Source organism: Malus sylvestris, chromosome 7, assembly GCF_916048215.2.
Source record: "Malus sylvestris chromosome 7, drMalSylv7.2, whole genome shotgun sequence".
Taxonomy (NCBI): Eukaryota; Viridiplantae; Streptophyta; class Magnoliopsida; order Rosales; family Rosaceae; genus Malus; species Malus sylvestris.
Window position 1 is genome coordinate 21,486,012 of NC_062266.1, and position 144,179 is coordinate 21,630,190.

The following is a 144,179-nucleotide window of genomic DNA, read 5'->3' on the forward strand; positions in this document are numbered from 1 at the left end:
TTTTTTATTTTTCAACAATAAGGCAACCTCGTTTTGCATGAACAATATAAAAAAAGAAAAAAAACTATGGCCACACGATTTTTTTTGAACGGTTGATATTAATTGATCTTTGGAATCCTCAATGAGAAGATCCGGAGAGGATCTAGGTCCCTAAAATTCTACGCGGGGAAGATTATAGAGACCAATCATCTGTTTAAGAGGTGGTTTGGGAGTGAGGTGCTTAAAAAAAAAAAGCACCCATGAAAAAAAGCTGTGAGGGTTTTAGGTGTTTGGTAAACTAAAAAAAAAAAGGCTTATTTTGGAAGCTGCTGTAAAAATAAGCTGAAATCAAAGGAAAAAACTAAAGCTGCTATTTGCAGTTTTGGAAAACTGGTTTTTTTTCAAAGCACACGGAACTACAGTGCTCCTTTAATGAAAAGACCCACCATCAGACTGTTTTTTTTTTTTTTTTCAAAAACACTTTTACAAAAAAGTTTACCAAACACTCTGCTGATTTATTTCACAACCGTTTATTTTCACAGCAACTTTTTTTTCAAAGTACGGTAATACCAAACTAGTCCTAAATAGGAGAACAAGACAAAGCTATATTTTAGGCCAAACCATTAATGCCAAGTACATGGTAAAATCTCAAAGATCTTTCACTGAATCCTTCTCCAATATTGTCTTTTTATATGCAGGAGAGAGAGGGTAAGTAGTCTGAATTCAATAAATTAGCTACACAGAGACATAAAATTAGTCATTTGAAAATTGCAACCAAGTTTTTCCGAAGGCACCTGAATATCCTAGGGAAAAGCACTTTTTCGACGGCAAAACATCATCTGTCGGAAATAAGTCACTACAGTTCATATTATTTTGGATGATTTTGGATGCTGTATCTATTTATCAATGTTTTTTACTGAAATATTGTTTATTTTTCGTACTTGATTGAAGTTCCTGAAATTAATACAATAATGCATTTCTATGTAGGTTATTATAATTTTTTAACTAAAAAATTTATAGGTACTTATATTAATGAAATTTTAAATAAAAATCCATGGTTTTGGGATTGAAAATATTAAAAGATAAATGATACTCTCCAACATATTAGACATTCATATATATATATATAAACATGGGTACATTCATCAAAATTAACCAAAAGATTATTGTACCAAAACATGAGTACATTTTATATTAAAATAATAGTACATTGTACTTATAACAAATTGATATATTTCAAAATGGGTACGTTTAAGATTAAAGACTAAAATATTATATGAATGTGTACATTTAAGATTAAAAAATTGAAATTCTTTTTATAAAAAATTAATGAGTCCAAACTTATTTTTATTCTATTTTGAAAATGTTTTGAATTGAAATGAATTAGGAGTTTAATAAATGTATGAGTAATAAAACCCTAAATCAATTACTAATTTTTAGTTTAAAAAAATATGTAATTGACATGTAAATTCATTGATACATTACTATGGACTTCAATTAAAATATGAAAACAAATAAAATCTTAGTCAATGAACATTACTAATTAGGGACCGAACACTAATTATTTTTATTATTTTCGGTGCACAAAATGCCCTCAGAAAAGGGCATCATTGTCGTCGGAAATGAACATGTTTTGGCGGGAGTAGTTGGCGCCTATACTATTCATGATCAATTTTATAGACCAATTTATAGTCGTCACAAATAACGAGTGTTATTTCTAAGGATATACCCAGCCATCGAAAATGGCCTCCTACTTCCAAGAGAGCTTAGTATTTTTCGGAATGTCTAAGTATCTTCGTGGGGGAATTTTATGTAGGATATTTCAAGAGTATATATATGCGTGCGTTTTGAGTTAGAAGAAAAGAGTTGGGCTCTTTGCCCAATAATTACATTTTTTTCAAGAAAAGCCATGCAGCTTTTCATTGTGGCTAACAGACATACCCATTGACCGGGTATCTAACCGCATGCTTTATAATATATATGACCTTATGGTAATTAGTGTTTTGTATCAAATATGTCTATTGGATATACTGCTAAAATAAGTTATATCTCATGGTGAAGAGGCATACTCAAATCAAATGATATGTCTAAAAGGTGCAATTCTCTCTATATATATTGGTAACATTAGTAAAAGAAAATTTATTCAGAAATTTGTTGTATACACAATTTCCTTGCTCTCTCTTCTCTCTCCATCACATTCATACAATTTCTTTCTAGTTATTTCTAAGGGAATATAATTCGGTTATACTAATTGAATATTCCATACTTTGTTGTATCCTGGAAGTGATTTGCCAAGAACCCTTTAGCAAACTCATTTGAGTGGGGGCAAATAACACTATAAGAAAACGATTCAAGTCGTACCTCAAAGTCATCATTCAGATTATTCTCTAAATTTCTACATTTACTCAAACAATCTTAAAGTGTTATTTTCGTCATGGAGAACAAATCTGATAACATGACTTTGAAGATTATCAATCAAGATGTCTACAAGCTAGATAAATTTGATGGATCAAATTTCACCCAATGGAAGGACAATATGTGTTTCATGCTTACTGTTCTAAATGTCATATATGTGTTGGACTCGAAATTGGAGCCTATTCGTGAACCAAGTAACAAAGACTCGGACAAAATAGTTGTCGATCGAAAGAAGCATGAAGAAGATGAATTGGTATGTCGAGGACACATCTTATGCACATTATCTGATTGCTTATATGACATGTACGCACACATTCAATCTCCAAAGGAAAATTGGGAAGTACTTGAATACAAGTACACAACGGAGAAAAGAGGTTCTGATAAATTTTTAATGTTCAAATATTATGAGTTCACTATGTTTGATAACAAACCTATCCTAGATCAAGTTCATGAATTATTGGTCTTGGTCTCAAAGCTTCATGAACTTAAAACAGTTATTCCAGATCCTATGATAGTTGGGGCTATTATGACAAAATTACCCCAAACATGGAATAATTATAGAAAGAAACTTCTACACATGGTAGAAGATATTAGTTTGGAGGATTTGCAAAAGGGTATTCAAATTGAAGAACAAACTCGAAATCGTGATAAGAATTTTGCAAATCAAGATTTCTCTAAAGTTCACATTGTCGAAGGAAACAAATATAAAAGGAACTTCAAAGTCAAAATTAACAAAGGGAAGTTTAAGAAGACCAATTCCAACAACAATCATAAGAATGCAAATGGTGTCTGCTACCATTGTGGAAAGAAAGGCCATTACATTCGTGATTGTAGACACATAAAAGCAAGTGAGGAATATGTCAATAAGACCAATAGTGCAAATATGGTGGAAAACTCTGGAATTGATAACATTGTTGCAATGGTATCAATGATGCATATTGGTATGATTACCAAACTAAATATGGCAGCGGCAATAAAATCCTCTGATTGGTTGCTCGACTTAGGGGTTACTATACATATGTGCAATGACAAGGTATAATTCAATACATATGAAGCATCAACGGACAATCAAAAAGTTTTAATGGGGAATCATAATTCTGCCAAAGTTTTAGGAAAATGAACCGTTGAACTTCAATTTACTTCTGGGAAGAAATTGACGTTGCTTAATGTACTGCATGTTCCAGAAATTAGAATGAATCTTGTGTCTGCAAATTTATTATGTAAGAACGGTATAAAGATTGTTCTAGAGTCCGACATGGTAATAATGTCGAAAAATTGGATGTTTGTTGGGAAGGGGTATTCTTGTGATGGGATGTTCAAACTAAGTATTAATAATAAAGTGAATTCTTTTGCTTATATTGTTGAATCTTCCTCTTATTTATGGCATTTACGTTTAGCACATATAAATTATAGATCTTTAAAATACATGCGCACACTTGGTTTAATTGCTTGCAATGATGATTATAATGATAAATGTGAGACATGTATTCAAGCGAATATGACTAAGAAACATTTTCCAACTGTCAAAAGAAATACGACATATGTGAATTTAATGGTGTTTAACAAGAGCAAGAAAAATATATTTTATCACATTTATAGATGATTGTTCTAAATTTACTTATGTTTATTTATTGTCTAATAAAGATGAAGCTTTTGAGTGTTTTAAGTGCTATAAGACTAAAGTTGAAAACCAAAAGGGAAGGAAAATTAAATGCCTTCATAGTGTTAGAGGTGGTGAATATTTTTCACATAAATTTGATATTTTTTTGTGAAGAGCACGGTGTTGTACATCGAAGAACTGCACCCTATACACCACAACCAAATGGTTTGGTAGAAAGAAAAAATATGACATTCACTGAAATAATTAATTCTATGATGATTAATGCTAATACTACAAAATATATGGGGTGAAGCATTGTTTACTGCATGCCATATACACAAAAGAATTACATCTATGAAGACACATGTATCACCATATAAAATTTGGAAAGGAAGAAAACCAAATTTGTCATATTTGAGAGTATGAGGTTGTGTAGCTTTTTATAAGGCACTCAATCCTAAGAGATTCAAGTTGGGTCAAAGAGGAATTAGAAGCATATTTGTAGGATATGCATAAAATTCAAAGGCATATAAGTTGCTTAATTTAGACTCAAACATAATAGTTGAGTCTAGAGATGTCAAATTTCTAGAAAATAAATTCTATAATGACTACTCAGTGTCTGGAAAAGAGAATGATCAAACACTTTTCTCTAATCCGTCTACTAGTCATTCTCAAGGTGAGAAAAGAAAACAGTCTGAAACTATTAATGAACCAAGGAAAAGTCAAAGGGTAAGAAAAGAAAAGACTCTAGGCTCTGATTTTATTTCATCTCAATCTATTGTATTTTTAGTCGAAGGAAATAGAACAATGGTTCTTAAGAAAATACTCATATTGTTGAATGTTGAGGATGATCCTAAAAATCTAATCGAAGCATTGATTTCAAGAGATGCAGCATTTTGGAAAGAGGATATAGATGATGAATTTGAATCATTAATATCTAATCAAACATGGGTTTTAGTAGACTTACCCCAAGGATAAAAAACAATAGGTTGTAAGTATGAATGGGCAACGGTTATAGCGGGTGGGTAACCGTGGTTATTTATCCATAACTGTTTATTCTCATACCCGCATAACCGTTTACCCATTGGGTAATTGTCTAAACGGTTATACCCATACCCGTTTATAAACGGTTAACCTACCCATAACCGTGTACCTATTTAACCGTAACCATTTAATACCCGTTTACCCATTTATTATTTTTAAACCCGTTTATCCTTTCCTTTTTACCATTTACTCCATTTTCACCCGTCTACGTGTTTTTTTAATAACTTGAAAATTAAAAAAGAAAAATTTGTCATAATTTTATTTTTCTAACAATTAAACACCGTTATAGGTACATTCATCATACATTTCCGCATTTTAATTTTTTAAGTCCTTATATCATTCAAATAATTGAAATAATAGTTTACAGACAATATTTTTAATTGTTAGCAATGAAGGTAATATAAAATTTGCTAAGTATTCTTGGATTACAAAAATTGTTAAAAGACAATATTCTTGAGTTATTTAACTCGGAATGTAAAATATTAACATAATATATATAATGGACTATGAAATTTAAAGTGGTTAAGAAAAACTATATTATATTAGCTATATAAATCATGCACTATAGTCAATAGCATTGATCTAAGTTTTGTCCGATAAGGAACATGGTTTGTGTTAATTTTACATATATAAAATAAATGGGTAAATGGTTACTCGTTTATAACCGTCCATTTAAATTCCGTGGGTAAACGGTTATACCCATAACCGTTTATTTATCTAAACGATTACCCATAACCGTGAAACTTAAATGGACGGGTAACAGCGGTTACCCATAACCGATGGGTATTTGCCCATCCCTAGTTGTAAGTGGGTATTTAGAAGAAAATACAATACAAACGAGTCTATTCAAACATTTAAAGCCAGACTGGTTGCCAAGGGTTTTAAGCAGAAAAAAGGAATAGACTATTTCGATACATATGCACCTGTAGCTAGACTCACATCAATTAGAAGATTGTTTGCGTTGACATCTTTATATAATTTACAATTGCATCAAATGGATGTGAAAATAGCATTTTTAAATGGTAATTTGGATGAAGAAGTCTACATGGAACAACCAGAAGGGTTTATGAAAAGAAGGTTTGTAAATTAGTAAAGTCATTATATGGATTGAAGCAAGCACCAAAACAATGACATGACAAGTTTGATTTTGTCATTTTATCATATGGATTTAGACATAACAGTGCTGATAAATGCATATACTTTAAATTCACAAATGATTATGGTGTTGTTATATGTTTATATGTCGACGACTTACTAATTTTTGGTACAAACATGAAAGGTGTATCTGAAACTAAAGAGTATCTAAATTCAAAATTTAAGATGAGGACTTGAATGAAGTAGATACTATCTTGGGAATTAAAGTAAAGAAACATAGTAGGGGTTACGCTTTGTGTCAGTCACATTATATAGAAAAATTGCTTCTTAAGTTTAAGCATCTACAAATAAAAGAAGCAAATACCCCTTATGACCTTAGTGAAACTTTGCTTAATAATTCTGGTAGGTCTGTTGCATAGCTTGAGTATGCTAGTGTAATCGGAAGTTTAATGTACGTCATGCATTGTACCAAGCCAGATGTTGCATTTGTATTAAGCAAACTTTCTAGATACACTAGTTATCCAGGTACTGCTCTTTTGGAAAGAAATAAATAGAATTTTTGGTTATCTTAAAAGAACTATTAACCTAAGTTTAACCTACTATGAGTTTCCATGTACTTGAAGGATATTCATATGCAAGTTGGACAACAAGTGCTAATAATAATAAGTCTACATCAGGCTGGATTTTTATAATTGCTGGAGGAGCAATTTCTTGGGCTTCGAAGAAGAAAACATGTATAGAACATTCATTTATGGAATCTAAATTTATAGCATTAGCGGCATCAGGTAAAGAAGCGGAATGGATTAGAAATTTGTTATTGGAAATAGAGTTGTGGCCACAACCAATGTTATCCATTTCTTTATACTGTGATAGTGAGACTACTTTGTCTAGAGCATACAATAAGGTATACAATGGAAAGTCTAGACATATTAGCTTGAGACATGAATATGTCAAGCAATTAATAACTGATGGAGTTATTAATATTGTTTATGTTAAATCAAGTAATAACTTGGCGGATCCATTATCGAAAGCATTTCAAGAGATTTGGTAGTTAGTACATCTAGTGGAATAGGGCTAAAACCCTTAACTGAAAATTAGCCACCAATAATGGTAATCCGACTTTGTCTAGAACATCACTAGTTTAAAAGTTTAATGGGTAATAACAATTTATTGTTAAGTGGTTGTGAAAGCACTGAAAATTAATATATAGCTCATTCCAGGATGATCAGTGTAAGATTGCTATGTTTAGGAGGATGAGTTTTATCTCTTAATGAGGTTATTTGTAGTTATGTCTATAGTAGTAGGGACATGAGAAGGAACCTCACCTATATGAACATAAGAAGTGGTGCTGCTTCTACCAAGAGTTGGGTTTTCTTTTGTAAATATTCATGAAACCAGGATGAAGCACAATGCCATAATAGTGCTTAATTAGTTCAGAAATTTCTTTAAGAAAATAAGATATAATCAGGTGTGTAATGATTTCGGTTTTAACTTAAGAATTTGTGGTTTAAACTTAGGTCACCATCGCATTCGTTATAACTTTGAATTATTTACACTAATTAAAGGTTTAATTCGAAAGACATCTTTATTGTATGCATGATTATATCGGTATGCTTGTGATTAATTATAAAGAAACAATTATTGTAATAACATTTATTATATATTCTTAAAATAGGGAAGGATTGTAGGATATTTCAAGAATATATATATATAATAGGCATATGTATATGCGTGCGTTTTGAGTTAGCAGAAAAGAGTTGGGCTCTTTGCCTAATAATTACATCTTTTCAAGAAAAGCCATGCAACTTTTCATTGTGGTTAACAGACATACCCATTGACCAGGTATCTAACCGCATGCTTTATAACATATATGACAATTGGGTAATTGATGTTTTGTATCATATATGTCCATTGGATATACTGCTGAAATAAGTTGTATCCCATGGTGAAGAGGCATACTTAAACCAAATGATATGTCTAAAAGGTGCCATTCTCTCTATATATATTGGTAACATTAGTAGAAGAAAATTTATTCAAAAATTTGTTGTATACACAATTTCCTTGCTCTCTCTTCTCTCTCCATCACATTCATACAATTTCTTTCTAGTTATTTCTAAGGGAATATAATTTGGTTTTTCTAATCGAATATTTCATATTTTGTTGTATCCTGGAAGTGATTTGCCAAGAACCCTTTAGCAAACTCATTTGAGTGGGGGCAAATAACACTTTAAGGAAACGATTCAAGTTGTACCTCAAAGTCATCATTCAAATTATTCTCTAAATTTTTACATTTACTAAAACATTTTATTTGTCGGAAATATATATGTAATATTTGCAAGGGAAATTAATATTTGTCAGGAATGTCTACGTATTTGCAAGAGTGGTTAGTATTTGTCAAAAATGTCTATTTATTATTAAATGGCATATTTTTTTTTGTACAAGTTGTGTACAAAAACTTATTAATAAACTTTGTCATAAAAATTTACATATTGAGCCATTGGCAGCAATGTTATATGGATGGTGTTACTTAGGAGATAGGATCATTGCCAGATCTTCTTTGTGAGGATCCCAAGGATCCTTTAATTATGTCTGTTTATCGTACATCGTGCAATCGATTTTTGTTAGGTACTGTTTGTGTTCAATTTTAAATAATATAATTTAAAATCATTTCTGACCGCATGATGAACGATAAAATGACAAGATTAAAGGATCTTTGGGATCCTAGATCTGGCGAGGATCCTGTAATGTTACTTAGAACCATCTTGGGTTCAATTCCCCAGTATAGTTTGATTCTCAATTTTTTTTTCAATATTTGTTTTTCCTTCAATAATTCCCAACCTCAATAAGTAGTTAATAATTTTTTTTAATTAAAACAATAATGTCACATCCACTCCAGCATTGCTATCATGGAAAAAGACATTATTGTGAAAATATACTAAAGAAAAAAGTAAAGATACAATAAGTTAGAGGGGACATGAAGCCAAACCCTAACAAGAAGAAGAAAATTATTAGAAACAAAGAATCAATTAAGAGAACTTCTAAGAGAAATGAAACTTTGGAAGCCCCGAAAGATTATTAGCAAAAGCCTCCAATTGCACACGGCGGACAAGAATCCTACCAATGAACCCTAACATGATCAACACCATAGTTGGCCAAACAATTTGCCACCTGATATCCTTCGCGATAAATGTGAGAAAACAAAACTTGCATGGAAGAGAGGCTGGTACAACAATTTGTCCAATCAACCAATAAACGCCAAGGCACCTAAGAAGATCCATTAGAAAGAAAATACATTGCTAAACAAGAATCACTCTCAATCCAAAAAGAATGTCAACCACTCTCCAATACCAAAAGATCCTGCAAAGCATCCAAGCCAATGACCCAAGTGGTCACGGAAAATACCACCAAAACCAGTCATACCTAGAGAACCACGAGCCGCACCATTAGTGTTAACTTTAACTTGAAAACAATAAGGAGAAATCCAAATAACCTCATGAATTCTAGGGATCCTTTATTGGAGAACAATTCAGAAATAAACAAAAATAACAGAAATTCTACTATTTTATCAACCAAAATATACTTGCTATGTAGAATGAAAATTATACAATGAATACAGAAATTAATGTTACTAACTTGATTACAGAAGGTAGAGGTTAGCGTAAAAGCTATGTCCTTCGAACAGTATTTTCGTCTCACTCCTGAGCTTGTGGTTCTACGACGTCTACTTGACCAGGATTCAATTACCTAATTCTACAATCCACATTGGATTCTAGAACTCTAGCGAATTTGCTTTTTGTGTGTTTACTCACTAGAACTTCGTACAGAAGAAAGGATGATCCATTTGGAAACTGTGATTGCAGATATATAGGCTGTTTCACACCCTTTCAAATACCTGTTCAGTTTGAAGGTGTACAACTCTTTCTAAGAGCTGTGTCTTTTAATCAAAATGTTTTTAATTAATAAATTAATTAAAAACTTAATCCGAAAATTAAAATTAATGAATATTAGTTGTATTTAGGCTATATTATACAAGCCTAATCCACACAACCATAAGGCCCAAGCCTTCAATCCATTTCCAAATGGCCCATGTTGTAATTACTAGACTAAAACATTAAATCTATATAAAGGCCCTTGAGAATCTTGTTTTTCCCAATGTGGGACAAGAGTCTCAAAACTTCCAACAACCCTTGAAGGCCTTCCATGCACTCCAAGTGCTCTAAGAATGGAAAGTTCATCAATTGAATTTAACATAAAACCCATACCCTAAGAATTCACCTCACAAACTTGCAAGCGAATGTCATTAACCAACTGATCAATAGTAAACATTTTTCCTTCAAAATGGATTAAATTTCAAGCTTGCCAAAGTGTGTAAAAACCTGCCCCAATCATACCCCACCACAATATTTGAAGTTGAGTACCGAAACCACGCCACAAAGGATAAGAAAAAATGATGTGATATTGGAGAATAATGATGAAACTTGAAATAAGGCTAAAACCTATGCCAAATTTCCAAAGAAAATGAGAACTTGAAAAATAAATGTTGAGTTGACTCAGTGGCCTTATAACACAAAGAGCACATCGACACAAAAGAGAATTCTTGGTGAAGTAATAAATCATTAATTAAAAGTTTACTGTGAAGAAAACACCAAAATAAAATAGAATTATGTGGTCGAAAATGTCTACGCCAAACCCATCTATTCGAAGGAACAATTGCTTGCTTACTATGTTTAAAGTCATAAGCCAAAGATAAAGATAGTACACCATCGGAAGTAGTCAACCAAATTAGTTTATCATCCAATCTTGACAATAGAAGCTTAATTGTCAAAATTTCAGACCATATAGCAGAAAGGGTGGCACTAGTTATATCAATAGGGCAAAACCAATTTCCATTATGAATGAAGTTTGAAACAAGCGCAAATAGCAGTTTACCAAGAGATTGCGGAATATCCAACCTTTTAACAATTGAATCACCAATCCAATTTGCATGCCAAAAGTTAATAAAAGCACCATTGCCCACCAGCCATTTGGAGTTCTGACTAATATCTACAAATAAAGGCCACAAATCACGCCAAATAGAAGACCATTTATAATAAGAGCACACCTGACCGGTACTAGTAAAAAATCGTGCACAAAAAAAACTAGCAGTCATTGAAGAAGTAGCCACAAAATCCCAACATTTAAAAAAAAACAAAAGAAAAAGAAAAAAGAATGTGCCGAAACAAAAAAACTTATTAATAAACTTTGTCAAAAAATCACATTCCACAAAGTAATTTCATGATCCGAAATGTTTTTTTGTTTTTTGTTTTTATTCAATGATATATTTTCACTAATGAGGTGGGGGAATAAATTAGTTTTGAACTCACCGTCCACGAGATTTGAATCTAAGACATCTCCCTTACAAGTAAAAACGAATATCACTATATCGGAATACTAAGTGGTTCCGAACCATTCATTAATTTTGTAGAACATCCTTCAAATAGAAAATTATTGAGCCCCACTGTTAACAATTCATGGGACATTGATAAGAATAATTGTCACACCCTGATTCCGAGATACTTCCAGGACCAACATGTGACGTCAGAATGTAACTATACCACAACACGCCTCGCTCCCAAGACATGACTATAACAACCCAATAGTTTAACAACGCAGTATCATTTCCTTCTATTTTATGGCTGCATCTAACCTTTGTGTTAGATTGCCTACGTACTAAAAAAGAGGATCAAGCCATTTATAGTTCACCATTTTGTTAAGTTTGAAATTTATCATGACATCACTGGCCAAAGACATAGAGTTCCAAACAACTCCTAACATGCGTGATGCATCAATATGTCATTTCATCATTCACATATATCACTATGTTTTCCATCAACAACATATAACATTTCAATGAACTAGCTATGCACAAATTACCTTTAACCACGTTGATTAACCAATTAGATAAAAATAATTCATAAAACCATACTTTAAAAACTCATAACTAAACTCCCTGGAAATCCCAAAGGAATCACACAACATCCATTGGCTTTTCTAAAACGGTTCACAAAGATTCTCAAATATTTCATTCACAAATATGCTAAAAAACAAGGGTTAGAGTAACACAATTCAGCCAAAGCCTATACATCCTAAGTTTTCGCTTTCTAGACCAAATTAAGGGAACCCAAATATATTCCTAGGAATTTGGTTCCAACTTAATGGAACCGAATAGAGAATAAGATTCTGGACCACAACAGAATCCTAACAGATTAGGGTTTTGGACCAACTCACATGAACCAAATATGAAATGGGATTCCTGACCACCTAATGAAATTAAATGAAGATAGGTTCCGGACCACTCAACGGACCCGATAAGAAAAGGGATGTCGGACCGTTCAACAAAATCCAATGAAAATAAGAGATGAGATTCTGGACCACTTAATGGAATCCAACAAAGTTAAAGTTCCAGACCACTTAACGAAACCGAATAGGAAGAGGGATTCTGAATCCTAATAGAACACGATTCCGAACCACTTAACATAATCGTAGAGGAAGAGAGATTCCTGACCACTAAATAGAATATAGATGGAGCAGGGTTATGGACCACTCAATGAAACCCTAACGGAACATGGTTTCGGAATATGCAATGAAACTGAATAGAATTTGGGAATATAGTTCAAAACAACTCAATGAACTAGACATGATAAAAGTTTGATGTGACAACTTCCCTTGACATTAGGTTAATGATCCTCTACTAACCTCCTCGTTTCATAAACATTTCAAGTATGTATAGCAAACCACATTTCATAAAAATAGATCTATGAATGAAAAAGCAACGATTTTGCAAAAAACACATTTTATAAATCCATGCCTTATCCATTGAGTGTACTAGCATGAGAATATTCAGGGTTTTAACAATTCCCACATATTTTAAAGTCACTAACATAGACGTATATGTTCTAAAGAATAATTCTATTATAATTCACTACTAAATTAAATAGTTTGTGCGAAGAGAAATCTTTTGTCGCGCAAATCATTATTAGGTCGCACAAAAATTATGGCAACCAGAAAATTGTCCCGCATATTCTGTTGCGCAAAGGTCGGGAAAAAAGGCATTGCGCGAAGAACAATTTCAAACTCATCGCGCAAAAAAAAAAATGGCGCGATGCTTTACTACTCGTCGCATGAAAGTTATACGAACGAAGGTTTTCGTCGTACGATATAAAAGGGTACAAGTGCGCTTTGTGACTAGTTCATCTCGAAAAGTTTGCGAGACGAAAAATATTAGAGGCGCGTGGTAATGCAAAACGAAGTTATATGATGCGCTTAATTTTGCGCAACGACTAGTAGGCGTTGCGCAATTGTAATTTTTATAAAAATAAATAAATAAATAGAATAAAAGGAAAATTAAAAAAAAAAATTCATACTAATGACAAAAAAAGCAAATTAATGAATAAAAAAATAATTTTTATTTATAATATGAATAGAAATGTACGTACAAATATAAAGTTTTTAAAAGAAAGCAGGAACAAAACTATGAAAAAAAAGCGGAAAAATCTATTGGAATGTCGTTCGAAGGATCTTGCTATTGGTTAGGGACGGGGTCAGAGGTCGATGGGCCTGATTGCTGTGCTTGCTCGGTGTGGAAGGGATGTGAGGGCAATGGTCCAGATTAACCAAGGAGATGTATTCCGGAGGAATTGAGGGCTTGTACAAGCATCAACATTGGAGACTTGTACGATGCCAACTCACTCCTTAGGTCAGCAACTTCTTACGTCAAAGTCGTTACCTGGCTCTTTGACTGCGAGGATGACGGGGCTCTACTCTCTCGCCTCTTGGCATTTCCCATCCCCCGACAATAAGTCCCTAGCCTCCGACCGAAAGTTTGGTCCAACGTCTCTGTCACGATGTGAAACCCTGCATCCTCAGGGGGATCCACAGACTCAATCAGTGTGTCCGAGGGAAGCTAGGAGGCGGACTCTTAAAGCATCGACTAACTCTTCACCACCATAGTCGCCTGTGAAAAAAAAACATGGATTATTACTAGAAAACAATTTGAAATAATTAGTATAAATATTGAATGCATAAGAAATTACTTACATGAATGGACTTGGTCAACTCATTCCCAGGCCAAACATAAACGTCAGCAAAGTCGTCGATCTCCAAAAATTTTGAACCCTCATGAAATCGAAAATGATAAGGAAAATGTTAGTAAGAAAAAAAAATTTATTAGCCGCATTTTAAAATTGGAAATGAAAGATGTAATATATACCTTCTGTCGTGCCTCCATCCTATACGAGAAAGGTCTCAAACCCGAATGGTGGAGAAAAGTCTTTTTCTCCTGATTGATCTTGTTCGCCTCCGCCTTCTTCTATTATAAAAAAATAAATAAACGTATTAGTTGTAATACTTAAAGAAAATAAAAATAAAAATAATAAACATTAGTAAAAATTAAAAAAAGTAAAATGAAATAAGTCGTAATTAAAAACGCACCACATAGCCCGACTCCTGAAAATGACCGCAAAGCCAAACCTAACTATCTTGTCGGTCCTCCGACTCCTTCAGACAACCCTCCTCGAGAGTGACCTGTGGATCATCAAATTGCTGGAAACATTGGTGCATGTCACTCTTCCACTGCTTGTAGCGTTCGGAGAAAAGCTGATTGAGGTACGCGAACATGTCCTCGTCCATGTCTTCCAAATTGTAGTTTGTCTGCAATGTAACAAATATTTTGAAAGTATTAGTAATAAAAGACAGTAATAAATATAAATATATAAATTTTACATGAAAAGCATTAAAACGGTTAGGCTATTCCAAATTCTGAGCATCGGACCATTCTCTGGGTCTGAGGTGATGCTCTTTCTCCTCGTCAAACTCTTTATCCTTCTCTCGCCACTTGTGGTCCTAAGGCAACCATCTTCGATGACCAAGGTAACAAACTTTTTCGGCGTGCCAACTAGATGTTACGTCTTCCTTGCATACAGGGCATGCCATATAACCTCTAGTGCCCCACCCGAAAACCATTGCATATGCGGGGAAATCGTTCACAGTCCATATCACTGCAGCCCGCAAAGTGAACATCATGCCAGTACATTTATCGTATGCGCGCACACCGTGTGTCCATAAATCTTTTAGCTTATTCACCAGCGTCAGTAAGTATACATCGATTGATCTACTAGGATCCTCAATTATCAATAGTCATCATCATGTATTCGTTTTTCATACATTTCCATGGTGACAAATTATACGGAAATACAAAAATCGGCCAAGTACTGTGGTGTTGGTTTAAAACCCCAAATGGATTAAATCCGTCAGTGGCAAGTCCCAATCTAACGTTACTAGAATCAGCAGCAAACTCAAGGAATGTTCGATCGAACTCTTTCCATGCCTCCCCATCAACAGGATGCTGCATCACATCGTCGTCTACCCGTTTTTTTTTATGCCATCTCATGTCTGTGGCAGTATGCTTCAACATATACAGTCGCTGCAAACTAAGTTTCAGGGGTAAATAACGCATAACTTTTTGTGGGATCTTAGTTGTTCTATTCTGAAATGTCATTTTGAACCTTGACTCATTGCATACAGAGCATTTAACCAATGCTTTATTCTCTTTGTAGAATAAAATACAATTGTTTTTGCAAGCGTGAATTTTTTCATAACCCAATCCAAGACCATTCAACACCTTTTGCATGTGTCTATGGTCTTTCAGCAAACAATTGTCATTTGGAAGCATTCTCTTGAAAACCCCCAAAAAGTAATCGAAACACTGGTTCGACATACGATACTTTATTTTTCCATACATTAGTTCCACAATGGCCGTGAGAACGGAAAAGCTCTTGCACCCAGGATATAACTCTTGGTTGGCATTTTTTAATAGTTTTTTATATTGTTCGAACTCTGCACTATCTATTAGTGTAGGCTCGTCATCTTCCCCTTCCTGATTGGTGTTTGTCGATGCAAATGGAAAAGCATCATTTATAATATCCATGACTTGTTCATTAGGATCCACAATAGGTTCAACATTATCCACTCTTATGACGTTTGAAGATGAAGCATTGTCTAATTGTTCCCCATGAAGGTTTCAAGTATTATATGTATCAATCATTCCATTCCTTACTAAATGAAATTGAACATTTTCAATTGTCTCCCTTAACGTGTTGGTACACCTCCTACAAGGACACCAGATTGTAGTTGCACTCAGGTTGTGTGTACGTGCAAAATCAATAAAATCCTCGATTCCATCCAAGTATTCATCCACGCATCTATTCGAGTTATGTATCCACATCCTGTCCATAATTCCTGGAACCACAATAACAATACAACAACTTCATACAAAATGATAATGTCACCTTATGCCTCCGGTAAGGCCCTATCCTATTCAGGAATGCATAGTCATGTCACGTAATTTACGGCTATATCAGATTAGATTTCGATGTGGATGAATTTCGGCAGCATCTCAATACAATTCTTCAGGTGTACAACCCGAAGAACGTACAAAGATGACACTGAAATCTCCACAATCGAAACCTAATCCTTCAACCATAAACTACGCGTCATAACCGTGTATTCACAAACTGTCCAAATAATGGGACAATTCAAGAATTAATTGGACCGCAGTCATGCTATCGCATCCATGCACGAAATCCAACTAATCCTCGAATGGGAAACTAAGTTTTACTAAAAATAAAAACAAGTACGAAGTTAATTTCAATTAACTCCGTACATCACAACACATATTTGTACGTCACGTACAAATTTAACAACATAATATAAATATAATTTCACAACACAATATAAACAATACAAGCTAAGTTCAACATAATTTAATTAGTTTTATATGTTTAAAAAATAAAACAAAGAAAATACCTTCTCAATCGTTCTCCACCATTCGCTAATCACACACAATATCCCTATAGACAATGAAATTAATGACGTTAGTATGAATTTACATTCATACTTTTACCGTAACGACAAAAAACGCTTATTAGACACATCGAGATAGCTCGATCAACCAAAAGAAGAAAATGGAGGGAGTATTACATGATGAAATTGAGAGAAAATGAAAATGACAGATGACTGATTGAGCAAAATCGAAAAGATAAGTGCAGAGGCATAATCTGCAATTATTTTTTTGCAGTTTGCCTCTACACATTACTGAATCCAGATTTAAAAGTTCACTTTTGGACGAACTATTTTGCGCGACGAAATAGGTATTCGTCGTGCAAATGTCATTTGCTTTTGTCGCACAAGTTTACCATTTATTTATTTTATGTCCTTTACTTTACAATTTATTCTTTTCAACACACTGTGCGACGAATGAATGTATCGTCGCGCAATGCATATTTTTAATTTTTTTTCTATTTTTTTATTTCTATATATTGTAAAATTTCATTTTATCATAAAAAAAAAACTCAAACCTAATTAAACATTAAATTAATTAACAAAACCAGTTTACTATCCCAAATAGAAATTATAATTAATGCAAATATTAATACTCATCCACATAACATATATTTATTCATTAAATTAAATATAAAGTCCACAAAATCCTTTTTTATTTTTTTTTTAAAAAAAAAGCAACCCTCATCAACTTTAATCCTCCGCCCACAACACATCAAACTTCCACTGCCGAAAACTCTGCTTGAAAAGCCCATCTACATAAATTTGTTATTTCTCATCGGTTTCATCAACATCCCAATGAACCTACATTAATGCCAGTAACAACAAATTAGTAGTTTAAAAAATATTACGTTTTAACAAAAATAATTGTTCATTATTTACCGAACCTACCGATAACTCTCCCAGCATGGACTTTTTCAAGTCCTCAGGGACTTTTTTCCAAGACTCAAACTTGGCAGAACAATCCCTCTGCACCAAATTCCCAATGTCATACTTAAATTCGGCGTATGCTTAATCCAAAATTTTACCTTCAAAGTACAGCACTTGTTTCCGTCGATACCTCTCTATTTGCACTACAAGTTTTTTTTTTTGCCAGAACCTTCTCCAGAATCAACCATTATTTTTTAAACAATTGTTTTTTGAAAACTAGGGCTCTAAAACTATGTTTATATAGCACTAGGACACCTTTTTGCGACGAAAATATTCGTCGCGCAAATTATAAGTTCGTCGCACAAAATACGTCATTACTGTGCAATTAAGTGGAAGGTTTGAACGCATGTTGACCGTGCTTTGCGCGACAAGTACATGTATTCATTGCGCAAAGATCCCTTACGCGACGAAGTTTTTGTCGCTTAGAATATTGCGCGACGAATAAAATATTAATTATTTTTAGAATAAATATTTAAGGTATTTTATTTATTACCTTAAATATTTATTCTAAAAATAATTAATACTTTCAATATTTATTCTATAAATAATTAATACTAGAAATATTATTCTATAAATAATTAATGCCTTCAATATTTAGTCTATATATAATTAATTACTTAATCCATGCAATTATTTTCAGCATAAGTACGATATTCATTGAAGATTGTAAACACATATAAACCGAGGATAGAGTGCTTACATTAGGTTTCAATAAAAAAACCACAATGAATTGAAACATAATTAAGTCCAAATACATAATTGAAACATAATTAAGTCCGAATACGTAACATAAAAAAAACACCTTAAATTTAAATATTGTCATACAAAACATAAATTTAAAACTACTATTTGGATGATACTGGTCCATTCTGCAAGACTTAATAACGCCATCGGTTGTCACCTCCCTCCAACGCATTATCCATCAACTTCATCAATTGTTTGTTCGTATCATCATCAAGAGTATACTTAAATTGTTACACATATATGCAAATAATTAATTTCAACATATAACTAAAAATTTCACAAGCTTAATTATTAATCCATCAAGAATAATATACTCACTAATACATCATCCATCACAGCCTTCTTCACATTCCCAGGTACATCTTCCCAAGAACGCCACTCAGCAGTGGGACAATTATTTCCCATGGCTACAGCGATCGCATGCGCAAACTCAAAATGATCCCTTAAATCATGCGGGTTGGCATCACGTATAGTCTCACCCTTGTTCTTATCCGCCATCCTAGCTCGAACAGAATTTTGAAGAATAAGGATAATAGAATTATGAAGAATCAGGACAGCAGAAACAGATATTTATAGGTGGGTTAGGACCTTTGAGCGACGAATTCTTTGTCGCGCAAACACCTGTATTAAATTCGGTATTAATTCCTCGGATTCACCTGCAGTAAATGGTCAAAACTGAAAGGAACTTGCTTGACGAATTATTGGTGGCTCAAATTCTCCATTTCGTCGCTCAAGTTTTTCGCGCCGCCCTGCGTTTTCTTGCTCACTTTACGCAACGCCAGAGATTATTCATCGCATGAAGTGTTCTTGAGCGAAAAAAATCTTCGTCGCACAATGAGATTATTCGCCACGCTATTTTGTGCGACGAAGTTTATTTTTCGTCGCTCATGTACATCTTGCGTGACAAAATATTGTTCGTCGCGCAAGCTATTTTTTTCTACTAGTGATTCTCAGTTCCTCATTTCATACTAGCAATCGGACATTACCATTACTCTCATTTCGAAGCCTAATAAACACGTAAAGCTCGATAAGATGCCACTTGCATGCAAACCGAGATACACATCCCCCGACGTTCATCTTGCATTGCTTAGATGTTTCATGTATTTGCAAACTAATCGTTGGTTGTATACATTTTTTATTGGGTGACAGTAATAATGTAAGTAAACTGAAGTTTTGCACGTTCTATTAATCAAATGCCAAGATGAATGAATTGTAGATACAAACAAGCGAAAAAATTACGATACTCTAAGAAGAGTATTAAATAGTCCGCCATTTATATCAACTTCAACGACCATAGCATCGCCCAGTAACATCACAAGAGAGATACTTTTAATGTTTTTTTTTTTTGTTTTTTTTTGGGTTTTTTGGGCCGGGGGCCCCGTGGTTTGGGGGGGGGGGGGGGGGAGGGGTGCAGAGATCTTGAAGTTGCATGGATGTATAATTTGAACGAAACCCTAAAATCAACGAGGGGAAGATAGAGACCAATCATCTGTTTGAATAGGAGAACAAGACAAAGCAGTATGGGGCAAACCATTAATGCTATGTACATGGTAAAATGTCAAAGATCTTTCATCGAATCATTCTCCAATGCTGTCTTTGTGTATGCAAGAGAGAGAGAGAGAGAGAGAGAGAGGGTAAGTAGTCTCATTTCAATAAATTAGCCAGATAGGTAAGCTACAGCATTAAATGTTCTTTAGCCAAACCTAATTACTTCCTAGCTAGAGAAAAGGGAAAATCATCAGGAGTTGTTGTATCTGTTATTGGTCGTCTTAAGCTCTGTTCTTCTTCTACTTGCAAATACTTCTCCATGTCTCATTAACCAGAACCTCTCTATTTCTTCCGCTTTCCGGCCTGGAAGCCTCCCAGCTATAAGAGCCCACCTGAGCTATATACAAGTCTAGTTAGAACTCTGCAGAACACTTATATATTTTCCACTAGTTAAGACCAAAATAAGAGAACGATCAATGTATGATTCTTGCACAATCATTTGTGGATAAGTATATGATTCTTGCACTTGCACATTGTAATAGTACGAGAATTATATATTCATGGTTCTTAATCTCTATGTTCATGTCACTGCTCTAAAAATCCCCGCCTAAACCCCGTTTAAGCGCTAGGCAGCTGACCACCACCCCGATTAATGCTTAGGTGTTTGAAAATTAAGAAATGGCACCTAGACTTGTTAAGGCGCCCGCCTAGCCTGCCCAAACCTGTTTAGGCACCCACCTAGGTTGCGACTCACTTAGACAAAAAATAAATAACTTCATTTTGCATTTTATTGTTTTCAATAAATTGTAAGAGACTTGTTGAATACTTAAATGAACACATATTATATGTTTGTTTCCCATGCTTTCATTATGTTCCAATACTTGATAATATATATGTCATTCTATTGTGTAGTTTTTGATGTAATTATATACATTTTAAGGATAAAGAGACATTTGTTTACATGAAATATAATATATTTACTTAAATATGTCTAGTCCGCCAAGGCGCTAGACCCCATCCCGCCACCCGATTAGCGCCTAGCGTCTTTTAAAACCTTGCTTCATGTAAAATGGTCCAAAGGTACTTATGTCCCCTTTATTGGAAGAAACTCAAAGTTTGAATATTCTCTCTCCAATAAAATAAGAAGTTACACAAAAATATTTTGAAATTGCTATTAAAACCATTGCTTTCAGTGTTCTTTCGAGCGATATAAGTATACATGGATTCTCTGAAGGATAGGGGAGAGCCAACTTAGGCTTGGAGGGGCACGTGCCTCTTCTGACCTGCGGTTATTTTCCACTCTCTTAGTTAAATTGGTGGTCGCGTAGTCAATCAACCATGTTAGTCCTCTCTAACTCTAGGATGGAGAGAGATCATCCCCTAACCAAGGTTTCTCCCTCCACCCAAAGTTCTTCTGCAAAATCTGCGAAAGAGTAGGGTTCTAACTTCTAAAGCATTTTCCTTAGCATTATGGATATAAGAGAACGAATTTTTACCTTTTATCAACTAGAAAGTATGTTCGAACTGATGACCTCTTAATATTGATGAAAAAGTCACTAGACGAATAAAACTATTAAATGGTGAAAAAAAACATTGAACTAGGAATTTTTTTTCCTCCTCTTTCCATTCCCTCATCTCACATTCTTTATTTTGTCTTTCTTTTTCTATAAAAAATTTTTAATATAAAATATTGACGTAACTTACCCATAAATATTCAAATAGAAGGGGATGAAAGAGGAGGAAAAAACAAGATGGGAGATAATCATACTCCAAAAACATTAACAATGGTGGGGTGGTTGCGGTGGAAGTACTTTGGTTTTAAAAACTCTTTGCCATTATCACCAAACCATGGGACATAACTTTTGCCAAAAATACTTAAATAACAATCGCAATCACATGATCAAGAACTATAGTGACCGCATTTCAACAACTAAAATGATCTGCTTCTCATATATTTTTTTGCCTAAAAAGGAAAAATAAACCCAGACTTCATAAAGGTGAAACTGAGAAAGAAGATAATTTGGCACATTCGTAATTACCTGTCTCCGACGAGCTTATACATTCTGCAAATGAGATCTTCTTCTTGTTCAGTCATGTTTATGAACTCCCACTCAATACTGCTCACCTCTGCAAATTACATGCAACAAACAGATACAGAGACTTTATATATTGGAAATAACCAATAATGTATGAAAAACAATGGTGTATCATGTTAAAAAAATAAGTGGAAAAGATCAAAGAAATTAAGCCTAACTTTGCTTCTTTTTTACTTTTTCTTTTTTTAAAAAAGAAAGAAAATGAACCAAAAGAAGAGTGAAATTTGAGCAAAAAGAAGAAATGAAGAAAACCCATTAAAGATTGAACAAAAAGATGAGAACCCAGAAAGTTATTTTTGTGAAAGCGAAAGAGTTGGTGGGTTTGCCTTCAGAGCAAGAAGTGCTAGTCTTGGCTTGTTTTCTGCGGCGTCTGTCCATGCCTTCTTTCTTCTCTTTTCTTTTCAAAAAGTTGGTGGTAGTGAATTTGAGAGAATTTTAGACCGAACAGAGGGAGAGAAAACCCAAGTAAAGTTTGATGAGGGACAAAACTAACAAGAAGAATTGGATTTAAATAGTTTCCCAAGAGGGATTTCAGGAAAAACAGATTGCTGGGGTTTTAAGGAGCTTATTTTTCAAAAACATGTTTCTTTAGAGAAGAGCTTGAATGCTTTGGAGAAGAAACCAATGGAAATATGGAATGGCAGGTCCTACCGAACAAACAAAATATAATTCTGTTGACTTGTAGTTGTCCCTGTAGTCTGTAGACAAGAGTTTACAAGGTCAAAGGGTTGTTGAATCCGCTCTTGTTAAATTTACGTGAATACCCTTTAAATTGTAGGTGTAAATTTTTATTTTCTTGTGGTATTTGGGGCTTATCCGTATTTTGCCAAAGGGCTTTCTGATGGTAATACTTATACGAGGTGATGTGTCACGCTCCCAAGCTAACTAGTGCTGCATAATTCCCTAGGGTGAAACATGAGTGGCCATATAATTGGAAAATAATCACCATTAACTAATTAACTGATAAGATGTTACTCCTTCAGGTATTAGTTAGTACTCTAAATATCATTAATTAACACGTAATTCGATGCGGTTCTTGATTAGCACCATATCTAGTTAATCAGCTACTAAACAGTGAAGCTGTCTTGACAACTAGTTATTGAAATTGACTGGCACACAAAATACCTATAAGCACAAGGGGTGTGATATCTACACACCTCTTTTTACTTCTTAAACACCGTTTTAATTTTCGGCCATCGGATCGGATGAATTGAAGAATATCAAAGGACAAAAATCAACAAGAGGTGTGTGAGAAGTAAAAAAGAGTGTGTGGATAGCACACCCCTAAGCACAAATAGACTACTTGCTAGAAAAGCAATATGTGCTCCCTGGGTTTGTATTGTAATCACATGAGGTGTGTCGTAGTTTGTTTCTTTTTGTTTTACATTCATATGCTGTTGAGTTTGTGTTTCGTTTTGGTATTTTCTTTAATAGGTGCATATATGGTGAGGTTTTTTGTATGTTACTCCAAGTGAAATTTTGTGTTTGTGTGTTATTGGCTACTTCTGAATCTGTTTCATTGTTTTGGTAAATTGGTGATGGCGTTGAGCACATAATTCATGTTGATACTGAAAATAATTTTTCTTTCGCAGTTTCTCTTTGGAGACAGTGTTGCTTGTATTCAAATATTGTTATCTAGTTAGCTATGTTATGAGTATTGTATGCATACTCTCCTAGGTGTCAGTTCTCCAAGTAATTGACTTTCTAGCAGAATTGAGTTATGTTGACTTTAGAGTGCTACTACTACAATATTAGTTTTAGGTGTCGGATGATGGTGGTGGTTTAATAAGTCATTATGTCGAATAAAAGATATCCGACACATCATTTAATTAGTGTCGGATAACAATGAAATCCTGTCGGTTATATTCGTCAGTATTTTTGAATTCTTTTTTTTTATATAAATATTTTTAACATATTCCTATGGTTTTTAAGTTAATGGTGGCAATTATAACCGACAGAAATTGACTATTTTATTATTTAAGTTTCTGGCGGTTATTATTTTAGTATTCTGGCTGTTATAACCGACAAATATTGACTATTTTATTATTTTTAAATATTATATTGATTAAAAATAAATAAATAAACACATGGTTTAAATATATTTTTAAGGGGGGAATTTAACAAAATTTTGGGAGGGAATTTTACCAACATTTTTTGGCTGTCGGTTATAACCGATAGTAATGAAATTTTTTTTATCGGTTTTAACCGACAATAATGAAAATTTTCCAAAATAAAACCCCTCAATCTCTTCCTTGGACCGGTGCCTTCTCCGTTCCCCCTTCCTTCAATGAAATCATTTCAGCTTTTTACATTTTCTCTCTCTCATTTCTCTCTTTCTCTCTCTCTAAACCTTTCTCTCAATCTTTCTCTGTGAGTTCATAGTGTTCAGCAATGGTAATTCTTCAATTCTGTTAATCTGTTATCGATAGCCATCGATTCTTCATGGGTTTTCTATTACTAAATCTTTTAGTTGATTTTTCTTGGGGGAGCTTTTCGTTGGAATCTTCTTCTTGGGTTTCATTTCTTAATTGTGTTCATCATGTTCATCGCTATATGTGCTGCTCTCTCATTTGTTTCCACTACTCTAATGGTTATGATGATGTATGCTGATAAGGTTGAATATGGTGAAATCTCATGTTTTATGTTCGAAGTCTCGCAACATATTATCTTTGATTCTTGATTTCTTGAGCTATTTCTTGTTAAAGATATGAGATTTTCAATATACATATATGTTACTATGAAAGTTAATTAGTAGTATTGAAACAATGAAAGGCCAAATTGCCAATGTGATAGAGGTCAGATGCCATTGTTTGAACACCAATTGCCAAATTTGTGAATCTTGATTGAAGTTGTGAAGGCTGATTGCCATAGATTGTTACAGTTAGAATTTGTAAGTGGAGAATACTAGTTTTCTTGTTAATCTTGAAGTGATAAGTTGGTTGTGTATGCTTGTGAATTTGTAAGTGGAGAATACTAGTTTTCTTGTTAATCTTGAAGTGGAGAATACTAGTTTTTCTGCACCATATATGCAAGGGTCTGCAAGTTCTTCCTTGGATTCTCATAATCAAACTGGTGCAGGACAAGTTCTAATTCTGCTGGTATTGACTCATCAACTGGTGGAAGAAGTCGTGTTCCTCTTGGTTCAAATAATTCAACACAACTTTCTGGTTTTCAACCCTAACAACCTCAACAACAAGCATTCTATCATTTGGCACTTGCTAATGATTTTGGATTTGATTTTGTGGGAAAGAAATGATTCAGAAAGTGGTTTATATTTTTTTTATTATTAATATATTTTCTGTCCGTTTTATTCGACAGAGAATGCTCTTATTTATTCATTATTAATAAATTCTCGGTCGGTTATATCCGACACAAGTTCTGATGGTTTTAGAGTATTTTTTGTTGGAAAATTCATTTCTTGACGCTGGCAATTCTGTCCCTTATTATATCCGCCACTGTATCCATTTTCTGTCAGATTTTGCTTAATATCCGATAGTAATACACGTTTCTTGTTGATTATCATAGCAACACTAATAAATGGTTTTGTAGTAGTGTGCTGACTTAATCTAGTGAGTTCGGTGATTGATGATTTTTAGACCTTGATGTGTTTCTTTGCTTCTTATCGGATTTGTCATATCCACAAATTCACCATTATGGTGGCTACTAAATTGGCCAAGTTGGCTTGTCTAATACATAAGTCGAAGTCTTTTGATTTGAGGATCTCTTGAATGTTATCTGTAGTGTTCTCTTTGATATTTACATATTTTTTAATGTTATAATAAAACTACTATCATTTCGCTTAAAAGAAAATTTCTATCATTGTATATAGCAGGGACAATATCAATGCTTTTAGTGGTCGACTCCAGCCAGTCCCTCTAAAACTTTAACAAATTTTTAGGTGTCAGCTAGTGTAGACAATTTTGTATTTGATTTATTTACTATGTGACTGGAGAAATGCTAAGGAGACTCTCAAAGTGAGACTCTCCATAGACTCTCCATCACCTCATGTTTTCAGAACATTGATTTATAATGAAGGCACGAGAATTGTGCCAAAACCATGAGTTTATAGAGACTCCATGGAGAGTCCCACTTTTGAGAGGGTTTCCTTGGCATTTCTCATGTGACTAACTACAAATTCAGTCACATAATAAATGAATCAAATACAAAGTAGTATACACTAGCTGACACCTAAATATTTGTTAAGGTTTTAGAGAGACGGGATGCAGCCTACCACTAATAGCATCGATATTGTCTTCGCTAAATCACTTGTGCAATTATTTTATATAAAAGACCTCGATATAATTAAAGGTAAAATTATTTGATATAAGTTTTGTGAGAAACGATGTGAGATTATTTGACTTATTCAACAAAATTTCTCCTACAACAGCCATGCAATTTGATACTGTTTTAATCCAATTTGTTTGTGTAAATAATTTCTCTTTATTTCCTTTTCCTTTTTTCTTCCGGATGTTAATCTGTCAAATGTCTATACTGTTGTAAGTTGTAAGTTGTAATCATTTTTTTTATCCTAGTCAAAAGGACTAAAGGAGGGTGTGATTGGCTGTTTTTAGTTAAAACTTATTATCCACTTTGTTTGTAGGGCATTTTTGAGTAGTTGATCTTTGTTTTATCGCAACGTCTTTTGCAGAAAATTCTACACTAAAAAGAAGAAAAAAAGAAGTTATCACCTTAATATATATTAATGTAGTTTACTTCTACTCTACTTTTTCACTCAGTGATTTAGTCGCTCCCCCTTTTAGCTTCTTTCTTCCTACTAGCTGACACATTGGGGAGCAAAAAAAAAAATGCATGAATCATGAGAAATCCTTCAGAAGTGAAAAACCAAAAAAATGATGTCTTTCTTGTTTGTTCTATTTGGTGAGGCCATCACTTTCAAGAATTAAGCATACAAAATTATGAATTTAATCAACAACATTTGATTCTGAATGCTGGTCACAATCTCAGTCCAAAAGGTAAAAATCAAAAGCATATCCAATAATCTGCAAATGCATTGTTGTTTTCACTCTTCATATCGGACTTCATCAATAGGAAGGGATTTTAAATTTTACCCAAAAGTTGAAATTTGGTAGGGAAGTTGACAAAAATATAACCCTAAGGTTTGTGCATGACTTTGTAAAGTTTATACATTATTAGGATGCAGGCCATACACAAAACTATATATTCCAAAATGTCTTTATAAAAGTTAAGGGTTAGACGTAGAGAAGGAGAAGATTCCTGCATGGGTGAATGTTTGGTAGGACAATTAGAAACGTCAAATGGGAAAGGAAAAAGCCGTATTAACTTTTAAGATTGTCTTATTCCTTCGATTTTATGCTGGATCTTTGTGCAAAGAACATCATAAATATAAAACCCTTGGTGGTTGGCCGTGAAAAGGGCTGCCTAGAAATCACATTTGACAGCTTTTGCAAATCTTAATTTAATACCTTTCTGAGCCTTTTGAAGTTAAAAAGAGTTCTTGAAGTAGGTTTGTTGATGCGTTTTCATGTTCTTGTTTCGAGCTCAGATCTTGGTGTTTGTTCTAAACCTACCTAACTGACACCAACATGTTTTTTCATCTCATCGTAACTTCATATGTAAATTAATGGTTAGCTCTAAAAGTAAATCTGTTCGGGTTTGAATATTGGAATTTGGGTCGAGAGAACATAAATCAAGAGGGAGGGCTGATGGTCTCGGCCCAATAATGAATATTTAGTCCGAGTGACGTTTTCAGCCCAAAAATAAAATGCCAGCGATTCGATGGAGTCCTAGTGGAATTGGGTTGCTAAAGGATCAGATCTAGGTGTGGCTCGGTTGATTCCAAGATGAATTAGAATGGCTAAGGATCATGATTAGTTTTGATAAGATTCGAATCATTTCAAGAATATTTCACAGTTCTGATAGGGTTCTACCACTCAACAAACTTGTTCATCACGAAATTCATCCCTATAAATAGAAGAGGTTTTGTAATGTAAAGAGGACCTTCAAAACAACACAGAAATAGATGCTCGGCTAGAAACCTTCTCACACCCTGAGAAAAATATTAATTGCTTCACTAACTCTTGTCATCATATATTCAGTTTGGTTGAACGTCACTGAGTTGACAAAACGACGACAAATTGAGTTCGGTTGAACATCACTGGAGTTGAAGAACAGTCGATCTAGGAAAACCTTCAGTTTGATTAAAAAAAAACCCTACTTCCAATTCAATTGATTATTTATTCAAATTCTCAGCCGACGAAGAGTCTTTTATTCTTTCGCCGAATAAGGTCACTTCATTCGCTTTCCCAGCGATGTGAGGTGTTCTATAATTGATTACTCGTAAGTGCATTTTAGGGTTCGAAATTTAGATGGCCGAACCACTTTTACCGTAAAGATGCTCATCTCCTTTGAGTATCTTTGTCCCCATAACTTGATTCTTGTTCGGGACACCTATATTTTCACCATTATAGAGTGGAGGGTGCAAACCCGATGCAGAAGATCTTGAACTTGGTAGCAATTTGCATAACCTTATCTTTAGATTTTATAACCCTAGGTGGAGAGGCCTCGGCCGAAGTCCTTGTTGTAGAAGTTAACAGCGTGTTTCATCACCATCACCACACCACCACATTCATTTTATTTGCCCGATTGAACTTGGCAGTTAATTAGCATGCCATCATCAACAATCATTCACAGCTCGTAGATTATTTCGACCTAGTCCGTATAATTTTCAAGGTTAACAAAGTCATTGAAAGTGAATATTGGATTGCAAAGTAAAACATAATTACCAAAGAATGCCAAATGCAAGTACACAAGTGGATATAAAAGATTTGATAAAAAGAAATGCACAGAAGAACATATCTCTTCCCTAAACTTGATTAGTGAAACATATGTAAGATGAAATTCACGCCTATGGTTCTGTTTAATAATCATTTGATTTTCAGTTTGTAGTTTTTTCTTTTACAGTTTTTACTTTTTTGTAAAACTAAAATCTTGTGGTAATACTTTCAGTTTTAGTTTAAAAAAATAAAAATTGAAAACCAAAAAGTGAAAACTCAATAGTAAATTTTGAAAACTCCAAAAAGTAGTTTTTAGTATGAAAACTGAAAGTAGTTACTAAGCAAGATTTTAGTTCCCAAAAAATGAAAACAAAAACTGAAAAATAAAATGGTTATTAAATGGCTCCTAAATTTCAATACTCATGCAATCAAATAATATGTGGGACCATGATTTTTTAGTGCTGAAGTAAAGCTGATCCGTATATAATTACCTCAGAAGTCCAATCATGGACTGACCAACTTTGGGCGAACGGTATCAGACGAAGCAGCAGTGCCACCGTCATCCTGTTTCGGGTTCATAGGCCGAGTCCTTGCGACTCTGCTAGATGACCATGCTTATTATGCAAAGCATACGATCTGATCTGGATGGACTCAATCAGATCCTACAAGTCTTGGAGTTCCTACAATCTAAGGATTGGCATGCGCTACAAGTAATCACAACTCCTAAGATGGTGCAATATCTACTTCTAGATATCCTTTACGATTCCCGTGGCTTAGAACGAGGATTCTATCCTAAAAATGTCTCTCTCCCACGATATAAATATACCCATCTAGGGTTTATATCTAGTAACGCTATCTAAGCACTTCAATTCTATTGCCCACTGCTTGAGTCTAAAATCACTCGCTAACTTGACTGTTGGACAACCTTTGGCCGGCACCCCCTCCCCCGGCCATAGGCTTGTTCACGGTTGTTTACTGTTTTGCAGGTTGCTCAAGTTTGTGCACAACCACCATCCATGGCGGTGTGCAAATTTAGTTCCAATATAATAATATGATGCTACGATATTGTCATTGTATTGTTGACGGTTTTCGCAGGATTTTGATAATTATATTTACACTTTTCTACGCGCTCGGTTTGAAAATTTATTTGTGTAAAACCTTAGATTCATCCCAAAGAATAATTAATCTCTATAGGAGTTATCTGTATAAGGCTATGTAAAAAATGAAGTATGAAAAATAAAAATAAAACTAAAATTTATCTTAAATGGTGTTTCTTGTTTTAAATTGTTAGATTATTATAATGGTATAATGAAGCGAAATGAAAATATTTATATAGAAGAGAATGTGGAAAAATATGTAGAAGCTAAATGCAGAAGTTCGGGATTCAATATTTTTCCTGCATTTAACGTATTATAATGTTTTTGGGCAGTGTTTAAAAATACTTTGGTTGCGTTTTGTGCAGCCTGACAGCCACATCCATTATTTTGTTTGATATATTGATCGAGTACAAGAGAATGTCGGATTCTCTAACACCAAACTCATATGTGTGTCAAGTTTAATTACGTAATTGATTTATACGACCCCAATCAATCAGCCCATGAATTCATTGATATGATGTGAAATATAATTTCAATATAATCTCAATATTTCTCTATTTATGTATGTCATCTTGCGTAGGAGCCATGTTAATTTTATCGTTCCAATTTTATCGGATCTGAAATATAATCTTCAATAGCATCGGGTTTATATATTTATGTTGTGTGCACAACTAAAAAATTAGTTTTGACTTTGGGTTTTGGGCAAGCAGAATGGTGGATAGAAAAGAGGGAATGCATGTTTTGCTCTAGCCTCTAGGAAAAATGTGTACCTGTCATTGTTGTAAGGTTTGCAATTTGTAGTTTGTGGTGATATACTTTTATATAGACTAGGTCACCTGGAAGAATGAAATCACTGGTTTGGATTCTCAAGTACAATCTTTTCCCTTATTTATCTTGTGTCTTTTTTCCTTTTACTCACATCCATTCTTTATACAATATGTTTTCTGCTGGCGTAGTTTGGTTCGATCTAACCAAGTCATGACGTGTTTAGTCTCAAATCCAATCAGAGTACAACAACAACGTAAAGTTCAAACGATGCTAATGTGGAACTTGCACATCATGACTTGTATTGAGCTAAACTATACCAATAATTCTTAGATAATTAAAGTACAAACAAGAGTTGAAATTTGAGCGTAGTTACGGGGGAGAAGTGATTAATTATAGAGAAATGAGAGAGATACATATAAAAAAAATATTAGTGATAGGGAAAGACACTTTTATGGCATTAACCTCCTGCAACAAACGACCAATTGGACCACGACCTTGCAGCTGGGGGGGGTATAGGATTCAGGAGGGAAAACAAAATTGTGTTTGTTTATACCATACTTAGAGCCTTCGTATAAATACTCGGGGAACTCAAAGGTAATTATGTAATAAAGAAAGGGGCAAATATGTAAAAAGGGGAGGAGCCCTTATTTTATAAAAGGGCCTCCTCACCTTCACAAACCGGAAGGGCTCAGAAGCCTCCTCACATCCCCTAAGCTCTAAGCTCTCTCAAAGCTCTCACTCTCATATTCAGAGCTATCTCTCCCTCAGAAATACAATATTAGTGTGGACATAGCCCAAACATTGGGGTGAACCACAATATATCTTGTGTTATTTACACTTCTTACAGATTCACGATCGGATTTACGTTGTTCCAAGACCTCCGGTTTTGTGCATCAACATTTGGCGCCGTCTGTGGAAAACGACACGAAAAACTAAATCGACTCTCTTTCATTTTTTTCATCGTACCACCGTGAAACTGCAAAAACTCCTTCCTTGAGCTTTTCCAGAAAACCCACACAGAGACACAAACACAAAGCCCTCGTCTCTCTCTCTCTCTCTCTCGGTTGAGAAAGCAAGCATGGTCTCAGCTTCTGTCTCCGCTCACTTTGATGTTTCCTCCACCTCCCCCAGCTTCAAAGCCAGGCCTTTCGAATCCTCCAAACGGACCCTTTTGCCCAAACCCTCGTCACTTTTCCCTCTCTCACAACAACGCGCCATCTTGAGGACAAACAAGTTGCGGGGGCGTCCATGACTCGGCTAGAAAAGCTGGCCATTGCACACCAGCTGGCAAAGCTAAGAGTGGATGTGATCAAGGCGGGGTTCCCGGCTTTGTCCAAATATGATTGGGAGACAGTGAAGCTGATAGCAAAAGAGGTTGGAAGCCATGTTGATAAGTGCAGCTACGTACCTGTCATATCTGCATATTGTAGGTACGTTCGTGGCGACGTCGACGCTATATGAGAGTCGGTGAAGGACGCGACGCGCCCATGCATATCCATATCGACCAGCGAAATCCATATGAAGTATAAGTTAAACAAGACTACCGACCAAGTTCTCAAACTCGTGACAGAGTCGGTGAGGTATGCCAGAAACCTTGGAGCTCAGAATATTACGTTTGCCTGTGAAGACGTTGGAAAATCAACTTTTGGTTCCGGCGACTCAAGACTCCAGCTCGTCAACCTTTCATTCAATCAGGTCTCCAGCGTGGTTCCAGCAACCATTGGAGTTTTCAAGCATATCAACTCACCTGCACTTCTTCCAGCGGAGTCGCCGTGTCGAGAATGGACTCTACGACTACGATCCGAATGCCACGTGTACTCGGGTAAAGCTCGGTAAGAGGACGGACGGGTACCAATGCAATTGTGTTGATGGGTTCGACGGCGACGACTTCAATCATGGGTCGAGCTGCCGGAGATATGGGAGGCATATATACCAAAGCTGCTGATGTCAATGCAGATCTTGTCGGCAAGGTTGAAAGAAATATTCCTGAGGATGACCCAAGGAACCCAGCTGTGATAGCTGATAATGTCGGAGACAATGGTGAAGATATAGATGGCATGGGATCTGATCTTTTTGGATCCTATGCTGAATCATCGTGTGCTGCCCTTGTGGTTGCTTCCATTTCCTCATTTGAGCTCTCTGAGTCGGTCAGGGCTGGGGTCAAGGCCAGCAGTGATTGGGTCATGGACAACATGGGCAAAGGGACAAGATAAGATTCTTCATCATGAACTTGCCCATTTTCTGAAAACCAACTGTTGACCACCAACTTCTGAATCATGCATGCTCCTCTTTTCTGAAAAAAGAAAAGCAAAAGCAAGGAATAAACACCCCACCAGAATGATGTGATTTACTTTTCTTGGCAGATGTATGATGTAATTTATTTTTCGGAGACATCTGTATAACCCCTTCAGATGGTAATAAAAAAACAAAAAAAAAACGGCAAAGCCCAAAATAAAAGGGGTGGAATGTTGTGTGGAGGGTGAAAGCCCATAAGCCCAAAATAGCACCAACCAGGTGACCAAAAGTACGTTCAGTACTACAAAAAATTATTCGGCACCCTGCCGCTATTATCACCAACCAGATGACCAAAAGTACGCCCAGTACTATAAAAAATTATTCGGCACCTCGCCGCTATTATCGCCAACCAGGTGATCAAAAGTACGTCCAGTACTTCAAATTATACATGAGCATCACTCATGTCAATCATACATAAACATTTCATAAGCATCATTCATGTCAATCATACATAAACATTCATGACCATCATTCATGTCAACATTCATGAGCATTACTCATGTTAACATTCATGAGCATCACTCATGTCAACATCCATAAGCATCACTCATGTCAATCAACATAAACATTCATGAGCATCACTTATGCCAATCAGCTTCAAAAGCTTCATTTACAGAGCTCTAGCTTCAAAAGCTTCATTTATAGAGCTCTAACTTCAAAAGCTTCATTTACAAAAGTTCCAGCTTCGAAAGCTTCATTTACAGAGCTCTAGCTTCAAAAGCTTCATTTACAGAGCTCTAGCTTCAAACCTTCACCTGCAAAGCTTCACCTATAAAGCTTCAGTGCAAGGTATACAAATACTGCTTCCAAACAACCGCCACTTCGGCCCATACATGGATTCAATTTGAAGTCTCCAGCAAACAGACTCTATTGACCGAAGACCGAAGACTTGAGGGACTACATTATGTACCATATATTGGGCCTCAACTGGGCCTCATGAAAAATACTTGGGGGATTTAGGCCATTATTTATGTACTGAGGAGCGATCCCTTATTCTATAAAAGGGACTCCCTCACTTTCATTAGAAAGCACCCATCACTTATATATTGAGGAGCGAGCCCTTATTCTATAAAAGGGACTCCCTCACCATCATTAGAGATCATCAACTCTAGCCCATCACTTATGTGTTGAGGAGCGAGCCATTATTCTATAAAAGGGACTCCCTCACTTTCATTAGAGAGCATCGCCGCCAGCTGAGCAACCATTTCATCTCGAGCATCACTCCTAACCCATCACTTATGTATTGAGGAGCGAGCCCTTATTCTATAAAAGGGACTCCCTCACCTTCAACGCCACAAGCCGAGCCAACCAAGGCAACATAAGCTGCAAGCAGAGTAGCCTAGCAACATGTACTACTTCTAGTTGAGCATCATTTCACTTTGAGCACCGCCTTATATCCAATATCAGTTCAAGATGACATCTAGATACTTTGGCCCACACATGGACTGAATTTCAAGTTTCCAGCCAAAAGACTCTCTTGATTGAAGACTTGGGGGACTACTGTTTATACCATACTTAGGGGCTCCGTATAAATACTCAGGGGACTCAAATGTAATTATGTAATAAAAAAGGGGCAAATATGTAAAAAGGGGAGGAGCCCTTATTATATAAAAATGCCTATTCACCCTCACAAACCGGAAGGGCTCAGAAGCCTCCTCACATCCCCTAAGCTCTAAGCTCTCTCAAAGCTTTCACTCTCATATTCAGAGCTATCTCTCCCTCAGAAATACAATATCAGTGTGGACGTAGCCCAAAGATTGGGGTGAATCATGATACATCTTGTGTTATTTACATTTCTTGCAAATTCACGGTCGGATTTACGTTGTTCCAAGACCTCTAGTTTTGTGAATCAACAATGTTCAGGGATAGAAATTAGAAGTTATGTAGTTGCTTTACTAACAAAGAAAATCATTGGTCGCGTTTTAAGGAAGAAATGTTGTAGTGTGGCATAAAGGGGAACATGAATATGTTGGCCTATAGTTTTGTGGCACATATGAACAATCCAAATGCTTGGACTAGAAGAAATCTAACAAAGCACATAATCGCTTAGCCTGTTGGCTTTATGCGGTAGATGTTTATTGATTTTTGTGGATGTGGTTGGAGGAAGATCATATTTTTAAGATACTGCATACACCCTCTTGAAGTTGTATTGATCGTTTATGGTTGGATTATGAATGCAATTTCAATTGATAAGAAAAAACATAACTTTTAGGGAAATTTGGAAAAATAATCGAAAGCCAACTTTCAAAATTTATGATAATTATAACCAAAAGTTGATATGAAAGTACTAATATACCCTTAATACTATAACTTTTAACAAAACAAATCCAAAGACTCTCATAACCCAAATGGTTTTGCTGCTCTACGCTTCCCTATCTTCAATGTTTTCCTCCACACATGATTGTTCTTGTTTTTCAGCACAAAATTTAGTCCAACAAATAGAAGGAAAAAGTTGGATAAATGTGGGTTCTTTGGTGAAGTGAATGTGGTTCAATTGACTGAGGGTTTCCTTATTTGACTGAAACTCCTTATGCATATTTGAATCTTGGTTGCTGAGTTCGGAAGAAGCATGGGATTTGAGTGATTTTTTGGTCTATAGAAGGGAAAGAAGAATATAGATTATATTCACACATCCCAAATTACTTCCCTTACACCTTTTTTATTTTTTAATATTTTTTTATCAAGTGTTAGTGATGTGTAGAATATCTAAAAAATATTTAAAAAATAAAGAGTGTGGGACAAGTAATTTGGGTTGTATGAATATAATTTCTCAAGAAGAAAAAGGAGTGAACTTTAGAGTGGAGAACAAAGGAGTGAAATTTAGTTGTCCCTCAAGAGCAAAACCCACTTCTCCTTTGTCGCCTTCGTAGCCCAGACCTTCTTGCAATATCCTTTTTAGTTTTTTTTTAAATGACATTATTTATCCTTTTACACACATTTTTTCCAATGGAGAAGAGAATAAAGTGACTGTTACTACCTTCAACTATAACCACTAATCGTACACAACCACCACCATCGTTATCATTACCGTTGCTACCACAATAATCACCACCACCACCGCCACACAACCATAACTATTGCCACAATAACCACAACCATGCACCACCACCACCATGACCACAATCATGACGACTACCACCATAATCACAACCACCGCCGCATGCATTACCACCATTATCATTGCCGCCACTGCCACCATCACCACAACTACCACCTTTGCCACCACTACCCTCACCTCTATCACCATTGTTACTTTTGCACCCTAACCACCGTACTCCACCATCACCACCATACCCCCAACATTGCCTTTGCCATCCCCACCACCGCTCCCATCGTCTCCACCACCACCACCATCATTGCTACCATCTACAATTATAACCACCAACCTCACACCATCACCATCATCACCACCACCATCTTTCAAACACCACCGCCAACAACGCAGCCACACCAAGTGTCGTTGGCACCATTCCTACCTCTATACTCCAACGTCCACACTCTACTATAGGCACCACCACCATACCTCCACCATTGTTGTTGTCATCACCACCATTGCCCCAGCCAACTATTGTCACCACGACCGTCAATAATGTCCATTTTTGTTATTATATACAATTTTAGCACTTTTACGTTAAAATTTACTAAACGCTTTGCTTTTCCTTTTCTTACTCGCATCACTTTTAAAATTAATTTTATCAAACACACAACGGCTACATTTTACAGCTAATTATTATTAAAGCACATAAAAAACAGTTAAAAGAAAGCACAAGTCTCTCGAGCTCCCTCGATCAGTGCTCAAATCCTCCTCAAGATCTTTCGAGCAATGCTCAAATCCCTACTTTGAGAGGTTAAAATTAAGTAAAAAATATCGTGCATATAATTTATATAAGAAATGATATTCACACAGTATTTGTCTCACTCAATACTGTTGTTTATTTTTTGCCTTAATGTTTAATGAAACAAAAAAATATTTATGGATTATAAATAAACATGATCAGAAGGTGAAAACAAATGTTGAAAAATTATTTCCAATACCCCTTGGTCCATGCATTTATTGGCTCATCATGAACTTATCAGCAACTACGGATTGGTTGGGCAAAACTAGAGAACTGTATGAATGCCGACACTGATAAAAATTCAATCATAACTTACATACATGTTTTTGCGTATCTTCTCATTATTGAAATCAAATAAAAAAGAAAGAAACATATATACATGATGAAAAACCAGTCACAATCATTGATCAAAATACATATACATGAAGAAAAACCAGTCACAATCATTGATCAGAAAAGACTTTGAGGTGGACCAATTCATGGCTTTATCAATAGAGGATTTGGTAGTTTAATTAGGTCATGGAATTCAAGGCTTACCAGCTTGAATCATAAAAGTTCATGCCAACCAGCAGCGACATATATTGAAGAAGCCACTTTGCATTTATATATGGTGGGAGCTTAGCTCTGATTAAATTTATGAACACAAATAAATTATATATTGTGGAATCCTGTCACAAAATCTTACCTAGCTGATGGGGGACCAGCACAATTAGAGAAGGAGACTAAGATAAAGAGCCAAGCTTTGTTCATAAATTCATTCAAGGGTAAATTACATAATAACCCCTCAGGTTTGAAGTATATTACAACCCCATACAACAACTTTAAAACACTTCACTTTCATAAATCACGTACCATTTTATTGCAAAATAATACATCCGTTAGATTTTTCGTCCATTAGTCTGTTAAATGCTGACGTGGCATTAGTGGACCCCGTTACACGTCAGCCCACTCCCTCCAAAACTTGCACACGTGGAATTTTATATAGTCCACATGGAACCACGTGGACTGACAACATGGCAAATTTAAAATTAAAAGGTTTCTTGAATCTCTAACCCACTTTTCCCATCCCACTAACCAATGCAACCCCACTATCATCGAGTACACCACCATTCCCAAACCCAGAATCAAGAAGGACGAAGTTCTGGTAACCCTAGCCTATGTTGCGAAACCTAATTTCCATCACTTTCTACCCGTCGATTTCCTATCGACGTCGTACCCACTACCTATAACAACCCTTAACCCGTGACCCGCAACCCACAACCCATAACCAACTCCTAATTGCAACGATAATAAAGTGCTTTGAAGTGAAGGATTCGAAGTCGAAGGCTGAAAATGACCTGGGAAAGGAGGGAGGATCCGTTAGATCCATTCCCAACATACGGTTCGTGCTTTTTTATTTCTTTATTTTGTGTTGTTCGATAAAGCTTGGACTGTTCGAAAATGGTTGGAGTGTTCGAAAATGTTGGGGATTTGAAATTGTGTGTACTTTGTAATTTTGGATATATATTTCCTAATTTTAAATTGCTTTGTTCGAAAATGGTAGGGAACTAAAAATTGTTTGGTGTTGTCAGTTAATGGAGGACTTTTGTCCTTATTTAATCATGTTGGAAAAAAGCTTGTGGGTTATATATGTTTGGTAGTGCTTTGTTTATACCTTTATCTGTGGTATGATGCTTTATTTATGCCTTTATCTAGGACACCACATTGTTATTTGTGGTGTGTCTTTATCTGTGAATTGTTTTGTGGTCCTGGGTTTTGAAATTTAGGTTTCATCACTTTAAAATAGGAATTTTTTAAGCAGAAATTAGGGTTTCATCAGTTTATAATAGGGTTTTTTATGCTGCAATTTCAAGGAACAATGAACTATTCACAATCAAAATGTATCACGGTGGACAACTCAGTGAAGACTTCTATGTTGGAGGGAAGGTGGATTTCTTTGACTACTGTGACAAAGATTTCATGTCATTGCTCAATGTTGACAATATGGTTGAAGAACTAGGATATGAGAATGTCTTCATGAGTTACCAGGGATGGAAATTCGAAATGGGTTGAAGCCTTTGATGACAAATTCAGATGTTATCAACATGTGCAAATTTGTGCCAAACTACACTCTAATTGATGTGTATATTGAGAAGATAACACCTGAAGAATGTGTCTCTCAAGAGATGAAGTTTATGAAGTCATTTGAATCAGTTGCTCAGAGTATGATGGTTATTGAAGAACTTGATGGTGATGATGATGACCAGTGTAATTTGATAGAGGAAAGGCCAGTGCAAGTGAATAGAGGAAAAGGCAAGCTAGCTATACAATATCCAGTCATTGGCCTTGGTGGTGAATGTAGTGTGCCTTCCCAATGTGTGACTCAAGTTGTTGAAGAAGTGCTTGATGAAAGGGGTAATAGAGTAGTTGGTGATGAAGTAGTGGGTGAAAGAGTGTCTGATGAAATGGTAGTTGATGAAGGGGTGGTTGATGAAGGGGTAAAGGATGAAGGAGTGGAGGATGAATGAGTGGGTGATGAAGGAGCGGAAGCAGAAGATGAGAATGACAGTGACTTCGTAGAAGAAGAATTATGTTGATGAATATCACTTACAGTTTATGAAGTTTGTAGATGATAATGTGGATGCACATGAGGATGCAGTGTTGGCTAGCATTAAGGAACAAAATAACCCACAATCTGGGAAGGGATCTCGGCAACAAAGGGAAGAATTTGAAGAAGAGATTGATGTAGATCTTGTTGGTAAGTCGGATTACAATTCGGATGGCCTTCATAGTGTGCATGAAAATGAAGACGGTGGTCCAAGCAACAGTGAGCATTATCATGAGTTTAATAAGAAGACTGACATAAAGAACCCACACTTGTCCTTAAGGTTGATATTTAAGGATGTCGCACAATTCAAAAAGGCAGTAGTTATGCACTCTATGATAAATGGGTATAGGGATGTCCATTTTCCACAGAATGAGAAGTTCAAGGTTGATGCAACGTGCAAAGAAAATTGTCCGTGGCTTGTCAAGTGTGGGAAGATGCGCAATTAAAACAACATGCAGATAAAGAAGATTTTGGATTACCACACATGTGGTAGATTATGGATGAATAGGAATATGAAATAGTCTTGGCTTACTAAGCAGTACTTGGAAATGATCCAACTTAATCTAACATGGCATATTGAGTCTTTTATGGACACCATTGTAGCTGAATGGAAACATAGTTGCTCTAAGATGAAAGCTTATAGGGCTATGGTTGCTTCTATGAAGATTATAGAGGGTAAGCATTCTGAACAATACACAAGATTGTGGGATTTTGGCGAGGAAATTAAAAAGACAAACCCGGGGAGCACTGTGAAGATAAAGTTAGTTGAAGGAAGGTTTCAAAAGATGTATGCGTGTTTAGGTGCATGCAAGGAAGGTTTCAAGCATGGCTGCAGACCTTTGATTGGTTTAGATGGTTGTCATTTGAAGTCTCAACATGCGGGTCAATTGTTGGTTACTGTGGGGATAGATCCCAATGATGAAACTTGGGTGATAGCTTATGCAGTTGTCGAGATGGAGAACACAGATTTTGGGATTTAGTTTTTAGAGATTCTGGCCGAGGATATTGGGATTATAAATCAGCATCGTTAGACATTCATTATTGACAAGCAGAAGAGTTTAATTCCTGCACTCTTCGCGGTTCTTCCCGATTGTCACCATAGGTTTTGTGTGCGGCATTTGTACACAAACTATAGAGAACAACTTAAGGGTAAGGCATTGAAGGATGCTTTATAGGTTTTTGCCAAGACCATTACAATTCCACACTTTAGAAGAGCCATAGAGGAGCTTAGATTGTTGAGTGAAAATGTATATGATTGGTTCGTGAAGAGACCTGCCATTCACTGGAGTAGGTTCTATTTTCAAACGCATACCAAGTGTGAAATGTTGCTAAACAAATTGTGTGAAAGTTTCAATGCCATAATAGTGAAGGCAAGGTCGAAACCAGTTGTAACCATGTTTCAGATCATTCATACCATGTTGATGAGAAAGATTCAAATGAGAAGAGACATTATGATAAGACAACCTGGAGATTTGTGCCCCAAGATTAAGAAAAAGTTGGAGGTTGCAAAAATAGAGAATGGTCGATGCATTGCTTAATAGTCTGGTAGGACTAAATTCCAAGTGGATGCTGAAGGAGGTGACCAATTTCTTGTTGACTTGACTGAACGTACATGTTCATGTTGGGCATTTGACCTCATTGGTCTTCCATGCAGCCATGCCATTTCTGCCATTAATTACAAGCGGGATAAGCCAGAAGACTGTGGATGTTTGTTATTCTAAGGTCATGTACTTGGAAATATATGAACACTTGATCCAACTAATGAATGGGATGTCAATGTGGGAGGTCATTAAAAATCCGCCTATCCAGCCTCCTCTATATATTAGACAACATGGAAGACCCAAGAAGAAGATAAACAAAGAGGCTTATCACTATCTAATAAACTTGAGTCTTGGACATACCGAAGGAGCAAGAGTCATCCAAAAAGATAATTGGTGGATGTTAGACTTTTGGGCAAATAACAATGGTTAAGATATAACTGCTAAAACTTTCAAATTATAAAATACTGTGAAGTATAATGGAATTATTGGGATAAGATGTTCAAAACACACAAGGTACTCTTTTTGACAAAAAATCTAACAACTAAAAACTCCGGAATATGAGATACGTGAAGAATATGAGAAATTTCGAATAAGATGTCCAATCATACACCATCTACCCAGGTACTGTAGAATTATCAGAGAAACAGGTTGAAGACCCACTTCCAATAACACCGATATTGTCTCAACTTGGTGATTACCACCTGCACAATTCGTCAAGTGTGAGTTTTTATCACAAAAGGCTCGGTGTTAGTTAGAGTGGGGTTATGATATTTAAACTATTAGTTATCTTTTACTACAGTTGATGTGGGATTCAACACACCCCTTCACGTGGGACCCAATTAGTGGGTCACACGCGGGAGATCCACACATCGGTAATCACGTGGAACCAAGGGGACTCACCTTACACGCGGGGCCATGGGACCCACCATTATGGCACGAGGGCAAGGGGATCCACCTATCATGTAGTAGTATAGTGCGAGCCCATTTCCTGGCTTTGATACCATGTAAAATTATTACAGAAATGGGTTGAAGGCCCACTTCCAACAACACCAATATTGTCCCCAACTTGGTAATTACCATATGCACAATCTGTCAGGTCTGAGTTTTATCACAAAAGGCCTCAATGTTAGTTAGAGTGTTGTTAGGATATTTAAACTATTACTTATCTTTTACTATGGCCGATGTATGACTCAACATGTCTTCTGTCGTGGGCTCCAATTAGTGGATCACACGTGGGAGATCCACACATTGACAACCATGTGGAGTCAAAAGGGCCAAAGGACCCACCATCATCGTGCAAGGTCTAGAGGACCCACCACTACAAGAAAACATGGAATGGGCGACAACATTTTCTGTGACACCCATAAATTCATCACATTTTAGTATAATAAGTGAGGAATTTTAAAAAAGCGTCACATACATACTAGTGTGGGATACGAAACATTTTTGGAATGTTGTTCATCACATAGCAATCCTAAATTCCCCACAAGTTTTTGGCACCAAATTTTGCCGCCCAATTGTTTTCACTCGATGACAAAAAGATTGGGTTCTTCACAAAACCTAAGATTAGGCCATCTAGGTATGTGGGAAAAGTCAATTCATCACCATTTGTTTTACTAAAGGCAGAGGGAAAAAATTAAAAAAAAAACATAAAAACAATTAAAATCAAAAGCCCCAATTAGAACTCATCTATTCTACTCCCACCCCATTTCGTCTCTTAGTCTCTCAACTTTGCCGACGACGGATTGTTGGTGGCCACAACTGCATTGCTCTTTCTTCTTCCTCAAACCTCAGCTGCTTGCTCTCATACTCTACTCTCTTTGATTTAAGAAGACCTAGTTTCTCAGCTATCCTTTCTCCCAATTTATTCTCAAAAGGTACTAAAATTTCTCTGTCTCTTGAAATTACTGCACTTTTCTTTATTTCTCTCTTGTAAATTTGTCTTAACTGTGAAAATTTGAATTTTTTTCTTATTTTTTGTATTAAGTTTTCAAGATACAAGGAAACCCAGCAGTAGAAATCTCACTCGTGTTATTGGGGTAGAAGATTTTTCTATTTTTGTTGTTTAATTAAATTTTAGGATGATGTTGATATATATTTCTAAATTAGGTTTTACAATGTGGGTATGAATACTTAGATGGCATGTTTTTTTAAAAATAAAAAATAAATTGTAGTTAGATGGGTGCGAATGCTTAATGGTCTGCTTTCTTTGTTTTAGCATCTTGCTAATCTTGAATTTCCAGTTATATGAAATTCATCTTTACTATATTGTATGCCTATCTTTGCTTTCTTTGTTTTATTGGCATTCATCTTTGCTATATTATATACCTATCTTAACAAATTTTAAAAAATTTGTTATAGCAACCTATTAGAATGTATCAAAGTTTGTGCCCAATACTAGTATTGAAGTGATCTGACGTCATGGATAGACAATTGATTCGTTGTCAAAATCACCTTAGTTCTAAATATAGAGAAGGGGTCCAATCATTCATTGACGGTGCTTGTCACCATGTGAACCAGAATAATCATATACTAGGTCCTTTTAGAGTTTGTCATAACAGATATTTTTTCACTCAGTTGAAGATGTTCATCTCCATTTATTGAATTTTAGTATGGATATGAATTATGATATATGGATAAATCATGGTGAGCATATTAATCAATTGCAAGGAGAGTCTTCGATGTCTACGAACAACAAGCCGATCAATAATTCTAATGTCAACATGTTTAATATGATGGATGATGCATTTGGAAGAATGGATGATGCATTTGGAAGGAAGAATGGATGATGCATTTGGAAGAATGGATGATGATGATGATGATAATGATGATGATGATGATGATGATGATCAAGATACAATGGGGGTCCAAGATACCATGTGGGGCAGAGATATGACCAATGCTTTTATGGTAGATGTTGATACTTATATGATATGCTGCTTCGTGAAGCTTAAGAGGAACTATACCTTGGATGCAATCAATATACAGTTTTATCTTATGTTGTGGAGTTAATTCACAACAAAGTTGATAATCACATGACAAACAAGGCCATTGATAAGATGCTAGCAATGATGAAGAAGATGTGTCCCAAACCAAACAGTGATCTCGAATCGTTTCGTGAGTGCAAGAAGATATTGAAAAGTCTTGGATTGGGGTGTGAGAACATACATGCTTGCTATTATGATTGTGTATTGTTCTATAAAGAATATGAAAAGAAAGATAGATGTCTAGTTTGTAATGAGCCAAGGTATAAAAATAGTTATTATGAGCAAAGATAAAGGGTCCAAGAAAAGTGTCACAATATTTTCTACTTAAACCCAGGCTACAAAGGTTGTTCATGTCGAGACATACGAGTGAAGACATGAGGGGGCACAAGGATAAAAGAGTTAATGATCCGAACACAATTAAACATCAGCGAAATGTACCGTGATTTTGCTTAAGACCCACGAAATGTCAGATTGGGCCTTGCAAGTGACGGGTTTACTCCATTTTTAGATATAAGTAAGCCGTACAATATGTGGCCAATTGTTATATTTCCATATAATCTGCCCCCTTGGAAATGCATACACACACACACACATACATATATATATATATATATATATATATATATATATAGATAAGCTCATCAGTGAAGAAGCAAAGCTTATTTATCACAAGCTCTACATTCGATTATTTATCACAAACTTATATATATTAATACCAACAAATACATGTAAAAGTTAATATATGCTTATATATTAGCTTTTAATGAATAAAAAATGCACTGTTCTATGCTCATTCCATTTATTACAAAATCAACTTGTGATAAGAAAAATTGTTGTTCAACTATATAAGAAAAGGTTGGCATCTAACTTGGACATATATTAGGAAATGATGTATAGCATGCATACCAAAAATTGGGTAGTAGTGTAAACATTATCGCATAGCCAGTCCCAGTGACTCTTTGGTCTCCCATTCCATATTCGATCATTTGACAGATTAGCTCGTCCTCTTGTAGGTGTTTCACATGACAAGTAGTACTTATACAACCGGTGCTTAAACACAAAGTACAACTTTGCCTTCTTCTTATCAACATATTCAATTATCTTTGGATGAGATAAGTGCACCACAAATAATACCTATTATCAAACATAAATATATAAAAGTGAGTGCTTGAAATTATTATGAATAAACTAAATTAATGGTCCACATAACAACTCCACGCAAATTAAATGTACTCTCAGTCATCTTATCATGAGTTTGAAAGCCATTTTCCCACAATTCCTTAAGCTCGTCAACTAATGGGCACAAATACACATCAATCTCATTTCCAGGTGTTTTTGGTCCAAGAATTAACAAGGTTAAAAAAGAGAATGATTTTTTCATGTATGTATGTATATATATACGTATGTGTATATATGTATGTGTATATATGTATGTGTGTATAAAATGAAGAGCTTGTACATGTATTTTATTGATAAATAAGCTCTGCTTCTTCACAAGCATTTACATGTATTTTATTGGTATTAGGCATAATTGAATGCAGAGCTTGTTTGCATTTATTAGGCTATTCATTGCTTTTAGTTCTACATTTCAGTTTGGTAAATTTTGAGAACGACTACAGGAGAATGAGAGCAAAAATCATTAGATATAGTGTTTATGAAAATTAGATTCTAATTGATTGGAAAAGAGTTAGATAGTGGTATTCTATTGCATTTGAACAAATATGTACAACTCAAATATATGAATATATATAAGTCTGGGAGGTAGGAGCTTCCTAAATTGTACACCTTTACAATACTAACTCTTCTTTTGCTAGTCATGTACCATTTGTGTAATGTAGGAGCTTTCAAAGCAAAATGCTAATAATAGGAAGAAACAGAAGTATCACCACAAGGGAGGAGCAAGGCTATTCATCCAACATGCTAGGAAAGCTCACAAGGTAATGAAATTAAGGTACTAATAATACTCATTATGCACTCTCACGTTTGTATCTTCATTATTAAGCAGAAAGGAGATTCATTATCAGTGATTGACAATTTGGGTGTTCTTCACAAAAATAAGAATGGTCAGTGGATCAATGATGTTGCTTGAGACAAATATGTAAGTCATTCATGGGCCACTCATTTTTGTCATTTCAAATGCAGTGGAGATTAAAATTTTACAATTGACAAGATACAACTTAAGAAACATAGTTGGAAGTGAACATGCAAAATTGACATGATACTACTTGTTTGTCCAACCAATATATCTTATGTTAACTTTGCTTTTGTTACTTGTTGAGAAAAACATTGTATGTGCCTAGTCCAATTTAATCCATAGTCAAATAAAAACTACAAATCATGTTTACATACAGGTTTTGCATGGTGATTTCCTTCTGCATTAGATAAGGATAACATATAAGTGGTCAAGTTGTGTTGTGTTTTCTTAAGCATATTATAGCTAAAATGTTTGGAATGAAAGAAACTGAATTGTTTCTATTTAATTATGAAAGGATAACATGAAGAAAAGGAAGGATGAAATGAGGGAGAAGCTGATCTAAGAAGCACTTGGAGGTACAGCATCAAATTCCGTACATGTGCCATTGGATGATGAGTTTGGAATCATGGCTGAAAACATTGGAGGAAGGGAAAATCAGTTAATGGTGTAGGTGTTTTTCCTCGCATAGATGCCTCTGGTTGCATTTCTTCTATGGTATCAAGTTCCGAGTTTATTGATATGAGATCTCAGATCAAGCTTTTGTCAGATGGTTTCCTCAAATTGCAACAAGAGAATGAACAATTGAGAGCTTGATTGGATTTACGTAATGATGATGAAAATATGTTCACAAAAATCAAGGCATTTTTTGCTGCAAGTCAGGAGAAGACTAACAACTCTACAGAATCTAATGGTTATATTTCAAAGGGTGAAAGTGCGTATCCTGAGCTGGAAGAACATGATTTGGAAGAGGAATGATGTCCATATTGTGTCTTTTGCAATTAGTTTCAAGTATGCACATGGTACACCTCTTTTGTTAGCACCTAAATGTACCTTGGACTTGTCATTTGTTAGTACCCAAGATGTCTATATATATGTGTTACTACTCTTGATTATTTTGTCTTAGACTTCTCCTTTGTTGGTACCTCAAGTTGTCATTTGTTAGGCACCTCAAGCTGTCTTTTGTTAGGCACCTCAAGCTGTTTTAAACTTCTCTTTTGAGATAGGTCACCATGACTTTAATTTTTGGAATGTACATTTGGTTAATGTATTCGACTTATGTGTTTTAATTGTTGATTAATGAAAATGTGAAGTATTACCTTATAATTGTTATGAATTGCAATTCTAAATTACAAAACAATTAGTTCGTCGTTATTATTTCTAAAAAGGTATTTGATTTAAACATATGTGATGTAAGTTGCACCACATATCAAAGGAATATGTGACTTTTCAGCGTCACTTAGTGTAAACTATATCATCTGGTATCATATAGGGTGACTACAAAATCATCACTTATAAACCTGATACAAGATGAAAAAATAGGTCACAGAATTTTGTATTTTGTGATGTATAATTCGTCACACATATGGTTAATTTGTGATGTATAATTTGTTACACATATTGTTATTAAGTGACGAACGTTGTGACACGTATACTGAAAAAATGTGGCGAAAATAAAATTCGTCACATGGAATATAGGTGACGCTGTATAGGTGACGCAAGTGGTGATGCTAGAATTTCTTCACATATAGTCAAATGTGACAAATTTTCTTGTTTATGTGACGAATGTCTGTCGCCACCTAAGCCGTGTTTTCTTGTAGTGCACCAATCACAAGATCCATACATTAGCAACCACGTGGAGCCAAGGGACCCACTATTATCGGCAGGGCCTAAGGGACCTACCCATCACGAGTTCCACACATCAGCAAGCATGTGGATCCAAGGGACCCACCATCACTGGCAAGGCCTAGGGACTCACCCATCATGTGCCAGTACAATACATGACCGCTCCCTAGCTTTCATACCATGCAGAATTATCAAATAGACAGGCCGAAGGCCCAATTCCAACAACACCGATACTATCCCCAACTTGGTAATTACCACCTACATAATCCGTCAGGTGTGGAGTTTTATCATAAAATGTCTCGGTGTTAGTTAGAGTGGGGATAGGATATATAAACTATTCGTTATCTTTTACTATGGCTGATGTGGGATCCAACACACCCCCTCACTTGAATTTTATCATAAAATGTCTCGGTGTTAGTTAGAGTGGGGTTAGGATATTTAAACTATTACTTATCTTTTACTATGGCCGATGTGGGACTCAACACGCCCCCCTCACGTGGTACCCAATTAGTGGGTCACACGTGGGAGATCCACACGTCGACAACCATGTGGAGCCAAGGGGGCCAAGGGACCCACCATCATTGAGCGGGGTCTATGGGACCCACCCATCACGAGATCCACACATTGGCAACCACTTGGAGCCAAGGGACCTACCATCACTGGCGGGGCCTAGAGGGCTCACCCATCACATGGCAGTACAATCCATGCCCGCTCCCTAGCTTTGATAGCTTGTAGAATTATTAGAGAGAAGGGTCGAAGGCCCAATTCCAACAGCAGCAATAATGTCCCCAACTTTGTAATTACCGCCTACACAATCTGTCAGATGTGGAGTTTATTAAAAAAGGTCTCGATGCCTATCTTTTACTACGGCCAATGTGGGATTCAACAGGTACCAGTTGTCGAATGTCCATTCTGACCTTCCCATTTCAAAGTTCTTTACTAAATGAATCAAAATCTTATAGCTAGAATTACATGAATAGGATACCAGTTTCCGATATGCAGTATCAAAACATGAAAACCCACGGCCAAACAAGGCTATAAAAAGATGTATAAAGAAATAAACCAGGAAAACGTTCTGGAAAATGAGTTTCTTTTGAGCCAATCCATGAATCTAGGTGATTACTTACAGAGCAAGCAACAAATACACATCTGTAATTGACAAAAAAACTAACAAGATCAGGATTAATTTTTATAACTAATAAGTTGATAACGAACCACATAAAAATCATACTAGAAGGTTATAAATTCATCCCTCGTTCACATTTCGAGGTCCACTATTGGAGGGAAATTACAAGAAAAAAAAAAAGACTACAGAACAATCACATGCCAAAGATGTCATAGTGCAAAAATGTGACGATTAGCAACACAACGTAAGAACACGGCTGCTTGAACTAGAACCTGGCACATGAACTATCCTTCCGGAATTTAAACAAATATGAGATGAGATTGGTGAACTCATTGCCACAGGCCCATAATGGGATGGTGGGATATAAGGTAAGCCATCAACATTCTTAAACGGCATCAACTCTATTCATCCATCGAGATTGTACGATAAAACATGAACGAATTTGCTAAGCCATCAGCATTCAAGCTTATCCCGTTAAGCCCTACTTAAATCAGTTCGCCGTCTGCAGAACCAATCTCACACATTATCAAAGTTTTCATCCCAACTTAATAACTTCAAACCGACTTAAGCCTACCCCTCAAACCACTCAATTTAACATACATGACACTCTTGTGCCCGACACACCAAAGAAAACAAAATTATCCAACAATCCTCGTATCTATATGCGATCAATCAATTCGACGTCAAAAAATGCAGGATCATCACAAAACAAACTTGACTTAGAAACAATGAGACCATGAATCCTGAATCACTGATTCACTACCAAAGCAAAAAGGTGTCTTAATGTTCTAAATCACCTTCTGCTGAAAGGGGAATAAAAAAGAAATCAAAACCAAATAAGAAATATTAACAGACATCATCCAATTTAAACACTGCCTCCACGAAGATGAAGCACGAGATGCAGGGTAGACACTTTGTGGATGTTATAATCACCTAGCGTATGCCCATCCTCAAATTGCTTCCCAGCAAAAATGAGTCTCTGCTGATCGGGCGGGGTACCCTCTTTATCTTGGATTTTAGTTTTCACATTGTCCATTGACCTCAAGAATGATTGCCTTCCCAGTCAGAGTTTAACAAAGATCTGCATACCACCTCGCAGACGAAGAACCAAATGCAAGGTGGATTCCTTCTGGATGTTACAATCTGCCTAAGTCTTTCCGTCCTCCAACTGCTTCCAGCAAAAATTAGCCTTTGTCGGTGGGATTCCTTCTTTATCTTGAATCTTCGAGAGTAATAGTCATTCCTTTCAGTGTTTTAACAAAAATCTGCACTCCACCAAGCAGACGTAGAACTATATGCAAAGTCGACTCCTTCTGGATGTTATAATCGGCCAAGGTCCTTCCGTCCTCCAGCTGTTTTCAAACGAATATGAGCCTTTGTTGGTCAGGCTGACTCTCTTCCTTGTCATGTATCTTAGTCATGCATTATCGATAGTATCTGAGCTCCCTCCAAACCTCAAGGGTGATGGTCTTGCCAGTACGGCTCTTCACAAATATCTGCATGCCGCCCCTGAAGGGCAGAATCAAATGCAGAATGGACTCTTTCTGGACGTCATAATCTGCCAGCGTCTACCATCTTCGAGTTTCTTCCCAACAAAATAACACTACTGGTCTTACGGTATCCCTCCTTATCCTTAATCTGGGCTTTGACATTGGCTATGGTATGGTGCCTCTCAACTCCGGGAGGAATGCTCTATCCTGTAAGCGTTAACCCGAATGCCTGCATCTGTAGAAGAGTTTGTTTCTCGCTTGCGGTTATGAGGTTTTGAAGAATATTGGGGGTCGAGGCGTAGAGGTTTGGTACAGCTAATTAGGGTTTGAGTTGGATAGCGCTGGCGGGGAACTCAGGACTTTCTGCCAAATATTCTAAACACGTTTGTATGCTTAATTACATTTATACAGCAAATATGTTTATACAGAAGTTACCTTTGCACCCAAGTTACAATATCCTTTCAAAAATTACCATATATGTCGAATTAAATAATACTTATAATGTATTCGCAACTCGAATAACACTTTAATCCCAAAACGATGAATGATCGGTCCACCAATTGCAATAACCATCCTATCATTGAAATCTGACATGGAAATCCAGAATCACAGGCAGTTGGTATACAGATGATTCGAACTACTGCGAATGAAATCTGCCTACTTCCTAGTTCTGAGAATTTCTAACTACAACGAGAAAAACAAATTACAGCTACTGTGAGAGAGCAAATGCTGACTGTTTCTAAAATTGTTACGATCAGTGATTATGGAGTCAGTTACTGTTGTCATGCTCTCACCAGATCCTCCCCTTCCCTCCAATCCGACGAGCCAACTCAAAATCCTTCTTCACTGAGGATACGAAAGTAAAAGAAACAGGTTTGTTAACAATTATATTGTACAATAACGGTAAAAACTGTCAAAGACTAACTGAAACTTGAAGTGGAAGATGAAACAGTGAACAGACGAAGATGAAACAGTGAACAGACGGTTAATCCAAGACATACAATAAGTAATAGTGCATCTGAGGACAGCCCCATTGAGTTTTGTCAAAATCCACTACCCAAAAGAGTGCAATTTTTTTCATTGTTTAGGTGTAATCTCACTACAAGCATCAGTCGCAGCTTGCAAATTTACATAGCATTAGGGGGATTTGTGGAAAATAACAATTAATTATGCAGATATAGATCTCAAGTTTGCTTACTAAGAGTGACCCGCTTTGCATGAATTGCACAGAGGTTGGAATCTTCAAACAACTGAATGACATAATCCTCTGCTGCCTGCAAAAGAACAAAATTCCAATAGGCATGACTGATTTGTCTCAAATAACTCATGGTAACTCCTCCGATGGACTGCAATTTAGAGGGTTATGGTTAGATGGTATGCTTGGATTGGGATAACGAGACAAAATTCCTGCAACCAAGTCCAAGCAATTCGTTCTATAGGCTTCATTTGTTGAGTTGATTTGACGAAGTAGAACAATAATGGTGGTAACGAGAAACTGCTGATTGTTATCAGGAACAGTTTTTATTGCAATAGAACGAGTAAGTCCTCAAAGATCATGGGTTGGCACAGCAATGGCATTGCGTGATCAAAGCATGGCAAGAAGCAGATGGGCAGCTGAGGAAGCATCCAATGCACTTCCATAGATGTTAATGATACTTATGGCATTATCATCACTCATCCAGCCAGCATATTTTAACGGATGGATAAACAAAGATTATGCTACAACTCGCTGAAATTACAATGCAGAAACGTACCAGTTTATCAAACAGACAGAAAAGGAGGAGGTGGGGGTAAGAAAAGTAGCATTTGCAAGGTTAATCTCTTACATACAACTAAATTCACTTGCCATAAAATAAATAACAACGTATATTCACCTCTTGAATTGCTAGTAAAGCATCAGGCGTCCAACGCTTAGGCTCTCTAGACACAAAGTTGGTGATTTCTCTTACCTACAAGGAAATAAAAGATTGTCAACTTTGTGTGATCAAACCTTGCGCATAACTAGTGCTTAAAATCTAATAGATAACATCACCAGACGTGAACCACACAAAAACGAAGCACATTCCATTTCACAATCCAATTCTAGTCTCACTAAAAAAAGCTTAACTCTGAGATTGCAAAGATGTCAAGGTCAACTTGTTTATACAATACAAAATGAGCTAATCAAATCGACATCAATAAATTGGATCTGTGATTCTGGGTTTCGATGCCAACAAAAAAAATACATTCTCTTGATTGTGAGAAGAGAAAATTGCCAGAACTAGCAATAACACTACCCAACATTTCTTTTCAGGTTATCCTTCGGTGCACGCCCTCATGTATATCTATGCGCACATGCATGTGTGGGTGCAATTCTGTATGTATAACAAACAGGGAGATAAGAACTCACAGTTCTGATGAATGGAGCAGCTGGGATAATCATCTCAACTGTCTTCTGAAGGTGACGAATTTCCCGAAGAGCCACTGTTCCTGGCCTGTAACGCCGCTTCTTCTGCTGCGTTCCTGGACCTATAGACATAACAACAATAATCATTCAGAAACAACTTACTTCCACTGTAGCATCATCACCACCAGCACCAATGAAGAAAACATATATACTTGTCGGATTTGCCTCGGGCCTCCTCGTGCCTCTAGAAGATTCCTTCAGTTTATTGAAACAAAAAGGGTAAAAATAAAACGCATTAGGAATGCCAGATTTAAAGATATGAATTGTCTTCACCAGATTACAGATGAGTGACAAGTTTAATAGTTTCCTACTATTTTCAAGAAATTAAACAACAGAGAAAATAACGATAGGGGTCAAGCACCGTTTGGCTAATAAGAAATTTAGGCAAAAAAAATTAATAATTTTTTAATTTTCCAAATCAAATTTCTCCCAATTCCCCTCCTCCCAATTCTCATTCCCACATTTTCTCAGTAACCAAACCTAGGACAAGAAAAATCCGAAACTAACGAGAAATTGAAGAGTGAGAAAGATAGAGAGGGAGAGAGAGAGAAAGAGTACCGGTTGAGCAGGTGAGGCCACCGAGCTTCGGCCTGCAGCTGAAGGCAGAGAAAATTAGTTTCAAAAACCACAATCGTCAACAAAATACACATACATCCATACATTGGAGAGAGAGAGAGAGCAGTTTGTGCGCGAGTAGCTTTCTTGCCTTTTCTTCCGGCGGTGTGTTTGACTCTCGCCATTGAAGTTTTGGTGAGAAGGAGGAGGAAGGAGCTTCTTTGCTGGTGTAAGAAGCGACGTCGTCTCGCTGATTGTTTCTAACTGTTGCAGATCCAGAGAGGCGTCGTCGGCTCCGACTTTAAATTTCAGTTACTGAATTTTTGTATTTGAAGTGAAAAAACCTTAAAAAACTTCCCGCTCCAGCCGGTGAGGCATAAAACGACGCCGGACGAATTATTTGGGAGCCACCGCAGCAAAATCGTCTCCAACGGCAACATTTGGACGTTGTGCGAAACGACATGAGTCAAACGGTAAGTCTTTTCAACAGTGACAACGGTAGGAATTGGATTCACTCTAGATCTTAATGTCCGGAGCCTGAGGATCAACACATCTGGGCTGCAAAATTTGAATTTGACGGTCTCTATTAACTCATTTTGTTGGTCAACCACACACAAATCAACAACTACGAATTCTTTTACACATCAATTAGTGGCCCAGATATATTGATCCTTAGGTTCCGGATACTAAGGTCTGGGGCGGATCCAATTCCAATTTTTTCAACGTTTGCATTCACAACGTGGTAAGCTTATTGCAGTAGAAAATTTTGAATTACTATCACATGATATTTTTAAGTTATTAATGTTGTAATACTTACATACTATATAATAAGCCTCATGAAACAGTGAGTGTGTAGTTCATTCATTCATATTATAACATTTAAATTAGTGAAATCATGCAAAGATAATTCAAAACTTTCTTAGTCTCAATGTGAGACTCTCACATGAGACTTGGTTGAATTTACAGTTTGAACTGCTAACATGCAATTGACATTAGTAAAAATTCCTTTTTCAAAATACCAATGCCTTGCTTGGTGGCGATGATTTGATTAAAATAGATAATTCACTAGATTCATTATATGCTGACTGAAAAAAAAAAAGAAAAAAAAAAGGGACGTCAACTTCTAAATATTGTATAAGTTGAAGGTAAAAGTAGATTAGTCAATAAGTAACCACATCCCTCATGATGGAGATCGGAAAAAATAAGCTTAGCTCCCGACTTTTCCATCTTATGCTTTTCAAGTTAGATAACATAAAAAAGTTGGCGTTCATTTCTTCATTCAACTTTAGGCTGAATCTCATTTCTTAAAAGTTGGAGAAATTTTTTAGTATGACCGTCACACAAGGTAAAACATCACGTGTCTCTATATAAATGATGAGATATGTATTAAAAAGTTAATAACTTAAAAATTAAAATTTTCCACCACTTACATAAAAACACGTGATGTACCATTTGTGTTCCTGTCACAACTAAAACTTTCTCCAAAAGTTGGAGCTTATTTTTTGTCTTGATCCAATAAAATATTGCTGTAGTTCTTATTATTTTTAGTATTGGACCAGAATAACAGACAAACTAGCTCTTAGGCTAGCAATTAAACACACATATACATTCCAAAAGTCCTAAAGATATCATATTTATAGTCAATCCAAACAGAGCTTACCCATGAATCACATCTACCCAAAGATCCACCTGATTACAAACAGTACATTAGAATTTAAGCAGTAAAAAGTCAAAAACAAGAGGGATACTTGGTGAAAACTATTTTATCCAACTCATGACAGTGAATTATCTTCAGACAAATGTAACCTCCAAAATTTCATGTACCACACTATCAGGAGCATACATAGCTAAGAGTGTAGCCTCCAAAATCGTTCGTAAACAGCTTGCTGTCGAAGAAGCAAGCTTTAAACAACGCCTCTAGGGCTGCGATGGTCTGGGAGATGCCGGAGGCTTGAAATCCGGATACTGCAACCATAAAAAACATGAAAGAAAGCAAGATTGGTTAGTTCTTGCACAAAATAATTGATCATGAGGGTTGATATAAATGAAAATAAATTCAAATAGAAAATAAAGTGAGTAATTACATAAGGGAATGGGGAAAGTGGTTTTGAAATCCCAGGAAGTGATTCTGCTTTAACTTCTGGTTTTGGTACTGAATTTGGTTCCGGGGTGGCTTCTGTAGCTGCTTCTACTTTTGGTTCGACCACAGCTTCTGCTTTCTGTACAGTATCACTAGCAGCAGTAGGCTCTGGAGTTGGTTCTGCAGGTGCAGGAAGAGCCTTGCTAACAGTTACTGGCAGAAGAGCTGTCCCAATTTGCTGAAATTCAAGGCGGTTGAGGATAAAAACAGCAGAGTTTAGTATATTGTAATTGTCAAAATAACTAATCTGTGAGTCAGTGATGAGGGAATCCGTCATTTTTAGTCTTATACCTTTATGTCATCGACGAGCTCCTTAGGGGCAACCTTCGTGGTCAAGAACTTATCAACTTGTTGTAGAGTTTCTTTTCGATCCTGTAATAAAAGCAACTTAGGTTATGACAATGAAGTTGAATGCTAATCCTTGGGATCAGAATGTAATATGCTTTCAAGGCCGCGCTGGTTAAAGATGTTTATGATTAATAGACCTTCATATTTATGACGAGCTAGACGTGTTTCACAAAAATTACTAAAATGCAAAGGCTGCAGACTGTTAGAACAAAATAACTAAGAGGAAATATGGAATAATATAACTTTTGGCCACTACGCGTTATTTCAGAGACATAAAATTGTCTTATCGACCCTGATAAACATTCCATCACAATAACTTCTTGGAAGTATAAAAGAGAATAGGAGACTCACCTCAGCAAAAAGGAGTTTCTTGCTCGCAAACTGAACTAGTGCAGCTGAGCCTAAAACTTGGAGGATTGTTTCTAACTAAAAAGATGAGAGTGCAACAGTCAGTTCGAAAGATCTTCGAGAAGGATACATGTTACACCAAAAGGAAAACAAATAGATCAGCATGGATGGACTTTACTTCAGTAAAAGCCAATAAACCCAATCCGGTTGCTGCGACAACCCCAAGGGAAAGAGACAAGGTATCTGAGCCCTCCTGCACATAATTGACCACATAAACATATAAGAATCCTGTTAAAATCATATAAGTACATCAAAATTCTTTAGAACATAATCATCAACGAGGGAATCCATCACTGAAAACCAATAAATTTGCTCGTCCCAACCCATTTTCGGAATGGCACACATCAACAGCTTTCTTGTCCCATCTTGATGAAATATGTAAGCTAGGGGCGGGGGGATGTTTCAAATCTTTATATACTTCTATCACGACCAATCTGGCTTTTCGTTTATGATTTTCTACTAAACTTTTTAGACTAACTAACATGTTGTTATTTGTGTTCAATATATAAACTTCAATATAACATCCTTGCTCGAAAGTAGGAGACCAAGTTGCACCTTACTGTTCAATAAGAGAATAGATTTTCACATGTGAAATATCAATCAACAAATGAAAGTCAAGAAAATTACTCCAACTGCATCATTAAGAGCATCTGTTAAATTGCCAAAATCAAAACTCAGTGCTTTTGTTGGTGGTGTCCAAGGAAGACCGCTGTTCTGCAAAATGATATTTCATGTCAAGTACTAAAGCTCAATAAGACTCGTATGGAAACAAAGATTAGCTGTGGAAGGGCAATGGGACTGACCACCCATCCTCGTGGTCCTTCAGCACCATCTTTAATAGCATAAGCAGCTTTGAACCCATTTACAGTGACTAATTCTGCAACCAGCTCGGAGTTCTCATCAAATCTGGCTTCCATCGGAACATTTGCAGGATTAGCTTCACATATTAGCTTTGGGAATAACACAAACGTCACAAGCATGTGAAAAATGAACGTCAAGGAAACAACATTATAATCAGAATCGATTTTATGGTAAACTTGAAATGGAAATGTCAACAAGCAGTTTCTACATGAAGTTATTCAATTAAGCTTTCTTCCGTCCCCTTTCACGCCACTGATTAGAAGCATTGTTTTCAAGAAAGGGATTTGGAATGTGCACAAACCGGAGTTGATATTTTTGCACTAACATATGACAATTTGTATGAAATTCTAGGAAACCCAAGGTCTTTTATGTAATACTAGCAACTGAGTTTTATTGTGAGAATTCTCTACTCCACCGTCCTCTTCGAAACTAAATGGTAATGTGAACTGAATTTTTCTTTCGCCGTCCAAATAGTGATCTCTACATAAACCACTTGCATAATGTACACATTCTAAGGTGATGTCAATTCTAGGCACTTGATAGTAGCTCTTGATTGTGAACAACTGCTTCGAAATAAGCTCAGAAATTGACAATTCATGATTCGTAAAAGAATGGGGAAACGAAAACTAAAGAATCGGGTTAACAATCTTACTTATCGAGGATGAACAATGTGGTATTTTCTGGCTCCTTGAACTTCAAAGAGAGTTTCTTCAAGAAACCCGGCTTATCTTCACCTTTGTAAACAATCGACACCGCCTTCTTCCCCAAACCCTTGACATCCGGAGTACCAAACTGCCTAAAATCCGCTGGCGATCTTATATCAAGCAACTGAGCATTGGCCTCCTCACCCAATTTTGCATAAGCACTTCTGGCAGAGTCAACACCAAACGGCTTAGGAGGCTTCAGAACCTGAGACAGAATCAATGGAACAGCCAAAACTGCGAAACCGCCAGCGACAACTGCAGGATTATCGGTCACAAAACTGATAACACTGTCAAGAACCCCACCTACTTCCAAGTCTCCACCTCCACCACTCACAGTCTGCCCCAGTGCTTCGTCATTTGACAAAGCCTTGGCAAACCCGGCATTGAAAACCGAAGATAAGAGCAGCAAGCCGCCATGGAAACTCCGAGATGAAGACTCTTGTGAAGCTTTCAAACCTGTGGGATTGGAGAATTTGGGAAGGGAAATGGAAGGCAGGGATGGGATTTTTCTTCTGTCACCAAGAACTGATCTTATGGGGGTCAAGCTTGCTGCATTGAAGGCCTCCATGGCATAATTCTAGTGAGAGAATCTAGTGTGAGAAACAGAAGAAAAAGACTCTTTTTAGTCTCAGAAAATTGATGAAAAATTGAGATTGAAGTCTCTTTGTGCAGGATATTTGTTTTTTTTTTTTTTTTTTTTGTTTCGTTCTAAGGATGATGGAAGGCTTTACGAGCCTTAGCTTCGGTGGGTACAATTTGGCTGCTGCCTTTTGGGTGGAGGGTGGTGCTGACGTGTCATGCAAGATGAGAGGTTGCCCATTGAGCAATTGGCACATGGCGAGTAAGGATTGCGAGGTTGTTGATCACTTGATATTGTCTGATGGCTGGGATGATGACTTTGGGTTGTAAATGTTTTGTGTGGCTGAGAAAAATGTCACTAGAAGTCTTGAGAAACTCTGCAACGAAAAATTAGTTTAGAGTACACTCCGCGGGTGCAGTACGGACCGCAGTACAGTTGATGGTGGCTGCCTGGTGGAGAATTCCCAAAGAACGTTCATACAACTTAGGGTTAGTTTAGTATTGTTGTGCTTTAAAAAAAAACTACTGTGAGAACTGTGCTGTGAGAGTAAGCGGCTGTGAAATAAATCAGCAGTGTTTGATAAGCTTTTTTGTACAAGTGTTTTTAGAATAAAAAACAGTCTGATAGTGGGTCTTTTCATTAAAGGAGCATGGTAGCTCCGTGTGCTTTGAAAAAAAACCAATTTTCCAAAGCTACAAATAGCAGTTTCAGCTTTTTCCTTTGATTTCAGCTTATTCTCACAGCAACTTCCAAAATAAGCCTTTTTTTCAGTTTACCAAACACCTAAAATCCTCACAACTTTTTTTCATGGGTGTTTTTTTAAGCACTTCACTCCCAAACCACCCCTTAGACTTGTTATTACGGTATTCCAAGTTAACCACACACCAGCATACAAAAAGATTAAGACACATGACAAGTTTGGCAATCTATACTCGTTTGGTTCAGCAAATGAACTTTTTTTTTCTTCTTTCAAATAACGGTAATAGAAACGCCCTTCTAAGAACAAAAATAAATAAAACAAGTTCATTACATGCACCAAAATGTCGCAGGTAGTTGCAGTAAGCTGTAATCCTAGTGTGCTTGAAATGTCGGACCAGTTATAGATGATAGATCGAATTCTTCAAATTCTTGTCACCCCTAACTAAAACTTTGTTAGACCGAGCACATACCCAAAATGTATAAATTATGTTACATGTGGATGATCAAAAGACTGCTTTACAGAAGATCGAAAAAGTAATCCAAACCTTGCCCAATTTCCCAAATTGAGATGCCGCATCCCCATTTGCGAGCTTCCTCTAGCCGCACAGAAATTGACATTGGTGATGGATAGAACACAGCGTGGTAATTACTTTCATCATCGGAGTAAAAGAATAAATGTTCTGCGCTGTTCTTTTCCCATTCCAACTCGGGCTTGTGCTTCTCCAACAAGGACAGGTAATCCCTTCCAGTGATAGCACCACCACCAGGACCTGCATTTTCAATAACATAAAAAGACTCCCTAAAATGTGGAACTACTAGAGAATTCAAACACATTCAAGCAAAAAAAAAAAAACTTCAAGAGATGTCCTAGTAAATGAATTACCAACGATTTGGAAGCTGGAGACAAGACTTGTTAAGTTTATTTACTCACCTAGGTTCAATTCCTTTCCAATTCTAGGACAACCACCAATAGATTCATAGGACAAACAGCATGGGAACTCATAAGGAGTTGACCCATCATATTTCACTCCCCATGGGCAATAACACGAAACCATAAATCAAATATGGATTCTCCAACGCCAATGAACAACACAAATTGTACAAGTAGAAAAGAAACAGAATAATACCTCCTGTGAGGACGAAATCATTGCCGTAGAAATTGATGCCAAGAAATATCTTGCGGGCTAGAGCACTGTTTTTATTGGTACCAAGGAGCAGCTGCAGGGTAGAATGAATCCACTTCAGAGGTGCATTGGGACCAGGATTATTGGGTCCCGAGAAATCATACGTCATAAGTGAGAATCCATCCACAGCATCATCCAAGCTCTGAAGATCTTTAGGTCCAAAATCATGCGGTTGGAGCTTCTCTGAATGTGGCGGACCAATAACATAGACTAATTGCAACCGTTGCTTATCATTCCTCTCTAAGCTCACACCATGTAATGCATCACCAAGCTCTTTTATAAACTGCAATGCCTGCACGGGCAGAATAACAAAGATTTTCAGATGTTATATAATTTGAGGAGAAGATACATGGTATCACTTTCTAGAAAACAGAACCAATGAATAGCCACAACAAATAAGTTCATTAGGCAACATCTACACCTCCAAACAATATTGACTTTCAGCAAACTTGGATGTAGGTATGAAGAAGACAAGTTCTTGTTATATTTGGTAACAAAGTGACTCCGATCAAAAGACTTCATTAGCCCGCTAATACAATTTCATATATCCTTGATCTTTGTATTAAGGAATGTATATTAAACAGTTGCATCTCAAAATAGCAAATGGAATTCTAATTTGGAATATTGCAGTTACAGTTGATCAAAGTCCTGACACGTCAACATATATGAATACTATATACTTGTGAAAGGTATAAAAATATTTTCAACAGACAACAAACATGACTTTTATGAAACATTGCCATCATTTGCCTAGTTGGGTCATGCAAAATTAGTACTTTACCAAATTCCGCAAGCTTGGATCATGCAAAATTCTGTAAGCTGCCCACCTTGACCAAGATTCCAGTACAATACCGTCATATCTCATCTCCCTGATCAACGAAAAAGCCCCCCACAAAATTAGTACCTTATCTGCGTTAGATATAAAGAAAAATGACCAAAGTTTTGGACCTTTTGGTACATACAGACTACAGAAATCATTAAATAGTAAACGAGTTCAAAAAGATCAGAAGCCAATGGGGTAGAATTAGGACATAATATCTCAATAAAACAAACATATAAAAAGTACTCTAGGTTGGAGGCCTACTTGCACTCGTTTACTATAAGATTAATAGCTTTACTCCTCTGCTTCTTCTTTGTAAGCAGCTCTGCTGGAAATGCTTCCAGAACAACTCTAGGCAATACCTATACATTATGGAGGTATGCTACAGATGAGATTACTAACTGATTGAGATAAAAAGTGTGCCACAACTACATATAAAAGTGCAGAACATATATCGACGACTTATAACAAAGAATTTAAATTGTTTCTAAGTTGACAAACTGTTGAAAAGACCTCTCAAATTTTATTACATGACTTCCCACATTCGATTGTGAACAATTGATGTCACAGCTGTTCAATATTAGTCAAATACGAAAAAGTAGTGAGAAGGGTGTTAAAGAATTCTTCTTCATACCCAAGCATCTCCTGCCATCCTTAGATCTGAGATCCATCCCATATCAGCATTATGCCTACCTTCCAGAATTAAGCTGTTGCCTTGGCTGTTGACAAAAGGGGTGAAATACTGAAAACTTATCCAGAAATAAAATAGCTACACAAATCTTAATTATCGCTTAATTTTCACAAATCTACAACTTACTGAATCTTAACAGATATTCCTACTATCTCTAGAGGTTGAAGGTCATAAATGAGAGGATTATCCCCAACCCCCACAGCCAAAAAGTAATCCTACATTAAGTTTGATTCCGAGCCAACTTTATTTAGCAGACAGTTCTAATCTAGAGTTTTGCGAATAGACACATCAATGGTCACGTATATAATCAAATAACTGAGCAGAGTTTTGACGGTTACCGTCGGCTTATTTGGGCAATGATAACAATTAAAAAACACGGTATCTAACAGTACATCAACTACTCATATCACTTTGTCCAATCACGAAAACTGGGAGCATACCTCTTTAGGTCATACCAAATTGGAGATAAATGAGTAAACTTGGAGTTGAACCATTTGGCCATATCATAGCCCTTAGAATTCCTGTATAATTTGACATGTGAGAAGGAGTTCGCAAAAATTTCAAGCTAATTAATGCAAATACGTCTAATATGATTGTATGAGCAACCAACCAATACAAATTACTAACCTAGGTATTATAGAACAGCAACCTTTCAAATGGAAAACTTTACATAATCACATTAGATCCACCAAGCTATATTAAACCAAAAAGACCGGCACTTTGTAGTTTGTATCAAACAGAGACTAATGGATCAGTTCAAACTCTACTACTTTCTTTACTATGATTCCGAGTGTATTTCGTTACCAAATGAATTCCTCAAATTTTACATATACTTCAATTCCAAGTAATTTTTTTTTTCTTCTCATATTTGAAGAAATTCTCGTTGTATTTCATTCCAATCCAAACAGCTTGTTAGAAAATAATACAATCTCATAAATTATTATATAGCCAAACAGATTGAAAGACATGGCATACCATGGAGTAATGTAGGCCAATACAGGATATACAAAGTGCCTGCCACTCGTATTTTCGGAAACCTTTCCATTTTCCTGAATTTTTCAAACCACATTATCAATAAAAACACTGTAAGATCATAAATTTTCTGTTTGGCAGCTGACAAAAAGTTTGAATCGAAGCCAAAAATAAGTATAAACACTAAGGTTTCGTATCATTTCGTGCATTTCTTGACTAATAACAGCTAAAATACAGCAAACGATAACTTCAATTCGTCTTAATTTTTCCCGCATTTTCTAGGCAATCAAACAGACAAATTGCAGAAATCAATAGGGAGGGTACTTGCAGTGAGGATCTCCTGGTAATTCACATCAGGTTTCACGATTCCTCGCTCGTAGACAGCGTAATTCGTCGGGTTCGCCATCGGAGCATATTTGATGCGGTAGGCGAGCACGGCGGTTGCTACAGCTACGCAGAAGAAGAGGACGAAGGTGACTATGTGCTGCCCGTTTGCGTCGCGGAGTTGTCCCGAAGGTTCTACTCGGTCTTCGCCGCGGTTCGAACTCGGTGCAACTCGGCGCTCTCTTTTCTTGGCCATTTTTGAGTCGGAAGGCCCGGAAAGTTCAACGGACGTTTACAGAAGCACGAGAAAGAAAGATGGTTTGTTGACTATGAATGACATGTCGTTGTTCATGCGGTTGTGTGTAGGTACGATAAAACGCCCTGTCGTTGGAGTCCAATCCCTCCTCATTGATGATTCGTAGAATTACAAATTAACAAATGAACAAAGTAATGTTGTTATATATAAATCAATGATAACCATCTTCTACAGGATTCACCATCAAGATTCAAGAAGAAGGGAGAGGCTCCACAACCCTTACAAAATACAAACTACTTCAAAGTAACCAAGAGTTTCAACTCTTTTAACGCTTTTTTTTTTCCCAAGTCAAACCAAAAAAGGTTCTCACTATCTATCTCGAAAAGAAGTATGTCATTGTCCTTGGATAACACTAAAGGTGTGAAACGGTCATAGTAATCAATGTGTCGTGCACGGACTTCTCAATAGAAGAAAGCAAGGTCCAAGCTTTTGTCACTCCATCCATATTCCTTCATAATCCAAACATCATATGGAAAGACTTCACCGTGGCAAATACATAAATAGTCTCCCAACGAATTTAGAGAATTTTCATGATATTTCTCATCGACAGGAATTAAAAACTCATGATATATATTTCCATGTCTTTCCCTTGCTTCATGCCTTCAAATTCCAATTGGTGTATTGGAACTTTATTTTGGTAGAAGGGGACAGGTTTTGAAGAATGCTTTATTTGCTACTCTTCACCCAAAAATTTATCATATTAGTGGCGACAATCACCAATTCTTGTAGCTCAGTGAACTGTACATCATAGAACTTCTTCCTTAGAGGTAACCTCAAAGCTTTTTGAGCAATGGCTATGAGCTACCCATGGTTTATAGGAAATTGGCACCTCATTCTAGTCTTCCTGAATCTCATCATGAAGTCTTTTGTGGACTCATGTTCATACCGTTTTTACTTCCACCAAGTCATTGATAATTACTTTAGGTTCCACACTGTAAAATTGCTCATGGAAAGCCATATTCATTTACCCTTAGTTGGCAATGGAGTTAGGAGGTAGGAGAGAATACCACTGAGAAGTCAGCTCAATTAAAGAATCCCCAAACAACCTCAGCTTGTAGCTCCTAGCTTTTGTTCATCAATGTATGGAGGGTAAGGGTTTTGGTAGGTCACCCTGAACATTAGGCGGGCATATAGCCTAGCATTATGCATTATTAGTCTCCTTAAGTCAACTATCTCATTCATTAGTTGCTGGTTTGCCACATTACTTGGCAAATGTGGAGATATTCCTTACTTCGAGCTATTTTCAAAGTAAGCGGGCATCTCAAGCACTGTCTCGGGCTGTCCCACCTCTCATTTTATTGACCATAGGTGGAGGCCTATAAGGAAGTGGTTTAGTGACTATTGTGGGCATACCATTTCCACTGGCTCCTCCATTTGAACTAGATGCTAAAGCATTAGTTCCATTTTGCTCGATTGTGTTTCTTGACATGCTTGTGACTAGAACTATCTCCGGCAAATTCACCCATGTAGACCTTTTCTCCTTTGAGATCGGACTATTGAGCAAAAATTGTATGAGAATGATGCGAAAATTAACTTAACACACAAATTTAACCCTCTTTTGACAACTGTAGTATAAGTATAAGTAGGGATCGTTTTGGACCGGGGATTAGGAGGGCTTGCTAATAACCTCTAAACTGACTTAAAAATATATAAACAAAGTTAAAAACAGTAAACTAGACTCAAAGAATTCAAAACAAACTCAAATAACTCAAAACTGCTTAAAACAATGAATTAGACTCTAAACTGACTCTAGGGATGGTTTTGGAGGAAATTAGGTTCTAACTTGACTCAAGACACTTAAAAACACAAATCAAAACAGATTTTGACTAATAAAACACTTTAAAGTAAAGGGGGATTTTATTTTGACGAATTTGAAAACAAACAAACAGATTGTAAACTAAAACAGATTTTGGACGAATTTGGGTAAACTATGGATGATGGGCTAGCTAGAGGGTTCTTCTCCACACATGACACACTTGCACATAAACCAATTTTCAGTTGTGCTTTCGATAAATCATGAAACTCAACACCCCAGGTTAATTAAGTCCGCTTAAATTAACCTTCAAGTTCTCCTTAAGTTATTGAATTGGATGGGAAAGCGCATACAACAATTCAAGCATTCTTCAAAAGTCCTTTACGTGAACAGCACAATAAAGATACAATCAAAGATCATTAAGCATTATGAAAACTATATGTATTGACGAGACATTCATTACTATGATGAGCATGAAACTCCTGCCAAGAATTCATTTAACGCGATCGTTTATAAGCGACCTCCACTACTTGTGAATATAAGTTTGTAACTATTAGGCGAAACTCCCTTATACTCTAGCATCATATTCATGCATGCAAACTAAGTGCTCACTCTTAATAAACATACACGAATAAGTTATCAATCAAGCAGTTAAACAAATTGAATTCACAACTTATGAAATCACAACTGAAGGTAATCAATTCATATTGCAAGTATGTTCATGGCTTTGAATTCCCCCTAGCTAAGGGGGTTTAGCTCCTCATACATACAAAGCAAAGATAAACAAATTTAGATATTGAAAACAAAGAATGAAAACACCTAAAAACGCTCCAACAATCCAACTTGAATGGCAAGCACGTCCAAGGGTCCTCCTTCTTCTCTTTGTTGCAGCACAAGGTATGGTTTTATGGATGAGTGGTAAATTATGGTGGTGGATGGATATAGGTAGTTATGGTGAAGGGTGGATGGGTGGATTGTGTTCTCTCGGCCAAGGAATGAAAGTGTAAGTGTATGGAGTTGTGAGATGTGAATGTAGTGTCTTTTGATGGATCTTTTTCTCCCTTTTTTGTTAGGGAACTTTAACAAAAAGCACCTGGTACTGTTCACTTTAACGAAAAACCACATTTTTACACTAAAAAGTCAATCCTAATATTATTCACTTTACCCTTTATTTTGTTCTTATCATTAAAACTCAAAGTTTTCAAGCCCTTTTCATTAGTTTTCCTTTTTTGTTATGGTGAAGGGTGGATGTATTTATAGGCTAGGGAGAGGACCACCATCTAATTAAGGTGGTAGTGGTGTATGTTGTGGTAATGAGTGGATGTAATGGGTGTAGTGGATGGATGTTTGGTAATGAGTGGATGTAATGGGTGTAGTGGGTGAGTGTTTGGTAATGAGTGGATGTAATGGGAGTAGTGGATGGATGTTGTTATATATAAATCAATGACAACCATCTTCTACAGGATTCACCATCAAGATTTAAGAAGAAGGGAGAGGCTCCACAACCCTTACAAAATACAAACTACTTCAAAGTAACAAAGCTAACCAAGAGTTTCAACTCTTTTAACGTTTTTTTTTTCCCAAGTCAAACCAAAAAAGGTTCTCACTATCTATCTCGAAAAGAAGTATGTCATCGTCCTTGGATAACACTAAAGGTGTGAAACGGTCAAAGTAATCGATATGTCGTGCACGGACTTCTCAATAGAAGAAAGCAAGGTCCAAGCTTTTGTCACTCCATCCATATTCCTTCATAATTCAAACATCATATGGAAAGACTTCACCGTGGCAAATACATAAATAGTCTCCCTACGAATTTAGAGAATGTGCATGATATTTCTCATCGACAAGAATTAAAAACTCACGATATATATTTCCATGTCTTTCCCTTGCTTCATGCCTTCAAATTCCAATTGGTGTATTGGAACTTTATTTTGGTAGAAGGGGACAGGTTTTGAAGAATGCTTTATTTGTTACTCTTCACCCAAAAATTTATCATATGTAGTGGCGACAATCACCAATTCTTGTAGCTCAGTGAACTGTACATCATAGAACTTCTTCCTTAGAGGTAACCTCAAAGCTTTTTGAGCAATGGCTATGAGCTACCCATGGTTTATAGGAAATTGGCACCTCATTCTAGTCTTCCTGAATCTCATCATGAAGTCTTTTGTGGACTTATGTTCATACCGTTTGACTTCCACCAAGTCATTGATAATTACTTTAGGTTCCACACTGTAAAATTGCTCATGAAAAGCCATATTCATTTACCCTTAGTTGGCAATGGAGTTAGGAGGTAGGAGAGAATACCACTGAGAAGTCAACTCAATTAAAGAATCCCCAAACAACCTCAGCTTGTAGCTCCTAGCTTTTGTTCATCAATGTATGGAGGGTAAGGGTTTTGGTAGGTCACCCTGAACATTAGGCGGGCATGTAGCCTAGCATTACGCATTATTGGTCTCCTTAAGTCAACTATCTCATTCATGAGTTGTTGGTTTGCCACATTACTTGGCAAAGGTGGAGATATTCCTTACTTCGAGCTATTTTCAAAGTAAGCGGGCATCTCAAGCACTGCCTCGGGCTGTCCCACCTCTCATTTTATTGACCATAGGTGGAGGCCTATAAGGAAGTGGTTTAGTGACTATTGTGGGCATACCATTTCCACTGGCTCCTTCATTTGAACTAGATGCTAAAGCATTAGTTCCATTTTGCTCGATTGTGTTTCTTGACATGCTTGTGACTAGGACTATCTCTGGCAAATTCACCCATGTAGGCCCCTTCTCCTTTGAGATCGGACTATTGAGCAAAAATTGTACGAGAACAAATAATTCACTCAACAAAAGTTCACCCTCGTTCCTTTTTCTAAAGTGGAGTCATTTAGAAGAGCCACCACATTAGCTCTAGTTGAAAACGTGAGACTTTGGGATTTTTTGTAAGCCAACCACCTTTTAAGTCTCAGAACGTGGTTTGATCCCACCATCCCCTATTTTTTAATTTTTTTGGACTTGTAAAGCACTTGTACACTTTTTTTTGTAAGGTCGATTATTTATTTTCTTTGTGAAAATAGATGGTTCAACAGTTGCCCCCTCAAGCATCATGTATAAGAATTTTTGCATGCATGAGCCTTGATAATTTTTGTGGGCTTGAACTGATGTATTGTGCCTTTCTTTTGCAGATATGAATATGCACGAACATTCATTTGTTAAGCAAGCTTTGATAGGAGACAAAGAGCATTTTCTAAGGGCCAAACGTAAGACTGATATCTTCTGTTGGACTTTATCAAGCTCGTTGTCCTTATGGAAAGCAGAGTTAGGTGGCGGACGTATGCCAAGTGAATTCCAAATTTTTTTTTTCCCAGATGATGGAGTTATCAAAGCTTGTAGGGTTTAGGCAAAAAGTTTGATGCCTGGTCTTTGATGGATGTTAACCATAACAAGCATGGTGATACTGAAAAGAGACACAAAAAGCCTTGTCCCCCTCGGGCTTTTTATCTATGAAGACTTGCGTATCAAACTCCTTTTGCAATTTGATTTCACTATGAATGAGATATATTTACACATTCTTCCGACTATGTAGCAATTTATTTGCAATACTTTTGGTGGAAGGAATATGTTTTTGGTGATTTATGGCTGCATCTAATTTTTGGGTTAGATTGCCTACTACCCCGTTAAGGAATCAAGTCAAATGCAGTTCATCCTTTTATTTTCGGGAATTTGGTTTAAACTGCTGCACCTAGCTTTAATGCTAGGCTACCTACATACCCTTTTGAATGATCAAGCCATACATAGTTCAAAGGAAATGATTTTTTCCTTTGCTTGCGTCCTTTATGTATGGCTTCCTCTTAGAGTTCGTTAGGCACTGTTTAGGCATAAAGCTTCTTCATAAGCTTTCCATTGACGCATGGGTATATGCATTTCCTATTGGTGTTAGAGAACTCATAGACACATTTTGTGAAGACTTTAGTGACAATGTATGGTCTTTCCCATTTAGCGTTGGAGTTCATCAATAGTAACCTGCCCCAATCTTTTATTGCAAGTGCCCATGGTCGTGTGTTGTGGATAAATTCAATTGATTTGTCACCATTATTGTTAGCCTTCGTAGCTAGCCATGCAATATGTGGGCTTGAACTCTCATTGTTTCATTGTTGACATTTTTTCAGATCCTTCTTCTTGAACTTGACATGATTTATAACTTTGGATTGCCCTCATGGGTGATGTGTGTTAGCAACCTTGACTTTACCCTCAGTATAGCGTGCTTGCGATTTGGTATTTGAGATGGTATAATCTTTCTTGGCAAGTTGTTTGCACCTTGTGGTATTTTCTTTAAAAGAAGCCACCCTCACAAGCTTCGTAGTGATTAATGTGATTGGGGTTGAGCCAATCACAATTTTAGTTTTGGTGCAAGCTTTATCATTTACAAGTGCGTTGGTCTTGATTTTTTTAAAGGTACACCCGGGAACAAATCCAGTGGAGACGGGGTAGGGCCTGTAGCTCAGAGGATTAGGGACTCTGCAATTTTTGGCATTCATGGCTTTTGTTGATGCAAGTGGAGCCTTAGCAGCTACAGTTGAAATGCCTTCAGTAGCTTCCACGAGAGCATCTTCACATATTTTCTTCCTAAGAGCTTTTAGGAACTCGTTTCTTCACATTTTTTTGCGTTCTTTGATGGAATCTTCTTCAACATGGGCTTCATGAATGTGATAACTGCCTTGTTGGCTTCAACTCCAGAAGTTGGCTTTTGGACATTGAGTGAGACTGGTGCTTAATCAAGGATAAATGACATTCGATATCCAGCTAGCCTTGCACGTCCAGCCTTGAAATGAGTTGTGAGAAGCTCATGGAAGTAAATAAGGATTTGTGGTGTTGTCTCATTTCTTATAAGAAAATATCCAGCACACACAATTTCATTTATTCATAATTAGAGATGAAAAGATGAATGGGTCCCACTGAATGTGCCAAAAATTATGTTAAGCAAAAATTGTTACGAGAGCAAATAATTTACTCGACACATATTCACCCTTGTTCATTTTTTCCGAAGCAGAGCTGTTTGGAAGAGCCAACACATTGGCTCTAGTTGAAGGAGTGGGACTTTGGGATTTTCTAGAAGCCAACCACCTCTTAAGTCTTAGAACGTGGTTTGATCCCACCATTTTTTTTTTTACCTGTAAAGCACTTGTACAATTTTTTTGTTTGTTTGTTAAGGTCCATTATTTATTTTCTTTGTGAAATATATGGTTTAACACAGTCCATGGGTGATCACTGGCTTTTCTGAGATCGGACCATAGATGATCACTAATTCTTCTTTGCCTTTTCCTCTTCTCCATCTCTCATCGGTCAAAGGTGGAAAAGCTGTTGCAATATCTTATTTCTCCAGACTTAATCCCATACCTTCCTCAGCTAAGTTGTTTTTTTACTGCACAAGTTGGTGTGGAAAACTCAACTTCTAACTTCCTTTGTAAAGCCCTAGTAATTGAACACAACCTACTAACCTCTCCCCAAGTTTCCATAGAAATCTTCTCCATGCTCCTCAGCACCTGGATCATAGTAGACTGCAAATCTTCATTTGTCACTCTATTGCCCTATCCTTCTGATTGAATCGGGCTCCTTGCCATCTTAGGACTCTATGAGGAGGTTGGCTCTTCTTGTTAGTCTGTCATCTGAACCCCCTTATGAAGGTAAGGTAATGCTTTGTATCTTCTTCTATAATCTCTATTACTTTTGCTTCTTGACATGCAACACGATTAGTCCCACCAGGCATGCCAAAATTATGTTTGCCTGGATATGTGCCTCGCATAACTCCCCATGCATTAATGGTGGACTCTGGTGTTAAATTTGAAAGGTGCCTTAGTGAAGCCTTTTTTAGGATCTTAGGCTCTCTTACAAAGTTAATAGAGTGTCGGGTGTGCCATCGTTGGTTAAGACCAATAGATTGTAAGTTGTTTTGTGTGTAGGTGGATCAATTACTTGCACCATAAGATACTTGAACCTCTTTAACCAAAAGATTGTTTACAGAAGGGTTAAGTCTATAATAAGTTCTTTTCTTTGCCTTGAAGCCAAGAACTTTTAGTTTGTGCTAAATGCTAGGTTGATATGAATTAACAACAACAATGTGAACTAATTCATCATGGTTAGTTGAAAAGAAATAAAACAAAAGTAAAGACAAGCAAATACTAAGTCATTATTTAGAATGAAAAGCTTGTAATAATCCATAAGAAATGAAGGGAAATGACAATACAATGTATGTAAAAGTGATAATTGATACGATAGGCAACAAATATAAGGGTTTAAACAAAGTTTCAACCTCTTTGGCCAAGGTTGGTTGCCTGTCAGACACACTTCTCCTAGTTGCAAATTTCAAGCTTGGTGAAGAGAAAACAAAGGAAATAATAACAATAGAATCGATACCACAAATGGAATATAGCAGACCTAAAAACTATAAAGGTTGTGCCCGGACTACAAAAGGAATGTAAGGAAAGTGACAAAGCCTTTACGGGTGTTTCTGAGAGTTGAATGAGTGTCTTTTCTTGTTCTTCTGCAGCTTTTATAGAGCTTTCTTCGTGGAGAGTTAAGCTTTTCTAGTTCTAGTACATCCCTTATTTGCCAAGTGGCTGATGTGATTGTTGGCGAGAGGCGAGCTCCCACTTTAACAACCTTCTTTGATCACTTTGAATTTACGAGTTTTTGTCATCGAAAAGTACTTTTCCTGCAAAATTCCCTCTTACTCTGAATTTACAAGTTTTTGTTGCCCACAACTTCCATGTGAATCACAGCTCCTTTTGAATCATGGCGTGATACGCGCGACTTACACATTTTAAATGTATTTATATGCGTAAATTGACAAAAGGTAAGTCAAATATTTGAAGTAAATGAATAATCTTAGATCATGCTAGAAAAAACCCCTCATAAACCAATTAAAGCAATTGAATTCACATAATAAAATTGGTCTCTATAGAATTTACATTAAGAAGAGAAAATATATTTATTAAACAATTGATTGAATCACCGTATTGCTAGCCCATTATGAGGCTAAGCCCACCTCATTCCTCTTAGTGTAGATAACATCGTTTGTTAAAATAAAAAATAATAATCATTTGAGAACTAATTTAATCATATTATTATCCGCGTGTGAAACACCTTTTTTATAACCGGCATTACACACCTTTTAAGATGTTTTGGAAGTGTTTAAAAATAGAGAAAATAATATTTAATAAACAACTTATTGAATCACATTATTGCTAGCCTATTGTGAGGTTAAGCCCACCCCCTCCTCTTTAGTGTAGATAATATCGTTTGTTAAAAAAAAAATCATTTGACAACTAATTTAATCATATTATTATCCGCGTGCAAAAGATCTTTTTTATAACCGGCATTACAAGCCTCTTAAGATGTTTTGAACGTGTTTTAAAGTAGAGAAATTGAATCACATTATTACTAGCCTATAGTGAGGTTTAATTAAAAAAAAACACAAAAAACTAATTAAAATGACAAAAGCATTTTTTGAATCACGGCGTGCTACACGCTACTCACACGTTTTAAATGTATTTATATGCGTAAATTGACAAAAGGAAAGTCAAATATTTGAAGTAAATAAATCATCTTAGATCATGCTAAAAGAAACCCCTCATAAACCAATTAAAGCAGCTGAATTCACATAATAAAATCGGTCTCTATAGAATTTACATTAAGAATAGAGAAAATAAAATTTAATAAACAATTGATTGAATCACATTATTGCTAGCCCATTGTGAGGCTAAGCCCACCCTCTCCCCCTAGTGTAGATAATATCGCTTGTTAAAAAAAAAATTTGACAACTAATTTAATCACATTATTATCCGCGTGCGAATGACATTTTTTTATAACTTAAGATGTTTTGAACGTGTTTAAAAATAGAGAAAATAATATTTAATAAACAACTGATTGAATCACATTATTGCTAGCTTATTGTGAGGCTAAGCTCACCCTTTCCCTTTAGCGTAGATAATATCGTTTGTAAAAAATAAAAATAAAACAGTCATTTGATAACTAATTTAATGTAATTTAATCACATTATTATCTGTATGTGAAATAACTTTTTTTATAACCGGCATTACACGCCTCTTAAGATGTTTTCAACGTGTTTAAAAATAGAGAAAATAATATTTAATAAATAACTTATTTAATCATATTATTGCTAGCTCATTGTTGTTTTGAACACAATATTCATGATTTTCCTTTTTTTATTATATTTTTCTTACCATCAACTTTCACTCATCTTCTATTTTTTTTATTCTCTCTTCCTACTTATATTTATATTATATTTTATGATGACCAAATTACCAAATTACCCCTGCATTATTTGATATATTATACTGGGTGTTATAAATAGGCAAAAGTTAGAGAAATAATCTTTGCTAAGAGCGAGAGAGAAGTGTGTGTAATATATCACACTGTTTTGTTTATTAACTATAACAGAATGATTGCAAGTAAAAGAGAAATAGGAGAATGCAGAAAATATTCTACCTTATCTTTCTTAACTTATTGCTTTTGTATCTATGTGTTTTGAACACTAGTAGTGCTCTATTTATAGAGCAATTACCTTGAAAACTTACAAAAACTTCACTATTTAGCATATGAATCTTTACTGTATACATGTGGGCAAACATACCCACTGTTTACAATACTCCCCGTTGGATGCCCACATATCAACATCAGTTGCCTCGTTAAAACCTTGCTTGGAAAAACCCAGTGGGAAAAAAACGTAGCGAAGGAAAAAGAGTACAACTTTACCTGGATTGTTGATATAGTGTTAAGCATGCTTATATTGCTTCATTAAAACCTTGATAGGAAAAACCCAGTGGGAAAAATCCTAATCGAAATAAAAAGAGTACAACATGCATGTATCATGGATGCTCCCCCTGATTCCGCATTCTTCAAATTTGTAAGCTGACGTAATCCGATTCCCTACACTAACTTTTGAAATGTGCACTTTGGTAGAGATTTGGTGAACAAATCTGCCAAATTTTCATTGAAACGGATTTGTCTGACTTCAATAACTTTAGCCTTCTGAGGCTCATGTGTACTGAAAAACCTTGGAGATATGTGTTTAGTTTTATCACCCTTGATGAATCTTTCCTTTATCTAGGCAACACATGCTGCATTATCTTCATGGATGACAATTAGAGTGTCTGTCTTTCAAGGTAGACCACATGAATTCCCGATGTAATGGATCATTAATCTTAACCAAGAATATTCATGACTTGCCTTATGTAAAGCAATTATTTCCAAGTGATTGGAAGACGTAGCAACTAATGTTTGCTTCGTTGAGGCCATGAAATTGTTGTATCTCTATTAATGAACTAACATATCCAGTTTGTGAGCGAGCTTTATGTGGATCGGAGAGAAAACAAGCATCTTCGTATCCAACAAGGATCTGGTCATTTATGGACTTGTCTGAGTACAAGAGACCCATGTCTGTTGTCACTTGAAGGTATCATAGAACATCTTTGACTCCTTTCCAATGATGAATTGTTGGAGCAGAGCTATACCTGGCTAACAAGTTTACTGAAAAAGCTCTATTAGCACAATGTAAACTGATTAATGGACCAAAACTCTATTAGCACAATGTTCGATCTGCAGGCCGAGACAATATTTTGTTTTCCCAAGGTCTTTCGTTTCAAATTCGCTTTTTGGATACTCAGCAGTTTTATTGAGCTCTTCAAGAGCTCCAACTAGGTTCATATCATCAACATATACTGCCACTATAGCGAAACCAATATTTGATTTCTTAATGAACACACAAGGGCAGATGACATTGTTGGCATATCATTTTTTGATCAAATACTCACTGAGACGATTATACCACATTCGCCCAGATTGTTTTAGCCCATATATTGATCACCTTAATTTGATTGAGAACATACCTCGTGGTTTGTTAGTCGTTTCATGCAACTTAAGTCTTTCTGGGACTTTCATATATACATCAATATCTAATTCTCCATATAGATACGCAGTGATGACATCCATATGTCGCATATAAAGTTTCTCTGAAACCACTAAACTTATTAAGTAACGGAACGTAATTGCATTCATTACAGGAGAGTATGTCTCTTCATAATCAATTCTAGGTCTTTGTGAAAAATCTTGTGCAACGAGTCTTGCTTTATATCTTGCAATCTCGTTTTTCTCGTTGTGTTTCCTTGTGAATACCCATTTGTAACCTACGGGGTTCACACCAGGCATGGTTTGAACTATTGGTCCAAAAACACTTTGCCATTCCAAGAAATTTAATTTTGCCTGGATTACATCTTTCCACTTAGGCCAATCATGTCTCTGTTTGCATTCATCAACAGAGCGGGCTCAATGTAATCGCTTAATATGATTTCAGTGGCTATTGCGAAAGCGAACATATCGTTGATGATTACTTCATTTCGATCCCACAATTCATTAGTACATGCATAATTTATGGAGATTTCTTTGTTTTCATATACTTCAGTCTCTTCAGGGACATGTGTCTCGTCAAGGATATTTTCTTTTTCAGAAAATTTAGAATCATGAATTGTGGATTTATCATTCACTTTCTTTTCATGAATGATTTCATTTGGATTCAGTTGTGCCCTCATCTTTCTCTTTCGAGGGGCTGAATCTTTTGAACCTAGTGGTATACCACGCTTCAGGCATGCACCAGATGAATCATTCACTACCACTTTATTTTGTCCAACAAGGAAATCAATTCTTACATGTGCATTTGCAGCTGGTATATGTGACTTTGTGACTTTCGAAGCATAATTAAATGCATCTGGCATTTGATTAGCAATACTTTGAAGATGAACAATCATTTTCACTTCATCTTCACATTGAGTGCTTCGTGGATCAAAATGAGATAAAGTGGGAACAACCCATGTTAGCTCTTGTCGTTCTTATGAAACAATCTTTTCTCCATCTAACAACGGGAAGATTGTCTCATCAAAGTGACAATCAGCAAAACGAGCTGTAAACATATCACCTGTTAAGGGTTCCAAATATCTAATGATAGATGGTGAATAAAAAACCCATATAAATTCCCAGTCTGCGTTGAGGTCCCATTTTAGTGCGTTGTGGCGGTGCAATAGGCACATAAATAGCACAACCAAAAACTCGTAAATGTGAAATGTTTAGTTGATGCCCAAACACAAGTAGTATTGATGAGTATTGGTGGTTGGCTTTGGGTCTTAACCAAACCAATGATGCAGCATGTAAGATGGCATGTCCCCATGTAGAAACTGGCAATTTTGTTTTCATGAGCAGAGTGCGAGATATTAAGTAAAGTCGCTTGATAAATGCCTCTGCTAGGCCATTTTAAGTATGGACATGAGGAACAGAGTGTTCAACATCAATGCCCAGTGTCATGTAGTAATCATCAAAGGTTTGAGACGTAAATTCACCAGCGTTATCAAGTCGGATTGACTTAATGGGATAATCTGGGAATTGTGCTCGCAACTTAATTATCTGAGCAAAAAATATTGCAAACGCTACATTTCGAGTAGACAATATGCAAACATGTGACCATCAGGTAGATGCATCAACCAAAACCATAAAATATCGAAATGGTCCACAAGGTGGTTGAATAGGCCCATAGATATCCCTTTGAATTCTTTGCAAAAATGATGGGGATTTAGCATCAACCTTTACTTGTGATGATCTAATTACCAACTTCCCTTGGGAACAAGCCTTGCAAGGGTTATCATTTAAGACATCAATGTATCTGCTCAATAATGGATGTCCATTAGAGTTGGTAATAATTCTACGTATCATAGTAGATCCTGGATGACCCAGACGGTCATGCCAAAGCATATAAACTTTTGAATCAATGAACTTCTGGTTCATGACAGTATATGCCTCAATTGTCTTTATGTATGTATAATCCAATCCACTCGATAAACCAAAAACTTCTCCAATATACGCTTCTGGGTATCATTGGTGGTAATGCATAGATATTCCACATATTCTGCACTTTTCGTTTCAATGTGGTATCCATTTAGACGTATGTCTTTAAAACTCAACAAATTTCGAGTGGATCGAGTAACGTACAACGCATTTTGTATGAACAATATTGTTCCATTTAGTAACATGATCTGGGCTTTTCCTGAGCCTTCAATTACTTCTGATTGCCCTGATATTATTGTTACCTTTACTTTTGCAAGTATCAAGCTCGAGAAATACTTTCGATCTCGAAGTATTGTATGCGTAGTTGCGCTGTCTGCAAGACAAAAATCTCCACCATTGCTCTTGTTTTGAAAGTAACAATAATTTTTATCCATGCTCTCTGAGTAATGGAAATTACAGTTAAAAGCAATTTATTCATACTGGAATACTACTTTGAAAATGCAAGCATTAAATCACAAGTACAAATAACAAGAGTACATCAAACATAAATGATTTAATCAGACTTAAACACTTCATTCCCTCTTTCAATAATGAAGTCTGAAACATCCAGGTGGGTTGTGTTCAATTGTCCTGATAAATCGAACATTAGATCAGATATATCCGCCTGATCAAGGAAATTGGTCTCGACACCCTTCTCCTTAAGAGAGGCTTGATACAGATCCACCAGATGTTTTAGGGTACGACAAGTACGTGCCCAGTGCCCATTGCCACCACACCTATGGCAAACTCCTTTAGGATTTCTAGGAGTGTTCATATGAGTTTTGCCTTTCTGGTGATTTGCATTTTTAAAGCTCATGCCTGTATTATGCCTTGGAACCTAGTTATGAAACTGGACACCATGGTTCTTGCCTTTTTGGCCTCGTTTGTGGCCACGTCCTCGTTTGTAATTATTACCATGAGAGGATGTGGTATTCCCTTCAAGGGAGGCATCATTCACTTCTGGGAATGGTGCTAATCTAGTAGGCAGGGACTGATAATTCTTCATCAGAAGCTCATTGTTTTGCTCAGCTACAAGGAGCACATATATCAACTAGTTGTACTAAGTAAAGTCTCGCTCTCTACACTGCTGCTGCAGGAGCACGTTGGAGGCATGAAAAGTGTTGAAAGTCTTTTCCAGCTTGTCTTCCTTAGTAATAGTTTCTCCACAGAGCTTCAACTGGGAGGTAATTCTGAACATAGCATAATTGTACTCAACCACCGTCTTAAAATCCTGGATCCTTAGGTGAGTCCACTCATAACGAGCCATCGAAAGAATCATCATTTTCTAGTGATTGTATCTATTTTTCAATGTCTTTCAAAGGATTAGTGGATCTTCAACCGTGAGGTACTTGCTCTTTAGTCCCTCATCAAGGTGGCGACGGATAAAGATCATGGCCTTTGCCCGATCTTGAGATGATGCACTGTTATCCCCCTTAATAGTTTCTCCAAGATTCGCTGCCTCCAGATGAATCTTGGCATCCATTATCCAGGTAAGGTAATTCTTCCTAGTAATATCCAGAGCAACAAAATCAAGTTTTGCCAAGTTCGCCATTTTCTTTTCTGAAAGAAAAATGAGGTGTGTAAGAACTTGCAATATTGTGTATTCTGGATGAATATATTATTAGAACTTCTGGTTCTTACAAATTATTCATTTTAATCTTTAGGCCAAAATGATAAAACTCGAAACTTCAGGCTCGAGACTTACATGATGAATGAGAATGGCGATTGTACCGCACCATTCTCATTGAATAGCATATAATGGGCAATTATTCCGCACCACTCAAGCAGTAGAAATTTAAATATGCAGCATGGTGGGTGATTATACCACACCACCTAAATTTGCAATAAAATTAAATAGCAAACAAATTTAAATATGCATGATAGGGTGGGCGATTATATCGCTCCACCTAAAATTTGCAGTAAAATTAAATCTGCAGTCCAAGATGGGCGATGATACCGCACCATCTTTGATCGCAGCAAAGATAAATAAACATTGGGTTAGAAATTAGGAACTGCACCAAACATGAAATCAAAGATATAAGTAACTGTTATGTTGAGAACTAAAAGCAGGCATGGTGCGAACAATTCTTCATGAGGGTATATCCAGCAGGTGAGGCAAAGGAAGAAGAAAAAACAGTTAAATCCTTGAAGGAAACATTTTTTTTTCTTTCTTTCGGCAAAGAGAAATGAGAAATGTTTTAGGGTTAGAGTCGTGCTGATAACGTGTTATAAATAGGCAAAAGTTAGAGAAATAACCTTTGCTAAGAGCGAGAGCTAAGTGGGTGTAATATATCACACTGTTTTGTTTATTAACTATAACAGAATGATTGCAGGTAAAAGAGGAATAGGAGAATGCATAAAATATTCTAACTTATCTTTCTTCTCTTATTGCTTTTGTATCTGTGTGATTTGAACACTCGTATTGCTCTATTTATAGAGCAACTAACTTGAAAACTTACAAAAATTTCACTATTTAGTATATGAATCTTTATTGTATACATTTAGGCAAACGTACCCACTTACAAAAATTTCACTATTTAGTATATGAATCTTTATTGTATACATCAAACGTACCCACTGTTTACAACATTGGGCTGCTTTTGGATTTTTTTGGTTAAGGGGCAATTTTATCCTAATATTTTTGTCGAAGCCGTTCATTGCTCTATTTGCTTTATACGTAATAGATTAAGCAACAAATCGGTAGTATTCATTGCTCTATTCGCTTTATATGTAATAGATTAAGCAACCAGTGGTTCTCTTAGATTTTGGACCGCGACGCAGGTTCAGTGTTCAATTTCGTTCCAAACTAGTAGCAGCTAGGGTTTCATATGTTTTCGACCAAAACAAAAGGTAGGGTTTCATGTATGGTGAAGTACAAGCAGAACATAAATAAAAAATAATTAATCCAAGTAGATTAATTATACTTGTACTCGTCACTTGTTTTGAGGCGAATAGATGGATAGTGAAGTAATCGATCCCAGCAAGTAGGAAAACACCAGAAAAATTAACAATAATCTGAGCAGATATATACAACCCGGATAAAACGAAGAGATAATAGGTGGACAGAGACACTTGGTCCTTATATTCTTACGTAAACCTCCACTAATTAATAGTTCTTGCTAATGTTAATCAATTAATTAACTATAGCTAAGCTGGTCTGAACTTTCAAGTGACGCTTAGGGGTGACATGCGGCACAACGTGCAGTTTCTAAACATGTCATTTGGGATTGACGAAGAGGTGTGAAAACAAAGGATTCAAGATGTTTTTGAAGCTGGCTCATGTTTTCAAACCTTTGTGATTGGATGACGAAACTTATAGCTATAAAATATTTTAAGTTCCAAATTGCGCATTATATTCGTTTGTGGAATTAGTGTTGAATATATCTTTATGAAAATGATGAGGAATAATATTATTCCCTTCTATGGTAGGAGATCGACACCTAATACATAAAACCATTGCGTTATTATTCTTCAGGTCTGAATTTCTGGTGATTGATCATTTGCATAGGCTCCTAAGAGCCACTTGCTTTCGTCCATTTGGTTTTGGGAGACAATCACTAAGGATCTCTTGTTATGCCATTCATATCAAGTGCAGCACATGTCTCAACCCACATTGCTAAAGAAAGTTAGGGTTCCACCATAAAACCAGTTGACAATACAAAAAATAACTCAACCTTTTATAAGCCCTTATAATATTTCTCATTTCACCAATATGGGACCCTTTTACCTTCAAATCCTCACACGCCCCCTCACGTACGTGTGGCTAATTTTCAAGCCAAATACGTGGACAACACGAATTAGGCGACATGGAGCATGTGTGGCCATTGAGCTTCATACATTAGCCAATCTCTAATACGGTAATACCATGGTTCCACCATAAAACCAATTAGCAATGGGGGAGAGTAGCCCAACATTTATAAACTCTTGCAGTGTTTCTCCTTTAACTGATGTGACTTTTTTACCTTTCACATCCTCAAAATTGCTCCATAGTCTATGTCCAACCTCATCTCTTTTCCATCGCACTAAAAATTTATTGTATGTGCTGATCATATTTAACATGTTTTGCGTAACATGTAGGATATGTGTCCTCTGCGTGTGTTGTTAAAGAACAATTATATATAATCGGCACTTACGATAATTACACATCTACAACCTATAAATATGCATGCTCGTAGCTCAAAATTTAGAAGGATAACAAGTATTTGCAGGTCTCTTAATACATTAAGCTTGAAGGCACTGGTTGTTTTCTCCCCCTCAAGGGCTTCCGACTTTTACCATCTCAACATCTCTACGAGACCAAGTGAGACATGGTCGGAGGCCATTGTCGGGAGTATGGAACAAGACGTGCCTTGCTTCCATATATGGTTCGTTGTTGCTTGATCCGAGTGTGGAGCTCACGAGATCTTCCATGCACTTGACAATAGTTTATCAAACTCTCTGCGGAGAGTGAACAACATTTCCTTCTTTTGTGTAAGAGCTTCTCAGTTCTCACTATCCAATAATTATACTTTTTCAGTCACTGCCCTTTAAAGTCTTTCATATTTTTTACCAAAGATTTCTTAAGTTGTAAGCATGTTTCCTTAAGATAGATAGAAAATGGTAAAAAAATATATATATAATAGAGAACTTGAGATATATAAGACCTTAGGCCCCCCTTTTGGTTGGTTGGATGAGATAGGTTGTGATTAATTAAAATAGACTTGAGTCCCATCAGCTGTTTGGTATGTCAAAATATGAGATAAACATGACTGGCATGAGGGGTTATGAATCTATAATAGAGTGGGTTGTTTAACGAGTTGTTTTACAAGCCCATGCCAATTCAATCCTATTTCTAAGGCCCAATCCTGTTCAGCCGACCAAACAGGTTCATACCAAATGTACTTTGCTGCATCAAGTCTTTAGAACAGATGCACTGCATTTTCAACATGCATGCTGAAGTAACTACTACTATTAGAAAAGTTACCAATTAGGTAACGTCCGACTGCACCTAATGGCTAATTGTGCGAATTTTGGAAGGTAATAGTACTAAATTGGTGAAATTAAAAATACGGGTACAACAATAGCAAAGTCAATATGGAGCAATGGCAGCTAGGTACCGTTTGGTATGTGGGACGGGACAGAACGTAGTGGGACGAGGCGTTCCGTCCCACATTTGGTGCGCCTAAAACGAGTGGAACGCGCTGTTCCATGGAATGAGTTTCGGCTAAATTTTCGTTCCACCTCTCCCCTCTGGAACGACTCGTTCCATCCCGTGAAACACAAAATTATAATTTTTTTGGACAACAATACCCTTCATTAATTCCATTGTCTATCCTCCCCTCTCTCCCGTCGAGTCCCTCTCTTCTACCCTCCTTCTCTCTTGTAGCCTCATTCTCCTCCACCACAAACCTAGCAACCCAACTATGGCTAACCCAATCCCAGCAAACCCAACTTCTTCCTGCCATTAGATTTTCAAATCATTTGGTTTGGTTTCAGATCTGCTGAGTGCTGGTTTGGTTTCAAACCCAGCTTCCTCTCCGGCACCACCACTGGCGACGATGAACAAGAAGAAACTAAAGGGGCAGAGCCCTCGAAATCCCCTACGGGATCTCAATGCCATCACCATTCACAGTAGCAACAATGGCAGCGATGCTTTGTCTTCCATCTCCGTCGAAGCCCCGCGAGGTTGCCTCAGGTTCTTTCTCTCTCATCATTCTTCTTCCTCTAATTCCAAAACCCCTTTTTACACAACAAAAAGCTGTCAAAAGCCCCTAAATAAGCTTCTACTGTGAGGTTTTCAAGACCAATGCTTTGGAAATCCCAGAGAAACCCACCTCATGAAATGAAAGTAAACCTAAGAATAATTCTTCTTGTTTGTACTAGTGGCAGTCCGGAAACAAGTTGCTCAGTTTCCGGCTTCACACCATGTAATACCCTGAAATTTTAAATATATAAATATGTAGAGGAAAATTGAAAATAAATCGATTTAGGGTTATGGAAATAGAATTGGGAAATTTTAAAATTTTGTTCCATAAATTATTATAATTTACGTATTTAGATTATTGAGATTTTATGCTATTTTGTCAAGGAATTATATTAATTTACTTGAGTTTAGTTTTAAATTAAATTAGTTACGAAATTTGACACTTGGAAAGTAATTAATTAAAATCCGTAGACCTTTTGAGGTCACAATTTATATTTTTTAATAGAGCTCGATATCACGAACGTGTAGGCGCAAACCGTTTGTGAAACGGAGTTATAACGAAGAAGTTATTAACGTTTAAACTCAGGGATATATTGGTAATTTTAATTCCATTTAGAAGACTCTTAAAATTTGGAGCAATAAGTTGTGCCACGTGTGTGGCTATGATGAAAGGAAAATAAATGATGGACGGCTAAGATTGAAAGAAAGGAATAGAAAGGGGGGTGACCAATGGGAGAGAAGAGGGAGGAGGGAAAAGGAGAGAAAGGGGGGTGCAGGGGATCCCTGACCTGCGAAAGGGGCGACTCGACCCGGTCGGTGTTCTTGCCATTTTCGACAAATTTAACCCTTTTTCCGGCGAATCCCATCAAACCACCACTTGGGAAACTCTCCATAAACTTCCCTCTTCCTATTACACCCCAAAAATCATGAGATTTGACCTTAGAAATTGGGAAAACAAAAACACACCGGTGGGTGCGGCGATGATTGTTCGAAATCCACCAAATTGTGAAATGATGTCATCGAATTACCACTACTAGTAGACTCCCCTTGAGGCCTAGAACAAAGCTCACACATTGGTTGAGGTGTCGGAGTTGTTTTGGAGTCGAATCAAGGACACCCAAAAACAAGGGTTTCCGACTGTTCATGGCTAATTTGAGGTGTTTCCTGGCCAAATTGGATTTAGTCGCAGGTATGAAACTTGCTCCATCCATTGAGATCTACAACCCTGTAAAACTTGGTAGTTTTTAGAAATAGTTGAATTTTCCGGTGAGTCGAGGCGGCCGACCCGCCACCTACGGCGACGGACGGCCAAGGAGCTGACATTGTGTTTTTATGTGAATTTTGTTATTCTAATTATGCTTTTGAGGTCTATATGTTGTGGTTTGAATATTAACACAATTGTGATGTGTGTGTGTGTGTGTTTTTATGTGAATTTTGTTATTCTAATTATGCTTTTGAGGTCTATATGTTGTGGTTTGAATATTAACACAATTGTGGTGTGTGTGTGTGTGTGTGTGTATTGGATTAATTGAACATGTCCGGATTTGTTTGAATTTTGGAAATGTGAACTACGAAATGTTTGATCCCGCTCAAGGGTACGTAGGCAGTAACAGAGGTTAGATGCAGCCTTAAATAATCGAGAGTTAATATTTAGATGGAATTTTGATCTAAGAGAAGGAAATGGTTCTAAATTGGAAATGAAATTGTATGTTTTGGTAAATGATTAATGGTTATGGATTACATGGGATGAAGGAAATTATTTGGAGAATGATGACTAATGATAGTGAATTCAAATGTTAATTTAAAGATATGTTTTGACATTTAAGAAAATATGGATAGCCTGTAAGAATTTGAATTATTGACTCAAAGGAATGTGATTAATGGAAATAAATTAACTATGATTGTAAGTTGGACCTACTATAATTAACTCCCGAAAACATATATTTCGGGGGCGGGGTGTGACACTCCACCTTCATATATACGGCTGCAGAAGATCCAAGTTTTGCAAAAAAATCCATTAGGTTGAGTCAATGGAGTCAACGAAGAAATATGGGTAAATTTGTCATTTAATCATTCGTTCTGTACCATCCTGCAGGTACCAAACGCGAAATTGTCCATTCCATCCTATGCTACCAAACGTAGCATGGAACTTATGTTTTGTTCCGTCCCGTTTTGTCCCATTCCATCCCATCTGCGTACCAAAAGGTACCCTACTGACCCTAATAGAGCTTATCCCCACTTTGAAATTTTATTTGACCCTATACCAGTTAAAGCAAATGAAATAAAGATACCTTTAATTAATATTTATTTTAATTGACACAAACCAAATAGGTGAGTGACGTGTAGTTTTCAAATAATCATTGTATCCAAATCATGTTCAGTTTTGTAAACCATAAGACAATTTTTTTTTTTTAACAAACAATAGTATTTACACTAAGGAGGTGGGAGAGTGAACTAAGCCTCACAATGGGTCTGCCAAAATAATGTAGCTCAACTTCATTTTTTGCAAGAATCGAATCTAAAACCTCTCACTTACAAGTGAATAGGAATAACACTATATTGTAGTACTAAGTGGCTCTATAAGATAGTTGTTAATCAAACAAAATGCTCCAGTTAATACAATAAATATTGTTTCCTAAGCATGGTTGACTCCTCACAAGTTCTCCAACAAAGAAAAACTAGAGCGTTAGAGGACAATTTGTTCAAACGGTGGTGCACAATTTGGCACAATTTGATTTTTGCTGCTGTAATTCTCCAACCTAGCTATTTCGTCTTTATTTCCGCATTACATTTCTCTAGCACACCAATCGGATGTAGTTGATTATCTTTTAGGGCTTGAAATTAAGTACTTCGAGAGTAAGTGTTTGACGTGAAAAAGGAGAGAGGGAGCCCGAAAGGAAGCTAGGGTTTAGAAATGAGAGGGTGAGCCTCTCACAAGAATGTTTTCATTGATACCATATGTATGATTTGATATAATTAGATGGATTTCATTGATAGGGTTAACACCTTTTATATGTACAATGTGATATCTGGCAACAAAGCCTTCGAGTACAAGTAAAGGAATTGCATATATATATGTGGAAGAATATAAAAAGCTCGTCGGAACTTGCGAAAAGAGTGTATAGTTGAAACACAATTTCTTCATTTCTCTTGCTTTCTTGCTTACAATCTTTCTGTTATAAGTTCTGCCATGTGATTTCGTGGGATAGCCTTTGTGAGATACGAGAGATCGACGAGTTTGCTTCTTTCTGGAATTTGGCTTTTCTTTTAACTTATCGGAGCCGTGATTTTAGCCATAGCTTATCCGAGCGGTAGGTCGTCATCGTTGGAGGCCCATTTTAGCACAAAGGATCTGTATCTCACTAGACGTTGTTTTATTCATGCTTAAATATTGTAAATGGGAAGGTTAGGATTCATTGTTATACAATCAGCAATTAATGAACGCTCCACAGTCGTTGACTCTTGATTTTCGATAATATGATGATACAACAGTAATTAACTACTAAAACCAAAGAGAAATGCTAATTAGCAGACTAAACATGGACAATGATATCCCATGTTCAAGAAACCGAGCAAGTGCTCCAAGAAACAGAACTAAACATGAACAATGATATCCCATGTTCAAATAGTTGATACATTTAAACTCCCATACAAAAATAAATATAAATAAATAAATAAAAAGAAAAAAAAAAAGAGGAAAGCACAGCCAAGCCTCAAAAAGCACAAAAGGATGGCCCTAAAGCCATCCAGTAAAAAGAACCTAATTAAAAGGGGCCAAGGAAGCCCATCTCTTGAAAGAACAAGAACCAACGCCCATCTGTGGTTTCTCACCCTCGCTGCAGCCGCATGAGCTGCTCTATTTGTCTGCCTTGACACCCATCGCATCTGAAAGCATTGAGAAACGACTAAAACCTTCAAAACACAATGGAGAAAATTTTCCACATTACACTAACACTCTTTTTTGTCACAACTCCCTTAGAGTCATTCTCTTAAAAGTGGAATTCTCAATAAACTTTTTGTCACATCATGTTTTTAGCACAATATTTTATAATATTGACATGGAAATTAACGTTAAACTATGATGTGACAGAATCCATAAAGAGTCACACTTTAAGAGTCTCCTTAACATTTCCCAAAACCAAATGGAAAATAATCAAATTAATTGGTTTCATTAAATAATTTAGGTTTTGACCAAAAAACTGATTTAGGTTATTGTAGAAACTATAATTTTGGAGAATTGTATAACTCGTATACCTTGGAGATGTTCATGCATGTATCACAAGAAAAGTCAACCAATGTTAGTGATTATTGCCAACTTTTCTTGTAGTGATGTGTGTGATTGGGCGTTGTTAAACGCTTGAAATCCATCTTAATTATGTCATTTTTTTTTGTTAAATAAAGAGTAATATCAACGGGGCAAATCTAAAGAGAACATGAAACATAAAGCAGGCAGAGAGAAACTCTCAAAGCACCCACAAATGAAAGGGAGAAGAATCCCAAAACAAAGCCTAACCCACGTAAGGGAAAATGACAGGAAAGCCAAGAGCCTAAGGAACAACATTTTTTTGTTATGGAGGATCATCATGTTAATGGTGGAGAGCTTAACATGCAAAGTACATAGCCGATACTTGATCATATTAGTGATCAACTGAAGAAGAGCAACAGGGGGATTTTCTACAATTGTTGAACATGCGGTTAAGTCATCTTCAACCGAATGATCCAGAGGGCCAGATGGCCGAAAATAGTCCGAAAATCGTCTCCAACTGAGGGTTAGGCCAGAGGGCTCGTGGGCCTCACGAAATCTGAAAGGGCCAAAGGGCTGGCCACAAGCAGCCAGCCAACCAGCCCAGGCTAGGCTAGAGGGTTGAGTATTCCTGTCGGTTATAACCAACAAGAATGCTTAAACAAAAATTTGAATCCAACTGCTAGCTGACTAGCTGTTGTATTCAATTTTTATTTTTTTGGTTTTTTGGGCCATTTTTTTTAATTCTTAAAAATTCAAAAAAAAATTCCCATAAATACCTAAACCATTCATTAAATTGAAGTGCTAATTTTTTTGGTTTTTTGGGCCAATTACCGTTGTAGTTTTTAAATATAAGTTGTAATTTTTAAATTTGAGTTGTTGTAGTTTTTAAATTTAAATAATAAATTATGTTTGGATCCATTACCCTTTGGCACTCGGTTGGAGAAGGTTTGTTGTGACAGGGTTAAAACAAGCCCTATGGCCCTTTGGCCCCCGGTTGGAGATGAAGGAAAATATGGCCATGTACTGTTCATTAAAATATTAATATCTTGGAGGGCTAGAGGGCTAAAACAAGCCATCTGGCTAGCCCTCGGCTAAAGATGGCCTTATTACATTCACACCGTATGCAATAGATAGTGATTGCAAGAGAGAGCTTTCTAACCACCACGGGAATGGATTTCCCACGCCAATGGGCTGCCACATGGTCCACAAAAAAAAGGGCATGGAGGATGAAGGCAAGGAACCCCACACCTCATCAACACATGTTGCCATATGCCTTCAGTAAAGGGGCATTCAATGAAGAGGTGGGAATGAGATTCCAAGTCAAAGTCGCAAAGCACGCCGTTGAGATTAGCACAAGAAGAAAATTGACCAAAAGCGTAGTCAGCTTATTCTTGATGGCTAACTAAAAAACAAAATTCACACATGGAATACAAGCATTATGCCACAAAAAGTGATCCCAAGGAATTTTCGGAGCCACACAACAAATGCAATTCCATATAGAAGCCGAAGAGAAAATACCGTTGTTATTAGGAAACCAAAATGAGGAATCCAAACTCTGCGAATGTAATTCCACATAGAAGCCGAAGAGAAAACACCTTGTTGCTAGGAAACCAAAATGAGGAATCCAAACTCTGAGAAGAAGGCACAATACTATAGGAATCTGATTGAATGAAACGATATATCTTGAGACAGATGAACTCTAAAAACTCCAAAAATACTATTCATCACATAAATACACTATTCGTGCGAAGATTACTATTCACATCTAGAACTCGTCAATCTGAACTGCTCTTATAGTCCTACGTCATATTGGGTAAATGGTTGTGCATGGTACAACTACGAGTTGAAACTAGGTATGCACATATGGAGCAGTAATATAAGTAAGGCCATCTCCAACCTGGCCGGTCAAAGGGCATAGGCCAAAACATGACTCTTTTTGACACAAAATCCATCTCCAATTGAGGGCTGAGCCAAAAAAAATTGGAACCCATGGGGCCAAAATCCAGCTCGCATCCTTAGCCAGCCAACCAGCCCGAAATGTTGGGCCTAGCTGTCAACAACCCACTTGCTAGCTGATGTCAACTAGCCATTGGATTTGATATATTTTTTTTTTTAAGATGAATTTAAAAAAAAATCTAGTTTTTTTCTTATAAATATATAAGTCATCATATCTACTCCATTTCTCACATCATTTTCACCCTTCCATACTATTTTACCTCATTTTATTTCACCTCTTCACATTCTTTAAACTATTATCCGAAAAAGTAACTACTTTTTTTTTTTAAGCCAAATAGACATAACATTCCAAAAAATTATTAAAATTACATAAAGATAAGAAATATGGAGAGTTACTCATTTAGAAATATGGTAGTTTAATTCAATTAACCAATAAAGTTAAAGAACAAACTTAAAAATAATAAATTATTGAGGGGGCTAAAAAATAGCCTCATTTAGTTGGAGATGGTATATGAATATAGACTAACATTGTTAATTAAAAAATAATTTCTTGTAGGGTTACAATCTGGACGAAGGTTAAACATAGCTCATTCGGTTGGAGATGGCCTAATGATTTATCTTTCAAGCATCGTAAAGTACGATATGAATAAAACAAAAAAGATAATTAATCTAACTAAGTAGATTATGGTTGTACTCGTCACCTTGTTTGAGGAGAATAGATGGATCTGGTGAAGTAATCGATTGAAGGAGGTAGGGAAACAAAAAATAATAAAAATCTAAGCAGATAATACAATCCGAATGAAACAAAGAGATAATGAGGTGGACAGATACAATTGGCCCTTTTATTCTTATGTAAACCTCCACTGATAGTTCATGCTCTTGTTAACCAATTAATTATAGTTAGGGCTGGTTTGGTATTGATGTGCTTTGAAAAAAAAAAAACTACTTCTGTTGTGCTGTGAGAATAAGCTCATTTTTGCTGCTTCATGTTTTCAGCTTTTTTTTTCATCTAAAACTGTGAAAATAAGATGTTTTTAAGTGTTTACTAAACACCTTTTTGAGCTCAACTTTTTTTGATACCCAATTAGTACTTAAGCTGGTCTGAACTTTCAAATGAAGCTTAGGGGTGAGATGCGGCAGATAGTGCAGGGTAATGCTAAAAAGATCAAGTTTTTTATATTAAATAATGTTATTGTAGATGATTATATTATTAATTTAAGTGTCAATTAACATGCTTATCTTGTATTGGTGACATGTCATTTGGGTTGCAAATTTAGTTTAAAAATTTGGTCTCCTTAATATTATCCGCGAAGGTATAATTAGCTAGGTTGAAGAATATATACATGTGAGCAAAGAATCCAAGAAGATGTGGAAGCTGGCCCATGAGATGATAAGTGATGCTAGGATCCTTTTGTATACTCACCATACATTTATGATGGTGAGTAAAAATGCACCCTCAAATCAAATTAATTGGTTTTATAACTATAGTATATAGCGGATGCAACTATATGGGGTGCTTTTATCACATCCCGTCGAATCCATAAAAACCTGAGGTTTGCAGAGACTGCAGCAAAGAACCACTTTGAGTTGGAACCTCATAATCCAGCCAGTTATGTCTTGATGACGAACTTATATTCGATGTCAAACAGATGGAAGGATGTGAAGCGTCTCAAAGATTCGATGAAGAACGCCGGCGTGAAGAATGGGCCCGTATGGAGCTGGATACAAATTGATCAGACAATTCATATGTTTTCGGCACAAGGGAAAACCTCATACCGATACAGGATAAGTACATTTTGAATTGTATCATTTGGTTCATGAGATGAAGAAAGTGGGGTATGAGGTTGAAAAGAAGAAGCTGCTGCTAAGTCGTACGGAGAAGCTGGCCATTGCTTACGGACTGATGAATACGAAAAGTGGAGAAACAATCAGGGTGATTAAGAACACACGAGTTTGTCCGATTGCCATACAGCAGCAAAATACATGTCGTTAGTGCGTAAACGCGAGATTTTCCCTGAGGACGGTGTTCGGTTTCACCATTTCAGGGAAGGAGTGTACCTGCAATGACTGCTGGTTAGGAGGGAGGGCTACAAAATGCTTCAACCGGCTCAGACGGAGCTAAGATCAAGGCAGATGGGGTGAGAACTTCACCCCAATTGGTCAAGTTTAAGGTGAATGCTCCATGTAATAACAGTGAATCCTACACAGAGCTCACCCGTGTAGGGATGCCAGCCGGTTGCGATTATACGACGGAAGCTCCATTGCATGTTCTCATCAATCTGTGCGGTGTATTCTCATTGAATTCCACAACACTGAAGTTATATACGAAAGAATAGGTCATTATTATTGAGGCATCGGCATATAATCCAACAAGTAGAAAGACAGAAGTAACGCGTTTACGATAATTTATTAAGAATGCAAATACATAAGGTATATACAAAAACAAACAACAACGCAACAGCGGTTCGAAGCCCTGAATCCTCCCTGCACTACATGAAAACCCCAATTCCATAGATACCATCTGTTTCCAAGATAAATATTTACAGATCAGAGCATACTAACATCGGTATCACCATGCACGAAACACAGGAACAATAAAACTCACAGTAGCTTTCCCTTTCCATCCATGGAGAGCTTATAAAAACCTATAAAGCTCGTCCATCAAACATGAATACGAGAAACCCCAGCATCATTTCCAGTGTGAGAAGAATATATGCGAGAGCAATTGGAAAGAGGGTAGGAAGGATGTTCATCAGTCAGATGCAAAAGGTCCAAAACTTCTGTGAATGGAAGGAAAGCTCGGACTATCTCTACACAGCATTTGAGACAAAAAAACCACATGGTTGGTTTACCTATAGCCTATCGTACTCCTGTGCCATTCCCCAACTCCACTAATGATTGATAGGTTCAGTTCGGTCCTGGACAGCCATCCTCTCTGAGACATCAGCCAAAGACTTGAGGTTGCACCGGATCAGGGCCTCAACAAAGTAGCACGTCTCATCCTTGGTATTCCCCTCAGGCACATCCACTACAAAGGATTCAATAACAAGTGTCCCCGGTCTTCCTTCAATAACCTCAGGGTGTACAGTAATAATTGAAGAGTAGTTCTGCAATTTCAAAGAACATATAGAAATGAGGTTAGGAAGGCGTTCGTGTACCACATAATAATACAGGTGTAAAAAGAATATTTTCCAAATATCAATGAAAAAATTGTAAACTAATTTGGGCATAATAAATTGACAAAATACATATTTCATGCACGTGATGGCCAGATGCTGGCAGCGTTGTCTGTATACTGAAAACCAGACAAATGTTGCCGTTATCAATATTACATGTTTTAGGATTAAGTCTTGAGACACGTTGAGAATGCTACGGGCAATCGCTAAGGAACCCTAAACCCTATTTGCAGGCACATATTACATGCACTCCTCATACCATGCATACATAGCATGTGAGGTAATTGGATGGGACCTATCCATACATATTGCCCCATCAACGTCTGAGTGACTATGGCTGTCACGAACAAGCAGCTGTTGCTACCAGTTAAAAACAAACTATCTTCACTCTTTCTAAAAATAGAAAGTGAAACAAATCAATTATTGACAACTTGATTATGAAAATCAATATATTCAAAAGGAAACATTGTCAAAAGCATTTCCAAGCTAAACAGCCACTCATTATCTATTCACACACAGAGAACCCTAAAATATATTCTGCTGATTAAAGAACAGACACAAAAGAACATATATGAAACCCTCAGGCACGCAGATGGAACAGTCCCAAACTACAAATCTATACAGTAGCTTATTTTGTTTGAAACCTTCTTGATTTTTTTACTTTTACTGCCATGTGTGCCAGAAATTTTAGTTAGGTTAATCTGAAACTATTTGTGTAGTGTGGAGTTGTGAAATGTGTACGAGTGGCATAAAACACAGCAACAGAGACAAGCTTACTTCCTATTTGACAATCAAATGGATAAAAGCAAGAACACACCAGTAGGTAAAGGCACAAGAAAACTTCTTACCCTTAGCCTATGATCACCGCCAACAATCCTGATTCCAAGAATGTGCTCATCATCATCAAGAAGCTCCAGCCTCTCAGTGCTGGTCGTTGCTGGCAGCCCAGATTTAACATTCACCTCTCTAACGCTCCCAATGCCAAGGTCCCCCTTCATGGTGCACCGACTAACAAACGGCTTGTACTTCTGGGGTTGATCAAATCTCCTCACCAATGACCACACCTGATCAAAGACACCAACTTGATCACACCACTAAATCAACAACTTAGTCTTATCGTAAACATAGCAACAGTGAACCCAAAAGGCAAGCGTCAAGCTTCCACTAGATCTTTGCCATTAAAAAACTAACAATTTGTTTGGCTACAGAGAAAGTGCAAAAAAGGAAACATTTTCTTTGCGTGCAAGCTAAAATTTAAGAAAGAAAATGAAAAGAAAAAGAAACACCCCTTATTCAAATTTTCATAGTTCCTTAGGATTTTCTTACACTTATCAGCAACCACAAAAACAATTACAACAAACTGAAAGGGGAGAATTATTAAACCGAACCATTTGGAATTCAATTTTCTTAAATCATCACAAACAAAACCAAAATTACTTAAATTACCATCCTAATTTTGCCATAAATTATCATCCTCTACACAAATATTACATTTCAGCAACCACAAATTCATTGAAACTAACAATCAAACTCGAATCTTAAAGCATATCCGACCAAATTGAACCAAATAACAAAACCCAGAAGAAAAAACACAAAAAAGAACCCCCAAAAATTCCCATAGTCCCCAATTTCCCAGATCTCCAAAACCAAAAAAAGTCAAACCCACCAAGAAAATCCTATCTTTAACAAAAAGTCATACAAATCAACACCACCCAAAATCGAAAGAACCATAATTCGAAGCTCGATATACAGTCCAGAGAGAGATGAGGAGAGACAGGCTTACGAGATGCACAGGGGCTTTGATGTGCCTGACCAGAGCCGATGTACACTGGTTCTCTCTGGGCTCGTGCCTGTGGTGCCTCCGTATGTACTCCGCCTCCATCGAATCACCGCCGCCGCTGCTCATTTTTCAATAAAGTATTGTTTCCCTTTCAATCTCTCAATCCCTCAATCCCTCGAACCGTTTCTTTCTCTCTTTTTTCTCTACAAACAAACGAGGACAACGGGAGAAGAAGGCAATACAAGAACAGACGCTTCCAGAGAGAGAGAAAATATGCTTTTCTTTATTTCTTGAGAGAGAGAGAGAGGCTTTTGGTGTGAAAAAAGTAGCTTCGCTTGGCGGGTTATCAAAAAAAACTAGGAGGAGAGTCCACTCTGTCCCACCGACAAGACAATTTTTTAGTCCCGAAAATTAAGCCCAAGGCCTTTTTTTTTTTTTTTTTTTTCCTTTGGGTCTGTTTATACTCATTTACATGTAAATAAAAAATTACAAATAATATGGTAATTACAATTAGTTTAATTAAATTACATGTAGATTTACAAGACACGTGTATACGTCCAAGTAACGTTCTACATAAATGTCCTGTTATATCATTAATATTAGATACTACAATAACAATGTAAGATCATTTTCAATCATAGAGGCTAAACGTAATCCTTAATTATATTTTAGACATTCAAAATATTTTAAAGACTACTTTATGGTTAAACTTTTCATCTCTAACCTGGGCTATATTTTGTTCTCCTAAATATTTTTTTACTTTTAGTTTTTACCAAACATAACTTGTCTTGGGGCTAAATGTTGTCTGTTTTGAAGCCAAAGTTAGTCTAATTCTATTAGCTCAATTCCCTTCAATCCTTTGTTTCTACACTGATTTTGTCAATATTAGGACTAAATACGATTTATAACCAACAACAACAACAACAACAACAACAAAGCCTTTTCCCACTAAGTGGGGTCGGCTATATGAATCCTAGAACGCCATTGCGCTCGGTTTTGTGTCATGTCCTCCGTTAGATCCAAGTACTCTAAGTCTTTTCTTAGAGTCTCTTCCAAAGTTTTCCTAGGTCTTCCTCTACCCCTTCGGCCCTGAACCTCTGTCCCGTAGTCACATCTTCGAACCGGAGCGTCAGTCGGCCTTCTTTGCACATGTCCAAATCACCAGAGCCGATTTTCTCTCATCTTTCCTACAATTTCGGCTACTCCTACTGTACCTCGGATATCCTCATTCCCAATCTTATCCTTTCTCGTGTGCCCACACATCCCACGAAGCATCCTCATCTCCGCTACACCCATTTTGTGTACGTGTTGATGCTTCACCACCCAACATTCTCTGCCATACAACATCGCTGGCCTTATTGCCGTCCTATAAAATTTTCCCTTGAGCTTCAGTGGCCTACGACGGTCACACAACACGCCGGATGCACTCTTTCCATCCAGCTCGTATTCTATGGTTGAGATCTCCATCTAATTCTCCGTTCTCTTGCAAGATAGATCATAGGTAACGAAAACGGTCGCTTTTTGTGATCTTCGCTAGATTGCTCCGGTCATTAGTGTGGATAAGTATATAAATGGATAGAGATAGGAAAGCAAACACAAGATGTATCCATTTATATACTTATCCACACTAATGACCGGAGCAATCTAGCGAAGATCACAAAAAGCGACCGTTTTCGTTACCTATGATCTATCTTGCAAGAGAACGGAGAATTAGATGGAGATCTCAACCATAGAATACGAGCTGGATGGAAAGAGTGCATCCGGCGTGTTGTGTGACCGTCGTAGGCCACTGAAGCTCAAGGGAAAATTTTATAGGACGGCAATAAGGCCAGCGATGTTGTATGGCAGAGAATGTTGGGTGGTGAAGCATCAACACGTACACAAAATGGGTGTAGCGGAGATGAGGATGCTTCGTGGGATGTGTGGGCACACGAGAAAGGATAAGATTGGGAATGAGGATATCCGAGGTACAGTAGGAGTAGCCGAAATTGTAGGAAAGATGAGAGAAAATCGGCTCTGGTGATTTGGACATGTGCAAAGAAGGCCGACTGACGCTCCGGTTCGAAGATGTGACTACGGGACAGAGGTTCAGGGCCGAAGGGGTAGAGGAAGACCTAGGAAAACTTTGGAAGAGACTCTAAGAAAAGACTTAGAGTACTTGGATCTAACGGAGGACATGACACAAAACCGAGCGCAATGGCGTTCTAGGATTCATATAGCCGACCCCACTTAGTGGGAAAAGGCTTTGTTGTTGTTGTTGTTGTTGTTGTTGGTTATAAATCGTATTTAGTCCTAATATTGACAAAATCAGTGTAGAAACAAAGGATTGAAGGGAATTGAGCTAATAGAATTAGACTAACTTTGGCTTCAAAACAGACAACATTTAGCCCCAAGACAAGTTATGTTTGGTAAAAACTAAAAGTAAAAAAATATTTAGGAGAACAAAATATAGCCCAGGTTAGAGATGAAAAGTTTAACCATAAAGTAGTCTTTAAAATATTTTGAATGTCTAAAATATAATTAAGGATTACGTTTAGCCTCTATGATTGAAAATGATCTTACATTGTTATTGTAGTATCTAATATTAATGATATAACAGGACATTTATGTAGAACGTTACTTGGACGTATACACGTGTCTTGTAAATCTACATGTAATTTAATTAAACTAATTGTAATTACCATATTATTTGTAATTTTTTATTTACATGTAAATGAGTATAAACAGACCCAAAGGAAAAAAAAAAAAAAAAAAAAGGCCTTGGGCTTAATTTTCGGGACTAAAAAATTGTCTTGTCGGTGGGACAGAGTGGACTAAAAAATACGATTTATAACCCTGGATTGAAAATGGCCTAACTGTAACATATAAGTTACTCTTATGGACTATAAAAATAAGGTTTAAACTAGAGTATAAAACTCTAGCCAACTTAAGGAAGAACGAGTTTTCCTTGAACCTAGGCCTCTATTAAAAAAGTGCTTTAAGCCTTTGTCAGTTTTTTTTAATTAGTAAAATAAGAGGAAAATGTTGGAAATTGTCCCCAAAATTTTGTCTAAGGTTACATGGTGGTGAAGGATTGTGTAGTGACAGTCCACTCTCTGGCTTGGAATTGGGTTGGTTTGGTGGGTGGTCAAGTGGGGATGCTTTTTATTGGGTAGCTAGCTTTTTGGGTTGAGTGGATGGGTTCTGCTGGCTTTTGTTTTATTAGCCGCTGAGTAAGTGGATGATTTTTAAAGTCGAGATTTGGTGGAGTGGGGTTGGGGATGATGCCCACTTGCGTCCTTTGCTTAGTTGTTACCAAGGAAGAAAATTTCGGTGATATCGGAAATATCGGTAGTTCGAAAACACGGAAATATCGATGAAAATATCGGTAAAATATCGATATCGATAAAAATTACATGGAAACCACGGAAATTGTAAGAAAAACTTGGAAATTTTTATTGAAACTTTGTAGGATGTTTATTTAGTCAATTATCTATTAGTTTATCACAAAAAATTGGAAGGAAATGCATTGCATGATGGATTTAACATTATCAAGTTGATTATATAGCGATCTGACAAACATTATGAGTGTAGAAAATATGTAGTAATTAATGAAAGAAGTCTAAACACACCATAATCATTTATATATAATGAATTAGTACAATATTTTACACTTTAGAACCACAATATTGTAAAAGCTGCATGAAATTGTCTAAATAATTGTAAAACTATTGAGTGAGTTTATCCTCCTGACAGGAGGAACCCACACACATCATCACTGTCAAAAACACATCGCACGCACACACAACGCACGCACGCAGACCACACCTCAGTCTCTCTCTCTCTCGATCCTTCTCGTTCTCTCTTCTCCCTTCTCTTCTTCCAAACACACACACACACAGAGAGCTCCTCAGTCTCTCTCTCTCTCGATCATCCTTCTCCATCTCTCTTCTCCCTTCTCTTCTCCCACACACACACTCACACAGAGAGCTCCACAGGTTGACATCGGATCCAAGTCCAACACACGCACACACAGAGATCGGACTCACAGAGATCTCCGATCTCTCTTCTGCCAAACACACACATGCACACAGAGATCTCTCGATCTCTCATCTCCATTCTCCGATCTCTCTTCTCCCTTCTCCGATCTCTCTTCTCCCAAACACCCACATACAAAGAGAGATCTCCGATCTCTCTTCTCCCAAACACACACACACACAGAGATCGCCGTTGATCGTGGCTCAGGCGAAGTCAGAGGTGCGCCGCGGAGCAAGGATCGTTCGTATTCCGCTTCGTCAGGTGAGATTCCATGAAACCCTAAACCCTAATCTCTCCGACTTCACCCTGCCTTGAATCGTTTGTATATTTGTGAAATCTGATGTATATTTGTGAAATTAATGTTAAGATTCGTGTTTTTGCAAGGTTTTTGGGACGAAACCGGCCCGGGAATCGCCCCACCGTCTCCGGCGTTCTTCTCCGACGTCGCCTCGGATTCCGATTCCACCGTCCATGGATATTTCGCCGATAATTTCCAAATATCGCGATATTTGGCCGAAAACCCCACGGAAACCAGTTAAAATATCGCCGACCGGAAAAATCGATATTATCGGCGATATTTCGCCGATAATATCAATATTTAAATCTGTGGTTGCTACCATGGCTGTTACATATCATTCATCATTTTTCACATTATTTTAATGTAGTTGAATATTATGATTGGAATATGACACATCCCGATCGGAGTCGAGGCATGTTGGCCGACACTCAAGGATAACGTAACCAAAAAGGAAAAGATGCACAAGAAAATATGAATAAATTTAAAACAAAACTAACATTTATTTAATCTAAAGTAAAGAGTGCGCAGTAGTGGGAAAAACCCATAAAACACAACTGTACAGAACATAGATGGCGGTACGACATGAGTAGTGTAGTCGAAACTAATTAAGGTACTTAATACACAATCAGGAAAAAGCCCCTACATTTATCTATGGAAATGTCAAAATAAGCCGGAGATTCCTTGTACACCACAGGGTATTCAACTAACTAGGTCCTGGAGGGATGAAAAACAAAAGGGTGAGTGGGCAAAACAAAGGTTTATAAAACACATTTATTTTCTGAACATACTAACCCCTCGCCGTAAAACATATATAGTTTCCAGAAAATCATACTACGTATAAGTATGAAATCAAATGTAAATCAACAATAAATTCAGGAATACGCCAATCATAATATCTTAATAGTAGCATAATAAAATCAGGTGCTTATCAATCTATGCTAACACACGAGTTCATGCAGATGGAATCTAACACGAACAGGACTGGGTGTAAACAAAATGTACGCTCTAATACTACAATCACGTGAAGACTGGCGCTAGGCGCATCACATATGAGTCGAAGTTGCCTATTGCAACATGTACGATAGGACTGGCACCTACAATGAATCCAAGGTGAGCGTGCGGTGCAATGTGAACATACACGTAAAGCCTGGCCCTAGCTCGGGCGAGTACAACACCGGTGCAAGCATGCATGATAAGCAAGTATAATGTATGTGAACATGCCATGACAATATATAAAAATCTCAACAATAATATGGCATTTTTTAAATTAAATAGAACATGGCATGATAGGTGTAAAATCAATCCAAAAGCACATGTGGAAACTATAAACTTCATATATAATATATAAAAACAAATGCTCACTCACTAATACGTCGATGAATCGTAGCCTCCTAGCCTTGTTTGTCCTCGTACCTCATCGGGGTAAGTCTCACCTATATGTGAAATAACTTTACTAATAAATTAATTAGGACATACACTAAAAGGCTAGGAAAATCCTCCATAGTTTTCTCAAACGAAGGGTTTAAATATACGAAAACATTCTACTCGACATCACAGACTTGTACATGTCAAGCACGAGCCGCCCAGAGGCCAGACGCACCCTCACGAGCCGCCAGGTCGAGGCCACACGTGCACCCATACACATGCCACGCGCCTGACACGCTGACAGATGACAAAGGAATATTCCATCAGATTTGACGGAATATTCTGTTAAATATTAACGACGTTAGCATATTCTATTAACTTTAACGAAATATTCTCCTTCTTCTCCGGTTGTCCTCCTCTGCTGCCGTCTGGTTCGCCGGAAACTGGGGAATTTTCATCGAATTCTTGAAAAATGTTCAAACTTCATATCTTTTTCATTTCTCAACCATTTTTTACGTACTTTATATGGAAATGAAGCTTATGAAGAGTAGAACAAGTCTATACCTTTTAAAAGGCAAAAAAGTGGACATAAATGGACTGAAATTAGCTCGAAAGTATCGGACCTATTTTCAACTCCTTGAAAATGTGGGTTTCGTTAGTGGTCACGAGGAGTTGTGTAGTGGCCTCCAAATCTCCCAAAACCTTGTAACACGAGCTAGAAAACGACGAGGAAGCTCCACCCGAGTAGGAGCTCCGAGTTGGAAGCTCAAAACTCGTCCATTTTAAGATCGGTTTATATGAATGGACTCGTGGGGATGAGTGGAGTTTAATGGTGGTGGTTTAAGGTTCGATATATGAAGTTGTTTTATGGTGCAAGGTTGTTGCAGAGAAGAGAGAGTGATGGGTGAGGGAGAGAAGAAGAAGAGAGAGAGAGAGAATGCTTTTCTGATTGGACAAAAGAGAGAGAGTATGTGTGTCTGATTGGGGGAGAAAATGTGGGAATAAAGTTGATTGGTGGGTGAGGTAGAGCAAGTGACGGGAGAGATGTTTAAAGAGGGAATGGATAAGGTTTTGTACAATATAAAATGTACATAAAATCTGTAAAATCTAACTCACCCTATCTGAAACATTGTTTCCAACAATGAATAATTAGCACACACGTGTACAAATCTACCCATTGTTAATGCATTTTAACTAAATGTAACTTTTTCGTTACAAGTCCGATTCAGGTCTAACTCACGTTCATGCATTCGTAACAACGAATACTAATTAATTACAATATCGAGAAAAATAATTTAAAAGTCGAATGACGTACGTTAGGTTCCGCTTTGCCAAAAGGGCATAAACATCAATTTACACACTCGGGGAGAAAATTACATCGAAAATTAGGGACGGGTCGTCCCAAAATAACTCTTCACTTTGATCTCTGAGATTTAAAATAGATAGGAGTGGTTCTTGAATTTGTCCATCATCAATTATTTTGGTCATTTCGTGAAAAATCTTCGTTTAATAAGACTAAACTGACAATGGGTAAAGTACAAAAAACTACCTCAACTATTGGTGAGTGTCACGACACTTTCATACCTCATCTTTTAAAATTGACAGTGTCATACCTCATGTTTAGAATTTGGTCCAATGTTATACCTTCCGTTACTTGGTCATTTACTTTTCAGTTAAATGCTGACGTGGCTTGATTCGAGACCCATTTTCTATTAAAAATATTAATAAAATATTATTATAAAAAAAATATTTAATATTTTTTAAAATAATAAAGAAAAGTAAAAAAAAATCCCTCTGTTCGTCCCTTCCCCCCCTCTCTCTCTCCCCATCTTCATCTTCTTCCCTGCTTAATCTTCAACCAAAAAAAAAAAACAAAAAAAAATAAATTTGAAAACCCATCAACCCCCCAACCCCCCCCGGGGAAGAAGAAGAAGAAGAAAAAATAAATAAAAATTAAATGCAACCCAACCCAGTTCTCCTTCTTCTTCTTTCTGGGTTCACCGGGGGGGGTTCTTTTTCTTCTCCTTCTTCTTCTTTCTAGGTTGCGGATGGGGGACGAACTGGGTTGGGTTGGGTTTTTTTTTTTCTTCTTCTTTTTTCTGGGTTGCAGGGGGTTGAGGGGGGCGCGAATTGGGTTGGGTTGCATTTAATTTTTTTTTTTTCTTCCTCGGGGGGGGGGGGGTTGGGGGGTTGATGGGTTTTCAATTTTTTGTTTTTTTGTTTTTTTTTGTTGAAGATTAAGCAGGGAAGAAGATGAAGATGGGGAGAGAGAGGGGGGAAGGGACGAATAAAGGGATTTTTAATTTTTTTTTTTTACTTTTCTTTATTATTTTAAAAAATATTAAATAATTTTTTTTAGTTTTTAATAATTTTTTAATAGAAAATGGGCCCCGAATCAAGCCACGTCAGCATTTAACTGAAAAGTAAACAGCCAAGTAACAGAAGGTATAACATTGGACCAAATTCTAAAGATAAGTTATGACATTGTCAATTTTAAAAGATGAGGTATGAAAGTGTCATGACACCAATAGTTGAGGGAGTTTTTTGTTCTTTACCCTACCCAATGACAAAATTACTCTCAAATTTTGTCAAATCATTTTGGTTCATTGTTTATTAAATTGAGGATTTTTTTGTTATTTTGGTTCTTATTTAACTGAAGTTTTTCACAAAATGACCAAAATGATTGGTGGTGGACAAACTCAAAAATCATTTCTATCAATTTCAAATCTCAGGGATCAAAGTGAGGAGATATCAATTTCAAGAACTATTTTGATTAAAATTCCTTATAAATAAGATAGTTAAAATTTTAGTATATTCTAACGTATAAAATTCATTAAATTTGAGCATATTTATAGAAAAACTAATGAAAAGGGCTTGAAAACTTTGAGTTTTAACAATAAGGACAAAATAAAGGGTAAAGTGAATAGTATCAGGATTAACTTTTTAGTGTAAAAATGTGGTTTTTCGTTAAAATGAACAGTACCGAGAGCTTTTCGTTAAAATTTCCTTTAAAATATTCTAGAATACAGTCTATGATTTGTCACCTCTCAATAGCAAATTGGGAGAGATTTGGACATTTGGATAAATTGTTTTCCATTTCCTCATTTTGAACCTTTTTGTGGCAAGATTTATTAATTCACACATATTATAACATGTGAAAAATTATTCATAATATATTACAAAGTATAAACTCATTCACTTATTTATGATATAAAACATTGAATTGTTAACACCATATGATAATATTGCTTTTACGAATATTCTCAAGTTTTCAAGTTGGACCTTATGCAGTAGGAATTTAGGGTGTCGTACTCATATGTTTGGTGTTGAATACAAAATAAATTGGGTTATTTAATATATCGTTATATATGGATTACAAGTCATGTCTTACATGTCTCTACCAATTCAATCCTATCTCTAATGCATAATCCCATCCAACCTACAAAACAAGCCCTTAATGACTACCAATTGGTTTTCGAATCCCTATTAAAGAGTTTCTTATTTGACATAAACTTCAAACCAAGTGATATGATTGATGAAATACTAAAATTAGTTGTACAAAATGAGATGAATAAAATGTCGATTAGTGGTTAACTGGGTGGGTAAAAGACATATTAGTGACTAATTGGTCCCATTAGTCACCATTAAGCTGTTTACCCGCTTCATTATGTACACATATAATGTAAGTGACTATTCTCAAATTTGTTTTTTTGTAGTAGTAAGTCTCATCGCCCATAAACATTAACCCTTGAACTTTTTATTCTCTATTTCTAAATCTCAAGAGAGCCTAGTAGGGATTACTTACGTAGTAATTACTTTTTATGAAACACTTTTATTAGACGCATACAAAAAATTTGATTAAAAAAAATTAAAATGCTATAAAATCATTTTGATAAAAAGAAGCTTATCTATTGCGTTATTTGAATAATGGAACAAAATGGAAAAAAGTAGGTACCTGACACATGATCATTTTATTAGTATATAATAAAATATTTTTTATTTCTATTTTAATTTAAAATAAAATTTAAAATAGAAATTGTCTAGAAAACAACTAGTAAGTACTTTTACTCAGCATTCAAAAAGTACTTTTATGTCTTATTTTTATATTTTTCTATCAAACACTATTATAATCGCTTTTAGTTGTCTTAAAATACTTTCAGTTATTTCATAAACAATTTGAAAACTTTGAGTTGTAATGATAAGGACAAAATAAAGGGTAAAGTGAATAGTACCAGGATTGACTTTTTGGTGTAAAAATGTGGTTTTTCGTTAAAGTGAACAGTACCAAGTGCTTTTCGTTAAAGTTCCCTTTTTTATTCTCTTTTACAACACAATAAGTTTTGATACATCGATATATAAACAAATGGAAAAAAAATCTTTTTGTAGGACTTTAATTTATGAATTTCATTTCAACACTTTATAGACTGGTGAGCTGGCTAATTGTATACTAGAGTGTCGATCACAACTTGCTTTTGATACATTATAGTGTGACCACAATTCTTGCTCTAGCTTTACCTTTTTTTTTTTGGTATATAGAATAAACTTAAAACCTTATATAAATTCAACATTTAAAATCCGAACTCTAAACCTAAGGCAAAAACTTGTGTCGTTATTGATAATCCCAAACACTAAACATTGTCAATTGACTGGCCGAGAGGAAAATTGTACGATCCAACATCAATGTCCGAATGAAAGTTTGAATATTAACGTCTAAACTGAATAGTGATTCCACCGACATCCAACATCAAAGGATAATTATCAATTAGTTGGAATAAAGATAAGGGATAATGATTAAAGTATTAGTCCAATCCCTCAAGCCAAGGGATAATTGGGATTAGTATCATCCAGAGTTTTATCCTCTTGACTTTACCTATATATGGAATGTGATGAATAGAACCATGGTCCTTTTGTCGATCCTTGGCATGCAATAGATCCATCTCCCTTTGTCTTATTTCCAAGTAGTGGTGCAAGTTGTGTTTTGCTTCCCTTAGCTTTTGTGCGTGTTATGCTTGCCACTTGCTTTTGAGTTCTTCACACTTTCCATGTGAAATCCACCCAAGACAAGCCACCCAAGACAAGGGAGATGACACACTTGGGTGTTGAAAAACAAAAGCCAAGTGGCCAGTTTCTGTTTTTTTTTTTTTTTCCTTCTTTTTTCTGATCCATTATATTGTCTTCTTCTACCTTTATAAAACCTAATTTCTTTCTCTGCTCACTTTCAAATTTATTCTCTCATAATTAAGCCAAAATAAAAAATAAATTATTCTCTTATTTATGCAAAGCCACATCTTTTAGGAACTCCACCTCCTTACAACTTTGTTCGTCTTTGTGGATATTATTTCGGTCGGTATTAACAAACCTCCCGATCCTTAGGTTAGGACCTTGTTCCCCCACTTCTCCTATCTACATGTAATCTCTTTTTCTTTTTTACAAGTGAACAGGAATACCACTACAGTCTAGCGGTATTCATCTTCACTTGTAAGTGAGAGATCTTAGGTTCAGTTCTCACCAAATGCGAATTTGAACCTCATTATTGTTAGCCCATTGTGAAGCTTAGCTCACTCTCCCACCCCCTTAGTGTAAATAATATTTTTTGTTAAAAAAAAAAAGAGTGGGAAGATTTGGATTAATCAGCATAATGGGTCCCCGACTCCCCATAATAATGTGCTATCAAACTTGTTATTTTTATTGGGGGTAATTGTGTAAATGACTCAGTTGGATAATACTTAGAGTTAGTTGGATATTTGTTTTGTTTGTTGAGGTGTGTAGTTTGTTAGTTAAAGAGTGATTGGTAGTGGCATGTGTAAATGAGTTGTATATATATACAACAATCTTGTAATCTAATTATTCATTGAATGAAAATATATTCTTTCCAACATGGTATCACTTGCCTCTGTCTAGCAACTAGATCCTCTCTGTCTTCGCTGCCCAGTTTTCTTGCAAATCTTCATCGGTAAGCTTCCTCTTTCTTGAAGCTTCTTACACTTGTAAACCCTAATTTCTTTTGTAAATTTCAATTGCGACTTCGGCTTCTCCCTCTTCTGACTTTGGTTCTCACATTCATCCTCATCCGATCATCGATTCAAGTCCTAATTTCTCTAGCGCCTCTCAAACTACTTCAATTACGATTCAGAACATTGGATCTCTAGTGTCGATCAAGTTGACCACATCGAATTACTTGACCTAGAGTGCCTTGTTCGCTCCAATTTTTCGTCGTTACAGCCTTACTGGCATTATTAATGGCTTAGTTGCTCCACTGCCTCAATTTCTCATTGATGCAAATGGAAATCACACTCTGAATCCAACCTATGTTACCTAGTTTGAAAATGATCAGAACATGCTCATATGGATCAACTTCACACTTTCTGATTCGTTGATTCCTTACACTTTTGGAGTTAATTCTTCTAGAGAACTGTGGGCTAAATTGGAATCGAGACTTGCGACTGCCTCTCAATCGCATATTCATGAGCTCTGATCTCGTCTTAGAAGCCTAACTAAAGGAGATTCCTCTACTGCACAATTCTTTCAACAAATTGAAGAGATCGCTAATGCTTTTGCCAGCACCGGATCTCCGATTAAAGATTCTTAATTGATTTTTGTCATACTTCATGGCCTTCCACCAGAGTATGATTTGTTCATTGATGCGATTCAATTTCACCTTGGTTCCACAACAATCGATGAACACCATGGCCTTCTTCTTAATAAAGAGATTCAATTGACCAATTGGAAGAAAACAACTCAGTCTTCGCCGTTTCAAAGCATTTAATTGGGACCGCACTATTTTTTATCAATGGTCCACGTGTGTTGATCCCTAGGATCCACATGGAGAGGATCCGGCGAGGTTCCAAATCCAACCGTATCCTCCCTTTAAGGGACTTCCCACACTAGGCACCGTTATAATTAACCTTTAATGCCTAATAGTTGGGCCGCCTCCACCGTAATTGCTGTCCAACAAAGACAACACTCTCAGAGGGCGTTTGTTACACCTCCTTAGAGGGGACTGGCTTGTACTAGCTTAAATAAGACTATAATCTTGTGTTTGGTAGGTTCTTGGACTAAAATAAATGGGACTCGCCCTGACTAAGAATCCTTCTGCGCTTCACTAACCCTTGCTATCTAATCCCAAACTTTCCTTTGGTGTTAAGGCGGACTAGAAAGGAAACGAGGCCAACATCCCCAATCCCCAACTTTCACTCCAATCCCTTCGTGCTCCACTTCTTCTTCTGCAACGCCGTAACTGTGGCCAACTACCCAACCCAACCTTCGAAGAAACCCAGCAATAGCATTCAACCATCCAGAAGGCAAGCAAACAATTTCCATGGAATTTTATAAAATATTTGTGAAAGAAGAACAAAAATTGAGGAAAGAAAAAGGCGCAGCACTCTGCCTTCTTCTTCTATACGCTACCAATGGACGTGAGAAGCAGATCGAGTGGTTACTGTCCAAATCGTTGTTGTCGGTAGACGATATGGACAAAATTGGTGTGTCGATGGCGACCTACTGTCGCTGGACGGTACACCCGAGAAGTGGATTGAGAGGTTAGCGATGAAGGTTGGGGGTTTTTAGGGATCAAGAGGTTAGCGATGAAGGTTTGAGATGGGTTTTTGAAGTTTGATAATTCTCCAAGTTGCAGGAGCACCTGCAATTCGTGAAGACGAAGAGGGCTATGCCCTTTTCTTTTTCCATATATTCATTTTGATATTTTTAATAGAAAATAAATTAAAATATAATAATAATAATAATAATAATAATAATAATAATAATAATAATAATAATAATTTATTGTTAATCTAGCTTCTTAGTCCGACACTGCATAAAACGCTTTATTAAACTAGTCCAGCTTAGTCTAGTCTAAGCCAGTCCACCTTAGTCCCTGAAGCTAGTCCAGTCCGAGATAGTCGGGTCACTGGCGGAGCCAGGTTAAGGGCTGCCCTGGGCTGTAGCCCAGGTAGCTTCCGGTGAAAAATTAAATTTTACATGTAATTTTGATTGATTTTCGAATGTAACCCACCATATATTTAGTCATTAATCCAAATTCTTTAGGTTTAACTATATAAAATTATATAATACAGTTTACATACCATCTCTTTTTCTTACATCCTTTTCCTCATCGCTTCTTGTACATGTACAAGTTTGGATTTGTTTGAATTTTAACACGTATTTGTTTAATTACAAAATATTTTGGCTCACCTTGTGATTTTTTTAAACTAATTGATACGTGTTAAAATTAAAAATTTTAAGCTAGCCCACCCGGTAAAAAATTCCTAGCTCCGCCATTGAGTTTGGTGCAACAAACGCACCCTCAGTTTCCTCAAAGTCCGGGGTTGACTTTGAGGTTTTAATGTTTTAGAAGGTCCATCAAGGTTTGGGGTTGATTATTTTAAGTGTAGAGTTTTAGAATGTATTTAAGGGAAGCTTAGGGCTTAGGGTGTAGGTCTCCAGTTTTGGGCACAACCCAAAATCCTAGAACTATACCCTAGGCACTAAGCGATTTACACAATGAAACTTTTTTCTTCTAAAAAAGTTTTACGTTTGCATGTTGGTCACAATTCATTGGGAATGTTAATAGATATGGCCTTATTGGTAGGATTGGGTATTATTGTCGTTTTAACAAATTAGTTTAACTTTTCAATTAGTACCTATATAAAAAATATGGTATTTTATTTTATTTTATTGGAGGAAAAAAATATGGTATTTTAGTTTAGATTTCTTTTAAATATTTAAACTAAAAGCTCCCATTGTTTTGTGTGCTCAATGATATATTTGTTAAGTTCAACGATATATTTTACACTAAGGGGAGTGACGTTGGGTTAAGCTATACAGTGGACAACCTAATTTGAAATCAAATTCGCTATTTACAAGATTCAAACCTAAAACCTTTTACTTACAAGTGAAGTGAAGAAAAATACCACATACCGTAGTACTGAGTGGCGTGTGCTCAATAATATTAATCCAAAGGTTTAAGCTTGTTTGTGGAATCACGAGCTAGATTTTGTTTAGTGACACTTTTCTTCCTATAGTTCGGAATTAGAACTTGAAACTCTTTCAAAGTTTAATATGCATATTTTTCTCTAAGAGGAGATTTGAAGTTTCAATTTTCTCAAACTATAGGAATCCGAATTGAATAATATCGTGGATAGGGTTTGAGTTATTATCAACCCGCCAACTTGCACAGTACGTTACATTCCATACAAGAAAAAGAAAAGGTTTGGTAAGCCTTCACGTGTTGTGTGCTTATCTTTAGAACTAGAGCATTACTTGACTTTCCACGGTTGCGCATGCTATACAGTGAATCTCAATGGTATTGCAAACTAAAGAAAAACAAAATGATGGTCTACTTTCTTGAACACAAAATCTTAAGACGGGTCTATTTATGGGAGATTATCTTACTAATATTCGACCACTTGCATACGACAATGGAGATAATTAGATGGGACCAACTCATAATAGGTAGACTCAAAATAGAAAAGTCTCACATACGTGTGAATATGGTCGCATGATCAAGTGGTCTGCGTACAACATACCTAAAAACTTACCCTAATTATGGGGCGTAAATAATATTGTTTTTTCCTTTCTTTCTTACGAGGTCTTTGTCACATGGACTCGGTCACTCAGGTTCGACCTAATCTTTGTTTCTCTTCAACAAAGCAATTTCACGAAATTTTAAAAACAATAAAGAAACTTCATACTTCCTAACAAAATTTAAAGCAGAAAAGTGAGCAAGATAAAGCAAATTTAACCATATTTAAGGATACGGTCACTATGTTTGACAAAAAAAAAAAAAAAAAAGTCAGTTTGTTTCTCTAGTTTGGTCAGTCAGGCCATGATCTATCCTAATGATTTTGGCGTAATTATATTGGTCTTGAACTATTGAGCGTGTTAGTCGTGGTTTATGACAGTGATTGTTTGAGAGTCTTCGTAACGGTTCTATTTGTACATCTAAAGCTGTTGTGGCTCCCTCTCTAGTAGCTTGGGCTTCCTAGGCCTTGCCCTTGTAGGCTATGGCTCGGTCAGCTAGTTTTTGGGTCTTGTGGTGGTGGCAGGGAATAGGTTTGTGATGCGATGCGGTTTATGCAGGTTATAGGCTCGTGATGCGGTGGCGACGACGGTGGCTCTTGCATGGAACTCATTTGCCACCCAAGCCTCTATTTATTTTCGACCCTATGTCCCTGCAACGCTTACCGCATGCCACATCTGTAACCGCTGCTTCATTGTGGACACTTTATCGCCTTTAATTAGTTTTTTTTTTTTTTTTTTCTTGTAGCGCTTGAAGCAAGTTAGTTTAGTAGCTTTTGTGTTGCGTCAACGATTTGTTTGTGTTGCTTCGGTGATTGTGGTGGCCTCGTTATTTGCAATGGTTTTATGTGAGGGCGTCGTTGCTTAGTCTGTTGCTTTCAGCTGTTTTTGTGACTGATCCACTTCGGGATCCTTGGTTATGTTGGTATATATATTGTGGTACCGTGTGGGCTTTTAAAATTATTTTTGATTTGTGCGAATTATCTCTAGATCAAGAAATTAGTCATTAGAGCAAATGTACTCATATGACACCTCTTGTATTTAATTGGTCTTGATAATGAAACACTCTACGTTAAAAACCAAAAGTAAAAGATCGGAGGTAAACTGTTTTTTGCCATCATTATTTTTATTTTCTTTTCTTTTAAATGCAGCTAACCAATTACATTTTTTTTGTTTTTTGTTTTTAACCAAAAGAAACAATACATTAAAGAGAAAAACCTCGATAACATCCGTTCCTTACAGAATCAAACTGAATAGCATTTAAAGCAAAGGAGGGTACAGTGATCCCAAAAATGACAATCAGAAATAAGGAGGCCCTGAGGAGCAAAGGCATCAGCAATAAAGTTGGCATCTCTAAAAATATGATTCCAACAAATACTACTAAATTTAGCCGTCATCCACTAAATATCTTCAGTAATATGCACTAAATTCCAAGGTGTCGCTCCTCCCCAACACTGCTTGAACGACCAATTTAGAATCACCCTCAATAATGAACTTCGTAACACCCTTTCTTAGAGAGGCCCTCCCTTAGAACCCTAGCTTCCACCTTAGAAATGGTGGCCCCATCAAGATTTAAAGCTCTGCTAACAATGAGAATCCCATTATGATCCTTAATAGCAAAGCCCGTTGCCGCCATTGCCTCCTGCCATTGAGCTATCAAAATTTAATTGGACATAATCCTTGTCCAAAGGTGTGATATATGGTAATGGCAACCCAAACTAGTGGACTGGAGATCCCAAGATCTAGGTTCAAAGGGACAACCGAATTGTGGATGATTCAATAGGAGCACGACGGAGATTATCTCCTACCCATGTCCTATGATGAACTAGTGATATCTGCAGTATATTTAGGATAAGCTTTGCTTTTAATGATTCCTATGCTTGGAAATAACAAGTGGGTATTGCAGGATACTCTTAATAGGAAGTCACCTATCTTGAGTGAGGAATTGGGCTGTTCCTGTGAGAATTTTTTGAAGGGCTTAGTTCTCTAAAAGCACTCATGAGAAACCAAGAATTGTTCAGGGCCAAAATGAACACAATCGAGCAACCACGGGGTGTCTGGAAGGGTATTGTGTGATTACTATTGTCTTGGTTTACACAAACGGCTGAGCAGTTCAAGACATCGCGTTCACTGATTAGCCAAGTAAATCCGATAGTAATTCACTACGGAAGGTTCAAAGCCAAAAGCCCCCTATCCCGATGCGGTACTTTTCCTATTGAATTCTCTCTCTAGTGTCTGCATTGTCATGTGCATGGTATTGAGTCAATTTCCATTCATATGGGGGATTGTTGGAAAATTTAATAATATTATTATTATATTAAATTTATTAATTGAATGGAAATTAGAAGTGGAGCCTTTTGGTAGAAAGATGTGTCACTCAATGAAGAGTTGCAACTTTTGACTCTTAATGAATGGTCACATGCTTTCCAAAAAGGTATCTCACATTCTATAAATAGGGAAGCCCCCTATAATCACACAAGAACTTTTTGTCATACATATAGTGTATTAAATATTAGAGAGCCTCATTGAGTCCATATGAGAGAGTTTTCAACACAATCGTGGTTCATGGAGCCTTGTGATTTGGAGTGCTACTATTACAAAGACGTGGTCGTTGTATCTTGGGAGACATGCGCCGATCAACTATGAGCACCGTAGTGGGGCGTAAACTTGTCTTAAGGACAAAGTGTCTAACACTTGCCTCAACCGTATTTCCAGGTTTTTCTAGTCCATTATGTTATGTTCATCTAAATTTGGTTACTCATGTGCATGCATTACTTTGATATATAATTGCATGAATTATTTCTTGATTTTATATGTGATTTAATATATCAATTAGACCTAATTTTTCCAACAAAGAATCCAGCCAATCCACAACAAAGAAAAAATTGTTGGTATTAAAACTACCAGGCGCAACATAGACTAAATTCCAAACCAGTTGAGTAACTCTGCAGTTAACAAATAAATGCATTTGGTCTTCCTCTTTCAAATTACAAAAAGGACACATTTTATAAATATTAGTCATAAAGAGACTTAATCTTTTTCTTGTCTGAAGTCTCTCCATAGTAAACAGCCACAAAAACATCTTCACTTGGAGGAAGGGGGATATTAAGCTTCTACATCTTATTAATTACCTTATGTCTAGCTAATTGCAACAATGTTCCTTTTTGGATCCAAGTAGCCGACTTAAAAGAGAACTTACCATCGATAGTAGGGCCCCAGATGAACTTGTCATCGGTTTGTTAAATAGGAATATGAATGTTACAGATTTTTTTCACCATCTCATAGCTGACTACTACATAGAGCTTTTCCCTATCCCATCCGTTATTATCAATGAAATCACTCACTTTCAAATCCCTGACCATTACCCACCCTCCACCTCAAACCTTCAAGCAAAGGAGTAATTTTGTCTAATTTTATTTTCCAAAAATTCCTTACTACGAAGATATTTTCTTTTAACTTCACCCACCAATTAGTATCATCAATGAACACCTTCGAGCCTAACTTAGTAAGACAAGCATTGTTAAAATAATCCATATATCTAACTCCTAGTCCACCAATATTATTGGGAGTACACATGGTATCCCAGGCCACTAGGAAGATCTTTCTATCCCTTCCTTAAAAGAAATCCCTGCATTCGTTATTGATGTTACTCAAAATCTTATCTGGGCATATCCGTTTTCCCCCTACCTATTCTTGTTGGTTAGTGAAGTGTTATCACTTCGTATCCAGCAGGCTAGTGATAGAGGTTGGATCAGAGGAGTCCAAATGAACAAGCCTGGCCCGACAATATCCCATATTTTCTTTGCTGACGATACTCTGATTTTCCTGAGAGCTGATGAGGAGAACTGTCGGAAATTATCCCAAGTCATTGATGATTATTGCTTGGCGTCGGGTCAAAAAGTTAATAAGTCAAAGTCAAGCGTATTTTTTGGAAACAATGTGCCTGAGTCTTTATCATTTCATTTGGCAAACATCCTGAGTATGGAGAGGGTTGGAGATCCAGCTGTCCACCTGGGGGTTCCCGCTATTTGGGGTTGTTCGAAAAAAAGTGGGCTAGCCTACGTTAAAGAAAGATTATTGGGTAAGCTTAGGGGATGGAAGAAAGCCGCTCTCTCTCAAGTGGGGCGGGAGGTCCTCATAAAAGCGGTGGCGCAAGCAATCCCTGCATATCCTATGAACTTATTCAAGTTTCCTACTTCTCTATGCAATGAGTTGGATGCCATGATATCAAAGTTCTGGTGGGGGCAAAAAGATGGTGAACAACGTATTCATTGGGTTTCTAGAGAGAAATTGGGATGGGCGAAGGATATGGGCGGGTTAGGTCTTAGGAGTTTCAAGGTGTTCAACTATGCCCTGTTGGCTAAGCAGTGTTGGAGATTAATTGAGGAGCCGAATTCTCTGTGGGGTTTGGTGCTTAAGGCACGGTACTTCCCTAATTGTTCATTCATGGATGCTAAAAGGGGTGGGAGAGCCTCTTGGGCCTGGTCTAGCCTCCTCACTGGAAGGGACATTTTACGTAATGGAGCTCATTGGCAGATTATGAGTGGAAATGAGGTTAAGGTGTGGGTTGATAGATGGATCCCGTCTATTCCAATGAGAAGACCTTCTCCATCGGGGACGGTACAGGTTTCTAATAATTTGGTGGTTAATTCGCTGATTTGCTCTGAGAATAGAATGTGGGATATTGATTTTCTGAAGCCGTTCCTGGAAAGGTCCGAGTTTGATGCTATCCTTAAGACCCATATTGGAGACCCTTTGTTACGTGATCGTTTGGTTTGGCCCCTAGATAAAAAAAGGGTATATTCAGTTAAATTCGGATATAAATGGGTGGTTGGTCGAAATCTACCCCATGGGGGTATTAATATTGGATCCTCGGTCACCATTCCTGCCCATCTGTGGAAGTGTGTGTGGAAACTTAAGGCTTCTCCAAAAATCAGATGCTTTTTATGGAAGACCTTTCAGGAAGCTGTGGCTATTATGGAAAACCTCTTCCAAAGAAGATCTTCCCCATCTTCGTTATGCCCGATTTGTAAGAATCAGGATGAAAGAATTGTACATCTATTTTTGCAATGCCCGTGGGTGGAGGCTGTTTGGTTCGGGGGAAGCTTGGGTATGAGGATTAATCAGACGGACACTTCTTCTTGGGCAGGTTGGTTGCTCTAGAGGTTTGATTCAGCGAAGGGATCGATTGAGGTGAGAAACAATATGCTCTCATATATTGCTTTCACTTGTTGGCATATATGGAAATCCCGATGTAATATGCAATTCAACCAGCAACCAATTCATCCTAGGCAGGTTATTTTGGCCATTTCTTTATTGGTCTCTACATTCAAAGAAGCCCGGGGTGGTCCTTAGACTACGCCTCCACCTCGTGGCCTGGATCAATTGGTTGATGTTTGTTGGTCTCCTCATTGTCCAGGTTTCGTTAAGATAAATGTGGATGCTAGCTGGGGATCCTGTGATGGAAATGGATTCACGGGTATTGTTGCACTGGATGAGGAAGGGAGGTTTCTTGCTGCTAGTAGATCAGGTGTGAAGGCTACTAGTGTGGCTATGGGAGAGGCTATGACAATCCTGCACGGGTGTATGCTTGGCAAGAGGATGGGATGGAATAAGATTATTTTAGAGTCCGACTCGTTGGAATCGATTTCTTGCCTTAGGGACATGGCTAAGAAAGGCAGTTGGGATGCCTTCCCCTCTCTTCTGGATTGTGTTAGATTGGGAAAGGAGTTTCTTGATTGCCACTGGTCTTGGGTTCCAAGACCGGCCAATTCGGCAGCGGACCATTTGGCGTCGCGAAGTAGTAGAGAAGTATGTGATCATGTGTGGGTTGATAGACCCCCATCTTCCTTGGTTCATGTTTTGTGTAATGACGGTTTACCTTGTCCGCCTTAATGGTTTGTGGTATTGCGTGGAGGGACGCTCTAGCATTTGTTGCGGCGTCGTGTTTTCTCTGTAACCTCCTCGCTCTACCCTTTCCAAGTAGTTTTTGGCTGTTTGCTTCGGTGTAGGCTCTCTTTGTACTGTTTGGCATCTTTGCTCGGTTATTGAATCTTCTGTTTTCCAAAAAAAAAAAAAAACAGTAATCAACAAAAAGTAAATTTGAAATTTTAAGTCAGTGAAGTGCTAATTTAGTCATTGAACTATCATTCAACGAAAATTAGGTCCTTACATTAATTTTTTGGTAAAATAAGCCTCTAAGTTCATTAAAAAATGTTAATTTCATCCCTACTATTATATTCAAAGCTATTTTATCCAATGTTTTGTCAACTTAAGTCACTTGGCACACTTTAGAGTATAATACCGTCATTTTCTAGCCCATAAGCCCTTAACATTTCATATAGGTTGCGAATCTAATATCTAATTTACCCTCCGAATCTGATGTCTAATTTACCCTCCAAAGTTAACTCCATAAACTATTTCTTTATGAAAAATTACCAATCTATCTTCCAAAGTGTATCACATGCAAGTAAAGTGACTTAAATTGACGAAAAATTGAATATAGTATCTTCAAATCTAATATTAGGGATGTAATTGACATATTTTTATAATTCAATGACTGATTTTTCTGGAATTTTTTTTTATGGACCTAATTTTCACTCAGTTGATAATTGAGGGACTAAATTGGCAGTTCACCCTTTTAAGTCTTCGAGGGGAAGACAAAATTCCAACATGGGACTTAGTATAACCAGCAAGCGCATTAAGATGTCTAATTAAAGGTTCCACACAAATAATGAAAATATAAGGAAACAAGAGGGTCCCTTTGTCTAATTCCTCTTTTCGGGTAGATAACCATGAGCACTACCATTAATTAAAATGGAGAAAGATGAAGAAGTAATGTAGCCCATGACCAAAGAAAGTCAATGATTATCAAAACCAAATCTATGCGGAGAATACCTAATGTAGTCCCAATTTAAAAACTAATACGTTTTTTTTTCCAAATCCAACTTGACACCCATTGCTCTAATTTGTCCTCTCATTCTATTAAAACTTGCAAACATTTCATGAGTGATTAGAATGTTATCCTGAATAAATCTTCCAGGAGCAAAAGCCCCCTGATTTTGAGAGATACAAAGATCCATGAGCGGTTTCAATCGTTTTGTAATAATCTTAGTCATTATTTAATAATTATCATTACACAAACAAATGGGCATGTAATTACTAACAGTTTCCAGGTTATCAATTTTAGGGGACAAGGTGATATTAGTATGATTTATGAGTCTTAAGGTGATATTAGTATGATTTATAAGTCTTAAACTAGTTCCATTATGAAAAAAAAATCTTTCATCAAATAAATAACAAAGTTCTTAATTAGACCCCAGCAACCATGAAAGAAGCCAGCACTGAGTCTATAGGGACCAGGGGCTTTAAGAGTGTTAATCTTCATGAATTGAACTGTATATCTTTATGTAATCTTTATGTAGTATGCAAGAACTAGAGAGAGAAATTAGAGAGAGAAGAAGCAGAATGAAAGAAGAGAATTTTCTGTAAAGTATATTTCTTTCTTACTAAGGAATACAACAACCTTGCCTTACAAAGGCAGTTACAAAACTAGTCACTAACTAACTAATACACCAAGATTGTGACAAGCGTCACAATCATGGACCATTGAATATACTTTAACATCCCCCCGCAAGCTCATGCTTTAATGAACTAAGCATGAGATTGATACAATGAGTTCTAAACAAAGGACCACTTAAACGTTTGGTCAATATATCAGCAAATTGTTCTTGGGACGAAACAAACTGCACTGTCAACTGTTTCTTGGCCACTCGTTCTTGAACAAAATGAACATTGATTTCAATATGCTTAATCTTCTGGTGTTGCACAGGATTAAATGATAGGGCAATAGCTGACAAGTTATCATAGAAAAGAACTAGAGGTATAGTCATGGGAATATGCAGAAATGCAAGCAGTTGCTTAATCCAATCCAATTCTACAGAAGTTGAAGAAAGAGCTCTATATTCTGCTTCAGTAGATGATCTAGACACGGTTTGTTGTTTCTTTGAGGACCAAGATATGGGATTCGAACCTAAAAACACAACCAACCCCGTAGTGGACTGTCTGTCATTAGGATCTCCTGCCCAATCTGCATCATTAAAGGCCTTGAGGTGAAGATCTCATCGAGTATAGGTAACACCCACATTCATTGTATCTTTTAAGTACCTGAGAATTCGTTTTACAGCAGTATAATGAGCAACCATAGGTTTCTGCATAAATTGGCATACCTGATGCACTGAAAATGCAATGTCAGGTCTAGTGAAAGTAAGATACTGTAAAGCTCCCACAATACTCCTATAAGCACCAGGATTAGCATAAGGATCACTATCATCTTTAAGAAGGCGATTATATGGAAGGTATGGTGTGTCACAGGCCTTTGCTTCAAGCATTTCAGTCTTCACTAACAAATCATGAATGTATTTAAACAATCCACTGGTAGTCTTAGAAATCTGAATGCCCAAGAAAAAAATGTAAAGGCCCTAGATCTTTGATATCGAACTCAGTAATAAAAGCACTGATAACCTGTGGAATTGAAGTTGTAGCACTCCCAGTTATGATTATAGTGATGATTATATCATCTACATAAAGCAGAAGGATCACAACTATATTTTCAACATATTTGACAAACAGAGAAGAATCTGCATATGTATTGACAAATCCCAACTTAGGCAAGAACTTTGTAAATCGATCATTCCAAGCTCTAGGAGTTTGCTTCAAGCCATAGAGGGATTTATGAAGTTTGCACACTAAATGAGAATTAATGGGATCCTGAAAACTAGGTGGTTGAGCCATATAAACTTCTTCTTCCAAAACTCCATGCAAGAATGCATTTTTAACATCCAATTGTCTAAGATCCCAACCAAAATTTGCAGCAAGAGCAAGTACTAACCTCACAGTAGTAGGTTTAACCACAGGGCTAAAAGTCTCACCATAATTCAAACCAGGTTCTTGACTAAACCCCTTAGCTACCAAACGAGCTTTATGTCAAGCAATAAATACATCAGAGCGTCTTTTGATTTTGAAGATCCACTTGCAGCCAACAAGATTTTTAGTAGATGGCAAAGAAACCAGAGTCCAAGTACCCTGAGCTTTAAGAGCATCCAGTTCTTCTTGCATGGCCTTGAACCATATAAGACTTTTAAGAGCTGACTTATAAGAGCTTGGTTCAATTGTGGACAAATCAATCCCCTCAGAATCTTGAATAGATGTTAGTAAAACATTCTTCTTAAAAATACCACTTTTGCTTCGAGTTTTCATTGGATGCAAATTGATTGAAGGAATATCCAAAACAGAGAGAATCAGGATGAAACTCAGTGTTCTTAGTACATATTATAGTATTTGGATTAGGTACCACAGGGAGCTGAGAAGAGAATTCAGGTGCACTAGTAATGGACTGAGGATTAAGTGAAGGATTTGGATGAATATCTGGTATTGATACTGGTGTATTAGAAGATATTGGTGATGGAGACACAATGACATTGTTTGTATTAACCACTGCTATGGGAATGGAAGATGAAGTGAGAACTGATGAATTAGATTCAGTAATGGTGGATTGTATCACTAAATCTGCATATGGAAACTGGTGTTCATAAAAAATAACATGCTTAGAAATGTAAATCCTTTTCTTAGGCACATCATAACACATATACCCCTTTATACTTAGAAGCATATCCTAGAAAAAACACATCTGGTGGTTTTGGGTTGAAGTTTGGTGTTGTTGAATGGTTTTAACGAAAGGGAAACAGGCACAACCAAATATTCGAAGATGAGATATTAATGGATCACTACCAAATAAAAGTTCAAATGGTGACATATTTTTAAGAACAACAATTGGCATTCTATTTATAAGATAGGTAGCAGTTTGACAAGCACAAGACCAAAATTGATGTGGCAGTTTAGCAGTTTGCAATAATGTCACAGTGGTTTCTATAATATGCCTATGTTTGTGTTCAGCTAACCCATTTTGTTCAGGTGTGTATTGACATGACTTATGATGAACAATACCTTTGTTCAGAAGAAAAGATTGAAGCCTATGACTCATATACTCTCCCCCACCATCACTTTTTAAAATTTTAATTGTAGTAGAGAACTAATTAAGTACAAAAGAATAGAATGCAAGAAAGGTAGAGTACAGATCAAACTTGTTTATCAATGGAAAAAACCAACAATGTCTGTTATATTCATCAATGAAGATTACATAATATTTGTAACCATCACCAGAGACACAAGGTGCAGGATCCCATAGGTCATTGTGCACAATTTCAAAAGGCTTAACAGACTTACTGACATGAGTTGGAAAGGGTAATTTGCTAAATTTTCCTTCAAGACAATGATGGCACAAAACAGATGACTTAGAAGGGGTACTAGGTACATTGGCTTTATTTAACATAAGAGAAACAACATGGTTGGTTGGATGACCTAACCTATGATGCCAAAGCTGAGATTTAACAAGTTGTCCCAGAAAAGCTTTTGCATATGGTTGACTTTGTGAAGTACCGGAGTTGGTATATGAAAGGGAATGAATATGGTATAGTCCATTACTACACAGCCTTTTGTAGAGAATCCTCCATGTGGCCTTGTCCTAAATCCAAAAACAAATCAAAGATTAGCCAACAATTATTATCAAGGCAGATCTTATGTACTGATAGTATATTTTGTGTTAACTTGGGAACATATAACACATAATTTAATTTGATTGGTTTTGCTGGAGTATGAATGATAGAATTCCCAATATGGGAGACTTGTAAACCTTCACCATTGGCAGTTTGTATGGTCTCACTAGTAGGATAGGGTGATGTCAAGGATAAGTTGCTCATGTCAGTAGTCATATGATTGGTTGCTCCAAAATCAGTCAACCAAACTTGTGAAGGTGCTGATGGAGTTGCAGTTTGAGGTGTAAAATTGAACACAATGTTCATAGCATGCATTGGATATTGTTGTAGCTGATGTGTGTGTTGCCGTGGAAACCCTTTATATGAATACTGAGGTGAAGGAGGCAGTATGTGAAGGTTAGAAGGTGCATATTGGAACCCATATGATTGTAGTGAACTAGGAGAGCCAATGTAGTTAGGTCCCTTATCATTGTAGAAACAAAACCAAGTCACATGATTTTTTTTTCCACATATTTGATAGCCATGCCTGTCTGGAAGCTTTGCACCACATAATAAAGCAGTGTGACCATCACTGTTACATAACTGACATGGAGGAAACATAGGTGTAGATGAAGATCCCACTGAAGATATGGGAGAGTGACCAAGAATTTATGGTGCAGAAGTAGACAAAACATGCGCCTGATTTGAGTACACAGGTATGGGATTGAAGAATCTGTGTCCCTGATACTTGCCTTTACCCTTATTTTTATTGCCATTGTAAGCTTTGTAACCTCCAGAGGCAAATTGGGATTGACCATGAGTATTGCTAAACGACTGTGATGAGGATGATGCATTTTTAGGCTGAGAATTAGCAACCATAGCAGTCATAAAAAATGCATTCGAATGATTCTCAACAATGACTTCTTCAGCAAGTCCTAAAGTCTTTCAGAGAAATAACACTTTCACGACCTCGGATGATATAACGAAAGGTATTGTATTCAGAGGGCAAGCCATTAAGAGCTAGTATTACAATATCGTCATCCTGAAAGAACACTCCAGCAGCTGACAAATAATCCCTAGCTTCTTTAATTCGTTGCAAATAAACCGAAATGGAATCAGACCCCTTTTTAATTGTCTGCATGTTCGACTTCATCTGAAATATACTTGTTTTGGATACAGTGGAAAATTGCTCCTTTAAACGATTCCAAAGATATCTCGAGCCTTAACTCCCAATAGCACATGACATAGCCACAGGTGATAAAGTCGCAATAAACAATTGCATTATAGCCCTATCATGCATTCTAGAAATCACAAAATCATCATTCTCAGTAGAAGTAGAAGAGACAGAGGGATTAATACCAGATTCACCAGTTTGTGAGAGATTTTGAGACGGACAAAGGTTCGAGCCATCCACAGATCCCATAATACCATTGCTTTCCAGCAAGAGTTGCATTTGAAAATGCCAATTAAGATAATTGGAGTCATCAAGCTTGACGTTAACGGAGGTCGAGATTGACGAAATAAGGTTCATAACCAGAGATTGAAGCAATTGTAGCTGAGACGCAGTCACCATTTTTTACGCAAGATTGCAGATTCTTGAAGCATAACCCCAATTTCAGTCAGAAATTTTCACAAACACTTAATGTGCAGAGATCGCATAACACATCAAACCAGAAACTGAACCAAAAATCGATCACAATGAATAATCGACAACAAAACCCTAGAAAACAAAGAAGATTGAGTCTGATAAGAAAATCCGAGGATACCGAAGATGAAGGAGGAAGAAGCGGAAGCAAGAAGGATCGAAAATCACGTGTTAGCAACAATGGCGAGTCATACCATGTTAATCTTCAGGAATCGAACTGTATATCTTTTTGTAATCTTTCTATAGTATGCAAGAACTAGAGAGAGAAATAAGAGAGAGAAGAATCAGAAGGAGAGAAGAGAATTTTCTGTAAAGTATATTTCTTTCTTACTAAGTAATACAACAACCTTGCCTTATATAGGCGGCTACAAAACTAGTCACTAACTAACCAATACACCAAGATTGTGACAAGTGTCACAATCATGGACCATTGAATATACTCTAACAAAGAGCACCATACCATTTACTGCATCTGCATCCCAGATTTCATCATCAGAAACAGAAGCCATCAAATTTATGTTTTGATCTCTAGAAATGCAAGGTTGTAAAATATATGCTAGGGCGCATAGATCCTCATTCGAAGGCGGGCTAACACAAGTAACCTCTTTTTAAAATCACGGACAAAAACCTGCTCAAGATCCTCCCCCAGCGAACCACAAAAAATCATTATCATTCTTAACCTCAGTAATTTCATTCCTCTTCTTGTGAATAGAGGCCATGGTCTGAAAAAAGCAAGTATTCTTGTCACCAAGTTGCAGCCATAATGTCTTCACTCAGCAACACATACTGTCTTCACTCAACAACACATGATTTAACTCATCTCGAAGACACTTTTCTTTAAATAAGTCAACACAGTTATTATGAACAATAATTAATTACTGAAATTCACCAAGTTCATTAAGCAATTTTTCTTTCATTTCCTTAATATTACCAAATGTATTCTTATTCCATTTAGCAACAAGAAATTTGAAGGTATCCGCACAAGCCCTAAATTTATCTTTAGGATTAATATAAGGATCACACTTCCAAGAATTTTGAAACAAAAGATTTGAAGTTAGGATGATTGAGCCACATCACCACAAACCTAAAGTTAACGTTTCTCTTGGTTTCCACATCTGCATTTAGGGTTAGTTAAATGGGACTATGATCAGAACCAAAAGGATAATTATGCAATTGATAATGAGGGTACATATTTAACCAGATCGGATTAGCCACTACCATATCCAGCCTTTCATACACCACCGTACTACTCAAATGACAATTACTCCAAGTAAACAGCACCCTAGACGTGTTGAGGTAAGAAGTCTTATGTTCAATTATTGTCAAAAACGAATTTAAACTACATTATTGCTAGCACATTATGAGGCTAAGCCCACCCCCTCCATCTTAATGTAGATAATACGGTTGTTCAATAATAAAATCAAAATCAAAATCAAAATCAGCACCCTAGACGCATTGAGGGAGATAAGATTATTCATATCCGCAGTAGTTACCTGATTACCTCCAACTTTTTCCGATAAATCAAGGATTAAATGCAGCTAGATATTCTTATACACAATAATATATTTATCTTAAGGGTTAAATGCAGCTAACCAATTACATGTTTTTGTTTTTCTAGACAGATATTATTTGATACACAGGCCCTTTAAGGGAAAGAATCCTCATTTAAAAAAAAAAAAAAGTGGGGACACCCTCTTAATCATTGGATTTGACTTTAATGAAATTATGTGATTGAGATTAAATCACAGACAACAGAATCTCAACCACAGGATTTCATTAAAACCAAATCTAACGGTCAAGATAATATCCCCATTTTTTTTGAAAAATGGGGATCTCTTCCCTTAAATACTACTATTTGATACATAATGATATATCTATCTTAAGACCATCTTCAACCCTTGCGTTAAAACATAAAATTTAGACCAATGAGCTTGAGAGAAAAGGATTGAATATAGGCACAAACAAATTTTTATTTTTATTTATGGAATCGAACTTTAAGACACATCGGGGACAAAATATGAAGGGTAGTTCTCAATTTTTTTACATTCAAATTTTTCCAAAATCACACTTTACTACCCTTACTTTTTCTCGTGTCACTTTCATACCTAAAGTTTGGTTTTTCATCCACCTTAATACTTCCTTTATCCTAGCCGTTAACTTTTTTGGTAATGACATGACATTCTCACTTTGTTATGCTTAGTTTTTTTTTTCATCTCACGTTCATGCCGAAATTTACGTTTTGCTCCTAGATTCATATTTCCGTTAAACTAGATGTCAAGGGTTAAAGCGTGACATGATGCTGGACTACTGTACAGAAACGTGGCGTTGTAGCCTTACGTGGACCTATGGAGCAATTAAAAAAAAAAGTTTTATTTTTTGGCAAAATAAAAAACTAAAAAGTCTTTTTTTTTTTTTTTTTTTGCAGGAATTGTGTTTTTGTCCACATGGTAGCATATGCTGCTCTTAAGTTTTTGAAAATTTTTAATTTGGTGGGAATGTATTTTAAAATATCTACTTAAACCATCTTGTACACCTTGCGAGGCTCATAGTATTACGTTTTTGCACAGTCAGTGTCCAGTCAAAGCGTGACGTGGTGCTTGGCCCACCATGCCACGTTTCTGCACAGTCATCATCTAGTCAAGTGCCATGTCATGCTTTAATGGAGCCGTTGATTCCCAGGCTAACGAAAACATGAATCTGGGAGCAAAATGTAACTTTAGGTATGAAAGTGAGAAGAAAAAAAACGAAGGGTAGCAAATTGCAAATTTCACGATACTTGAGAATATTAAAGTAAGAATTAGTGGGCAAGACTTGCCAAATGATCAATTAACAAAAAAGTTAGTGGCTAAGTTAACGGAAGTATCAAAGTGCAAAAAATTAAACTTAGGTATGAAATGAGACAAAAAAGTAAATGTAGTAAAGTTCGATTTTGGCAAAACTTAAGGGTGGTAAAGTCAGAATTACCCAAATATGAATGACAACATTAATCAATTTGAAACTCTTTTTTTTTTTTTTTTGCCAAATAATCAATTTGAAACTTTACTAGACGAATAATTTGTTGCAATAGCCTATTCATTCTTTTTTTTTAACAAACAATATTATCTACACTAAGACCATCTTTAACTCTTGGGTTAAAACCTAAAATTTTTAACCTAGAAAATTTAGGTTTTAACCCATAAATATATTTTCTACTTTAACCCTTATGGGTTAAACTTTTAGTCCGAGATTATTAAAAAATGAATTTAGGATTCTTAAAGTAATTTTAAAAAAAAAAAAAAAAATATGATAGACTATCCTAGTTTAATTTTGTGAACATTTTAACCTAAAAATATTTAGATTATGATAAATATTGAAAAATCACTAAACTGACACCATGAAACTCGTGGAACACTATGAAATAATATGAAACACATGAAAGAATTTTTTTTATTATTTTAGCTATTGGATTTAAATTTCGACCGTTAGATCTTTTTCTTTACTATTAGATTTAATCATATTAGATCTTAGCCGTTGGATTCAATGAATTTATAAATATAAAATTTTAAAAAATACACATATATGGTGGGTTAGTCCCACAAACACGGGGGAAATTCTGAACTAAATTTGCCCCAAAAATTTTGAGTTAAAACTCATATTTAGTCCAAGGGTTGAAACAAGTTAGGGTAAGTTTAGAATCTAAAATTTGAGTTTTAATCCAATGGTTGGAGTAGGTCTAATGGGGTGAGGGAGTGGGTTAAAGCCTCACAATGGGTTAGTAATAATGTGTTCAAATTCGTCTTTGGTTAGAATCTAACCTAATACCCCTCACTTACCAGTAAAGATGAATATCACTCGACCGTAATATTAAGTGGCAAAGTCTATTCATTCTTAAGCCATACTTTTTTTTTTCAAATTTTTACTTCTCAACCATTAATTTATTTGTGTCACTTAATTTTAAGTCACAATCATATCACTTAGTACTACGATCTAATAGTATTCATATTCACTTGTAAGTGAGAGATCTTAGGTTGACTCTCCTTACTTAGTACTACAATCTAATGGTATTCTTCTTCAATTCTAAGTGAAAAAGTGTTCCAAAAAAACTGTCAGTCATAAAAAAAAAAATGTAATTTTATGCCCCATTTTCTCAATTTGGGGCCTAACAACAATAAAACTTCCCTTTTTTAGTAAGTATAGAAAAAGGACATAAATGGTAAAACAAAAGCACAAAAACGGTAATCTTATTCCTTAATTTCTAATCTTCAGATCAAAAAAAAAAAAATCCTTAATTTCTAATACCCCTCTTTCCAAATCATGTTAGGAAAATGTCAACAGTTCTTTGATATGTACAGTAAATTGAAAATAAAATGACAATATAGTATCTGTAGCATTACATCATCTTCACTAAAAATCTTACTTTCTCAGTTTTCTTTTGTCACGACAATCATATTTGTCTCAAAATATAAAGAAGATGCTCTCTTTAATCCCAAAAATAAGAAATTTAAAGCAGTTAGACCAAGGATTCCTTTCCTTTAATTTGGTTGTTACTTATGCATTCATGGGCATGCAAAAGAATGAAAGGTCATGACTGATATGTACTACTAGGTGAAAAATAATGGGGCAATATGGTGAAACACGATTGGGCAAATCCAAACTTTCAAGAGGCAAAATTATAGTGTTATGAGTTTCCTTCTTGCCATTGTCTATGAATTCGATTGATAGTGAATTTCATTGGATCATTTGTAAAGTGGGGCACAACTCATATAAACCCTGGTACATCACTTTTCTAGACATTTCCAGTCTCAACTTCTCTTTTCTTGTAAACTAGGGTTTAGTAGCTTTAGCATTTGGGAATTCCACAACAAATTTCGAAATAGGAATTCGCGTTCTCTTATGTATAACAAACGGTGAGGGTGTCAGCTAGAGCGGAGCCACCCTTAAGCTAGGGTAGGCTTGGTGCTAAAAACTCATCTTTTTAGAAGCGAAATACTCTTTTACTTAGGTAGAAAGTTGAGATTCTACAATAAAACACATTGGCAATACATGATGCAGCTAACTACTTATAAGCAGGTTCGACAATAAAACAAATTGGCAATATAAGATGTAGCCAACTACTTATAATTCCTTTTGATGTTTGTGATTCATCGATGTGGGACTTTGTCCTTCACATTCTCACGAATTCTCTTAGTTTTGTTCGATTTATGCTAAAATTAGTGAAACACAACTTATATTTGACAGTTGAAACAAAATCATCAACTTAATAATATATGTTAACAATTTCAAGCACATATATATTAAATATATCGTCCCAACATTTCAACCACCATTTTGATTCTTAAATCTCTAATATCATAACGACATAACGTTTCCTAAAGTGAAAGATTAACAATCTTTTATATCATTGTGAGAGAAGAAATATATTTGTTGATGCACAAAACCGGAGGGGTCTTGGACCAATTGTGAGAGAAGAAATATATTTGTTGATACACAAAACCGGAGGGGTCTTGGAATAACGTAAATCCGATTGTGAATCTGCAAGAAATGTAAATAACACAAGATGTATCGTGGTTCACCCTAATGTTTGGGCTACGTCCACACTGATATTGTATTTCTCTGTTTGTGAGGGAGAGAGAGTTTGTGAGGTGAGAGTGAGGCCTCTTGGGGTGAGGAGGCTTTGAGAGGGTGAGGAGGCTTGCTCTGAATATCGAGAGCCTCTCCTAATTGTGAAGGTGATGAGTCCCTTTTATAGAATAAGGGCTCCTGACTTGTTACATATTTGCCCATTCCTTTATTACATAATTACATTTAAGTCCCCCAAGTATTTATACGAGATCTAAATATGGAGGCCCTAAGTATAGTACAAACAGTAGTCCCCTAAGTCTTCAGTCAAGAGAGTCTTTTGGTTGGAGATTTGAAATTCAGTCCATGTGTGGGCCGAAGTAACTAGATGTCGTCTAGGACTGATACTCGATATGAGGCGGTGCTCAATCTGAAATGATGCTTAACTAGAAGTAGCACATGTTGCGAGGCTGTTTGGCTTGTGGCTTATGTTGCCTTGGTTGGCTCGGCTTGTGGCGTTGAAGGTGAGGGAGTCCCTTTTATAAAATAAGGGTTCGCTCCTCAATACATAAATAATGGGCTAAGTCCCCCAAATATTTTTTTATGAGGCCCAATATATGGTACATAGTGTAGTCCCCCAAGTCTTCAGTCAATAGAAGTTGTTGGTTGGAGACTTCAAATTCAATCCATGTATGGGCCGAAGTGGCGGTTGTTCGGAAGTGGTATTTGTATACCCTGCACTGAAGCTTTCTAGGTGAAGCTTTGCAAGTGAAGCTTTTGAAGCTAGAGCTCTGTAAATGAAGCTTTCGAAACTAGAGCTCTGTAAATGAAGCTTTCGAAGCTAGAGCTTTGTAGATGAAGCTTTTGAAGCTAGATTGACATGAGTGATGCTCATGAATATTTATGTGGATTGACATGAGTGATGCTCATGGATGTTGACATGAGTGATGCTTATGAATGTTTAACATGAGTGATGCTCATGAATGTTGACATGAATGATGGTCATGAATGTTTATGTATGATTGTCATGAGTGATGCTCATGAATGTTTATGTATGAATGACATGAGTGATGCTCATGTATAATTTTGGAGTACTGGACGTACTTTTGATCACCTAGTGGGTGATAATAGCAGCAGGCTGCCGAATAATTTTGGAGTACTGGGCGTACTTTTGATCACCTGGTTGGTGATAATAGCGACAGGCTACTGAATAATTTTGGAGTACTAAACGTACTTTTGATCACCTGGTTGGTGATAATAGCGGCAGGTTACCGAATAATTTTAAAGTACTGGGCGTACTTTTGATCACCTAGTGGGTGATAATAGTGGCAGGCTGCCGACTAATGTTTTGTAGTACTGGACATACTTTTGATCACCTGGTTGGTGATAATAGCGGCATGCTGCCGAATAATTTTGGAGTACTGGGCGTACTTTTGATCACCTGGTTGGTGATAATAGAGGATGTGGCTCTTTTGGGTTGGTGATAATAGAGGCAGGCTGCCAAATAATTTTGGAGTACTGGGCATACTTTTGATCACTTGGTTGGTGATAATAGAGAGTCTGGTTCTTTTGGGCGTATGGGCCTTCGCCCTCCACATAACACACTAGCCTATTATTTTGGGCTTGCCGGTTTTTTTTTTTTTACCCTCTGATGGGGTTTATACAGATGTCTTCAAAAGATAAGAAAATTAAATTACATCATTCAAAAATACTGTTGCAAAAGGTGGGTATGGCAAATGGTTGGATAATGGGATAATATTTGCACAATTGAAGGTTGGGTAGTGGTATGGCAGATGGCTGCAGAAGCTTTTACTTTTACTTTTTCTTTTCCTTTCTACTTTTCCTTTCCCCCCCCCCACTCCTTCTCTGTCCACCCATATTGCTTTGTAAGGTATCTATTGCTTGCAAACCACTTTCTTTTCTTGGACAGCCTGGTCGTGCCCATCCATTCTCACTCATCATTTTTCTTTTTCTCTTTCTCTTTTCCTTTTGCTTTCCATTGCGTCTCTGTCTCTGTCTCTTAGCGAAACTGGAGAGCTAACTCCGCTGGGTAAAGATTTCATTAAACGCATGGAACTTCTATCGTGTGGTTAACACCATCATCAGAACTGGACGCTGACTTGTCAAGGGTCCTGGAAGCAACGTTGGGAAAGAGCTTTGGAGATCTCCATGGCTGAGAGACTTCACGATCTAGCCAGAAAATCCATTGACTCCGTTGGAATTTTCGACGGCGGCGCAGACGACCTTGCTGTTCCACTCCCTATACCGTCATTTTCGTCTATGTTCTTCTCAAACCTCTCCACCTTCCTGTCAGCTAAACACCTTGAAGGCGTCATGGTTGCGAATGTAGATCCGGTAACCGGAATGCGTCGCAGGTGATTACTTCTCCGTTACGGGCGTTTGATCTCTATCGAGTGGCAGGGGAGGAGTTTTGGTGTCTGCAACAGTTGTCAGGATGAATGACGAATCCTTTGGAGAGCCCCATGAAGCCATCGATCAAGCGCTGGTGACTGAACTGCCGTCGCCGTGTGGAAAAAACCGTCTTTGAGTCCTAACTCGTTCTTAATTAGATTGAGTTGGCTCCCGAGCGACGATTTGATTCGCTCCCTCAGATTCTGCACTTGATACTCTTCATCCTCCTCTTTGGCGTTGTCCTTTAATGACTCTCCCTCCGTGTGACGGTAGTCCTCGAAAGAGAAGATAAATTGCACTAATAAAAAACAACACAAACAATCAGTCGACTACAGCCAAGCTTTGAAATTGTTTGCCAGAGAAGGCTGCTTCCATGACATGGTCAGGACCAAAAACCCCTTTGTCCAGAAGGAACTGGACAAATTCGTTGCAGTCGCCACTCATCCTGGACACCCATTGTTCTACATAGCGGATCCACGGGATAAGATCGTCGTCATTCATATCCCAGTACACTATCTGTGGCACCACATCCTCGTAATGGGCTTCTTCAACACCGTCATATTCCTTGTACGATTCACGCGGGAACACCTTCCTCACGATGCTCTCGCAAATCATAGTGGCCTGATCGAATGAGGAGTCGATCGAAGGGTTCGCTAGTTGCGAGTTTGGGCTCGCATTTAGGTTCGGGTTGAGACGGTGGGGTGGTCTGTGCAGGTTTGCTGAACTTCTGGAGGGCTGAGAAGAGTCGGGGGATTTGATTGTACGGCTTGTGATGATTGGGCATGGAGAACAGCATGGAGAAGGTGGAGTTGGACTGGGTGTGGTGAAGGACACCGCACGAGCATGAACCGCCGACCACGTGGAGAGCCACCACTGCACCTATGCATGATTTATGTTTCTTTCTATTTCTCCTCCTTATTCTTCAAGGGATTTGAGTAAAAGTTTTGAACTTTCAAATAGGTTTTCTGAAATCTGAAATGGGTTATGCTTAAAATTGAAGAGAAATGATTGGAGTGGGGGTGAGAGATGTGGTGGCTCTGTGGGTTTTCTGGGAAAGCTTTGGGTTGTTGGGTTTTTGTAGATTCACAGTGGAGGTGAAAAAATGAAAGAGAACTGACACAACTTTTAGTATCGTTTCCCACAGACGGCGTCAAATGTTGATGCACAAAACCGGAAGGGTCTTGGAACAACGTAAATCCGACCGTGAATCTGCAAGAAATGTAAATAACACAAGATGTATCGTGGTTCAACCCAATGTTTGGGCTACGTCCACACTGATATTGTATTTCTCTATTTGTGAGGGGGATAGAGTTTGTGAGGTGAGAGTGAGGCCTCTGGGGGTGAGGAGGCTTTGAGAGGGTGATGGGGCTTACTCTGAATATCGAGAGTCTTTCCTACTTATGAGGGTGATGAGTCCCTTATATAGAATAAGGGCTCCTCACTTATTACATATTTGCCCATTCCTTTATTACATAATTACATTTAAGTCCCCCGAGTATTTATACGAGATCTAAATACGGAGGCCCTAAGTATGGTACAAACAATATTAAGTAAATAAATGATGACAATCAAACGGAGAGTGTAAAGTACAAGCAAATATTAGTATAAGACAATTTGGTTTTGTTGAAGTTGCTCCTATATAAGCCAAAACGAACCAAACCCAATTACTTATGGTTTAATTTGATTTGGTCTAGAATTACATTTTTCTAGTGTTGAAACCAGACCGAACTAGTCAAATTGGTTTGGTACGATCAATTTGATATATGGAGATTTGACCTATTTTTCACTCACACTGATACCATGTCCAATGGTTGGTTTGGTTGGGTTCAAACTCAAATTTTGAGTTTTAAACCCCTCCAAGCCTCTTCTAATCACTGGGCTAAACTTTTAATAAATGTTAAAACCTGTTTCTGGGCCAATTTCCCCTCATAAAATAAGCCGAGGATAGTGGTGGCCCTTGCTCCTGCACGTACTGCAGCTCAAAGACGCACCAAACACATCTCACGCAACAAGGCATCGAATGCTGGGTCCTGCTTTAGTGCCCTTGTCAACTACTACCCACTAGCCCAACTGCCATTGGTTGATCCAACGGTTCAAAATTCAGTTTTCTTATTAGATCAAATCTATAATTACATCAAATCGAATGGATGAGATCGAATATGAGCAAACCTAATGGCAAAAAAAATTGAATTGCCCAAAATTGAATCCAATGGCAAAACAATTCACAATTATTTAAATTAAAATTGACTCAAAAGCTTTATAAATACCTATTTATTTGTTCAAAATCCACACAAAATTCACTTTTCTCACATAAAATATTATTAGTACTAGTCTTTCTTGTGATTTTATGTAGTATTTCAATTATCGTTTATTAATCTTTATTTAGTGCTTTAATTATCATTTGTATTAGTAATTGTTGTTCTATGACTTTCATGTCTCATGTAATAGGCTTAGTGATTTATTATTATTTATCAGAATTTAAATAACTTTAAATTAAAATGTTCATAAAAATAAATTAGGATAATCTGCATAAATTATACTTTTAAAAAAATTAGGCTAAAATTATTCTTTAATAATCTCGGTATAAAATTTTAAGCCAAAACCATTGAAGGAGAAAAACTATTTTTGAGTTATAACCTAAATTTTTTAGATTAAAATTTTATTTTAAACCACACCATTGCATATGATGTAAGCTTTATGTTGGTGTTTGGCCAAAAAAAAAAAACAAAACCTATATGTTAGCAGGGTGTGGCGGGATTGGATATCTAATTAATTAGTTTTCTAAAATTTTCCAAGCATAGAAGTATAAGTGCTAGAAAATTCTCCTCTTTAGCTGAAAAGACAATGTCTCATTCTTTTGACATGGAATTGGGAAGGCAATGGGACTGCTTTGAAAGTTTGAATTGGAACTTTAATTATAGCATGGTTTCAAATGATCGAAGGAGAAATTACGAGGAATATTAGTCATTAATCTTGAACAATCATATGGGTTTGTTCATTCCTTGACTTCTATAGAGAACAGAGAGACATGTTTGCAAATATATCCAATTTGCGATTGGATAAACCTCTTGATAATATCAGATATTTAATGTCACTCATTATCAGAAATTAATATATGCCTGACGAAAGTTTGCCCGATGAATCAACCTTTGTCGGACAAAGTAATTTTACCCGACAAAATAAAACAGTTCGTCAGGCAACAGTGGTCAACGATTTGAGTGTTTCAAAGCCCTTGCCTGACGAATGTCGTTCGACAGTCAAACTTATCTTTGTCGGGCAAAGTTTTCGTCGCCAAGAGAAAAAATTGGCGTGTAGTGCCACCTTTTACCTGACAAACCCTTCAAGTTTCTTCAGGCAAAGGTATATTTTATGATTTAGAGTTTAGGTACCTTTCGTCGGGCAAACGTGAGGGATATTTTGGCATATTAAATTCCTTCGATGATTTTCGCAATCTGCAAAATTAATTTCAACATCTGACAGTCAATGTAGTTTGTATATACTTCGAGATAGCATGCCAAAAATACCCAAATGCAAGTTTCCGGGATTAGATAACGAGACGAAATCATTCAATGGTTGCAAACGTATCATCACGATTTAACCATTATTTTATCTCCTATTTGATATTTATTTACATCTACACTCCTACCGATCTACACCCGGAGTTTGCAGAGAGGTTGGCCAAGTGGGAATGGCTGTGCGGTAATTTTCATAGTTCTGTATTTCAAGTAATTAAATTTTTTTAAAAATAATTTTAGTTTTGTCTTTTCAAATTTAAATTTTTTTAATTTAATTATTTTTTTTAATTCAAAGTGAAAATTGGCGACAAATAGGGCTAATCGGGAAGTGAAGCTGTACCTTCATCACTCTAGTTCTTGACCCCTCATTTACAGGGTCGAGGAACGACTTGAGAAGAGTTCATTTTTCCCGGAAGTTGAGGCTTGGGGGAATACGCATGCCTTGTTGTGGCAATCAAGTCGCTGACGAGATTTATGTATTGTTCAAAATTTTAATTTCAAATTCATTAAACCAAAAAAAATATTAGGATCGATAATCTTAATTGGTTTCTCTTTTTTCGTAGGCTTCTATGTTGCAGAAGAAAGACGAGTACATCACCAACCTTTCCCAGCACGCCAATGGAGGACACTTGATCCAAAGGTCTATACAATTGCTGATGGACGAGTTTGAGAAACGGAAGGGCAAAAGGATACGCTGCTTAGGAGCGGGTTGAGTTTGAGACCTCGAGGGATCTTCTACATCTAGCTCTCAGAATCCAAGCGGGACGTTTCCCAAACTGTAGCAGTTGGAGTCTAAGACAGTGGGATTGCGAGCGAAGAGAAGAAGCGCGCCAACGAGAAGAAGTTGTGCACCTGCACTTAGAAGATCGGGAAGAAGCGCAACGCCAACGAGAGGAGAAATTTCAAAGATACGTATGGCCCAGGCTATGATAGTTTCTAGCATTTGCCTTCCTGATCCTCTGCGCCACCTTCAACCGCCATCCCAACAGCAACCCAAGTAGTAATTAGTTTAGGACATTTAACATACACTTGTGCAACTATTTCAGTTAATATAATTAAATATATATTTTTACATTTTATTTTAATATAATTAACACTAAATATTTATTTAAATTTCAAATTTTACAAAAAATATATAAAACGTTTGCTTGACGATTTTTTGTCATAAATTTTGTTTTCTTTAAATTAATTGCTCGACTACTATTTCATCAGGCAAAATATTTTTTTAATAAATTAGAATTAGATGCTTCATTTTAGACATTTTTAGATTAAACATTGATTCCTTTTTTTAACTTTAGATTTAAGAGCTTTAACTTTTGATTAAACCATCCATTTCATGTATATTCCTGATTTAGATGCTTTATTTTAAATTAATTTCTACATCATAATAGTCCACAAATAATTTTTTATTTTTTTTATTTTTGGACAAACGATAGTATTTATACTAATGGGTATACCACTAGACCATAATACTAAATGGCCTCAAATAATATTATTAAAATCTATTACTATCTTTATCCTTCCCTCAATTTAAAAATTCAACAATATCCAGATAGATAATAACTAAATTAATTGAAGGCCGGGAGAATTAAATTATTAAGAATTTTCAATAGGATAATATATCTAAATCGTTTCTAACTTTGTTTTATACAATCTTTACTACGTACTTTAAGGGTTAATGTTATGTTTGTACCATACTTGACCAATCCCGAAACTACTAAGCACCGGTCAACGTTATACCGTCAAGGACCCAGAAGAGTTTCCCTCCAACCAGGAGGCCAATCACAGCACGACACGTGTCAACATCAGAAGCCAACCATAGCGCGACACATGTCAACATCAGAAGTCAATCATAACACGACACGTGTCAATGTCAGAATGAAACTAGAAACTCTCTTCTATAAATAGAGATCATTCTCTCACAATATTTCCTAATGTCATTTGTACTAAATCATTCACTTGTACTCACTAAAGGAGAGCTTGAATCTATGTACTTGTGTAAACCCTTCACAATTAATGAGAACTCCTCTACTCTGTGGACGTAGCCAATCTGGGTGAACCACGAACATCTTGTGTTTGCTTCCCTGTCTCTATCCATTTACATACTTATCTACACTAGTGACCGGAGCAATCTAGCGAACGTCACAAACTTAACACTTTCTGTTGAACCAAAGTCCTCATTGATTTTGTGCATCAACAACACACATATGCCAAATTGAAATGCCTTCATAGTAAATTAAAATGTATCATTACTAAATTGAAATGTATCCATGTTGAATTAAAATGTGCCCATGTTGAATTGAAGTGTACCGATGGGTTTTAGGTACGTTTATTCCAAATGTACCAATATGTATGTTTTAGTAACTTTCTATTTTATTGTTTGTATCTACATTTTATATATGGGTATTAAGTATTTGCCAATTATTCAAAGAAAAACTTTTGCAAGTTGTCTTTTTTTTTTTTTTTTTTTTACTAAATTGCGAGTTGTCTTTTAGGTATGTTTTTATGAGTCAAGATACAACACCTTTGTTGTAGATGAGTATATGACGATTTCATATTTTCATAATTTTATCAACTAATGACAATTTTTAAAATTCTAAATACACAGGAATAATGTAAAGAAAACGAGATAATTTACCAAATAATATAAAATGAAATTAATCCCCAAATTTATAGGAGAATATTTAATCAAAATATTAAAAGGAACAGATGTTTAGTCTAAGTAATTAAAAAACAAGGCACCTATATTAAAATGCCCATTTTTTTAATTTCTGGATGCTCAACGAAATGATGTCTTTGGGCAAGTTTCATTCGTTGGGCTAAGTAGGTCAACGCACTTTACTCAACCTAATACATTTTGTCCGATGAAGTAGTATAATTTGTCGGTTAAACACTTAAGCAACAAGTTTTGCGCAACAGATAGTGCCCAACAAAATATCGTCCAACAAGTAAATAGGTGACGAAACGTTATTTGCCCAACTAAATTATTTCGTCCGCAAACGATGTTTTTTTTATTGACTTTAGGGTTTTCATTAATGGACAAAAAAGGAAAGAGCCAATAGGGTACGAAGAGAAATGAACAAAGCGTTGTAGAAAAGGGCAAGTAATGATAAGATTCATGAAGCTATTCTAAAATAATACAACAAATAATTCTATGTTGTAAAATCTACGGTATGTGCAATGGAATAAATGAAACAAGACACAAAATTTACAAGATTCCTCTACAGTCAGTGCGACTGGAGTACATCCTCGAGGCAGCAGTGCTGCTTTCGTTATAATTTGGAATAATAGGAGTACAAAGATAACTCTCTCTATTATCTCTTCTCCTCTTCCTCTCTTTTCTCTCTTCCTCTTCCATGAACTTCTCTACTCCTTCACCTTTCATTCATTTTATAAGCAAAGAGAACATTATTCACTTCACAAATTTTCCACAAATGAATAGTGAAAATATTGTGCATAAATAGTAACAAACCATTCATGTAGGCCATCCACACATTATTCACAACACTCTCCCTTGGATGGCCACAAGTCTTCGATTGACTCGTTAAAATTTTGATCTGTTTTGGATGCTCCACCTGATGAGTATCTCCCTCTGATTTCAAATCATTTAGGCTAATCATTAGTCATTCTGCTTCAGTCTCTTAGCAAGAAAAGTTGCCGAAAAATGTGTTTTACTTCTTGTTAACTTTCCACAGACTTGTTATTGAACTAGGCTGGAGGGTCTTCTGATTTCCTCCAAAAGTCTTAATTTACTTCATTTATCTAGAGCTAAATTTGATTCAAGAGTGGTGGACACTTGATCTTAAATCAAACTTGTGATTTCTTTAAGGATCTTAGAGGCTTGATCTTGAATGAAATTAGACCATGAAGAGCATCATGTGGCAAGTGATCTTCAGCTTTGTCGATGATGAATCAACACGTGTTTGTTGCGCTTGTCTCCACATGCTTCAATGTATCATTTTCATTTGCCTTATTTGTTCCCATTGCAGAAGTGGTATTTTCCCTGGTTTTCCCCCATGTATGTGTGGCATCTTCTTTTGTAGTATTTGTCCACTGATGCAGGAATGGAATGCAACCCTTGCATTTGAATGGTTCATCACTTCTTGGTGACTTATCCATGTGTGGCAGCGGAAGTTTGATTGGAGGTTCAGACATATTGCTTTCTTTATCCTTGTCTTTGTAGGTAAGAACAAGGACAAAGGAAGGGACATGGAGAAAGCATGATATGAGATACTCTTACTTTTGACCCTAATGATTTGAGATACTCTTGCTATAGTGTGATTTGTTTGAAGAGGTATTTTTGGAGAGGAAAAAACTGAGTATTTCGAGATGCTGTGTTGAAGATGCGTTCTTGGGGATGAGGAAGAGTTAGACATTCTTGCAGGTTTTCCTTGTTATGGAGAACGGAGGTCGACATATATAGATATTTTTCAATAGCAAATAGTGGTGTTGTGCCTTTACTCTTGTTAACAACTATGGTGTAATTAGAACAGTAAGATTTATGCGTTTTCAACTTTGTCAGAGATCTTCAACAAAGTTGCACGCGATTTCTGAAAAAGTTGAGATTGCGTCTGAAAAATGCCAACAAACTTTATTCATGAAAATCTGGCTTTTGAAATTCGGAAAGTGATGCCACTTCAATCTCTAAACAAGTGGCTCTGTTACCTCTTCTTTTATAGAGACATCAATCGTGTTCAAGAGTATGCTCAGAAAGTTGCTGCCTGTAGAAATTTTCCCCTTCTTGCACTTCTGAGATTTTATTTGACCTCATTTTTCCTTCATCATTTCTGAAAATGGTTTGCCCATCTAACATTTTCTTAGATTTGAGTCTTAGAAGTGATATAGATGAGTAGCGTCAGGATAATATATGGCGCACGTCCTTCTTATCTTTTCATGGTCTTCTTACAATTGGGGACTCTATGATAAAGAATAACAGGAATCTTCTCACTCCAAAGGATAACAGAATCCTTTCAAAACGGTTTGATGAGTCGGCTGTTCAAGACTCATTGGCTCTCAGTGTTCAATGTGCGGGCTCTGTATCCAATATGGGCCAACGCCTACTTGCTCAAACTCGCCAAGTTGAATCATTGATGGCTGAGGTGGCAAGTCTTAAACAAGAGATCAGAGGGCTCAAGCAAGAGAATAGAGTGTTACACGTGCTTGCAAATAATTACTCGATGAGCATGAAAAGAAAGCTCGACCAGCTGCACGAATCCAAAAGTCGGATTCAAAGTGATCACCAGAGGTTTGTTGCTAGATTCCGAAAGCAACTGATGCCTTCCCCTTCTGGTGTTTTGCCAAGTACTGGGGTGCCACATGATCAATATCGAGTGCCTCTTCCTTCTAGGGTACTGCCGAGCACTGAGACTTCACATAAGCAACCTTTGTGAAGACTTCATCCTGTTTGTTTGTTTTAACTCATGTGTATGCACATATCTGTAATTTATCGGAGATATTAATAAATAAGCTTTATTTCATTCAGTGTATTGTGCTAAATACAATAAAGCATATACTTCACTAAGATGTGGTACTTCTGGACCAAATATCAATTTATCTTTACCCTCATGAAGATAAATGATCATTCTTAGTGTCGACATTATTTGAGTATTGAACTCATAATCTTCAATCCATATGATTCTTTAATATCACAAACATCATGGATAAGATTCGTGTTGACATATTGCTCGATCTACAGTTCGAGACAATATTTCTCTCAACACTTTATATTCTTTCTGGACTCTTTGCGAGTTTCAATTTAATATCATCAACTTTTCAAGAGTTCTAATTTAATGTCATTGACTCTTGCAAGAGATTTTAGTATGTTGCAACAATATCATAATGATAGTACTCACTAAGGCAATTTATATCATCCATTGGTATTGAGTACATAATTTATGCTTTACCCTTCTGGGGCTTACTTCAAGTAATTTAAATCCTTCAGGGATTTTCTACACTTCATGACACATTTTCCTTTGGAATTTATACAAAGGTATTTACTTATGGAGATATGATGTGGGCGACTCATAACCCTTCATATATAATTCTCCATTCATATGAACTTGTTTACAACCTTGTGTCATATCATGTGAATATATTTCACTGTATTACAAATGCACAATGTAACCTCCTTGGTTCAACATCTTTTGGCTATTTGTATTATATTCAATTATATAGGTTCATTTTTCCACGTTCTTACAAAATTGTAATGGAATTGCCTTTCTCCATTTTTTTTTTCGTTGAAAAGAACGAGACTCAATATCAACACAGCTCATTGATGAATTTAGTAGTTACTTATAAAAACCAAAATTACCATTGGTTACATCAATCTGTGATCCCATATTCTCATATGCATACGCATGCATAAAAACTTTTCATTTCTTTTGGATATCCATTGCCTCTTCAAGGGCATTACACTATCTCTTCCAGGATAGTCATGATTTAGAGAATGTGGATCATAACAGCCTTTAAAGCATTATAGAGCTTGGATTTTAATCTCCACTTCTAGGAGTTGAGTCATTTGGAACCTATACGTCTATCATGCTTCATGCATGAGACATCAACATTCCCATGTCCACGGATTGTTGTATATCCATGCGGCGACTGTCATGCTTCTAGCATGCAACAGTTATGCTTCGGGAATGCAATAATTTAGTAGTGTCATATTCTTCCTCTTTCAGAAAACTGAATCTTTTTTTAGTCTGAGGTCTGCCATGCTTCAGCCGTGCAATAAATAAATCATTTGTTGCCTCATTATTTTTGTCCAACAAGGACATCAATTCTTGTAGGCACATTTGCAGCAAATATATGTAATTTCATCACTTTTGTTGCATCATTAAATGCATCTGGCATTTGATTGATACATCATTACATCATTCAATTATTCTTACTTCATTTTCATGTTGATTGCTTCGTGAATCAAAATAAGACAAATTCTCTTCGTTCTTCTGGAACGGTCTTTTCTCATCATTCTTCTGGAATGATGTTTTATCATCGTTCTTCTGAAACGATGTTATTTTCTCCCCTTAATGGCGGAAAAATTGTCTTATCAAAATGACCGTCCGCAAACCATGCAGTAAACATATCCCTAGTCAAGGGTTCCAAATATTGAATGATAGATAGTGTTCAACATCAATGCCCAATTAGCGATGATGCCTCATTTCAGTATGTTGTGGCAGTGCAATAGGCACATAGATAACACAACAAAAAACTCGTAAATGTATAATTTTTGGTTGGTTCCCAAACACTAGTTGTATTGAGAAGTATTGATGGTTGGTAACATGTCTCAACCGAATTAATAATGCATCATGTAAAGTATCATGTACCCATGTAAAAACTGGCAGTTTTGTTTTCATGAGTAGAGCGTGGGTAATCAATTTCATCTGCATAATAAAGGCTTCTGCTAAACCATTTTGAGTATGGACATAAGGAACTTTTGGTCCTTATTTAGGAGTCTGTAGATTGAGACTCTTATAGCCTTTATTACAATCAAGTTGAGGCACTGCGGCATTCAAACTTACGGTGCTCATCAAGTAACTTCATGTCCTGATCTTTAGGATCAAGGGACTTCATGCCTGATCTTTCTGTATGATGGAACTTCGGGTCCAATCATTTTATATGATGAGGATCAAGAAACTGTAGGTTCTGATCTATTCAAGGAACTTCGGGTCCTTGTTATACTCATCGTAACAAAAGCGAGGTACAATAAGTAAATAAAGATACATGCGGTAATTCCAGCCATAGTGAATAAATTGCATTTAAGTAAATAGAGCTTGTGACAAGGGTTTTAATTCAGCACCATTCACATAAATTAAAACTTAAAGCAGTAGGCGGTAAAACCGTCCATGATAAATAAATTGCTTTAAAGTAAATAGAACTTGTGAAAGTATTTTAAGCCAACATCATTCACATACATACATACATATATATATATATATATATCTTCTTTCTTTTCAGATGATGCAACACCATCCAAAAGCCTTTACTTTTATTATTATTATTATTATTCTTATTCATTCACATGTTGCATCATTCCAGAAACTTTGGCCCCATTATTATTTTTCATTCAAATGGTGCAGATGTATCATTATGCCTTTTCCATTTTTTTTTTTTATATCTTGCTTTTTCAAATGGTGTCGTTCATTATTGCCTTTTTCAGATTGTGCCATGCATATTCCATAAACTTCCCCCATTTTCTTTCTTTTGTCTGTCTCTACCAGTCTCGAAACCCAGGACCAGCTGGGTTGTTATGGAGGTCACACAAAACCAATTCAATCCAAAAAGGCTACTAGAGACTGGCGTTGTTCTTGCATGGCCCAGAGAACATGACATCGCAAAGCAAGAACCTCCTACAGAGACATAGATGACAGTGGGGTTGACGGAGGCACAAGAGAGGGAGGCTTAAGTGGAGTAAGTCTTGCCATCACCATCTCAGACAACCGAGTATTCATGGGAGTTCTCGAAATCCGTAAAAAACGACGTGATCTGGGTTTCCAAGTCTGATGAGATTCTTCTGGATCTTTGGAAACCAGTTGTCAAGTACGAGTTTTCTCATCTCCTGACAACTTCAGGTCGTTGTAAATTTCAATTCTCATTGGAATTCGGTGGGGCGCTTCAAGCACGGTGGGAGAGACAAAAAATGGACATACCTTTTATTATGTGAGATTTTGGTTAGCAGATGTGAGAGGTAGGTAATGCTTCACCGGATTTATGGTGTTGTGCTTTCCACTGACATGAGAGCAACTCATGCTGATAACGTGTTGTAAAATCTACGGTGTGTGCAGTGAAATAAATGAAACAAGACACAAAATTTACGAGGTTCCTCTACAGTCAGTGGGACTGGAGTACGTCCTCGGGGCAATAGTGGTGCTTTCATTATAATTTGGAATAATAGGAGTACAAAGATAACTCTCTCTATTATCTCATCTCCTCTTCCTCTCTTTTCTCTCTTCCTCTTCTATGAACTTATCTCCTCCTTCACCTCTCATTCATTTTATAAGCAAAGAGAACACTATTCACTTTACAAATTTTCCACAAATGAATAGTAAAATTACTGTGTATAAATAGTAACAAACCATTCATGTGGGCCATCCACATATTATTCACAACATTCTAGAGTTTTTGGTTTGGACCACCACCATTCCTCCCAAAGTTAACCTAACTTCAAAGGAATATATAATTAAATTAATAAAAAAACTCCAAAGTAGAACGTAACATCAAGGCTTGCATATAAGGAACGGCATGTCGTCTTAGGATTGTATCACATGTAAAGTCGCAATTGTTATACGCACAAGCTACCACAAGCACAAAACCCTAATTTCTAGAAGAGAAAGTTGTAAGCACTAAAATCTTATCGCAAATTAAATAAGAATACGTGTACAAAATAAATAATTTGTATAAATTTGAACAAAGGTTACAATCTCTGTTTACAAAGTTTCATCTGGTTCGATCTCCAAAGATGTGTGTAGATGTGTGTTGTTGATTTGAGAGTTAGAATGACTTAATCTTAGATGAATTGCACGGGTAGTAGTGTTTGATGAATCTTCAAAGGTTTGACGAATAACACATAAAGTTTTCTGAATTCTTCTAAGTGTTTGAGAATTTGGGGAATTTAGATGCTTGAGAGCTTTAGAGTTTCAAAACTTCAGAGTTTCAAAGCTTCAGCATATGGGTGTGAATGATTTTTCTAGACCCTTTCTTTATCTTGGATCCTCGTATTTATAGGTTCTCCAGGTTTACCTACAAAAGAACCAAGACTTGATGCTTTGGTTCGTGATATGTGATTTTACTCTATCAATTAATATTTGATTTAATCAAATAAAAATCAATTTTTTTAAAAAAAATTAAAATCAATATTCCCAATTTGGCATTTTCATTTTATTTAAATTTAAATTAATTAATTGGTTTAATTTAAATTAAAATCAAATATTACTTTCCACCAAGTGTTGACATTTGTCCTCTTGGTCGTCCGATTTTAATGAGTCACATGACACGTGTACGATTTGTGAGACATATGTACATGCCACAGAAGCCCTCACATGTCGAAATTTAATGCATTGGTGAACATTTACTTTCGCCGAAATTTGCATGTCTACAAAAACTTTGCTTATTTTCCATTATTTTTTTTTCTTATAAAAGTAGTATTCATACTTTTCAGGTACAAATAGCTTTGCTTCCAAAGGAGATTGAATATTTTTGAGAGACTTGTTCTTTGTTACTTTTGGCTGCTGTAAATTTTTATTTTTTTCAAACGAAACGTTACTTTTACATTTTATTAATAATCAAATACCAACGAAAACATTAACATCATGCTGCAAGGGTGTTGAAGAGCCATGGCTCAACATCATCCATTCATTATTGATACAATCCTTGCTCTTTAAACATATATGCAGCCACAAGCTGTGATTCCTTGTTGCATTGCCGAGGTGAATACCTGAACAACGGATCTAAGGTGAGAAACTAGGATTCGAATGTCATGGAAAATACCTTCCACCGACATCAAATCCACAACTCTGTCAAAACCTCGCTTTAATTATACTCATTAAGCTGATGTAAATTAACATAAATGCACTGCCTCCTCTGGTTGAGGCTCCAGTCTCCCCACACCATTGAATATCGCATCATTCCTACAGCATCAAACGTAAATGAATATGCATTTTGGAATCCTAAGATCAAACCTAAAGGATCTCGCAATCTCATCATCTTGTTTGTAACTTTGTATCGACGTTTCCCACGGTTTTCCACCTCCCACCCTCTTTTAGCCTTTTTTTTCTTTGACCCTCCATATAAGAAAAAGGAAAATAATTAAATACAATTTCACAGAGATATTCAAGCTAACTTGGGAAATTATGCGTTGAATTGGCATGCTTAATTAGACTCTTTGGACTGAACTAAACAGTCTCAACCATTGTGGGATGATTACAAGGGGATATTATGTGTTACTCATAATATTCTTAATATTACCTTGGAACACTTTAGTAAGACAGTGAATTGATCGATCAGTACGAATGACGCTCCCTAATATATTTATTATCCCGAAGCAATTTGTTACAAACATATATATGTTCTTACCCTTTTTCTTCGATTCGAAGTACCTTGATCCAACTTCATCGCACGTTGTACATAAATAAATTTTTTAAGTTTAACTCAGTTTACTACCATCAAGTTTCGTGATTTTCAACATTTAATACATGAAGTTTTTTTCG

The 144,179-nt window shown here is 36.5% G+C and overlaps 6 protein-coding genes, 1 non-coding gene and 2 pseudogenes across 8 annotated transcripts; all 9 read right to left on the minus strand.

The window, feature by feature from the left end:
- Positions 1–14,102: 14,102 nt before the first annotated feature.
- LOC126630175 (uncharacterized) lies at positions 14,103–14,814 on the minus strand (annotated as a pseudogene).
- A 5,496-nt stretch (positions 14,815–20,310) lies between these two features.
- LOC126628220 (transcription factor CPC-like) lies at positions 20,311–22,880 on the minus strand. Its single transcript, XM_050297832.1, has 3 exons — positions 22,593–22,880; positions 22,210–22,297; positions 20,311–20,562 (listed from the first exon to the last, which is right to left on the minus strand). Exons 1-3 carry the CDS (start codon positions 22,642–22,644, stop codon positions 20,421–20,423), a joined length of 282 nt encoding a protein of 93 aa, XP_050153789.1. The 5' UTR covers positions 22,645–22,880; the 3' UTR covers positions 20,311–20,420.
- A 7,773-nt stretch (positions 22,881–30,653) lies between these two features.
- LOC126630861 (U6 spliceosomal RNA) lies at positions 30,654–30,753 on the minus strand. The gene has a single exon (XR_007626141.1). It is a non-coding gene; the product is annotated as a U6 spliceosomal RNA (small nuclear RNA).
- Positions 30,754–51,125: 20,372 nt separating this feature from the next.
- LOC126628219 (histone H3-like centromeric protein CENH3) lies at positions 51,126–54,054 on the minus strand. Of its 2 annotated transcripts, none has more exons than XM_050297831.1 (7): positions 53,718–54,054; positions 53,570–53,601; positions 53,164–53,206; positions 52,955–53,073; positions 52,440–52,514; positions 51,764–51,839; positions 51,126–51,411 (listed from the first exon to the last, which is right to left on the minus strand). In XM_050297831.1, exons 1-7 carry the CDS (start codon positions 53,749–53,751, stop codon positions 51,356–51,358), a joined length of 435 nt encoding a protein of 144 aa, XP_050153788.1. In that variant the 5' UTR covers positions 53,752–54,054; the 3' UTR covers positions 51,126–51,355. The 2 variants fall into 2 exon arrangements, with proteins under 2 accessions (XP_050153788.1, XP_050153787.1); XM_050297830.1 differs by having other exon boundaries at positions 53,570–53,607; positions 53,718–54,051.
- Positions 54,055–55,170: 1,116 nt separating this feature from the next.
- LOC126628216 (rhodanese-like domain-containing protein 4, chloroplastic) lies at positions 55,171–58,758 on the minus strand. The gene is made up of 8 exons (XM_050297827.1): positions 57,976–58,758; positions 57,266–57,368; positions 57,090–57,176; positions 56,581–56,655; positions 56,406–56,480; positions 55,998–56,078; positions 55,651–55,884; positions 55,171–55,531 (listed from the first exon to the last, which is right to left on the minus strand). Exons 1-8 carry the CDS (start codon positions 58,593–58,595, stop codon positions 55,484–55,486), a joined length of 1,323 nt encoding a protein of 440 aa, XP_050153784.1. The 5' UTR covers positions 58,596–58,758; the 3' UTR covers positions 55,171–55,483.
- An 843-nt stretch (positions 58,759–59,601) lies between these two features.
- On the minus strand, positions 59,602–63,647 carry LOC126628217 (uncharacterized). The gene is made up of 8 exons (XM_050297828.1): positions 63,302–63,647; positions 62,977–63,050; positions 62,442–62,522; positions 61,945–62,029; positions 61,575–61,672; positions 61,272–61,359; positions 60,434–60,782; positions 59,602–60,076 (listed from the first exon to the last, which is right to left on the minus strand). The coding sequence occupies exons 1-8, from the start codon at positions 63,551–63,553 to the stop codon at positions 59,823–59,825; spliced, it is 1,281 nt and encodes a 426-aa protein (XP_050153785.1). The 5' UTR covers positions 63,554–63,647; the 3' UTR covers positions 59,602–59,822.
- A 14,106-nt stretch (positions 63,648–77,753) lies between these two features.
- On the minus strand, positions 77,754–78,506 carry LOC126630176 (uncharacterized). Its single transcript, XM_050300296.1, has 3 exons — positions 78,323–78,506; positions 78,155–78,268; positions 77,754–78,058 (listed from the first exon to the last, which is right to left on the minus strand). The coding sequence occupies exons 1-3, from the start codon at positions 78,504–78,506 to the stop codon at positions 77,754–77,756; spliced, it is 603 nt and encodes a 200-aa protein (XP_050156253.1).
- A 48-nt stretch (positions 78,507–78,554) lies between these two features.
- LOC126630177 (uncharacterized) lies at positions 78,555–89,120 on the minus strand (annotated as a pseudogene).
- Positions 89,121–91,504: 2,384 nt separating this feature from the next.
- Positions 91,505–94,403, minus strand: LOC126628218 (abscisic acid receptor PYL3-like). Its single transcript, XM_050297829.1, has 3 exons — positions 94,084–94,403; positions 93,149–93,364; positions 91,505–92,231 (listed from the first exon to the last, which is right to left on the minus strand). The coding sequence occupies exons 1-3, from the start codon at positions 94,204–94,206 to the stop codon at positions 92,016–92,018; spliced, it is 555 nt and encodes a 184-aa protein (XP_050153786.1). The 5' UTR covers positions 94,207–94,403; the 3' UTR covers positions 91,505–92,015.
- Positions 94,404–144,179: the final 49,776 nt, after the last annotated feature.

Excerpts from the sequence above, each read along its gene's own strand:
- LOC126628216 (XM_050297827.1), bottom strand. The coding sequence starts at position 58,595 with ATGGAGGCCTTCAATGCAGCAAGCTTGACCCCCATAAGATCAGTTCTT. Across the intron at positions 57,369-57,975 it reads ACATTGTTCATCCTCGATAA|ATTTGATGAGAACTCCGAGC; the intron begins GTAAGATTGTTA and ends GATGGAAGCCAG. Across the intron at positions 55,532-55,650 it reads CACTTTCCCCATTCCCTTAT|TATCCGGATTTCAAGCCTCC; the intron begins GTAATTACTCAC and ends TTATGGTTGCAG.
- LOC126628217 (XM_050297828.1), bottom strand. The coding sequence starts at position 63,553 with ATGGCCAAGAAAAGAGAGCGCCGAGTTGCACCGAGTTCGAACCGCGGC. Across the intron at positions 62,030-62,441 it reads ATTTGGTATGACCTAAAGAG|CCAAGGCAACAGCTTAATTC; the intron begins GTATGCTCCCAG and ends TTTTGTCAACAG. Across the intron at positions 60,783-61,271 it reads ATCCAAGCTTGCGGAATTTG|GCATTGCAGTTTATAAAAGA; the intron begins GTAAAGTACTAA and ends CTGCCCGTGCAG.
- LOC126628218 (XM_050297829.1), bottom strand. The coding sequence starts at position 94,206 with ATGAGCAGCGGCGGCGGTGATTCGATGGAGGCGGAGTACATACGGAGG. Across the intron at positions 93,365-94,083 it reads TCAAAGCCCCTGTGCATCTC|GTGTGGTCATTGGTGAGGAG; the intron begins GTAAGCCTGTCT and ends GTCTTTGATCAG. Across the intron at positions 92,232-93,148 it reads GCGGTGATCATAGGCTAAGG|AACTACTCTTCAATTATTAC; the intron begins GTAAGAAGTTTT and ends TTGAAATTGCAG.
- LOC126628220 (XM_050297832.1), bottom strand. The coding sequence starts at position 22,644 with ATGGACAGACGCCGCAGAAAACAAGCCAAGACTAGCACTTCTTGCTCT. Across the intron at positions 22,298-22,592 it reads TAGCACTTCTTGCTCTGAAG|AGGTGAGCAGTATTGAGTGG; the intron begins GCAAACCCACCA and ends TGTAATTTGCAG. Across the intron at positions 20,563-22,209 it reads TATAAGCTCGTCGGAGACAG|GTGGGCTCTTATAGCTGGGA; the intron begins GTAATTACGAAT and ends TATATAGCTCAG.
- LOC126628219 (XM_050297830.1), bottom strand. The coding sequence starts at position 53,751 with ATGGCGAGAGTCAAACACACCGCCGGAAGAAAAG. Across the intron at positions 53,207-53,569 it reads TGGCCTCACCTGCTCAACCG|GAATCTTCTAGAGGCACGAG; the intron begins GTACTCTTTCTC and ends AATAAACTGAAG. Across the intron at positions 53,074-53,163 it reads GCCCGAGGCAAATCCGACAA|GTCCAGGAACGCAGCAGAAG; the intron begins GTATATATGTTT and ends TTATGTCTATAG.
- LOC126630176 (XM_050300296.1), bottom strand. The coding sequence starts at position 78,506 with ATGGCTCGTTATGAGTGGACTCACCTAAGGATCCAGGATTTTAAGACG. Across the intron at positions 78,269-78,322 it reads CGTGCTCCTGCAGCAGCAGT|CTGAGCAAAACAATGAGCTT; the intron begins GTAGAGAGCGAG and ends TGCTCCTTGTAG. Across the intron at positions 78,059-78,154 it reads GAATACCACATCCTCTCATG|GCATGAGCTTTAAAAATGCA; the intron begins GTAATAATTACA and ends GGCATAATACAG.